The 142,859-nt window shown below is 45.8% G+C and overlaps 3 protein-coding genes and 1 long non-coding RNA gene across 8 annotated transcripts; 2 read left to right on the top strand and 2 right to left on the bottom strand.

Moving 5' to 3' along the window:
* Positions 1 to 3,767: 3,767 nt before the first annotated feature.
* Positions 3,768 to 42,893, bottom strand: SNRNP40 (small nuclear ribonucleoprotein U5 subunit 40). Its single transcript, XM_030324624.2, has 10 exons — positions 42,721 to 42,893; positions 40,369 to 40,498; positions 38,883 to 38,976; positions 37,525 to 37,690; positions 18,728 to 18,850; positions 13,242 to 13,362; positions 11,417 to 11,499; positions 9,908 to 9,969; positions 5,271 to 5,374; positions 3,768 to 4,293 (listed from the first exon to the last, which is right to left on the bottom strand). Exons 1-10 carry the CDS (start codon positions 42,862 to 42,864, stop codon positions 4,244 to 4,246), a joined length of 1,077 nt encoding a protein of 358 aa, XP_030180484.1. The 5' UTR covers positions 42,865 to 42,893; the 3' UTR covers positions 3,768 to 4,243.
* A 196-nt stretch (positions 42,894 to 43,089) lies between these two features.
* Positions 43,090 to 105,280, top strand: ZCCHC17 (zinc finger CCHC-type containing 17). Of its 4 annotated transcripts, XR_003970767.1 has the most exons (9): positions 43,090 to 43,184; positions 52,498 to 52,618; positions 59,626 to 59,683; positions 74,471 to 74,571; positions 76,149 to 76,240; positions 84,057 to 84,157; positions 85,926 to 86,071; positions 104,377 to 104,977; positions 105,086 to 105,280. XR_003970767.1 is itself a non-coding variant. In XM_030324625.1 (8 exons), the coding sequence occupies exons 2-8, from the start codon at positions 52,553 to 52,555 to the stop codon at positions 104,536 to 104,538; spliced, it is 726 nt and encodes a 241-aa protein (XP_030180485.1). In that variant the 5' UTR covers positions 43,090 to 43,184; positions 52,498 to 52,552; the 3' UTR covers positions 104,539 to 105,280. The 4 variants fall into 4 exon arrangements, 3 of the variants coding, with proteins under 3 accessions (XP_030180485.1, XP_030180486.1, XP_030180487.1); XM_030324625.1 differs by having other exon boundaries at positions 104,377 to 105,280; XM_030324626.1 differs by lacking the exon at positions 43,090 to 43,184 and adding an exon at positions 43,252 to 43,317 and having other exon boundaries at positions 104,377 to 105,280.
* Positions 105,281 to 105,988: 708 nt separating this feature from the next.
* On the bottom strand, positions 105,989 to 113,376 carry FABP3 (fatty acid binding protein 3). The gene is made up of 4 exons (XM_030324628.1): positions 113,224 to 113,376; positions 109,671 to 109,843; positions 107,624 to 107,725; positions 105,989 to 106,306 (listed from the first exon to the last, which is right to left on the bottom strand). Exons 1-4 carry the CDS (start codon positions 113,294 to 113,296, stop codon positions 106,253 to 106,255), a joined length of 402 nt encoding a protein of 133 aa, XP_030180488.1. The 5' UTR covers positions 113,297 to 113,376; the 3' UTR covers positions 105,989 to 106,252.
* Positions 113,377 to 113,571: 195 nt separating this feature from the next.
* Positions 113,572 to 117,544, top strand: LOC115520350. Of its 2 annotated transcripts, none has more exons than XR_003970769.1 (3): positions 113,572 to 113,827; positions 114,358 to 114,488; positions 116,198 to 117,544. It is a non-coding gene; the product is annotated as an uncharacterized LOC115520350 (long non-coding RNA). The 2 variants fall into 2 exon arrangements; XR_003970768.1 differs by having other exon boundaries at positions 113,572 to 113,735.
* The last annotated feature ends 25,315 nt before the right edge of the window (positions 117,545 to 142,859 follow it).

The raw sequence follows: 142,859 nt of genomic DNA on the forward strand, positions 1-142,859 counted from the left end.
GTCAGTTCAGTGTCCAACTCTTGATGTCGGTTCAGGTCATGATCCCAGGGTCATGGGATACAGCCCTGTGTCAGGCTCCCTGCTGAGTGTGGAGTCTGCTTAACATTCTCTCTCTCTCGAGATCACAACCAACACACCAGGAATAAAAACAATAATAAGAGAATATTATGAGCAATTATATGCCAATAAAATGGGCAATCTGGAAGAAATGGACAAATTCCTAGAAACACATACACTACCAAAACTGAAACAGGAACAAATAGAAAATTTGAACAGACCCATAACCAGTAAAGAAATCGAATTAGTAATCAAAACTCTCCCAAAAAACAAGAGTCCAGGGCCAGATGGATTTCCAGGGAAATTCTACCAAAGATTTAAGGAAAAGTTAACACCTATTCTCTTGAAACTGTTCCAAAAAATAGAAATGGAAGGAAACCTTCCAAACTCTTTCTACGAAGCTAGCATTACCTTGATTCCAAAACCAGACAGAGACCCCACTAAAAGGAGAATTTCCCAGACCAATTTCCCTGATGAACATGGATGCAAAAATCCTCAACAAGACATTAGCCAACCGGATCTAACAATACATTAAAAAAATTATTCACCACGACCAAGTGGGATTTATACCTGGGATGCAGGGCTGGTTCAATATCCACAAAACAATTAAGGTGATTCATCACATCAGTAAAAGAAAGGACAAGAACCGTATGATCCTCTCAATAGATGCAGAGAAAACATTTGACAAAATACAGCATCCTTTCTTGATAAAAACCTTCAAGAAAGTAGGGATAGAAGGATCATACCTCGAGATCATAAAAGCCATATATGAATGACCCAACGCTAATATCATCCTCAATGGGGAAAAACCGAGAGCTTTCCCTCTAAGGTCAGGAACAAGACAGGGATGTCTACTCTCGCCACTGTTATTCAACATAGTATTGGAAGTCTTAGCCTCTGCAATCAGACAACACAAAGAAATAAAAGGCATCCAAATCGGCCGGGAGGAGGTCAATCTTTCACTCTTCGCAGATGACATGATACTCTATATGGAAAACCCAAAAGATTCCACCAAAAAACTGCTAGAACTGATTCATGAATTCAGCAAGGTTGCAGGATATAAAATCAATGCACAGTAATTGGTTGCATTCCTATTCACCAGCAATGAAGCAACAGAAAGAGAAATCAAGGAATCAATTCCATTTACAATTGCACCCAAAACCATAAAATACCTAGCAATAAATCTAACCAAAGAGGTGAAAAATCTATACACTGAAAACTATAGAAAGCTTATGAAAGAAATTGAAGAAAACACAAAAAAATGGAAAAAGATTCCATGCTCCTGGATAGGAAGAACAAATATTGTTAAAATGTTGATACTACCCAAAACAATCTACATATTGAATGTGATCCATATCAAAATAACACCAGCATTCTTCCCAGAGCTAGAACAAATAATCCTAAAATTTGTATGGAACCAGAAAAGACCCCGAATAACCAAAGCAATCTTGAAAAAGAAAACTAAAGCAGGAGGCATCACAATCCCGGGCTTCAAGCTATACTACAAAGCTGTAACCATCAAGACAGTATGGTACTGGCACAAGAACAGACACTGAGATCAATGGAACAGAACAGAGAACCCAGAAATGGACCCACAAACGTACAGCCAACTAACCTTTGACAAAACAGGAAAGAATATCCAATGGAATAAAGACAGTCTCTTCAGCAAGTGGGGCTGGGAAAACTGGACAGCGGCATGCAGAAGAATGAACCTGGACCACTTTCTTACACCAGACACAAAAATAAACTCAAAATGGAGGAAAGACCTAAATGTAAGACGGGAAGCCATCAAAATGCCCGAGGAGAAAGCAGGCAAAAACCTCTTTGATCTTGCCCACCACAGCAACTTCTTACTCAACATGTCTCCAGAGGCAAGGAAAACAAAACCAAAAATGAACTACTGGGACCTCATCAAAATAAAAATCTGCTGCACAGCGAAGCAAACAATCAGCAAAACTAAAAGGCAACCAACGGAATGGCAGAAGATATTTGTAAACGACATATCGGATATAAAGGGTTAGTATCCAAAATCTATAAAGAACTTATCAAACTCAACACTCAAAGAAAAAAATAATCCAGTGAAGAAATGGGCAAAAGACATGAATAGACACTTCTCCAGAGAGGACATCCAGATGGCCAACCGACACATGAAAAAATGCTCAACATCACTCATCATCAGGGAAATACAAATCAAAACCACAATGAGATACCACCTCACACCTGTCAGAATGGCTAACATGAACAACTCAGGCAACAACAGATGTTGGCGAGGATGCAGAAAAAGAGGATCTCTTTTGCATTGTTGGTGAGAATGCAAGCTGGTGCAGCCACTCTGGAAAACAGTATGGAGGTTCCTCAAAAAATTAAAAATAGAACTACCCTATGACCCAGCAATTGCACTACTAGGTATTTGTCCGAGGGATACAGGTATGCTGTTTTGAAGGAGCACATGCACCCCTATGTTTATAGCAGCAGTATCAACAATAGCTAAAGTATGGAAAAAGCCCAAATGTCCATCGATGGATGAATGGATAAAGAAGATGTGGTATATATAGACAATGGAGTATTACTTGACAATCAAAAAGAATGAAATCTTGCCACTCGCAACTACGCGGATGGAACTGGAGGATATTATGCTAAGCGAAATTAGTCAGAGAAAGACAAATATCATATGACTTCACTCGTATGAGGACTTTAAGAGACAAAACAGATGAACACAAGGGAAGGGAAGCAAAAACAATATAAAAACAGGGAGGGGGACAAAAACATAAAAGACTCTTAAATATGGAGGACAAACAGAGGGTTATGGGAGGGGTTGTGGGAGAGGGGATGGCTAAATGGGTAAGGGGCATTAAGGAATCTACTCCTGAAATCATTGTTGCACTATATGCTAATTTGGATGTAAATTAAAAAAAAATTAAGTTAAAATAAATAAATAAAAATGTAAAAGCCAAAAAAATTTTTTTGAATAACAACATTCTCTCTCTCTGCCCCTCCCCCTCCCACTGCACGCGTGCATCCTCTCTCTCTAAACAAAAATAAAAAAGACACACACTACTCCCCCGTGCCAGATGGGACTCATTAGTGTCAATCTGTGTGCTGGGCGCAGTCATCCAAGGATCCAGGGGGACAGTAACCTGTTTTGAGGATAGAAAGCAACTAACAGCATTTCTTACTGTCCCTGTCAGTTTAGGAAAGACAGGCGAGTAAGCAGAACTACAAAAGGTCTCAGGCAACGTCATGGTCCAGTTACGCCAAAACCTTCACAGATTCCTTCTGAGTGGAGACCGGTGCAGTGTTCCAGCCCATCACCGCTACTGGCTGAGACTGCCCACATCTGTCTGCCCGCTTCAGGAGCCCTGACTGTAGGGGCTGCTGCTCAGAACTGTGGCAGAAGGCAGAGTCAAAGTAGATCCTGTTCATTAAAGATCATGTAAAAGTATACAAAAACTAGGTTCTTTCAGACCTTATTACCTTTTGACTGCTAGTCTCTAAGTAGGAGAGAAAGCATTCGTTATGGATACTCTCTGGGAATAAATCTTCACGGGAGTAAATCAAGAAACATGAGAAGGGGGGAAAACCTCTAAACATCCCTGTAAACAGCATCCTGTAAGTTCAAATGGATTGTATCCCTTGGCCACATCATGCCCTGCTCAGATGTACAGCCATCAAGCTTCAAAGAAAAGACAGCAATAAATCCAATCCACATGGCTCTTGTAAAAAGGCATCTATTTGGTTTTTAATACAAAATGATTCAGAGAAACACAGAAAGAAAATATCATACAAGCCAGTTATTGAATTAAGAAAAAAAAAACCCAACAAACAAATTTCAGTCACATTTCCTGTTTTCACCCTGGATTAGAAGACAGGAAACTGCAAACCAACCAATGTCTGTCTCTTTGAAGAAATCTTATTTAAAAAAAAAAAAAAAAAAAAAAAAGGAGGCAAAAACCAAACAGTCCCTGAAATCTGGCAGGTGGTTTTTAGAGGCCACTGTAAGCTTGCCTTAATCATCCTGGTAAAATGGGATACCAGTGGTGGTTGGGATATGGCCACATCCTCCTTGCCTTTTGCTATGAATGATCTTCGTCTGCAGGTAGGATGCTGGCCTGGGCACTATTCGATGCCGCTTCTGTAGTCTGAGGTCTCAAGGCCAAGCAGCGGTGGAGTCTTCCATTCTGTGTCTTCACTGAATCTCCCCCATATACAGTCTCTTGTCACTGGACGCTGACAGAACTGAGGTGAGAAGAACAGAGAAGATGAGGGGAGCTAATGAAGGCTCAAGGAGACTTGGTGCTCAAGGGCTCTTGTGTCAAGAGCCAATTTTGGTAAAAAGAGCAATTGGATTTAGCTTAAATTCCCCTCCTCTCCAACACCATTCACAGGAAAACTGTAGCCTGGCTTTTTAGTTCAAGTCCTCCTTTTTTTTTTAATGTTTTATTTGCTTTTGAGAGAGAGAGAGAGAGAGAGAGAGAGAGAGCGTGAATGGGGTAGGGGCAAAGAGAGAGGGAGACACAGAATCCGAAGCAGGCTCCAGGCTCCGAGCTGTCAGCAGAGCCCCACGTGGGGCTCAAACTCGTGAACCACGAGATCATGACCTGGGCCAAAGTCAGACGCTTAACTGACCGAACCACCCAGGTGCCCAGTTCAAGTCCTCTTGAAACCAACCCCAAGGGTGGACTGTGCTATGGGAAATGCATTTATCAGGGTCTAAACCCCGATGTCCCTCTTCAGCCACACCCTATGAAAAGACCTTCTCAGCCATTCTCCAGAAGAATAAACGTCTGTGCCAGTCATTTTGTAAATGTGCTTCTGCTGGTTCTATTTAGCCCTGGAGAAAGTTATACTTTCTCCTTTAATTCAAGGCTCATTGTTTAATTAGCTAGCCAATATAACATAAGCTGCAATTTATATCTGAACATTAAGAAACATTATTCTTTTACCCAAACGTGTAACTGAAACACAGACTTGAAGCAAGTAAACTCAAGAGAACTAGAAATAGATTAACCAGTCTTCTTTTGAGAGTCACTGGAAAATGGAACATTGCTCTTGACTTCATCACTTAAAACACTGGTGAGGCTGTCAATGGACAGCCATAAAGACAACAAGGAAATTCACATAAAACAGACATCCACTTCTGCCTTTGTATTTGCAGGGCCCCTTGAGGGCGATTTCCCCCAGTTTCCCTTTCCCCACAGTCAGGACAGACTTACTGATGGGTTCATCGGGGTGGAAAGCCACTTCATTGATGGAGCCAGCGTGTCCAGGCAGCTTATACAAAATCCTCCTGCTTGTGGTATCCCACACATACACAAACCTGCAAGGTATCATGAAGGGCAGTGTTAAAACTTCCCAGAGCTGAGGGTAGGGTAGAGGCACGGCTTTTTAACAGAGATGGAAGCAACAATTTACTCATTCATCCACCCCGTATTTACTGAACTGTGTTCTGGTGTTTACAGACTAGAAATACAGATTCTGAATAACGGATGGACCCTTGAGCAACTGAATAGAGAAACTGGAACAGCTACAACTATAAGCATTCCTTGTATTTCAAACGTAAGCTTTTGAAATAGGAAAGAGCATGGAGGAAGACCGTTTTTCCTACGGTCCCCACACAGAAATCTTCAAAGGGCATCTGATAGGCATCTAGGATGTCTTAAAGCTAACGCAATTCTCAGCAGGCTGGGAGCCTAGGGTGCGGGCCCATGTGAGCCTCCCAGGACTGCGTTCAAATCACAGAGCTGAGAGAAGGGACAGGAAATTTCTGCAGTATAACACACACCAAATACAGACTTGACCCAATCTTGCCCTGAATTCATGGGAACTCCATGACCAGCTGGTCAAAACTCAGTTTACAGATAAGAAAACTAAGGTACAGTGACTCTTCCAAGGTGACACAGTTCATCAGAGGCAGAACTAAAATTGGAACTTTTTTTTTTAAAGTAGGCTCCATGCCTAATATGGGGCTTCAACTCGCAACCCTGAGATTAAGAGTCACATGCTCCACTGACTGAGTCAGCCAGGTGCCCCTACAATCAGAACTCTTAATATATTCTAGTAATCTCCTTTCTCTTACCACCCTCAAACATCTTCTAATTCCTCTCGCCCCTCGGAAGTTCTTTTGACCTTCAACCTTGCTTGGGTTATTTTGGGGCTGAAGGGTAAAATAAAGAGACATTATCTTCACATGCCCATGCAAAAATAATCTGTGGGTCAATTTAAAGGGCTGGTGGTTTTCAAGCAGGTTATAAACATTACTTGCATATTTGTTTTGTTCAGTCAACATCTAAAAGGGTAGGTACAGTTACCAGCACTTGATATTAAAATGCCTAGTGCTGGGGTGTCTGGGTGGCTCAGTCAGTTGAGTGTTCAACTTCAGCTCAGGTCATGATCTCATGGTCCATGGGTTTGAGCCCCGTGTTGGGCTCTGTGGGACAGCTCAAAGCCTGGAGCCTGCTTCGGATTCTGTCTCTCCCTCTCTCTCCCCTGCTCGTGCTCTGTCTCTTATCTATCTCTCAAAAGTAACCAAACATAGGGGCGCCTGGGTGGCTCAGTCCGTTAAGTGTCTGACTTCAGCTCAGGTCATGATCTCACGGTTTGTGGGTTCGAGCCCCGCATCGGGCTCTGTGCTGACAGCTCGGAGCCTGGAGACTGCTTCAGATTCTGTGTCTTCCTCTCTCTCTGCCCCTCCCCCCCTTGCACTCTGTCTCTCTCTCTCAAAAATAAATAAACGTTTAAAAAAAAAGACAAACATAAAAAAATAATAAAATAAAATAAAATAAAATAAAATAAAATAAAATAAAATAAAATAAAATAAAATAAAATAAAATGCCTGGTGTTGATGTAACATCACATTTGTGGTTTAAAATACAACTAAACACGAGCTTATTTACTCTGTTTAGTTCTCAAGTGCTAGGCTCCATAGGAACTTAATAAAAGTTCCAAGCAAGATGGAAGGGAAGCAGGAAGCCCATCTGTCTCCACACTTCTTGGCTCCGATGATCCCGCTCTCCCTACTGTGTTCGTTCTTGCTGTGCACAAATAACGTCCTCATTAACCCAGCCCAGGAAGATATGACAGAGTAACAAAGTGTATGAGCTCTGGGCTCCAAAAGACCTGGGCTCAAGTCTCATGCAACTGTTTAATCACTAAGTAAGCTTAGACAATATTTAACTTCTCTGAGCTTCTCTTTCTTTACTTGTGATGATGGATACTATACTGATCTCACAGCTTGGTTGAGAGAAAAGAGGAGATAATATATGCACAGTGTTTGGCACACACATGACAGCTGTTGTTATGATGAGGACATTTATTATCAAAACAGAAGAACATGAAGTCAGGAGGCTGACTAACTCACTCATGGCAGACAGACTGACCAGTCTTCCTACAGTCCTGGATAGGAACTGTTGAAGGGTTTCGAGTTTGAATGTGAGGCGGTAGGTGATTTGCGAGTAGAGAGGGGAAATGTGCCAAATCCAGGCCAAGCTAAAAAGCAAATTTCTGAGAAGGATACATTTCCCAGGCACATAAAAGCCAGCAGAACCCCAGATCTCCAAGGGTTTACTTGAAGGCCTCACTCTCCATGGCTGCCAATTAGGTGCTAAATTTAGAGGGGTTCCTTGTCCTCTCCTTACTTTGGCACGGGAACATTCGGCAGGAACCAGGTTCCTTATATAACAGAGTTGCTTGTTGACTTGGGGCTAATTGGCAAGGTGGCCTGTGAAATCTGGCCAACCCCAGCAGGTAGATACACGGGCTGTGCCCAGACCAGAGCCACGCTTCCCGCATGTAAGGTTTAAAGGAACAGTGGGGAGGGAAAGAAGAAGAGAGGACACTGAAAGTCAGAAAGGGCCGATGTCAGAAACAAACTGCTCAGAAGAAAAGCTTAGGCAAATATCATTTAAAAGCTTAACTATGTAAAAAAAAAAGAGATCTCTGTTGAGAATTATGTAAAAACACTTCGAATCGTTCTTACTCTGTTAGAATGCAAGATACCTTAGGCTGTGGACCTGTTTCTTAAGGTCTTCTTTAGTAACCTGACTACTGAAAATCCCTTAGATTTCCTCTGCAAGGCAGCTCTCTACACCAACGGGTTACAAACCATCAATGTGGCACTGATGGCCTGGACCTTTTACCCCCAGAAAACACCCCAGTACTTGGCCTTTTATCTCAGTATGAAACTTGCTAGGGAAAAAAAGTGGACTCTGGAATCTTCAGGTATGTTCAGCACTGTCCACAAGCAACAAGGTGTAGGACAGACCAACAACATGAGGCTTTTCTATGGCTGTGGTAGGGCCCCAAATAGAGAAGAAAACCCTGGAACATGCTGAAGAGTCCAAGCTATGCCACAAAAGGCTTCATGTTTGTAAGATGGTGCCTGTTTTAGTACGGTAGTAGGAAAATCTCTCAACGGAGAGAAAGATGGGGTTAAGCTAAAAAGGGTTAAGACATCTCTCAGTGGAAGTTAAAGCCAGAGTCGGCCATCAGAGGGCCTTAACATTCTTCACCACTCCACATCTGTGGCCCATTAGTCTGGCATGGGCACCCACACCCCTGCCTCTGACCCCGTCCTAAGTGTGGGTCACCATAGATATACTAAACAGCAGGGTCTGATAGAAGAATTCTCTCCCTTCTCTTTTTTTTTTTTTTTTAAAACGTTTATTTATTTTTGGAACAGAGAGAGACAGAGCATGAACGGGGGAGGGGCAGAGAGAGAGAGAGCGAGACACAGAATCGGAAACAGGCTCCAGGCTCTGAGCCATCAGCCCAGAGCCCGACGCGGGGCTCGAACTCACGGACCGCGAGATCGTGACCTGGCTGAAGTCGGACGCTTAACCGACTGCGCCACCCAGGCGCCCCACTCCCTTCTCTTTCTAATTCATCACCGAATGGCTGAGCCAGTTTAAAGTGACAGCTAAGAAAGTCTCATGGTCTCTGAATTCAGGGGTGGAAAATACCTAGCTCACATGTTGACACAACCCTCATCTAGCAATCATGGTACTTTTCCTATTGAGCCCACACCCAGCTCTGAATCACCCCCAACATGGGCAGCCATTACCAACAGCTGAGCTGATATGCAGAGTAAAATCTGACTGCCATCCTTGAGCTAGGAATTCATTCATGTAAGATTCACTAAGTGCTTAGAACAGGTCAAATACTGCTCTGGGTTCAGAGACGACTAAGACTCATTTCCTGACCTCTAGGAACAAATAATTAGGTGAGGGTGCCCCACTCTGTTTATCTCATGGTAAGACATGCTGGATGCTGAGAAAGGTTTGATGTATAAGGTGTGACTACAGTGCAGAGTAAAGAGCAGTTAGTCATACCCCAGAGGAAAGGGAGAGAGGACCAGGGAAGTTTACAGACATAACACAGAGGTGATTCATAGAGAGACACAGAAATCTGGAAAATGGAGAAGAGGGGCTAGGAGAAGCCTGGAGGCACGAGGGATGTAAGAACAGGGAGAGTTCTGTGTGAGTGAAGCACTGTGGCGATAGTGAGGGAGGAGAGGACACAACATGCATTTGAGCGAACTGGAGCACCGCGGAAGAATCTGAGAAGGGAAACTGGGGCTAGATTAGGAGTCTAAATTTCACTTTGATGGCAAAAGGAATCCAACAGAATTGAAAAAACTGTTTACCTTCCAGGTCAAAAAGGTATCCATAGAGAGCAGAGAAGCTGTGTTTGTCTGACATGATCCTTAGGCCCTTCTTACTGCATATGGCTTCATCGCTGAGCACGGCTGTAACTCTACGTCCGTGCTGGCTCGCCATCTGCACTTAATGGATTAGACACAAGCAGGCACCTGCAGAGCTCCATCATTCTTCACCGCACACCCGGTAATCCTTACCTGTCAGCTGAACCAGCTGCTATCTTGCTTCCATCAGGTGACCAAGAACATCTCAGGAGATTCTATAAAGATTGGAATTCAACGAATACAGTGATTAATGCACCACACCCCTCTTTACTGGACTACAGAATCACCAAAAGACTTTAAATTTAAAAAAAAAAAAATTTTTTTTAACATTTATTTATTTTTGAGACAGAGACAGAGCATGAACGGGCGAGGGGCAGAGAGAGAGGGAGACACAGAATCGGAAACAGGCTCCAGGCTCCGAGCCATCAGCCCAGAGCCCGACGCGGGGCTCGAACTCACGGACCGCAAGATCGTGACCCGGCTGAAGTCGGACGCTCAACCGACTGCGCCACCCAGGCGCCCCAAGACTTTAAATTTCTTAAGTAGAGTTTCAATTAGTCTCCCCAGAAAAATGATCAGCAATCATCTTATATTGTGTGGCCTAAGACAGCATACTTTATTTCATACAACATTCAAACCAACTGTAGAAAATGCTTCATTCACAGTAAATTAGAGTGGACCTGGCAACAAAATGTTCTTCTGCCTACAAATGAAGGTTTTCTGTGCTCACTGATCTCGATCCTCATTAATAATTTCATTTTGAAGGAAAATAAAAATAAAACCAAATCCAACAAAAAACAAGATTTGATTTATAAAGTGAAACTGAATGGGCGCCTGGGTGGCCCAGTCAGTTAAAGCGTCCGACTTTGGCTCAGGTCATGATCTCATGGTTCATGAGTTTGAGCCCCACATCGGGCTCTCTGTTGTCAGTGCAGAGCCCGCTTTGGATCCTCTTTCCCTCTCTGTCTCTCTCTCTCAAAAATAAATAAAACATTAATAAATATATTTTTAAATATAAAGTGAAACTGAATCATACAGACTCTCAAAAGAAAAACATTAGTCTTATTATTAACAAAGTATCTGGAGAAAAAGCTGCTATCAAGAGCTGACCTAGGACTTGAGATTTAAGAAAAATTTCTCTCAAAATCTGGGCCATGGTCCTTACTGAGGAAAGGGATGTATTCTCAGGGCTCTAACAGTGGGTCACTGGGAAGGTGAGGGAAGCCACCTGAGTAACAGACAGGAAGCCTGAGTCCCGTATGTAACACTGACCCAAGAGGGTCAAAGTTTCCAAGGAATGAAAAGGAGGTTAAGACTATCTTGTTGAAGTCAGAAGTCTTGAATTTGAAGGCGGTCACACCACCGTCTATCTATGTAACTGCCTTCCTCCCTATGCTTCCATTAGTTTTATTTCTGGCAAGAACGGTTTTGATGGAGAACAGTGTTCACTGGAATATAGCCCCTTCTTAGTAGAGTTACTGCCCTCTATCCTTAGCACCACTTTTTTTTTTTTTAATTGAGATATAACTGACATATAACACTGTTTTAGTTTTAGGTGTACAACACAATGATTTGATATATATAAATATTGGCCTTGGCACCACCTTAAATGTATCTCTGAGTCAAACGGACAGTAAAACTCTTTTGCCATGCAGGACTCACCTTTTCAAAGTTGTGCACATTTCCTTGAAATATCTTCACACACCTCTCTTTGGGAGCAAATGGCCGGACATCCCAGACCCGCACTGCAAAGGGAGCAAAACATGTTATCAGCTGGAGGCCTCCTGAGAACCCACCCGAAGTCAGTATCATGTCAATGACAGATGCTGTTTCCTGGACGAAGGAGGGCCAACACGGTAGAAGGTACATGGGAAGGCTCTCTCTCTCTTTTTTTCTAACAGAAATGAAATGCATACAAATTCCATGAACAGTGACTAAGGGCACAGAGGAAAGCTGAGGAGGCAGGAAGGGGAAATGCCAAACACATAGCTGGGGGTCTCTAACAGAAAGTAGGTGGGTGTGACATTAATTTCACCAAACATTTGCAAAGGATTTCTCTTGCCAACCCAAAAAGTCACATCTAACAAAGCCTTAAACATGACACTCTAAATACCGTGGACTACTGTGACAATCATCTACAAAAACCAAACTCAGGACTGACCTTTTCTAACTTTGCTCACAGGGACACCTGACAGTCTGAACTTGAACAAGGAAATATATCCAGAGAGTACCATACTAAGAATTAGAAAAAGTGAGCTGTGATTCTCATTCTAGCTCTGTTATATGTATGGGTGATATCAGGTAAAAAGTGAGTTTCTGTGTTTTGTGTTTTGTCTCTGTAAAATGAGAATACCATCTGTTCTTTTACTTTTTCATGAGTATTTTCAGGATACAAGGGACAGGGCTCTAAGAGAGTGGAGGCAATAAACAAAAGGATTTTGTAATTTTATCATACAGCCATAATAAAAATTCTTATTATTTTACTAACCATTCAGGGAATCTCATCTTTCCTTATATGGGGCGAACACTGCTACAAAATTAGTCAATGGTAAACACATCACGATCAGGATATAAACATGCGTGGTAAGCAGTGGCTACAGTTGTTAACAAACGTTATAACTATAGTGGAATTCAAGTGATGATGTCATTTTAATTGAGTGTGAAAAACAAAACAGTCCTTGAAATCAGGCACAGAAAGGTGAAGGTATGCATGAAAGTTTGCTACTGAGTTGAGGATAGTCAGAAAATAAGGGTGCTCATTCATTCAAGAACCCGCTGAATGCTAGGCTCTGTTTGTATTACAAAATGTCAGTGAAAGCATTTCAGTTCCTGACAAGCCTATGAACTTGTACACCAGAGGGGCATCTCTAAGCTCTCCCAACACAGAGCATATACTCCATCCTCCTTTTTGCTATAGTAAACCCATCCTCCCACATAGCAACTCAGAAACAAGCAGAGGAGAGTGTTTGTGTGAATGCGGAATGTTGCGATGTCGTAATGAGGACCTCTTGTCACACCAGTCAGTGCTCTGAAGTGGGAAGGGCAGACGCGCTGGCAGAAAGAGCACAGTTCTACCCACAGCTCTGCTGACCAGCCAAGCTCGGTGCTCTCTGAAATGCTTGCGAACTGCTTTGGATGGATCTGCAGACTCACGTTTCTCAACAAACTAATGATCACCAAGAGTTTCTAGTCTGCTGCCTACATCCGCAGCACACCGACGCTGAAATGGGTCTTAAAAGCTTGTGTCAAGTTGCTCAGGGATTAGATGGCAGATCTGGGACTAGAATCCTGGCTTCTTGACCATATCTTTTACAGCTTTTTCTGTTACAATGTGTTTTCCTAACTGCCCTGGTAGAAACCTGCGAGCCACTTTTGACTCTTTCCTTGGATCCACATTTATCCCAGCACAATTTCTACCACCCAATGCCCACTTTCTTTAGGGTCCACAGTGACTGGGCACTTGGAGAGCTTTCCTTTTCAATGTTACCTGTATTGTCCATTGCATTGGACAAGAGATAAGAGCCTTCAGAACTTAAACTCAGGCCCGTCACTGAATCTGCATGGCCTCTCATGGTGTAGGTGAGCTTGTTTTGGCGCAAGTCCCAGACCTATAAAAACAAAAAAGTTGCTCCCAGAAATCAAATTGAGAATAGCAAAGAAACAGAGTTTTTACTAAAGACTCAATGGCCTGGAGAAACTGGTAACCCTTCTCAATCTGGCTGTGGGCCAAGTATAACTTTAGCACAAAACAGAGGATTTCTGTCAAAGAGGAAAAAAACTCTTGTCTTTCTAAAAAGGGAGTCAAAAGTGCTATGTCTGACCAGAAGGCTAATAAATGTCAAAACTTATGTTTAACAAAAATTAATAAAATTTACAGAGACTGTTCTCAAATAATAACAAAATGTATTAGAAATTAAAAAACTAAGTAGCATTTAAAATGCTTCAACTATGATTCTTAGCAATTTAAACTATTAGAACTATAGAAGGGGCACCTAGGTGGCTCAGTTGAAGCATCTGACCCTTGATTTTGGTTCAGGGCATGCTCTCACAGTTCGTGAGGATGAGACCTGCATCAGGCTCTGTGCTGAAAGAATGGAGCCTGCTTGGGATTCTCTCTGAACCCCCCTCTCCCCACCTCCCCCAATCATGCGTACGCACGCACATGCACGCTCTCTCTCAAAACAAATAAACTTAAAAAAAAAACAAACTATAGAAAAACAAGTGAACATGTCATTTGAAAAGAGCATTATGATTACATGTAAATGTATCTTAAGATAATACACAGAAATATACGCGCTTAAAAATTTTCATTTAATGTTATAGGTACACAACACACACACACACACACACACACACACAGACACACACACCCACACTACAGAAAAGCATATTTATTAAAAGAAAAATGAACTGCAGATTCACTGTTGCCTGGGTAGGAAACGTAGAAGAAACAGTTCAGCTAAAAATAACCTAACATCAAACAGGGAATATAAATGGTTCATTAAGTTACAGCCCATGAACACATTGCAACACCACGGGACTTTGCTAGAGACAGTACAGCAGAGTGGAAAGACGGAGGATTTAGGGTCAGACTGACCCAGTCCTAAGAGTTCTGTCTTATTGGGCCACTAACCCTCTCTGAGCCTGTTTCTGGTCTGTAAGATGGGGATAACAACATTTACCTCTTATGGCTCAAATAGAATGCTCAGCAGATGCCTGGTATGCAGCAGACCCTCAATAATTGGTAGCTATTATTAAGCAACCTCTAAAAATAACTCTGAGGACCAAATGGAAAAATGTTCCAATAATAAGCTATTAAGCTAATAAAGAAGATACAAAATAGCATTTATATTTACACAGACTGCAACTATGTGGAAAAAAAATAAAGCCAATAGCAATGGTCTGGAATGTCATATGGAAAAAAGAACAGCAATTTTGGTAAGGTCATTGGTATTACACAGAATTTCCTCCAAATTTGATTTAATACTGCCATGTAGTTTTTCTGAGTGGGAAAAAAAATGTTTTTGCTGCCTATTTAAGCAAGGCACTTCCCTTATCTAGAAATGAGTTTGGTGCTGCACGTCAAAGCAATGCAGAAGGCAGACAACTCCACTTTCCCCATCAATAACTCACTCATGTGTGCAACCCAACACACTTTATATACAATCATTTTTGTGTCAGGTGTTTGCTGCCTCAATAATCAGGAAAGCTTGAAATGGCTGACGTCTTTTGTTCAAGCTACTGTTCCTCCTCTTCAGGGAAGACACTGTTGAAGTCTTCAGCTTGTTAGGAGAGAATGCAAAGCCATCCCTCATAGCACTTGGGTGCCATTTCCAGACCTTCCTTCTTGAGGCATGTACACGTTGTGCATAGCCAACACATATCCAGATTTGCTGTAGAAAGTAGCACTAATTTAAGCAAGACATTTCGCAAATCCCAAATCAATTGTTCAGTGAATGCTTGGGCATCTGATTGGTGGGCAGCAACACTACAAGTTTTCATACTGGAAACAGTATAACAGGGTAGAAAGCTTTTCTAAGCTTCTGGAATACTGTGTACTTTCTAATAAAAAAATTTCCTGGGGCGCCTGGGTGGCTCAGTCAGTTGAGCATCCGACTTCAGCACAGGTCATGATCTGTTTGTGGGTTCGAGCCCAGTGTTGGGCTCTGTGCTGGCAGCTCAGAGCCTGGAGCCTGCTTCGGATTCTGGGTCTCCCTCTCTCTCTCTGCACTTGCCTCACTTGTTTCTCCCTCCCTCCCTCCCTCCCTCCCTCCCTCCCTCCCTCTCTCTCTCCAAAATAAATAAACCTAAAAAAAATTTCCTGAAAACAAAGCACTGGCAGAAAAATCTGAATGTCTATACACTAGCTTAAAAGATAAAGACTAGAAAGCTACGATGTAAAAAATACGTAGCACTGGGGCACCTGGCTGGCTCAGTGGCAGCAGTATGTGACTCTTGATCTTGGGGTTGTTAGTTCAAGACCCCTGTTGGGTGTAGAGATTACAAGAAAATAAATAAATAAACTTTACAAAAAAAAAAAGGGGGGGGAACCCACATATGATAACCAGGAACTAGTTCATTAAATTATACAAAACCAGAATCAGGGGACTTCTCAAAGAAACATGAAGGACATTCTTTTAGAAAAAAGCCAGTGAGGGGCGCCAGGGTGGCTCAGTCGGTTTAAGTGTCTAACTCTTGATTTTGGCTCAGGTCATGATCCCAGGGTCGTGGGATCGAGCCCCGTGTTGGGCTCCGTGTTGAGCATAGAGCCTGCTTAGGATTCTCTCCCTCTAACCCTCTCCCTTACTGACACTCTCTTTCTCTAAAATATGGGGCGCCTATTAAGCAGTGGACTTCAGCTCAGGTTAAGCAGTGGACTTCAGCTCAGGTCATGATCTCACCGTTCGTGAGTTCGAGCCCCGCGTCGGGCTCTGTGCTGACAGCTCGGAGCCTGCAGCCTGCTTTGGATTCTGTGTCTCCCTCTCTCTCTCTGCCCCTCCCCCGCTTGCACTCTATTTTCTCAAAAATAAACATTAAAAAAAAATTAAAAAGTAAGTAAATAAATAAAATAAAGTAAAAAAATAAATAAGGAAAAGAAAAAAGCTAGTGATATATGTAATTGCTGTACTTATGGGACTTTATTTACACATTCTCTATATAAGATAAGTTCAGCCTTCAGAATAAAACCGGTATGATTGACTAGCTATCTGTAGAAACCACCTACCCTAAGAGAAGGAATAACATATGGTGTGTGTCTGAGAGGACATGGAAAACCTTCAAATCCTAAAAAAGGAACCAAGTATCCCTTAAGGACTATAGCATACATTTAAAATATCTGTTTATAGAAGACCCAGGAATAGGCTAGGAAAAAGAGTATGGAATAAGTCACACTGTATGTGGTGAGAAGGCCTTACTGGCACAAGAGTATTCTTCTTAAACTAGTCTATCCCCTCAGTGTAGATGAGGGCATCAAATTCTCAGACCTTAAGTAAAAGAAGCCAGTCTCAAAAGGTTACATACTGTATGATTCCATTTGTATGATATTCTAGAAAAGAAACTATATGACAAAGAATGGTTGCAAGGACTTAGGAATGGAAAGAGGGTTTGATACAGGAGTGCACTATAAATTTTGGGGGTGATAGAAATTGTTCTGAACCTTGTTTGTGGTAGCTATACAAATCTATGCAAGCATAAACATTCATAGAATTGTACAAAGTTAATTTCACCATGTGTAAACTTTAATAGTAATGTATCTTTTTTTGATGGGAATTTTTTCTTTTTTTGATGTAAGCTATATGCTCAACATGGGGGGGCTTGAACCCACGGCTCTGAGATCAAGAGTCGCATGCTCTACTGACTGAGTCAACCAGGCACCCCAATAATAATTTTAAAAGTATGAAAATTACAATACCTTAATGACACAAACCTACTGTCAGGTATAGAAGATGCCCTCTAGTGATTCTAAAGCTAATGGGCTCCCAAACTTCTCTCTGGGAAACACTGCATTAGCTATTAAGATGATCTAATTAAGTTCCTGTGCCCGGATTCCATATTCTCCATACAAGTTATAAGATAGAAAAGGGATGGGAAGTTACATTTTGGAAGTGGTCAATTTTCAAGTATTGTGGGATATCCAAGTGGGGACTTCTGAGGGGCTGGTCGTATACAGGGGTCTGGAGCTGAAGATCTGGGCCAGGAATATGGAGTCATCAGCACAGAGATGACAATTAAAGTCATGAAAGCGGGGGTGCCTGGGTGGCTCAGTCGGTGAAACATCTGACTTCAGCTCAGGTCATGATCTCGCGGTTCGTGGGTTTGAGCCCCGCGTCCGTCTCTGTGCTGACAGCTTGGAGCCTGAAGCCTGCTTCACAGTCTGTGCCTCCCTCTTTCTCTACCCCTCCCCTGTTCACACTCTGTCTCTTTCTCTCTCTCTCTCTCTCTCTCTCTCTCAAAAATAAACATTAAAAAAAAAAAAAGAAAGAAAACACACCGTCTGGGAAAACTGATGGCATGAAGGCCCAGACAGGAAAAGGAGATGAAATCCTTCTGCTGAAGGGACTACCTTTAGACAAAAGCAAGCACATGTCATCCACTGTAACAGCGAAGGAGGCAAGGAGGGATGGGAATACAGCACAAGTTTTAGGTGGTGACAACACAGGAAGCTGAATATTTACTCACCAGTTACCACTCTAACAGTACAACAGAAAGTAAGGTCAAAATCTTTGAAATATTTAAGGAAGCCAACAGATAAAGACAGACGCAAATTGGGTAGCCCCCCAAAACACTTCCCTTCTACTGGCATTTGCTGTGTCCAGAAACTGCTAGGTGCTCTAATGCATTAGGTTCATTTAATCCCCACAACAACCCTAGAAGGTAGACGTTATTGTTACTGTTGAGAGGCTTATAGAAGTTAAACAACTTGGAGTCATAAAAAACTAGAAAATGATAGAACTGGGATTAGAATCCAAGTCAATTACTCAAAAGCCAGAGCCACACTGTACTGCTGTATGGACTACTGCCACTCTCTATGACATCATCACTTCCCTCATTCTTAGCTGTGGACTCCCCAAAACTTCCTTTCCATAGTCTCAAAAAGAAAGATATGCTGAGAGATTGGAGCTGAGAATCACAAATTGCTTCAGTGTTATCTCATCAGGCCATCACAGTGGGAAAAAAAAAAAAGTTTGCAAATGTCTTTAGGCAGGGGATGCATTCTTCATGTTCACAGAATCCACACACGGGGTTTCACAATTCACATTAACTGTCTGGTCCCTGATGGCATTTACATGAGCTGCAATGCAACCTTTGACTTCTGTCAATGAAGACAGGACAGAAGGAAAACAAGATTTAACTTACTATCCTCCTTGTAGTTGGTATAAAGTGGAAAGCTACCAAAATCTCAGAAGTTTGAAAACATTACCTCCGAGAGTGAAGAGAGGTGAAAGGGAAATGTAACACAAACATTAAACATACCTTGATATCATTGTCTATTCCCCCAGAAATAATCTGATCACTTGTGTCGTTGAAGGTCACAGCTAACACCTGGTAGGTGTTCTGAAATGTCTGGATGGCTGCTTTCTTCCGGATGTCCCAAAGCTGAAGCAGAGGAACAAGAGGGTCTATAGTCAAACATCATTCTAAGACGTAATTGCATAATACATCCCGAAATCCAAGGACTTTGTACAGGTGAATACATTTTTAATAGGGATCCTGTTCAGAAACTTGTCTGGATTTCCTAGTAACACGGTGAGAAGTGACCACAATTTTGCCAATGTATCTGAAGGCTGGGAGAACCAATCACTTTGGTTGTATTTTCAGATTCCTTTGTTAAAGTATGAATATAGTTAATCAACACGCCTTAGAATGGAAATCCTCTACTTGTTTAGTTTATATTAAAAAAAAATTTTTTTTAATGCTTATTTTTTGAGAGAGAGAGAGAAAGAGACAGAGCATGAGCATAGGAGAGGCAGAGAGAGAGGGAGACACAGAATCCGAAGCAGGCTCCAGGCTCGGAGCTGTCAGCACAGAGCCTAACACGGGGCTCGAACCCACAAACTGCGAGATCATGACCTCACCTAAAGTCAGACGCTTAACCGACTAAGCCACCCAGGCGCCCCTAGTTCATATATTTTTAACATAGCAAGGATATCAGACCAGTGTTTTTAAAATTTTTTTTTTCAACGTTTATTTATTTTTTGGGGACACAGAGAGACAGAGCATGAACGGGGGAGGGGCAGAGAGAGAGGGAGACACAGAATCGGAAACAGGCTCCAGACTCTGAGCCATCAGCCCAGAGCCTGACGCGGGGCTCGAACTCACGGACCGCGAGATCGTGACCTGGCTGAAGTCGGACGCCCAACCGACTGCGCCACCCAGGCGCCCCAGACCAGTGTTTTTAAACTGGAGATCCTAACTCATTAATGAGCTGTGGCTTACATGAAAAAATACAGAGAAAAAAACTTTTCTCATCAGCAAAAATGGAAGAGCAGGGAATACTAAAAGGCTGTCCCTCTACAAGAGCAGAGAATTATGCGACAAAAAAACTGACAGAACCAACTTTGTCAGAACTCTCGAAACTAATCAGAAGCTTATAGCAGCCAGGCAACTGCTTAATGAGGAACGAACCCTCCCGAATCTTACAGAGTTCTGTAGCGTCTTAACTTACCCTGGCTCCGTCTCTTCCGCAGCAATAGCTTTGAAGACAATGGCCCACATCCCCAGGATAGGTTCCTGGTACCAGAGTGAGCAGAAGGGACCTTACTCCTTATTCTCAAAGAACTGTGGTGGTTTTTAACTGTCTGGTGGCTCCCTGAAGGATGAGCTTAAAGGGATGGACTTTACTTTGCCTAACTGGGAACGCTTCCAGGGCAGAGACATTGGTCTACAACATTTAAAGGCAAATGCATTAGCCTCTGCTGTCTGGAGCAAGGGATGGCAATTGGAGCAAACCCCAGACAAAACAAAAAGCTTGTGAGGAAAGCTGGGGAATGAGACAATTTGGAGAGAAGGGGCGTCGAAAAGATGACATATTCCTAGGACTCTAGAAGGCCACTTGCATGCCCGTGTCTGGGCACATGCTCAGAAAAGCCCTGAGAAGGCCCTAAGCTCTCCTCTTGCTGACCTGCACAGGCTCAAACCTGTGCACAAGCAAGAAGTGAAGCCTAATGCAAAGTTGTAAACGGCCTGGCTGAGAGGCAGAGACAGACCCAACACGCACACAGAGCAAATCTGCAAAGACCAGGAGTTTTTCTTTTAATCACAAGCCATTAAGAAAATCTCTACCAAAATCATTAGTGAATTGCCAAGCTAACGAAACCGAGATTTCAGTGGCTACGTATGGCAAACTACACAGACTTTACAAAATCAGTTCAGAAAATTCATCAAACAGCTACAACAAGGAGCAACAGCAAACCCCAGGGGGAGAATCTAATTTCTAGAGTTACTACATTATAATATTCAAATGTCCAGTTTTCAACAAGAAATTATGAAGCATGAAAACAAGCAAAAAAGTATGGCTCTTACAGAAGAAAAAAGAAATTAAATCTTTTAAAAAATGATGGGACAACTGGATAACCATACCTAAAATACGAAGGCAGACCTTTATCTTACACCAGATGCAAAAATTTACTCCACATGGATCAAAGACTCAAATGTAAAAATTAAAACTCTGAAATTCTTAGAAGAAAACACAGGGGTAAATCTTCATGGCCTTGGATTTGGCAATGAATTATTAGATATGACACCAAAAGCACAAGTGACCAAAGAAAAAATAAACTTCATAAAAATTAGAGACTTTTAGGGGCACCTGGGTGGCTCAGTCAGTTAAGCATCTGACTTCGGCTCAGGTCATGATGTCACAGTCCTTGAGTTTGAGCCCCGTGTTGGGCTCTTTGCTGACAACTCAGGCCTGGAGCCTGCTTCAGAGTCTGTGTCTCCCTCACTCTCTGTCCCTCCTGTCTCTCTCTCTCTCTCTCTCTCTCTCTCAAAAACAAATAAACATTTAAACATTTTTAAAAATTAGAAACTTTTGTACATTAGAGGATGGTATCCAGAAAATGAGAATACAACCAAGAGTGGGAGGCATTATTTGCAAATCACATACCTGATAAAGATCCAGTATCCAGAAAAAGAAGCTATGGTTCAACAACAAAAACACAAAGAGTCCAATAACTGGGCAAAGGCCCTGAATAAACATTTCTTTTCAGATGATATAAGCGCAAGACAAGATGCTTAGCATCATAAATCATTTGGGAAATGCAAATCAAAACAATTAGATATTGCTTCACACTTACTAGTGGGGAAAAAAAAAGAAACCACAGAAAATAAGGGGTGCTGGTGAGGATGTGGAAAAATTGGAACCTTCGAACATCACTGGTGGAAATATAAAATGATGTGGCTGCTATGGAAAAGTCTGGGTGTTCCCCAAAAGGTTAGAGTTACTCTTTGACCCAGCAATCCTAGATTGCTCCTAGATATATACCCAAGAGAAATGAAAGCAGGTGTTCAAACAAAACCTTGTACACAAATCTTTGTAGCAGTGTTAAAAACGAATCAAGTATTAATACATGTTACAAGGATGAAGCCTGAAACATTAAGCTAATCAAAAGAAACTAGACACAAAAGGCCACATATTGTACAATTTTATTCCCAACAGAGACAGTAAGTACATTATGGTTGCCAGGGGCTGGAAAGCAGGGAAAAAGTACTGACTGCTAAATGGGTAGGAAGGTGCTTTTAGGGGGTGCCAAGAATATTCTGGTATTGGATCATGGTGATGATCACACACACTGTGAATGTACTAAAAATCACTGAATTGTACATCTTTTAAAATGGTTAAGATGGTGAATTTTATATTATGTAAATTTTACCCTAATTTAAAAAATATATACAAAAGATAATGTCACATATAGAAGAGGCTGATACATAAACACAGACATACTGAGGGGAGTATATACTGGGTCACAGTTTAAAATGTATTCCTTAATGCAGATTGAGATTAAAAAAATATTTTTAAATTACTACACTTAGAGGATCTAGTTTAACTCCAATTTTTATGGATGAGCAAACTAAAGCTCAAAGAAGGAATTAACTTGATGACAAACACCCAGCAAGTCAATAGCAAAACAAGGATTAGAATTTAGTACTGTCTGATTCTGTTATGTTCATGTTATATTAACTTAAACATACTAAAATATATGCTAATTTCTTATAACGACTAAAGTAATCTACACTTGTTTTATACCGTTAACTTTTTAATGGCTACTTGTTTTATTAATAATAGAAGATAGGGGTGCCTGGGTGGCTCAGTTGGTTCGGTGTCTGACTCTTGATTTCAGCTCAGGTCATGATCTTACGGTTCGTGGGATGAGGCCCCGAGTCGGGCTCTGTGCTGGCAGTGGGGCGCCTGCTTGGGATTTTCTCTCTCCCTTTTTCTCTGCCCTTCCCCTACTTGTGCTCTCCCTCCCTCTCTCAAAATAAACACTTAAAAAAAATAGTAATAGTAGATAAAAATTAGGTATAACGAGACACCTGGGTGGCTCAGTTGGTTAAGCATCTGACTTCAGCTCAGGTAGTGATCTCACAGTTCGTGAGTTTGATGTCCCATCAGGCTCTCTGCTGTTAGCACAAAGGCTACTCCAGATCCTCTGTCTCCCTCTCTCTGCCCTTCCCCCGTGCTCTCTCTCAAAAATAAAATAAACGTTAAAAAAAAAATTAGGTATAACAACTCTAGAATCCCATACCCTAAACAATTAGGCTCTATTTTTAAAAAATAAATTTATAGAACTCCAGTTATACACCACAGCACAGGGGAAGTGCCCTGCAGGTCCTCACCACACCAGGGACTATCCAAAATGACCAAGCGGAAGAATTCCCCTCAGAAGAATCTCCAGGAAATAACAACAGCTAATGAGCTGATCAAAAAGGATTTAAATAATATAACAGAAAGTGAATTTAGAATAATAGTCATAAAATTAATCGCTGGGCTGGAAAACAGTATACAGGACAGCAGAGAATCTCTTGCTACAGAGATCAAGGGACTAAGGAACAGTCACGAGGAGCTGAAAAACGCTTTAAAGGAAATGCAAAACAAAATGCAAACCACCACAGCTCGGATGGAAGAGGCAGAGGAGAGAATAGGTGAACTAGAAGATAAAGTTATGGAAAAAGAGGAAGCTGAGAAAAAGAGAGATAAAAAAATCCAGGAGTATGAGGGGAAAATTAGAGAACTAAGTGATACACTAAAAAGAAATAATATACGCATAATTGGTATCCCAGAGGAGGAAGAGAGAGGGAAAGGTGCTGAAGGGGTACTTGAAGAAATAATAGCTGAGAACTTCCCTGAACTGGGGAAGGAAAAAGGCATTGAAATCCAAGAGGCACAGAGAACTCCCTTCAGACGTAACTTGAATCGATCTTCTGCACGACATATCATAGTGAAACTGGCAAAATACAAGGATAAAGAGAAAATTCTGAAAGCAGCAAGGGGTAAACGTGCCCTCACATATAAAGGGAGACCTATAAGACTCGTGACTGATCTCTCTTTTGAAACTTGGCAGGCCAGAAAGAATTGGCACGAGATTTTCAGGGTGTTAGACAGCAAAAATATGCAGCCGAGAATCCTTTATTCAGCAAGTCTGTCATTTAGAATAGAAGGAGAGATAAAGGTCTTCCCAAACAAACAAAAACTGAAGGAATTTGTCACCACTAAACCAGCCCTACAAGAGATCCTAAGGGGGACCCTGTGAGACAAAGTACCAGAGACATCACTACAAGCATAAAACATGCAGACATCACAATGACTCTAAACCCGTATCTTTCTATAATAACACTGAATGTAAACGGATTAAATGCGCCAACCAAAAGACATAGGGTATCAGAATGGATAAAAAAACAAGACCCATCTATTTGCTGTCTACAAGAGACTCATTTTAGACCTGAGGACACCTTTAGATTCAGAGTGAGGGGATGGAGAACTATTTACCATGCTACTGGAAGCCTAAAGAAAGCTGGAGTAGCCATACTTATATCAGACAAACTAGACTTTAAATTAAAGGCTGTAACAAGAGATGAAGAAGGACATTATATAATAGTTACAGGGTCTATCCATCAGGAAGAGCTAACAATTATAAATGTCTATGCGCCGAATACCGGAGCCCCCAAGTATATAAAACAATTACTCATAAACAGAAGCAACCTTATTGATAAGAATGTGGTAATTGCAGGGGACTTTAACACCCCACTTACAGAAATGGATAGATCATCTAGACACACAGTCAATAAAGAAACAAGGGCCCTGAATGAGACATTGGATCAGATGGACTTGACAGATATATTTAGAACTCTGCATCCCAAAGCAACAGAATATACTTTCTTCTCGAGTGCACATGGAACATTCTCCAAGATAGATCATATACTGGGTCACAAAACAGCCCTTCATAAGTTTACAAGAATTGAAATTATACCATGCATACTTTCAGACCACAATGCTATGAAGCTTGAAATCAACCACAGGAAAAAGTCTGGAAAACCTCCAAAAGCGTGGAGGTTAAAGAACACCCTACTAACGAATGAGTGGGTCAACCAGGCAATTAGAGAAGAAATCAAAAAATATATGGAAACAAACGAAAATGAAAATACAACAATCCAAACGCTTTGGGACGCAGCGAAGGCAGTCCTGAGAGGAAAATACATTGCAATCCAGGCCTATCTCAAGAAACAAGAAAAATCCCAAATACAAAATCTAACAGCACACCTAAAGGAAATAGAAGCAAAACAGCAAAGGCAGCCTAAACCCAGCAGAAGAAGAGAAATAATAAAGATCAGAGCAGAAATAAACAATATAGAATCTAAAAAAACTGTAGAGCAGATCAATGAAACCAAGAGTTGGTTTTTTGAAAAAATAAACAAAATTGACAAACCTCTAGCCAGGCTTCTCAAAAAGAAAAGGGAGATGACCCAAATAGATAAAATCATGAATGAAAATGGAATGATTACAACCAATCCCTCAGAGATACAAACAATTATCAGGGAATACTATGAAAAATTATATGCCAACAAATTGGACAACCTGGAAGAAATGGACACATTCCTGAACACCCACACTCTTCCAAAACTCAATCAGGAGGAAATAGAAAGCTTGAACAGACCCATAACCAGCGAAGAAATTGAATCGGTTATCAAAAATCTCCCAACAAATAAGAGTCCAGGACCAGATGGCTTCCCAGGGGAGTTCTACCAGACATTTAAAGCAGAGATAATACCTATCCTTCTCAAGCTATTCCAAGAAATAGAAAGGGAAGGAAAACTTCCAGACTCATTCTATGAAGCCAGTATTACTTTGATTCCTAAACCAGACAGAGACCCAGTCAAAAAAGAGAACTACAGGCCAATATCCCTGATGAATATGGATGCAAAAATTCTCAATAAGATACTAGCAAATCGAATTCAACAGCATATAAAAAGAATTATTCACCATGATCAAGTGGGATTCATTCCTGGGATGCAGGGCTGGTTCAACATTCGCAAATCAATCAACGCGATACATCACATTAACAAAAAAAAAAGAGAAGAACCATATGATCCTGTCAATCGATGCAGAAAAGGCCTTTGACAAAATCCAGCACCCTTTCTTAATAAAAACCCTTGAGAAAGTCGGGATAGAAGGAACATACTTAAAGATCATAAAAGCCATTTATGAAAAGCCCACAGCTAACATCATCCTCAATGGGGAAAAACTGAGAGCTTTTTCCCTGAGATCAGGAACACGACAGGGATGCCCACTCTCACCGCTGTTGTTTAACATAGTGCTGGAAGTTCTAGCATCAGCAATCAGACAACAAAAGGAAATCAAAGGCATCAAAATTGGCAAAGATGAAGTCAAGCTTTCGCTTTTTGCAGATGACATGATATTATACATGGAAAATCCGATAGACTCCACCAAAAGTCTGCTAGAACTGATACATGAATTCAGCAAAGTTGCAGGATACAAAATCAATGTCCTGAAATCAGTTGCATTCTTATACACTAACAATGAAGCAACAGAAAGACAAATAAAGAAACTGATCCCATTCACAATTGCACCAAGAAGCATAAAATACCTAGGAATAAATCTAACCAAAGATGTAAAGGATCTGTATGCTGAAAACTATAGAAAGCTTATGAAGGTAATTGAAGAAGACTTAAAGAAATGGAAAGACATTCCCTGCTCATGGATTGGAAAAATAAATATTGTCAAAATGTCAATACTACCCAAAGCTATCTACACATTCAATGCAATCCCAATCAAAATTGCACCAGCATTCTTCTCGAAATTAGAACAAGCAATCCTAAAATTCATATGGAACCACAAAAGGCCCCGAATAGCCAAAGGAATTTTGAAGAAGAAGACCAAAGCAGGAGGCATCACAATCCCAGACTTTAGCCTCTACTACAAAGCTGTCATCATCAAGACAGCATGGTATTGGCACAAAAACAGACACACAGACCAATGGAATAGAATAGAAACCCCAGAACTAGACCCACAAAACGTATGGCCAACTCATCTTTGACAAAGCAGGAAAGAACATCCAATGGAAAAAAGACAGCCTCTTTAACAAATGGTGCTGGGAGAACTGGACAGCAACATGCAGAAGGTTGAAACTAGACCACTTTCTCACACCATTTACAAAAATAAACTCAAAATGGATAAAGGACCTAAATGTGAGACAGGAAACCATCAAAACCTTAGAGGAGAAAGCAGGAAAAGATCTCTCTGACCTCAGCCGTAGCAATCTCTTCCTCGACACATCCCCAAAGGCAAGGGAATTAAAAGCAAAAGTGAATTACTGGGACCTTATGAAGATAAAAAGCTTCTGCACAGCAAAGGAAACAACCAACAAAACTAAAAGGCAACCAACGGAATGGGAAAAGATATTTGCAAATGACATATCGGACAAAGGGCTAGTATCTAAAATCTATAAAGAGCTCACCAAACTCCACACCCAAAAAACAAATAACCCAGTGAAGAAATGGGCAGAAAACATGAATAGACACTTCTCTAAAGAAGACATCCAGATGGCCAACAGGCACATGAAAAGATGTTCAGCGTCGCTCCTTATCAGGGAAATACAAATCAAAACCACACTCAGGTATCACCTCACGCCAGTCAGAGTGGCCAAAATGAACAAATCAGGAGACTATAGATGCTGGAGAGGATGTGGAGAAACGGGAACCCTCTTGCACTGTTGGTGGGAATGCAAATTGGTGCAGCCGCTCTGGAAAGCAGTGTGGAGGTTCCTCAGAAAATTAAAAATAGACCTACCCTATGACCCAGCAATAGCACTGCTAGGAATTTATCCAAGGGATACAGGAGTACTGATGCATAGGGGCACTTGTACCCCAATGTTCATAGCAGCACTCTCAACAATAGCCAAATTATGGAAAGAGCCTAAATGTCCATCAACTGATGAATGGATAAAGAAATTGTGGTATATATACACAATGGAGTACTATGTGGCAATGAGAAAAAATGAAATATGGCCCTTTGTAGCAACGTGGATGGAACTGGAGAGTGTAATGCTAAGTGAAATAAGCCATACAGAGAAAGACAGATACCATATGGTTTCACTCTTATGTGGATCCGGAGAAACTTAACAGGAACCCATGGGGGAGGGGAAGGAAAAAAAAAAAAAAAAAAAAGAGGTTAGAGTGGGAGAGAGCCAAAGCATAAGAGACTGTTAAAAACTGAGAACAAACTGAGGGTTGATGGGGGGTGGGAGGGAGGGGAGGGTGGGTGATGGGTATTGAGGAGGGCACCTTTTGGGATGAGCACTGGGTGTTGTATGGAAACCAATTTGTCAATAAATTTCATAAAAAAAAAATAAAAAAAAAATAAAATAAAATTGTTTTTGAGCAAAAAAATAAATAAATAAATAAATTTATATAACACAGATCTACATTTTTTTTAAAAGATTTTATTTTCTTTTTTTTAAAAATTTTTTTTTCAACGTTTATTTATTTTTGGGACAGAGAGAGACAGAGCATGAACGGGGGAGGGGCAGAGAGAGAGGGAGACACAGAATCGGAAACAGGCTCCAGGCTCTGAGCAGTCAGCCCAGAGCCCGAGGCGGGGTCAAACTCACAGACCGTGAGATCATGACCTGAGCCGCAGTGGGACGCTTAACAGACTGAGCCACCCAGGCGCCCCAAGATTTTATTTTCGAGTAATCTCTACATCCAACATGGGGCTCAAACTCACAACCCTGGGATCAAGAGTCACATGCTCTACTGACTGAACCAGCCAGGCACCCCAACATGGATCTGCATTTATAGAGTGTGGATAATAGGGAGGGCCTAGAGATGTTTCTTTCCTTTCTTTTATTAAAAAAAAATTTTTTTTAACATTTATTTATTTTTGAGAGACAGAGAGAGGCAGAGCATGAGCAGGGGAGGGTGAGAGAGAGATACAGAATCTGAAGCAGTCTCCAGGCTCTGAGCTGTTTGTCAGCACAGAGCCCAACGTGGGGCTCGAACTCACAAACTGTGAGACCATGACCGGTGTTGAAGCTGGACACTCAACCGACTGAGCCACCCAGGCGACCCCCCTTCCTTTCTTTTAAAGTTTTTTTATTTACTTGGAGAGACGGGGAGAGGGAGAGAGGGAGGGGGGGGGAGAGGGAGAGAATACACGCATGTGTGTGTAGGGGAGGGGCAGAGAGGGAGACAGAATCCCAAGCAGGCTCTGCACTGCCAGTGTGGAGCCCAACTTTGGGCTCAAACTCGAGAGCCACAGGATCATGACCTGAGCTGAAAACAAGAGTCCGATGCTTAACCTAATGAGCCACCCAGGCACCTTAGAGATGTTGCAACAAATGACTGACAGACTTGGTAAGGTGAACCGTGATGTTTTAAGAGTGTGGGTCATTTCATTCAAATGACAAAGACTGGGGTGATGGTGTCCCAAGTTTTACACACGTCATTAAAAAAAAAAAAAAAAAGATGGGTGCCTGGCCGGCTAAGACGGTGGAGCATGTGGCTGTTGATCTTGGGCCCCACACTGGGTGTAGAGATTACTTAAAATAAAATCTTTAGGGGCGCTTGGGTGGCTCAGTCGGCTGGGCACCTGACACTTGATTGGGGCTCAGGTCGTACTCTCACGGGTCCATAATCTTATGGTTTGGGAGATCAAGCCCCCAGTGGAGCTCGGTGCTGACAGGGCGGAGCCTGTCTGGGATCTTCTCTCTCCATTGCTCTCTGCTCCTCCCCTATTGGTGCACGTGCTCTCGCTCGCTAGCTTGTGCTCTCTGTCTCTCAAAACAAATACTTAAAAAAAAGGAACCAGCCATAGAATCTCAGGAAAGGCCTTAAGTTTACATTCAAATCTGCGGTAAACAAGCAGTCTGGGTTGTTATCTCTGTGCCAACAAGGATTCCTCCTCCCAATTCTCATGGTTTGGAATGCAAACTCATGAAAACATAACCTAAAAAGGCTTAGGTTTGGTTACTCAGGTAAATGGTCCAAAAAGAGTGCTTCATCCCTCTTCTGGAGAACCAGTACCTAACCCCTGCCCACTAATTCCTCTGGCTACAGAATCATGTCCAAACCTATTAGTTTGGAATTCAAGGCTTTGATAATCTAGCCTCTCCGTAACTCTTCCAGATTTAGTACAATCTTTGTCTTAATAATCTCTACACAGATCAAATCAACCTTTGATTTTATCCTAAAAGCTATGGTAGTCATTTAAAGCTTGATTCAGGGGCACCTGGGTGGCTCAGTGGGTTAAGCGTCTGACTCTTGATTTCGGCTCAGGTCATGTTCTTGAGGTTCGTGAGATCGAGTCCCACGTTGGGCTGCGTTGACAGCACAGAGCCTGCCTGGAATCCTCTCTCTCTGGTCCTCCCACTCGCATGTGCATATGTGCTCTCTCTCAAATTAAATAAATATTCAAAAAAAAAGTTTGATTCAAATATTTAATTTCTTAAAAGATTTTATTTTTAAGTAACCTCTATACTCAACGTGGGGCTTGAACTTCACAACCCCGAGATCAAGAGTCAAATGCTCCACTGACTGAGCCAGCCAGGTGCCCCTGATTCAAATGTTTTAGAATATTAGTTCCAGATGACCATCATTTTTAAAAGACTATTTTACTTTGAAATATTCACAAACTTACACAAAAAGTTGGATGTAAAAGAGAACATTTTTGTTGCCCGAATCATTTGAGAACTGCTGACCCAATGTCCCATCACTCCTAAGTACTTGAGTGTATTTGTCCTATAAAAATATATATAATACATATAACATATACAATCCTGTATAATTTCAGCACAATCAATCAAAATGCAGAAATTAACACCAACACATCACTACCAACCGGTTCTCAGATTTCATTCAAGTTTCACCACTTGTTCCAACATGCCTTTTATAGAAAAGATTCAGTTCAGAATCATGTGTTGAATTTAGCAGTTATGTTTCTTTAGTTTCCTTCAGCCTGGAAGAATTTCTCAGACTTTCCTTGACCCTGACACTTCTCAAAATTATAGGACAGTTATTTTGTAGGATGTCCTGCAATTTGGGTTTGTCTGATGTTTCCTCATGATTAGATTCAAGTTATGCCTCTTTGGCAGGAATATCACTGAAGTGATGCTGCATTTTCAGTGTATTTTACTGAGTGGCTCACAATTTTGTTTTGTCCCATCATGAATAATGTTCAGTTTGATCATTTGATTTAAGATATTCTTTTGACAAGCTTTCTGCACAAGATGTTCCAGGTTCATCTTGTACTTTCCCTGCCCAGTCCTGAAACAGGGAGCCCTGGTTTCTTCAGTGGAAAATGGTGTTTAAAGGCCAAGACCTGCACAGTAGATGTGTTCATTGCTTTTGGACTGTTGTTCCTAAACCCTCTCAGCGGACAGTTGCCCATATATGCATACACAGGCGCGCGCACACACACACACACCTGTAAATACCCATTTACATCTCCCATTTCTTCTACGCCTGTTTATGTATTGAATGTTTATCAGTTCACACTGACACTTCCAGTTCAATACCAACAACACAAGATGCATTTTAGTTTTCCCTCCTGCATTGGTAACTCCTTTCTCCGACAATGAGAAACCTGTCTCCCGTTATTATATTTACTTATCTGATCAAGCTTCCTGAATGTAACCAATCTCCCACATCCTTTTCTACCCTTCTCCTCTTCCTTCCCTGTTTGAACTGTGATTCCCATCCTGGGCTGATCTTATGTGAACCCCTCCTCATCCCATATGGGTCATCCCTTTGTATGAATACCCCCTTCACCCTGCTCTGGCTCTAATATCCCTCTCCAGGCTGCCTTTCCTCAGGAATGCTAGCCTCAGCCCCAGACTCCCTACCCAAACTGCTCCCACACTATGCGGACACCCTCAGCTCAGGCTGTGACACCCATACTTCCCCCTACTCCACTAACGTACAGATGACCCTTTTATTCTGCTAGGGTACCAACTCTCCATGCTGGGCTGCTCCCCGCTCCAATTCCCTATTCTGGGCTACCGACCCTGTGTTATGTGGTTGCCCTCCTCACCTTTCTCAGTCCCCATCTCCCTACAATGGACTGCCCCCAACTTGCACGGATGCTCTCCTCACCTCACTTGGGCCTCATACTCCACTCTGGGTCACAATGGCCCACACCTCCACCTCTAACCTGAAAACCTTCTGTGTCTTGGTCTACATAATGGCACTAGGACTGAATTGTAACAATTTGTATTTATATGTATGTGTGTATATATCACATCTATAGTAATATATATGCCTTAAACATATGATATGATATAAAAATGATTTTCTAAGTACTTTACCAGAAAGAATAGATTGCTAAAAACAATATGAAAAAACTGTGAAAAACAGTATGAAATATTGTTAAAAACAACAGAAAAAACTACTAGTATGGACAATGCTCAGGATGCCATTTCTAGACTGAAAATGCAAGCATTACCGAAAGCTTTGTCTTCTGTTGCGAATCCTGATACGTCAAATGCAACACAAGGTTTCCCCCCTTAGAGAAACAGAGGTTATTAAATTCCTACACCTACAAACCTAAAACAGAAAATAATCAACAAAGCATCCCAACCTGATAACTAACTAAAAGGCATATGTAAAAGGCTGTTCGACAAAGCATTAATTATAAAAAATATGTTGAAATTAAGAATAAGGAATTGGTTAAAAAACAGTCACCTTTAGTTGATGTGACATATTGCACACTAAGATAAATATTAGCTTGAGTGATAAAGTCAAAACATTTATTTCAAATCATGTTTAATTAGAGGAGAAGAGAAGCAAGAAACTGAAAGGAGGACAGAAAACACAAACATGTACTCACAAAGGAGTAGTTGAAAAAAGAAAAGCCGAGGAGAGACAGAAAGGCAAACATGAGGAAAGAGGTAAAGAAAAGGCAAAATGAGAGAAAGTAAGAGAAAAGGTGAAGGAAAGCCAAAAATAAACAGGAGTGAGTTCCTAGATGTTGATAGAGCAGGCCCTCGGTAAAATTCCTTAGGGCCCTGTCGTCTCTTACCACCTTTTGAAAGGTCCTTTGGCGAATCAGTTTACAAAGAAGACTCTCCAACCATGGCACACGGAGATTAAGAGCTCTGGGCTTTGGAATCATTCCTAAGCCATACACTCTCTTCCTAGCTAAGCACCAGGCCTCAAGTGACTGGGTTTATTATAAAAATGATTTAGTAGGATAGTATCTCCAAGCAGATGATTCAGTATGTCAGTGTCACCACTTTAATTATGAAAAGAAAGCAAATTCATTTTAAAAAGCAACAATCACAAGGTTAGTGTGGTTTCTCGGATATACTCCTTTCAAGTCCCTCCTTGTTTAATCACTAAAATACTTCCCAGAGTATCAAATTAGTGCCAAAGAAAGAATAAAAATGGTGGTACTACGGAGTAGTATGTCCTTGTGTGCTCTTGAAATAAGTAATTATTTTTAGGCCTCATTTTCCTCATTTGATAACGAGGATGCAGTGGTGAACATAGCATAATGTATAAACTTGTTGAATCACTATGTCGTACATCTGAATCTAATGTACCATTATGTATCACCATATTCAAATAAAAACAATAATAAAAAAATAAAATGAGGATGCTGGATGAGATCAATGGCTTCCAAAATGTCAGACCTGCTACATCAAGTCATGTTGAGGAACATGTTTAATAATCCTGGCTCGTGGGGCACCTGGGCGGATCAGTCAGTTAAGCATCCGACTTTGGCCTAGGTCATGGTCTCCGATTTGTGAGTTAAGTCCCACACTGGGCTTTCTGCTGTCAGCACAGAGCCCACTTCAGATCTTCTGTCCCCACCCCCATGCTTTCTCTTTCAAAAATAAACATTTTACTTAAAAAAATTTTTTTTAAAACATTTATTCATTTTTGAGAGACAGAAAGGGACACAGCGTGAGCAGGGGAGGGGCAGAGAGAGAGGCAGACACAGAATCTGAGGCAAGCTCCAGGCTCTGAGCTATCAGCACAGAGTCCAACATGGGGCTCAAACCCACAAACCATAAGATCATGACCTGAGCCAAAGTCAGACACTCAATTGACTGAGTAATCCAGTGCCCCAATAAACGTTAAAAAAAAAAAAAAAAAAAAATCCTGGTTCTTAAAAAACACGATGTCATTTACATTAGCACCCAAAACAAAAGAGAAATATTTAGGTATAGATTTAACAAAATATGTACAATCCAAATGAAGGAAACTTCAAAACTCTGATGAATGGCAGCACCTGGGTGGCTCAGTCAGTTAAGTGTTCAACTTTTGGTTCGGGTCATGGTCTCACAGTTGGTGGGTTTCAGTCCCATAGAGGGCTCTGCGCTGGCAGTACGGAGCCTGCTTGGGATTCACTCTCTCCGTCTCTCTCTCTCTGCCTCTCCCCTGCTCACACTGTCTCTCTCAAAATGAATAAGTAAACTTTAAAAAAATAGTTTAAAAAAACAAAACAAAAAATCCCCAAAAAACAAAACTCTGATGAACAAAATCAAAGAACTAAATAAACGGTTTCTCCATGTTCATGGATAGGAAAACTCAATATTGTCATTCTCAACTTTATAAATTCAATGCAATCCCAACCAAAATGTGTTGTGGAAATCAACAAATTGATTCTAATGTTTATGTGGAGAGACAAAGACCCAAGATTTCCAACATGATAGGAAAAGAATGGAGGAGGAGGACTGATACTACCTGACTTCAAGACTTACTATAAAGCTACGGTAATCAAGACAGCGTGGTACTGGGGAAAGAATACATCAGTGGAAGAGAATAGAGAGCGCAGAAGTAGAACCCCATAAATATAGTCAACTGATCTTTGACAAAAGAGCAAAGGCAACACAATGGAGCAAACAGAGTTTCTTCAACAAATGGTACTAGAACAACTGCACATTCACATGAAAAAACATGCATCTAGACACAGACCTTGCACCTTTTACAGAAACCAATTCAAAATGGATCACAGACCTAATATAAAATGTAAAATATAACTCCGAGAAGGTAACAGAAGAAAACATAGATGACCTTGGGTATAGCAAAGACTTTTAGACACAACACCAAAGCACAATCCATAAAACACTGATGAGCTGAACTCCATTAAAATTAAAAACTTCTGGGGGCGCCTGGGTGGCTCAGTCGGTTAAGCATCCCAACTTTAGCTCAGGTCATGATCTCCTGGTTCATGAGTTCGAGCCCTGCATTAGGCTCTCTGCTGTCAGCACGCAGCCTGCTTTGAATCCTCTGTCCCCACCTCTCTCTGCCCCTTCCCTGCTGGTGTGCTCTCATGCTCTCAAAAATAATCAAACATTTTTTAAAAATTTAAAAAAATTAAAAACTTCTGCCTGCTAAAGACAATGTCAAGACAATGAGAAGACAGGCCACAAGACAGGGAGAAAATATTTGTACATCTGACAAGGGACTATTATCCAAAATGTACAAAGAACTCTTAAAACTCAACAATAAGAAAACAACATGATTGAAAAAAATGAGTTAAAGATAGCAGACATCTCACCAAAGAAGATACACTGATAACAAAATGCATATAAAAAGATGCTCCATATCAAATGTCATCCCGAAAATGCAAATTAAACCAACAATGAGGTACCACTACATACTTATTGGAAGAGCCAAAATCTGAAGCAATGACACCACCAAATGATGATGTGGCGCAATGGAGACTCTCGTCCATTGCTGGTGGGAATGTAAAATGGTATAGACACTTGGGAAGAGAGATTGGTGGTTTCTTTCTTTCTTTCCTTCTTTTTTAAGATTTTATTTTTAAGTAATCTCTACACCCAATGTGGGGCTCAAACTTATAACCCTGAGATCAAGAGTTGCACGCTCTACTGACTAAGCCAGCTAGGTGCCCCAGATTGGTGGTTTCTTAAACACATTCAGGGGTGCCTGGGTGGCTCAGTCGGTTAAGTGTCTGACTTCGGCTCAGGTCAATATCTCACGGCTTGGGAGTTCGAGCCCTGCGTTGGGCTCTGTGTTGACAGCTCAGGGCCTGGAGCCCGCTTCGTATTCTGGGTCTCGGTCTCTCTCTGCCCTTCCCCCGCTTGAACACACATGTGCTCTCTCTCAAAAATAAAAAACATTAAAAAAAAACAAACCTAAACATACTCTTACCATATGATCTAGCAATCACGGTCCTTAGCATTTACCTAAGAGAGTTGAGAAACTTAGGTCCACACAAAAACTTACACGTAGATGTTTCCAGCAGCTTTATTCATCATTACCAACTCTTGGAAGCAACCAAGATATCCTTTAGTAGGTGAATGGATAAACTGTTACATCCCGATGATGGAATATTATTTGGCACTAAAAACAAATGAGCTATCAAGCCATGAAAAGACATGAAAGAATCTTAAATGCGTATTACTAAGTAAAAGAAGCCAATTTCAAAAAGGCAAAACTCTGAAGACAGTAAAAAGATCAGTGGTTGCCAGGGGTGGGAGGGATGAATAGAAGGAGCACAGACAATTTTCAAGGCAGGGAAAATACTCTGAAATGTACCACAGTGATGGATACATGTCATTATATGCTTGTCCCAAACCACAAAATGTATAACACTAAATGTGAACCCCAACAAAAACTATGGACTTTGAGTGATTATAATGTGTCACTGTAGGTTTATCAATTGTAAAAAATGTACCACTCTGGTGGGGGAAAATGGGGGAGGCTGTGCATGTGGGGGCAGTGGGTATATGGGAAATCTTTGTATCTTCCCCTCAATTTTGCTGCCAACCTAAAGCTCTTCTAAAAAAAATGTCTTAATTTAAAAACAAAAATTCCCTTGGGGCGCCTGGGTGTCTCAGGTGGTTGGGTGTCCGACTTCAGCTCAGGTCATGATCTCACGGTTTGTGAGTTCGAGCCCCGCGTTGGGCTTTGTGCTGACAGCTTGGAGCCTGGAGCCTGCTTTGGATTCTGTGTCTCCCTCTCTCTCTGTTCCTCCCCCACTCACACTCTCTCTCTCTCACTCTCAAAAATAAAGATTAAAAAAAAAATTTTAAGAAAACAAAAACAAAAGCCCCCAAAATTCTCACTCCAGACCTACTGAACCAGAATCTGGGTATTTTTAACAGGTTCTTCAGGTGAGTCTGATATGAAGACAGGTTGGAAATCACTGGACTAAATAAATGACCCTGTTACTAAACCACATATTGACCTTTTTATATAGTGACTATACTTTTACAACAGCTTTGGAAGACATGTATATTACGGTCACTGTTCTAAAGATTGAGAAACAGGATCAGGAAAGTGAACTACCTGAGATCACATAATTAAGTAAATAGCTGAGTCAAAACTTCAATTTGGGTGATTCATGTCGTTTCATGTCACAATGGTTCCACATGGTTCTAATATTTATTATTCTAGAGGATACTTAAAACGTATTATTTTAGGGGTGCCTCAGTCGGTTAAGCATCCGACTTTGGCTCAGGTCATGACCTCGCAGTCATGTGAGTTTGAGCCCCGCGTCGGGCTCTGGGCTGACAGCTCAGAGCCTGGAGCCTGCTTCAGATTCCGTGTCTCCCTCTCTCTCTGCCCCTCTCCCCTGTTCATGCTCTGTCTCTCTCTGTCTCAAAAATAAATAAATGTTAAAAAAAAAAAATTAAAAGAAAAAAACGTATTATTTTAAAAGGCCTCTGTTTTGAGAAATGACCACTAAAGCAAAGTTGTGGAGAGGAGTGTATAGCACAAGTGGAAAGCAAGATAGGTTCCCATTATGTAACCTTAGAAACTGCAACAGACAGACAGACAACACCCACCTTAACTGTACCATCATCACTGCCAGTGCAGACAAGCTGGGGGCCCCTCCTGGCTGGGTAACAGGAATTCACAAAGGAAGTATGTCCTTTCAGCCTTTTAACCCTCTCGCCTGTCTCACTGTCCCATACTGCCACAGTTTTATCTGTGGATGCGGAGAAGAGCATACTACAAGAAGAACAAAAAAAGAAATAAGTGAAGAAAAGCAATGGCAACCCACCCCCTCCCCGCCCACACACAACACTTGCCAAAACGTGCCACTCTTTAAGGCCACTGACAGGTTGTGCTCTGACAGTTTGACACATGACGCAGGAATGCTTCACCCTCCCTAACAAAATCCTGCTGGTTTTCTAGACCCAGTTACAAGGTCTACTCTATGAAATGTCAAAAAAATTTCCTTCTGTCAGTCCCCATGATGTATTACAACCTAACACCAGTAGTTTTCTCAATCTTTTTCTCCTTTGAGATAGACAACACTTTAGACATTTTCCCATCTGGAAATGTTTAATCACTCCCTGCTGCAGAGTGAAGACACACTGTAGCAATTCCTGACCTGGTGGCTCAGTAAAGTTTTTACTTTGTTTCCAAAAATGATTTCTAAGTTATAATCGATTTCATAAGGCATTCTTTACTCAAATACTAACAGGGAAAATGTATACAAGGTTATGTACCAGTTGATTCCGGGACCCTAAGATTTTAGAGGCCAGAGGTATAAAACAATGAATGTTCACTAAAATACCTAATAGGATTAAATGACTTTGTATGATCACATTTTTATATTACCTAGGTTATTGTAAAATTACGCGGTCATTAAAATGTTTACGATAAAATGTATACTATGATACAGATACAACAGGTGAGTAACAGTAAGGAAAAAAGCAGCAGAAAAGATCACACATGAAGCTCTAACGTATACGAAAAACCAAATGGCTTCGAGTAGGAAAAAAACTTGAGAAAAACATATCATAAGATTAACAGTGATAATCTTTGGAGTGGTAGGAATATGGGCTATTTTTTCATTTATGTTTTTGAGTTTCTCAAAAGAAACATGCTATTGTTTTTATTAAAAAAAATAACTGATATCTGCATATGCAAATTACATTTTGTTTTGTTTTAAAAAGAAACAGATTTGCCTGAGCTGTCGATGTTAGGTGATAGAGATGTATTCATATAGGCATACATGGAGCAAGAAACACCAAACTTGGCTTAACAGTGATAGGATAATAAAGTAGCTGCTCAAAATGCAGTAGTTTTTGATGGCATAGTCTCCTGAAAGAGAAAACTCAAGGATGCAACGTGAAAGGATGCCGAGACAAGTTAGTAGGAGAAGAGCTGTCCTTCCACTGTGCGAACTACTCACCTGCCATCGGTATTATAATGCAGCTCCATCACCGCCCCACTGTGTCCCTTCAATGTGGCATAGTTATCACAATCACCATAGACATTCCACAGCACTGTCAGGGAGACAGGGGTTCTGTGATCATTACTACGCAAAAGAAAAGTCATCATTGGCCACAGAAAAGGTACTTCTAAATTTATCACAACAGTTTTGAAATTATACTCCCTGGGAGTATTCTCCCGATTGGTTCTCCCAGCTGGACCGATTTTCCTGACACTAAAACAAAAGTAATGCCATATTTTCATATTTCATAAGGTTGAAAAAATTAATTTTTTAAATCTGAAAGTTTTCTGCTGTAATGTTAAAAAAGTTGGTACTCACTCCTACTTGTCTGCTATGAGTATAAGAGAACTGCAAAATGATGGCACTTACAGAAAACCCAAGAAGCTGCAAACTGACGTGAAGGGCACATGGCAATGACTTTATATTACATTTACTCATTCCACATGTACCATGTACCCGTAACAAGCCAGATGCTGGGGTAAAATAAGATAAGCGAATAGACACAGTTCCTGTCCTCAGGCAGCTTGGTTTAGCAAGGAATGAAGCTTGAGTATTATTAAGGAGCACCTCTATATGTAATAAGGCATGTACATATGGTATTTTTCTGTTGATAAACCATTTTTTTGTTTGATGAAATTAAGCACATCAATTTAAGGGATTGATCTTAATTAATCTTCTGCAAAGATTCCCAACTCTTCCAGATGCTTGGTCACTGTTAAGTTGAAGGATCACAGAACTAGAATACCTACATCAAGACAGCAAAGACAGCTATCATCTACCTTGAGGTACAATTTTATAAGCAAAGAGCTAAAGGACTCACTTAATCTCACAATACAACAAACGATGCCAGGATAAAAGAGTCAGATGTTTCTGGTATCTTCGCTCTTGTTTTTTCTCATGACTCTTCTGAAGTGATTTTTTTTCTACTTATTTCTGAAAAATGGGTATTCCCAACTAGCAGCTGAGAATCTAAATGCCGTATGATCCTGATGACGTACAGTTAGATTATCCAAGTGAGTTGCCACTTTAGGATCCCCATGTCCCCTCCTTCTTTTCACATGCTAGGATTCTATGAGTGGATCAAGAGGAAGGCCTCACACCTTTGGGAAAAGGAAAAGCTATCTCTCTCATTACTTCCATTAACCTGGTATGCCTAGATCTCTCGTCTGGCTAAATCAGCTCAAGATTTGCCTCCATGAGGAAGATACCCTCAAACTAGGACAACTCACTTTCCAAGGAGTAACATGATTCCTCCTGTACTACATGGACTTTGAGTTCTATACCCAAGATCACTCAACATTTTCATGACACTATTTCAGCATGTTAGCCATGCAGTTTGTGATGTGACCAGCTCAGACTGATACCTTCTGTGGCACTGAAGGTTTTAAAAGAAGAATCACTATTTGGCAAAGAACAATTACTCCAGCTTCAAAAACTCTCTTACATATCAGTCGATCGAATCCTGCAGATGCTAAGGTGGATCCGTTGGGATGAAACTTGCAGCAGTACACTTCCCCTTCATGTCCTGAGAGAAGCATGATTGGAGCTTGAAGGGAGGAACACCTGGGAGGTCCCTAAACAAAAGACAGAAGTATAGGGTAGTCACTGCATACAGGCAAAGGAGGCTGCAAAAGACACGGGGAACAATAATCGAGTGGATTTCTTCTGATTTAGAGAACAGCAACTTTTCTCACGTGAACTTCTGCCTCCAACGCGACGCGGTCCTGCTGAAGTGTCCAGTGTCTATCTGTTATTCTAACTACTCCCTCATTCTGCTCCCGTCCCATAGCCAACTTTTAATTGCTCAAACATGTTAAACTCATTTCTGCCTCAGGATCTTTATCCTTGTTGTTGTCCCTGATCGGATCTTCTTCCCTTAGATCTTCCTGTGTTTAGCTCCTTTCAAATGTTTCCACTTCGGAAAGTGTTTCTTTGATCACTCAAACTCAAGCAGCACCACACCTCCCCTCTGCATTCGATTAGTCCTACTGTATTTCCCCATAGCACTTATCACTACCTGCAATTACCTTCCTTATTTTACCTTATTTTTAACGTATCTCGTCCTTTTTCCCCACTACAAAAGGTTTGTGAGTGCAGGGACCCTGCTTGCGTCATCCAACACTGTTTTCCCAGTCTCTAGCTCATTTAACGAATGAATGAGTGAACTGACCTTCCCAACAACTCCGCAGGGTACAGATTACTGGGGAAAGTAGTTTTGATTATGGTCTCGACACTAAGCCTAGGCTTGGACAAGTCACTAAAACCTCATACTCTTGTCAGAGAGAAAAACTAGTACACTATCAGTAATCCCCAAACCTCTTCAGTCATTTCCAGTTTATGCATGTATTAAAAAATATATATACTATGTGCCAGACACTCTCTAGGCACTGGGAAAACGGTACTGAACAAAATAAAAACAAACAATGGAGTTTGTGTTCCAGAGGGAAGGAGGAAGAGGAGGGAGGAAGAGAGAAAACAAATAAAACAGATGGCAGGTGGTAGGTACTATGGAGGAAAAAAAGCAACGTGGGTTAATGCATATGGTGAATTGCAACTTAAAACAGGGTCGTCAGGAAAGCCCTCACTGATAAAGTGGTATCTGAACAAAGATTTGGAAGAGCTGAGTGTGTAAACCATGTGGGTATTTTGAAGAAGAGCACTCCAGTAGAGTGTAGCATATGAAAAGGCTTTGGGGCAAGAACATGGAAGCCAGTGTGACTGGAGCAGGGTGAGCAATGGAAAATTGGCACATCTGAGCGGTAAAGGGAAAGAGGGCAAAAGGCTGTAAGGGTTTGGGTTTAACTTTGGGGGAAGTGGAAAGCCACCGAAAGTCTGCAGCAGAGGGTAACGTGATCTAACGTTTAGCAGGATTCCTCTGGCTGCCGGACTGAGAACAGATTGACCAGACAAGAGCAGAAAACAAGAATACCAGTTAGAACCTCACTGCAATTGTCAGATGAGATGATCATGGCTTAGACCAGGAGCTAGTGATGGAGTTGGTAGAAGTGGTAGCAATTCGGGATATATTTTGAGGAGGGTGCCAGCACGATTTGTTCATGGACTGGCAGAGAGGTTGAGAGAGGAGACCCATGTATTTCTTGATCTGAGCCTAATAGTCCAGGAGGAGAGGTGTGATCATTACCTCTATCTCACAAGAAATGCAGTTAGGAGCATGGATTCTGGGCTTAAAATCTGTTTCTATCACTTAGCAGATAAGAGTTTACAAAACAGGATACTAACAGTTCCTACCTCTTTAGCTATTACCAAGATTAACAGAGTTTTCATGTACAAAGTACTTAATACAAGGACTCGATGATCTAGCTATTGTTCGGTTGTTGTTAGTAACAGTACTAGCGCTGAGAGGTAAAGAGGAAAGCAACTTGCCCGAAGTCCCAAAGCGAGTCGGTGTCACTCATTTCCTTTCTCCCCTCATTCACTCATTCATTCATCCATCCATCCATTCTACAAACTTTTCTGAATGTTGACTCTATGTCGGATCCCTGGGAGATTAAGTATGAGAAAGCCCTGGTCCTGGTTTTGAGTTCAAGGTCCTTAAACTCTAATTCTAACGCCACGCCACAGGGTGGTCGAGACGCTGAAAACAGGAGTCCGACGGGCTAACGAACGCAGCATCCGCGGGGGGGTCGGGGGGGGGTGTCGAGGGCTTTTACAGTGTTTTCTGCTTTAACTGCAGGTAGCGATTCTCGTTCCGCCCCCGCAGTGCGGGATCTCCCGGTGCAGGGCTCTCGGATGAAGGATGAGCTGAGGGCCGAAGGCCGCCTCCTACTTCACTTACCGCTTGCAGCAAAGCTCCCGGCGCCGTCTGCTGCTGCCCGGCTCCGGGGCTCGACCCCGCCGCTCCCAACAGCAACTCATGCCGCTGCCGTTTGACTGGTACCAGCGGCAACTCTGGGCCCTTGCGCTTCTGCTGTTCTATCATGGCGGCAACCGCTCTTCTCAGCGCCGCCACTGACCGCGCCGACAGGCTCAGGCACCGCGCGATTGGTTCCGACTTAGTTCTTCCCCCAGAACTTCCGGCTTGGAGAAACCAATCGGTTTCCAGTAATCTCCTCTGCACCGCCCCCTGAACGCTCTTCTTTTATTGGTCAGCTCTTCCTGGCGTCACGACAGTACGATGCCAGGATTGGTGGGTAGAGCTGGAGTCCCACCTAGGCGCGCTGTGTCTTGTGGGTGGAAGCGCTGCCTGGGTTTTGGCGTTTCGCGCAATGCTGCGGCGGGGAGACCCGGAGCTGACACCGAGTAAGTGGAAGGAAGGTCGGGGGTGGGTGGCTGCGGCATTTGGAGGCGGCGCCTCGGTTGTGTGGCCTGAGCCTGGCCCTTGTCAGCTGAAGGTTTGCAGGAGGCAGAGGCGGGCCCAGAGTTCGCCGCGCCGGTAGGTAGCAGCGTGGGTTCCGCTTCTAGGCTGGGGCAGAGCGTTGGGGTCTTTGCGGCAGCCTGGGGCTCTCGACGGCTGGCTTGTTTGTCCAGCGCCTGCAGTGTAGAACCCTGTGCCGGACGCTCCCAGGGAGGAAAGGCCTGTCTCCCAGCTCCACCAGGTTCCTCTATGGCTGAGGAGGCCGGCTTGTTTCTACCACTGATGGTGCAGCCTTGTACTAGGGCCTGCTTTGTGCCTCAGAGAAACAGAGATGAGGGAAATGTCCGACGCCTGCTTCTCCTGAGTACGGTCTTGTTGAGAGTTTTGGATTCATACGTGGGAACCAGGTCTTCTCCTTAATCGTCCAACTGATACTTATTGTGCAGAGCCTCGGGATACATTGTGAACCAGACATGGTCCCTGACCTCAGGGGCTTGAGTCTGGTGGTGCAAACATGTAAAAACAATGATCTCACTAAGAACTGTAAAATAGTGCTGCCTAAGAGAGGGGCCTGATGTTATGCGTGCCTAAAATAAGCAGAAAGGCATCTGTGAACAAAAGGTGCCTGAACTGGTAACCTAAAGGGAGAATTCTAATTACTTAGGTCAAGAGAGGAAGGCAGGATATTCCATCTAGAACAGCATGTGCAGGGGCCCTGTGGCAAATGACTAAAAGGCAAAAAGAGGCCACGGTGGCCAATACAGAGGAGATGAAGGAGAGTCTCGTACAGGATGTAGCCGGAGGGGGGGGGGGTAGAGGTGCAGAAATCTTACTGTGAGAATGATGGGAAGCCACTGGATGTTTTTTATGGGGGAGGGGGAGGTGGTCTGGTGGGAGAGTGGCTTGATCCCTCAGGCTCAGTAGCATGAACAGGTAGGAGGAGAGATAGGTACAGGTAGACTACTTGGGTGAGAGCCATTAGCAATGAAGACTGAGGTATTTGTACAACTACAGGAACTGGACAGTTTCTAGAGATATACAGGAGGTAAAATTAGTAGGATTTAATGATGGATTGGATTTAGGGAGTGAAAGGAGAGAAATCAAACTGTAGGTCCTAGGTTTCTGGCTTATGCAACAGGGTAGTTCTTTTTTTGGAAGAAGAAGAGGGAGGTGGTATGATATCCAGGAGGCAGTTTGAAATACGGCTTTGGAGCTCAGAAGCGAGTTTTCGGGAAACATTTACTTGGGAATAATTGCATATAGGTGACAATATGAGCCCTAAGTGTGGGTAAGAGAACCTTGAGTGGTCCCAACTTGTAATGGCCAAGAATGAAAGCATGAGTCCACAAGAGAAACACAAGAGCTATAGAGGAGGACCAGAGGAATGTTGCCTCAGCAGCAGGAAATGGTCTGTGTAGTGGTGCCTGGCTGGTCCAGTCGGTAGAGTGTGCCAACTGTTGATCTTGAGGTTGCGAGTTTGAGCCCCATACTCGGTGTAGAGATTGCATAAAAGTAAAATCTTTAAAAAAAAAAAAAGATTCTGTGTTAGAAAAAGTTTCTGTGTTAGAAAATCCTGGGATTTGGGGCGCCTGGGTGGCTCAGTTGGTTAAGCGGCCGACTTCGGCTCAGGTCATGATCTCGCGGTCCGTGAGTTCGAGCCCCGCGTCAGGCTCTGTGCTGACAGCTCAGAGCCTGGAGCCTGTTTCAGATTCTGTGTCTGCCTCTCTCTGCCCCTCCCCCGTTCATGCTCTGTCTCTCTCTGTCTCAAAAATAAATAAAAAATGTTAAAAATTTTTTTTAGAAAATCCTGGAATTTAAATAACATGAGAATTGAAACATGTCTGTTGGCTTTATCATCATGGAGCTTATGGTGTCCTTCGTGAGAGTTGGTGTGATGAGACCAGAAGCCAGATATGAGGCAGAGATTCAGGAAAGGAAATGGAGGCAGTGAATCTACAGAGTATTTTTCATACATAAGATTGTAAAGGAGAGGAGAGGATGTGGAAGCTGAAGGAGATGAGGGGTCACCAAGGATTCAACTGAGAGGGCGAAGGAGAAAGTGAGAGAGAGAGAAATTGGGTCATTGATCGTGTTGTGAAAACGTGGGAATGGATGGGATCCAAAGTACAGTTAGAGCAACCTTAGGAAGATGGACAGTTTCTCCAGTGAATAGAAAGGAAGAAGGAAATGAAGGCAGTAGGTACAGTCTGTTTGTATATTTAGTACTGATAAAATGAATTCCTTTCTCATGGCTTTTATTTTCTCTGTAAAGTAGGTGATGTGATCATATGCTTAGAGTGAGAGGAGATCAGAGATTTGAAAAGATTGCAGAAGGTGTGAAAGACGTTGTAGATCGTGGGAGAATTGTGTGACCAGAGAAATGTAGAATTGTCTTGCAGATTTGAGGTTGGAGATCATAATTTTTTTTCTAGCAACATCAGGCTATTCTGTGCCGGCATGCAGAAAACATACCAAGGTATGGTGGTGAGGACTGTGGGTTTGACTTGCTCAGCGCACGTTTCTACCTCTACCTCTTACAAGGCAGCGCACATTGCCTTCTCTTACTGAAAATTCTGAGATGCCAAAAACGATTTCGTAGACTCCTTTGCACCTAAGGTGAGAATTGAATTTGGAACTGAGTTAGATGTGGAGACAAAGAGAGTGAGAGCCATCCAATTCTGCTGGCAAATTTCGTAGCAGAGCTGATGTCTCTTTAGTCACCAACTTTCTGGTTTAGTGACTTTCTGCAATGATAGCCATAACTTTCTTGATCATGGCGAAGACTTATTTTGCGGGTTAGGACTTGTTCCTGTAAGTTCTAACAGAGCCTGCTCCCATAGCCCTTCAAGTAATTTTGTAAGCCACATGATCCCTGGCGATAACTCCCTTTTGGCTTATCTTAGCTGGCATGGGTTCTGTTGTCTGCAACCATACTTCACTCATGCCAGACAGGTGAGCTGTAAAGACAAGGAGTTAAAGGGCGGTCAGGGTATTATTAAAATGATGGGCTATGGAGTCCAAGCTGGAGAGGGCTAACAGTTGGAAGAAAGTAGAGGTCAATAGATTAGGGTTCTAATGAGGTCAAAGAACAGTGTTCTCTGCTATAGGACTTCCATTTATCCTTAAAGTCCTCTTCAGTTGTCACCTCTTAAACTTCCCTGTGTCCTCCAAATCCTTGGTCTCTTTCTTGTTTTCTCAGCACTTTGAACCTAGCCACTATTTTAGCACTGGTCACATTGCATTGCAAATGGTTACCATTATCCCTACCAGACTAGGAAGTCTGTGAGGACAGGGACTGTGTTGAAAGGGGTAGTAACAGTGGCCTGGGCATATGACCCTTGGAATGGCCTAGTATTTGTCTCTTTCTAGCCATGCATTTTGGGCAACTTACTTCATTTCTGTACACAGGAATACCTACTTTGTAGAGTTGTTTTAAGGCCTGAAGGGAGGTTTATGAAGTGCTTACCACAGAGCCTGGCATAAACATCGGTAAATGTGCTGAACTGATAAGTTAACAGTTTGAAGTAGGATTAAACGAAGTACTTCAGTATTTCAGTAGACAGTTCTAAATTTCAGTGTGCTAGACGCTGCAGATTTGTGGGGGGGGGGGGGGGTATGATACTGTGTAAGACAAGGGCATGCACAGAAGAATTCCACAATCTAGAAAGGGAAGAAAAAATGTCCATATGATTTGAATCCCATCTTCATCATTCATAGCTTTGTAATCTTGAGTAAGTTACTTAGCTTCTCTCATGTCTTAGCTTTTTCATCTATAATGTGGCAATGATAATTGCCTATCTTGTTGAGTGGTCCGAAAGATAATCAAATTACTTAAAACAAGTAAAGCTCTTAGGTTAACGTACAGCAAATAAATACTCGAACACTAGCTGTTGTTATCAGACGACTTGGAGAGGACCTCCAAGATTATTGACTAAGAACAGTGTGGGGTAGAGCGTAAGTACTGGTCATGGGGTCTCGTGCCAATGGCTAGCTGTAAGCAGCCTCTGTCAAGTCACTTGACCTCTGTTAGCCCTATTTTCAGTTAAGTAAAAGTAATGAGGTGAATGATTCCTTTTCATCTTTCACATTTTATGAGTCCGTTTTTTGTGTTTTTCTTTGCACTTTACTATTCTCTTTCCTGCTTTTGGACATTTTCTCAATCAATCCATGACTGAAGTTCAAAAAGGAAGAAGGATCTGTCTCAGATAGTCATTCTATCAAGTTGATGGGAAGGAGGAAGTTTGGCTACCATTGTGGCATTTGAAAATCTCCCCCCTTCTAATCTAGCCAACATGTTGGGTGGAAGTTATTTCCTCTACATTCTTTAGACCAGAATGCTTTCTCCCTTCTTTCTTTCCCTGTTTGTTTGGCGTATAGTGAGGCCATTCACTCATTCAAAAACAAACAAACAAACAAACAAACAAACAAAAAACCCACAAAATTTTGAGTACCTACTCCATACCAGATATGAGGAACAGAAGACCAAATAAGAAATGATCCTTGGTTACATGTTTAGATGAATTAATCCAGACCCAGCGCATCATAGCCTCATCCATGAATAATGCCCTTCTGACGATGACTCCTCCTTGGAATCTCTAATGTTGGGACTTAGTTCATGTTAGAAATTCTCACAAGATTTAGATGTGCACTGTGAATTCTTTTGAGGCAATGGAGAATAGTGGTTGAGAATGCAGGCTCTGGAGTCATCCTGTCTTTGCTCATATCCCAGTATTTTTACTTATCAACTGATTCTCCTCTCAATTCGTATGCACAGGTTAAAGATAAATTAAAATCCCTTTAACTCTTAGGGTTCTATCTAGTTATTATTGTTCTGTTACGACCACAACAAATCTAAATTCAAACAAACTTAACTACAACAACAAAAATCTTGGCCAGATCAGTAAGGTGACACATGAAATGAAGTTCCAAAGATGCCTTAAAATATCTTCCAATTTGGGGCGCCTGGGTGGCTCAGTCGGTTGAACATCTGACTCTTGGTTTCGGTTCAGGTCATGATCTCACAGTTCATGGGTTTGAGCCTTGCATCGGGGAGTGGGGGTGGGGTGGGTGGGTTCTGAGCTGACACTGTGTGGCTTGCTTGGGATTTTCTCTCTCCCTCACTCTCTGGCCCTCCCCTGCTCATGTTGCTTTTTCTCAAAAAACAAAAAACAGTATCTTACCAATTTAATATTATTCTATGAGCTTCACGTTGCTTGAGAGAAGGGAGAGCAGGATGTTTTTCTTTTTTAATTGCATGCACATTTAAAAAAAAAAAACAAGGGGCGCCTGGGTGGCGCAGTCGGTTAAGCGTCCGACTTCAGCCAGGTCACGATCTCGCGGTCTGTGAGTTCGAGCCCCGCGTCGGGCTCTGGGCTGATGGCTCAGAGCCTGGAGCCTGTTTCCGGTTCTGTGTCTCCCTCTCTCTCTGCCCCTCCCCCATTCATGCTCTGTCTCTCTCTGTCCCAAAAATAAATAAACGTTGAAAAAAAAAATTAAAAAAAAAAAACAAGTTTGAAATAGTCACAAAACTGGAGGTACAGTACAAATAACATTTTTTTATGAATCATTTGAGAGCTAAGTTGCTGACCTGATGTCCCATCATCCCTGAATACTTTAGTTTTCCTACAAACAAGGACATTCTCCTGTATGACCACAATGTAACTAATATAATCAGAAAGTTAACATTGCATTACTTCTTCTAGTCTTTTTTTTTTTTTAATGTTTATTTATTTTTGAGACAGGAAGAGAGAGCACGAGTGGGGGAGGGGCAGAGAGAGAGGGAGACACAGAATCTGAAACAGGCTCCAGGCTCTGAGCCGTCAGCACAGAGCCCGATGCGGGGCTCGAACCCACAAACCGTGAGTTCATGACCTGAGCCAAAGTCGGACGCTTAACCGACTGAGCCACCCAGGCGCCCCTACTTCTTCTAGTCTTTAGGCCCTGTCATCATTCTGGACAGCCCAATATGTGGACGCCATCATTACCCTGCTCCTTTTCACACTGGGTTGATCTTTGCAAATTTCCTCCTCACCCAATATAGGTTCTGACCTCACTCTGGGCCATCGTTCCCCTGCCACACCTCCCGTCCCCACACTCTCCTTGCTCTGTCCCTTGCTTTGGGAAGTGGGTGGCTAGTAACTGGGTCCCTGTTGCCTCCCTACACATTACAATGTTTAAAAAATGTTCACTTAAAATGAAGCACTTAAAGAAGATACTCTGTTTCTAGAATTATTGCAAAGCAACTCTAAATGGTATACCTCGATCCTTGTCAATTTACTTGCTCTTTTAAGTCTACAAATGTGGTCCTATTTGACTGGACTGACTATATCTCAGTGTTTCATAAACTTTCTTAAAACAGCAGGACTCTTTTTTTCAAATGACATCTTACTTAGAAGCTTAATAGGTAAATCGGATCCAAGCAGAATACACTCCTGTACCCTTCACTCCTCCTTGCTCCCATGGTCCAACCCAAGGCGGGGAGGGCAAGTGGGAATTGCCAATACACAGTCTCTTACTAATCACTGAAGAGAGACTACTGGCTCCCAACTGCTCTGGGCAGGACCTCCAGAAGTTGGTTTCTTTGGGGATGTGTTCCCCCTTCCTTTGAGGACTCTCCACTGGTTGGTTGGCCTCCAGCCCTACTTCTTTGGCTTTCTTGAACCCTGTGGTCCCTAGATATTTCAGAGTTGACTGTTTACAAATAAACTCAGGTTGAGGAGTCTGAACAACCACCATAAAACTCTAGGTTTTTATAGGACATAATTTGAAAGAAAACATCAAGGTCCATTTTTAAAAATGGCAACGTGCTACTTTCCTGAAATTGTAAACCTGTTACTGTCATGTTTCCAGATTTCCCTCATTAATGCATGCCACTCTCCTTGAAGAATCACATAGGGTTTCTCCTGTTCTGTGGCAGGAGCCAACAGGAGAGCTTTAAGTTATGTATTCCTACACTGACCACAGCAGAAATCTGTAAGAATCAACTTTAGATTTTTTTCTGTTTTTTTTTTTTTTTTGTTTTTTTTTTTTTTTTTTCTTTCCATGACCTTTGTGTAGAGAGGAACAGGTTATAGACTAAGATGTTTGAGCTCAATTTAGGTGTCCTAGCTGCTGATGCCTCTATGGACTCTATACCTCACTAGTGCTCCAGGAGCTGGAAGAATTAAAGTCTCTTGATGGAGCCACTGGCCTCAGGTCAGTAACCTCTGTTTTAGGATGTGAGATAAGAGGTGCTAGTCAGAGAGAGGGGAAGACTGGAGATGAGCCTGCAGAGCTAGGAAGTGACAGAGGCAGGAGCCAACCAGGCTGTGATACTTGGATTTAACCTGTTTACCATCCATTTCTCAAGAACTGACAAATCTGCCCTCATTCCATGTGCTATTAGTAGAGTAACAGAAAACCACGTGTGGCTGACCTAAGCAGAAAAGGGCGAGTTTATTATAAGGGTACAAAGTTGTCTTATGGAACTCAAGGACAAGGATGTAGGAACCTGGGGATGATACAAGAACCAGGGTTTGGAAAGCTGGTGGGATTTCTTTCAGTTCTGTTTTAAGTAAGGCAGTGCAGTTAATAGACGATGCTATAGATCAGGTAGAGTTTCCAAAACCAGGACCCAGAGCCATCATGTGAAAGTGAGGGGTTGTGCTGGGAATTGAGGAGAAAAGAAAGTATTTGGTTATGAAAATCTAGGGAAAATAGAGGTTCAAGTCTTACTGTTGGCAAATGTAAATGGGAAAAACCGAACTGAGGGCAGTACCATTAGATTTATCTTTGTGTAGCACTGATTTTATTTGGCAGAGTAAAGTGGCATGGTTAAAAGCCACTGGACTGCTATTTTCCTCTCTGATAAAACCAGGAGACTGAGGTCCCTTCCAACTCCAAAGCTGTAAGACTTTCTTTCTTTTTTTTTTTAATTTTTTTATTATTTTTTTTAACACGTATACATTTTTGAGAGACAGAAGACAGAGCACGAGACGGGGAGGGCAGAGAGACAGGGAGACACAATCCAAAGCAGGCTCCAGGCTCCGAGCTGTCGGCACAGAGCCCGATGCGGGGCTCGAACCCACAAACTGTGAGATCATGACCTGAGCCAAAGTCAGATGCCTAACCAACTGAGCCACCCAGACACACCCAAAGCTGTGAGACGTTCTACTCAGGCAGCATCAGCATCCTCTGGGAGCTTGTGGAAATGCACAGTCTCGGGCACCACCTCGGACTTACTGAATTGCAGTCTGCATTTTAACATGATTCACAAATAAGTAAAATTGGTGCATACAAGTGTATATGTGTGTGTATAAATTACTAAAATATATTTTTAAATGATTGTTAATTAATGGTTAATAATTTCATGATTCCATTAAAAAACCTATATATATAAAGAAATTTTAAAGAATATAAACAGAATTGAATGATGAGTGATTTTTTTCTTTATTATGACTACATATTATCATCTGAACTTTTAAAATGAGCATGTGTGTTTTTAGTTTTATAAGGAAAAAAATAAGCTATTGTCTCTTTTGAAAGTCACTTCAGATTAACACCTAGCGTGGTGTTTAAAAGCAGGCGGGGGTAGGGGGGCACTGGCAGGTTTACTCGGTAGAGAATCCTACACTTGATCCTCGGGGTTGTGAGTTTGAGCCCCGTGTTTGGTGTAGACATCACGTAAATAAATATAACTACCAGAACAAAACAAAACGAAACAGATGGGGACTCTGGTGTCAGCCAGAATTTGACTTCAGTATTTCCTAGCTTTTTGACATAGGCCTAGTAATTTGACCTCTGGAAGCCTGGTTGTTTTTGTCATTTATATAAGAATTCAACCTACATCTTGAGAGTTTTGAGGATTAAATGAGATACTGGATGTCCAGTGCTTAGCACAGTACCTGGATATAGTAAGTTCTTGATAACTGTTAGCTCTTATTGCTACGATCATTCCCTTTTTCAAGATTGTCTCTCACACGCACATCTCAAAAGCCTTCCCTTGACAAAAGAATAGTAATAATAGCAATTAGAAGACAAAAAAACCAGACTAATGCCTTTGGGTAGGTATCAAATTGGAAAAAAAAAAAAAAAAAGAGAGAGAGAGAGAGCAAAGTTTCCACAACTTACCGTGATCACAGTGGGCAAGAGAGAGGTGGATGAAAGCACATGGTGTTAAATCTAATGCTGTTACTCTGTAGAGATGAGCTGTGGGTTATGTGCACGTTTCTTCTTTAATGCAGATGTCTTTCATAGTGTTGTCTTATTTCTTTGTGATAGGACACTTGAATTAGCTTTACCAGAGGAGAAATGGAGGAGCCATAGAACATCAAGGATGAATTCAGGAAGACCCGAGACCATGGAGAACTTGCCTGCTCTCTACACTATTTTCCAAGGAGAGGTATACACTTTTGGCTTGAACACCTACTCTTTATGTTAAGCATGGACTGAAGGTGAAAAGCTGCTGGGTCTGGAGCTCCTGTCCACTTGAGAATATGTTAAGCATTGCAGTTCCAACAGGAAGGACTAGAGGAGTGTCTGGCTACCACTTGTACCTCCTCTAAGCTCCAGACTCCCTACTGCATACTTGACATCTTCATTTGGATACCTCACAGCGTGTCTAATTTATGTTTTAAACTGAATTTTTTCTCTTCTTTCTCCCTTTATTATCTCTTTCTCTCTTTCTAGAAATGTTTTTTTTTTTTGTTTTAAGTAATCTCAACACCAGACGTGGGGCTCGGACTCAAGACCCTGAGGTCAAGAGTCAGATGCTTCACTGACTGAGCCATCCAGGGGCCCCTTAATTTTTTCCCTTTTCTAGCCAAATCTGTTCTTCTGGTCTTTCTCATCTCAGCAGATGCAGCCACTACCCTTCCAGGTACCCATGCTAAATGTCTGGGTCTCGCCCTTCATTTCTCCTCTTGATTTGATTTTGATTTTTCCTCTCCCTCCAGTCCGTCAGCAACTTGTGTCATTACTACCTCCCAAATGTATCTCTTATCTGTATACTTTACCCCTATGGCACCCCGTTAGTTCAAGCCCGCCATCTCTTGACCTGGCCTTACTGGGGCCCCAATGTCTATTGTAGTTCCTCTCCAATCTGTTCTTTCCATTGCAGCCAGAATAACATCTAGAACAGATTGAACATGCTGCTTTCTCGCACTTCTAGGCTTCTCATTGTACTTGAATTCATCCAAACAATTTCATGATCCCTACATGACTTGGCCTCTGCTTACGTGGACAGTGTGGTTTTGTTTCATTCTACTTACACACCAGCCACACTGGCCTCCTTACAACTCTGAGTATTCTAAGCTTGCTTCCTTCTCAGGACTTTTGCATATGCTGTCTGTAACTACCCCACTCTCCCACCAACTTCTTTTCATGTTTTTGGTCTCAACCCTAGCGCCGTCTCCCAGAGATCTTTGCCCCACCATAAATAAATAGGCTCACCCTGTATTTGCGTACTTGTGTAATGTCTGTCTTCCTCACAAGATACTCAGCTCCATGAGGACAGAGCCCTGAGTGTTTTGTTCGTGGTCGTGTATCTCAGTCCCAAGTAGGTGGGTAGAAAATAATAGGTGCTCATCACATCTTTGGTGACTGAATGAACGATCGGCCTTTGAGGAAGAAGGCGTTGTATTTGGAGAGCAGACAAAACCCGGATTCCTGTCCTGGCTCTTTTACTTGAGACTGCCACTTACTCTCTTTGGGGCCTCAGTTTTCTCATTTGTTAAATGGAGATAATAACTCCTTCCAGAGGCTTGCCCTGATGGTTCAATAAGCTGTCATCTGTAAAAACAATGCCTGAGGTACAGTAGGAATTCATTAATGTTGCCTTCCTCTTCTCAAAGCAAAAGTAGAGCCAAAAAATTGTTTTTACTGCCTTATGAGTGCCCATGGTATTTTTACAGTATCATTCCTGTGGTATTCATACTTGCTTTATGGTTCACAGAAGTTTCATCTTCTAATAATGTAAAGCCTTTGAGGACAGACTTTGTGTCTGTCAGTCGGTTGTAGATAATCATGGCTTTTGACTCCTGTTAAGTCAGTCCCGACTTGTAATATGAAGTCAAGATACAAAGGTTAATAACATTCTAGCGTATAGGAAACTTCTGCTCTTCAGAGCCTTTATATTTTTCTTTAAGGCCTGAGGTATCTCCAAAGATCAGTGAGGTAGGTACAAGGGCTCAGGAAAAGGAAGTGGTAACACTAGAGATGAAATTGATTTTTCTGGCGACGAAGCCTTCATTTGTCAGATGTTGCACAAAAGACAGAAGAGTGCTGTTCCCTTTCACAAACTGACTCAGATTTTTAAAGTGGCTGCCGACTGACAGCTTCTTAAATGAGGTGGGACTTGAATTAGTGTAGGGTTTATATATTTTACTATTAAGGATGGATGGGCTAGGAGAATATTTGGAGAGAACTTAGTAGTTCTAGCTTAGTATTTCAGGAGCACATTTTGAAAAATGATGGTTTAGAAGTGAACAGAATTAGGGAGAGAGCAGTTACTTGATAAATCAGAAAGAAGAAACTATTTTTCAGAATATTCATCTACAAACATTTTTATTTATTCTTATTTTTTTATTAGAGAGAGCACACGTGAGTGGGGGCTGGGGCGGGGGGGGGGGGCGAGAGAGAGAGAATATCTCAAGCAGGCTCCATGCTCAGCATAGAGCCCGTTGCAGGGCTCGATCCCATGACCCTGGGATTATAACCTGAGCTGAAACAGAGTTGCATGCTCAACCGACTGAGCTACCCAGGCGCCCCTTCATCCACAAACATTTAATGAGTGCCTGATATTTAAAAAAAGACCTGGTTACATTAAATTCTATTTATTTATGTATTTATATCTATTTTTGAGAGAGAGCAAGAGAGCACACGTGCGTGCTCAGGCAGGGGAGGGGCAGAGGTGGGGGGACAGAGGATCTGCACTGACAGCAGCGAGCCCAATGTAGGACTTGAACTCACGAGACACAAGATCATGACCTAAGCTGAAGTCTGAGGCTCAACCAACTGAGCCACCCAGGCGCCCCAAGACCCTGTTACATTGAAATTCAAAAACTTCTAAGCTTAACATATGTCAGCACTTTGACACACTCTGTCTTTGATTCTCTCCCACAAATTGTTAACTCTGTTTTATGGATAAGGAAACTTCTCTCAAAAGTTAAGTAATTGCCCAATGGTTAATAAATGGCAAAAACTGGGATTTTATTTTAAGTTATTTATTTATTTATTTATTTATTTGTTTGTTTGTTTGTTTATTTTAAATGTTTATTCTTGGAGGAGGGAGGAGCAGAGAGAAGGGAGACACAGAATCCAGAGCAGGCTCCAGGATCCAAGCTGTCAGCACAGAGCCCGACGTGGGGCTTAAACCCACGAACCGTGAGATCATGACCTGAGCTGAAATCAGACACTTAACCGACTGAGCCACCCAGGCGCCCCTGAAGGTTTTTTTTTTTTTTTAATGTTTATTTATTTTTGAGAGAGAGAGAGAGCATGAGCAGGGGAGGGGCAGAGAAAGAGAAAAAAACCGAATCCAAAGCAGGCTCTAAGCTGTCCGCACAGAGCCCGATGTGGGGCTTGAACCCAGGAACCTGAGCCAAAGTCAGACACTTAACCAACTGAGCCACCCAGGTGCCCCTAAAACTGGGATTTTAAATCAAGTCCTCTCTCCACGTCTGCTTCCTGCTAACTGCACCTGGGGTTGTCCACCTGTGCATAAATGCATGGAGGAGCCAAAAGAACCCTAAAAGAACTCTTTCAACTGAATTGAGGTGGAGGAGGAAGGTAGACGGTAAATCTGGTTGTTCCACAGTCCTTTGTTTCTTTCTCAGTTATGGCCCCTCTCGCAGTGTCTTGTAGGATTGTTACTCGTGTACGTATTTGTCTCCTCCACTAGATTGTGAGTTACTGGAGAGCAAGGGCTAGGGTTGTCTCATATATCTTGGTAACTACTTCAAATTCACTTAAAAATAGGCTGCGAATTTCTTTTAAAGTTTTAATCTCACAGTACCTGACGTGGTATCTCGCCTGTAGGTGCTCAGTAAATGTGTGAATACAATGGAACCCAAGCCTCTCAGGACCAATCATCCTTGAAGAAAACTGGTGGTGCAGCCTGTAACCTAGCACTTCTTCTCTGAGCAGGCTCAGCAGGGCTGGGAAGCTTAGCAACCAAACAGCTGAGAAGCCAATATTCGTCCTTCTCCCACCCTCGGAGAGGCATCTTAGTGCCCACGTCAGTGCAGCCTGGTAGCGGGTACAAGCGTAGCAGTGGGAGTTGGGATTTGGCTCAGCCCAGCCATAGCCAAAGAAATGCGGAGGGGAAATTGGTGTTGGTGAGGCGGAAATAGCATGGGACAAAGTAAAAAGGAAACTTCTGTTCTTGCTACTTTCTACCTTTGTGATTTCGGACAGGCAACTTAGGTCTCTGAGCCTCAAGCTTCTCATTCACATTATGGGGCTAACCAGTTCCAAGGCCAGTGCAACCTCTAATCTGAAGATGGCAGATTCATTTTACCTGAGTCCTGAGTTCAGTTGAGATAATTACTGAATTTTTCCCCCTGAGCTATTTGACTAATTATTCTTGGGACACCAGGCAGACTGTGTGATCATCTACAGCAGGTGCCATTCTGTTCATTGCAAGTCTGACTGCACCCTAGGAGACACAGTGATGGAAACACCTGGCCCTGGAAATCGGCAAGAATGCCTTTGCCTGACTGAACACTCGACTGCATCCATCCTGGAACACATTAACTTTTCCTTTTGGGAGAAGCCAAATTAAGGTCTGTTAATGATCTTTTCTCAAAAGATCGTAATGTGACACTGGAGTTTCAGGATTGAAAAGTGAGATGGTCTTAATTTACAGCAGCAAAGCGAGTTGGGCTCCAACTTCCAGATGCTTCTTTTAAGTTTGTGAGATAACTATGCCCTTTAATAATGTGGTTATGCAGTATGAAGCACCTCAGCCATCTTTTTAGAACTGTGGAGCAAAAGCCTTTAGTTGGTCCAGAAAGAAGAGATTTGCTTTTATTGTAATTAAAAACTTACAGTCTTGTCTTTATCCATGTGGCTCCATTTTACGGAAAACAACTTGCTCTGTGGGCTTGGTTAAGCACTTTGTGTCTCTGGTCTTCACTTTCTTTATTCGAAACATGATAGGATCGTACCAGCTAATGTCTAAGGTCCCTTCTTCAGTTCCACTTTACCTTGATTTCAAGTACTAGCATCTGCCTGGTTGTACTGCTTCTTTGGGACTGTCTGGTCCCTACCCCAGTGTAGCACATTCATCAGTACAGAAGAGGATTTTAGAACTTCTGGTTCTTAACCCATTAATGCTGTATCTTGGAGAGTTAGTTTCAACTGTCCATTTATAAAATGAGGTGAATGGGGATGCCTCGGTGGTTCATTCAGTTGAATGTCCAACTCTTGATTTCAGGTCATGATCCCAGGGTCATGGGATTGAGCCCCCTGTAGGGCTCCACACTGAGCATGGAGCTTGCTTGAGATATTCTCTCTCTCTCTCTCTCTCTCTCTCTCTCTCTCTCTCTCTCCCCCTCTCCCCCTCTCCCCCTCTCCCTCTCCCTCTCCCTCTCCCTCTCCCTCTCCCTCTCCCTCTCCCTCTCTCACCCTCTCTCTCCCTCTCTCTCCCTCTCTCTCCCTTTCTCCCTTCCCCTCCCTCCTTCCCCCCTCTGCCCCACTTCCCTGCTATCTTTCTCTCTCTCCAAAATAAAATAAAATAAAATAAAATAAAATAAAATAAAATAAGATAGGATAGAATAAAATAAAATAAGATAGGATAGGATAGGATAGAATAAAATAAAATAAATGAGGCTAATGGAAGTCTTTTTCCATCCTAACATTGAAGTGAGTAATGGTATTTGGTGGAGTTAGGGGCACTAACTGAACTAGACATCAAGGGATTTAGGTTCTGTGCCTTGTGTTTTGTTTCCACTAGTCACTAACCTTTTTGTGCATCGGTGTCTTGAACTATAAATTATTAAAAAGCTACAATTTATTGAATGTACATTAGGTGTCAAATACAGCTTCGAGGCACTTTATGTACTCATTTGTTATCTGTAGCAGGAAAGTGAATACATGTGGGAACTTAGGCCCCGAAAGGCAAGTCATGTTCAAGATCCCACAAGTCAGGAATGGCAGGGCTGGGATTGGAAGCCAATCGTTTGCTCCAAAGCCCATTCTCTTCCTACACCTGTGTTATTCTATCTCATCTGCAGCATGGAAACCTACCGTGTGCGCTTCTGAAGATCATTCCCAGGAACAGATGAAATGTCAAATGTCACATTGCTTCTGTGTTAGAACTGTGTAATTAAAAGGAACCCGTGAGTAGCCCTAATGTAGTTAAGACTCACTGGGTTCAAATCCCAGCTGTGCTACCTCCTAGCTTTGAACACTGGGCGAGTCACTTAGTCTGTCCATGCATAAGTTTTGTCATCTATCAAGTGAGAATGGTAAGAGCACCAATATCATAGGGTATCACGAGGATTATGTGAAGCACCTTGAGCAGCTTTTTACATGTAGTGAGCATTCAGTGTAGATTAGCAAAGAGCAGGGCTGCAGGGTTTGTCCTGTTCATGCCCCTTCTCTTAGTTACTGTGAGGCTGAAATAGAGAGTACCCAAGATGAAACAACTAATTGAAGTCACTGAAAAAATGAAGTTTATAAGATTGTATTGAATACCTGATAAATAATAATGAATTAGGTGATAAATGTGGAGTGTAGTGACAACTTTAATCCCGGTCCACGGGTTGGAGGGTGGGCTAGAGGATGGATGAGAGGTAGAGATAGAGTTTAGGATAGTGATTTATCCACAAAAGACTTGGAGACAACTCTTTTTCCCTGTGATTACATCTTTTTAGGTGCTGCCAGATGTGTGTATATTGGCTTTTTCTGTAGTTGTCTTGATAAAACCCACGGCTGGTTTGGAGTGAAATCGAGCAGGCTATATATAGTCTGGTTTGACTCGAAGTTTAGGAAAAAAGGATGTCCTCCATAATCTGTCCCAAATTATTTAAGTGTTAGGATTGGAGGCCTCAGTCCCAGCTAATGGAAAGTGTGACTAGATTTTTTGCTGTTTGTTCCTTTTCTTGAAATACCTCCTTTGGGGATTTCAGTAGGTGTGGGACTTGGGCATCCCTAGATACTGTCATGCCATCTGACAACACTTCCATCTCACCGGTGTTCTTAACGTGTTCGCACATACCTGCCAGTCTGAATTTCATAAAGAACAGAAAGAATATTCGACAGAACATAAGTTTAGGCAGCTTTGCAGCAGTCAGTAGCAAGTAGAAATTCAGGGAGACTAGGTTAAATGCCACAGAAGAGAGATTCTCATTTGTGTGACATTGATTCTTTTTTTGTTTTTTTGTGTTTTTTTTTTTGTCTCTATAGGTTGCTATGGTGACAGACTATGGAGCCTTTATCAAAATCCCAGGCTGTCGGAAGCAAGGTGGGAGTTTATAACTTGAAATTCAGACCTCCCATTCCACTCTCTTCTGTCACCCCCACCACATCCTGATTACAGACGCTCATTTTTCAAACAGTAGTTTTCTTTTTGTCTTTAGTGTAGAGATAGGAATATAGACAAGTGATGACAGTCCATGTTTTCGTAGGTCTTCACTCAGAAGTGCTCTCTGACTTGGTGGAGGGTGGGTATAGCTACTTGGGTTCACTTCCAGAACCAGCTCTTGCCTAAATTTCTCCTGTGACCCTAGGCAAGTCACTTGACCTCTTTGGTCTTACGATTTGGGGTAGGACAAGCTACTTATACTCTGAGGCTAACATTGTGAGTTTTCTAATATATGGCACATGGAATGAGAATAGTGCCATAACCAATACAAATTTGATATATCTATCTATGTATCTATCTATCTATATATATATATAGAGAGAGAGAGGGAGAAAGTATATATATAGGTACATATATATAGTATATATAGCATATATGTTACATAGATACATATGTAGGTACAGAGGTATAGATATATATATATATATAGAGAGAGAGAGAGAGATATGTATATATATCATGCTCTACGTTTTTAAAGTGATAGGTCTTTGTTGAACATTTTTTGAGACTCCCCTTCACATCTATAATCTTACTTGTTTCTTAAAATAATTGTGTTAAGTAGGAAGGACAAGTTCCACAAACTGGTGGTCTGCTTAGAGTGATTTAGCTAGGTAATGGCACAGCCGGGTCTAGAACCCGTACCTCCTGCTTCCTAGCCTAGTTGGCTTTCTGCCATATCACAGTGCTAGTACATCCAAAAACTCAACTTGCTGGTTCCTCATGCTATAATAAATTAAGGATTTATCAAAGATTTTAATGTAAAAAATATAACTATAAGGATATTATTAGAAGAAAATATAGAATGATATTTGACCGGGCACCTGGGTGGCTCAGTTGGTTGAGCGTCTGACTTTGCAGTTCATGGGTTCGGGCCCCACATCCGGCTCTCTGCTATTAGCATGGACCCCGCTTCGGACCCCTTCTCTCTCTGTCCCTCCCCCCACTCTTGTGTGCACCCTCTTTCTCAAAAATAAATGAACATTTATAAAGAAAAGAAAAGCAGAAATTAAAAACAAAGAATGATATTTGACTACATAAAAGTAAAAAACTTTCTCTCAAAAATCATAAGCAAAGTTAAGTTGGGAAAAAGGATTTGTAGCACACATGGCAAAAGACTAATAAAAAAAGGAGTAGGACAAGGGGCCAAGAATATGGAAAGAATTCACAGGAGAAAGAATAGCAACTAATCAATAAATGTCTTAAAAGATGCTCATTCTCAGGATTGATTTAAAACTAACTTAGGGGCCTCCTGGGTGGCTCAGTTGAGTTGGTTAAGCGTCCAACTCTTGGTTTCAGCTCAGGTCATGATCTCACAGTTCATGAGATCCAGCCCTGCATCAGGCTCTGTGCTGACAGCCTGGAGCCTGCCTGGGATTCTCTCTCTTCCTCCCTCTCTGCACCTCCCCTGCTCACAAGCACTCTCTCTCTCGCTCAAAAATAAATAAACATTAAAAACAACAACAACAAAAACTAACTTAAACTGTGGCATATACACGCAATGGAATACCACTGGGCAGTAAAAAGGAACAAGAATGAAGTATCCGTGATGCAACCTGAATCAGTCTCTAGGAAATTATGTTGAGGGGGAAAAGCTCATCCCAAAAGGTTGCATACCTTACGATTCCTTTTGCGAAACATTCTTTTTTCTTTCCTACGGTGTTATTGAGATGTAATTCACATACCATACATTTCACCCAAATGTACAGTTCAGTGGTTGTTTGAATATTTACAGTTTTGCAGCTACGATCTAATTTGAGAACATTTTCGTCATGCCAGAAAGAAACTCTATACCTGTTAGCAGTCACTCCAGATTACGGTCCCACCTGCCCCAGCCTTAGGCAATCACTAGTCTACCTTCTTTCTTTATATGTTTGCCTAGTCTGGACATTTCTTGTAAGTGGAGTCAGACAACACGTGGTCTTTTATGATTGGCTTCTTTCACTTCACATTTTTTCAAGATTCCTCCATTCTGAAGCATCAGTACCTTAGTTGTTTTTATTGCCGTTCCAAAATGTGGGATGTAATTAATAACCAGTTCTTCAGCTATCTGATTGGTTGATTCTCTGATGCCAACTGGGTATCCTACGGTTCAATTCAGTTCTGACACTGACTACCCAGAGGTAGCGGCAAACTCAACAGTATTTAAGGGCTCGATCCCATAAGACTCCCCTCACTTCAGATGCCAGTTACAATTATTGAGTCCCCGGGTTACCCACACTTCTGTCAGACTTGGCTACATATTTGGATGTTCCCACACCACCTCCCCAGTTTCAGTAATTTGCCAGAACAACCCAGAGAACACCAGAAATGTTATACTTACTGTTACAGTTTATAATAAAGGATACAAATGAATAGCCAAATGAGGAAGTACATAGGGTGAGATCCAGAAGGGTCCCAAGTGCAAGAGCCCCTGTTTCGGTGGAGTTGAGGTGTATCACCCTCGGCATGTGGATGTATTTGCCAACCCAGAAGCTCTCTAGACCTTATTGTTGAGGGTTTTTTGTAGAGGCTCCAATACATAAGCATAATTGATTAAATTATTGGCTTAACTCCATCTCCAGCCCCTCTCTCCTTCCTAGAAGGTAGAGGGTAGGGCTGAAAGTTCCAGCCCTCTCATCACAGGATTGGTTCTGGTGGTTATCAGTCCCCATCTTGAAGCTTTCTAGGGGCCCACTAATAGTCTCCGTATAGCATAAACTTGGGTAATGCTGAAAGGGGCCTATGAATATAACAAGATGCTCCTATCACTCAGGAAATTCCAAGAGTTTATGAGTTCTGTGCCGGGAACCAGAGATAAAGACCAAATGTATATTTCCTATTACACTATAGTATCAGTTCTCAAAATCCTGGCTGCAATAGTGTACTATAGTTTTGCAGAATGTTGCCACTGGAGGAAACTGGGTAAAGGATACCCAGGATTTTTCTATATTCTCTTCTGACTACATGTGAATCTAAAATTCTCCAAATAATTAAATTAAATTATTTATTAATGTTTATTCATTTTTGAGAGACAGAGCATGAGTGGGGGAAGAGCAGAGAGAGAGGGGGGGAGACACAATCCAAAGCAGGCTCCAGGCTCTGGGCTGTCAGCACAGAGCCCCATGCAGGGCTCAAACCCACGGACCGTGAGATCATGACCTGAGCCGAAGTCAGACGCTTCTGAGCCACCCAGGCGCCCCTAAGATTTTCCAAATATTTTTTAAAGTGATTGCATTACACTGTATGTTAACTAACTGGAATTTAAATAAAAACTTTTTTAAAAAATCTCTGTTAATACCCAGTTTTGGAAATGGCTATTTCCAACAATAGTTTTACTCACTGTTGGGAACATAAATTGTTACAGATTTTGGCAACACCTATTAACAGTTTTTTCTATACAATTTTTTTTTAATTGTAGGAAGAGAGCGTGAGTGGGGGAGGGGCAGGGGGGAGAGAGAGGGAGGGGGAGAGAGAGGGAGGGGGAGAGAGAGGGAAGGGGGAGAGAGAGGGAGGGGGAGAGAGAGGGAGGGGGAGAGAGGGAGGGGGGAGAGAGAGGGAGGGGGGAGAGAGAGGGAAGGGGGAGAGAGAGAGAGAGAGAGAGAGAGAGAGAGAGAGAGAGAGAGAGAATCCTAAGCAGGCTCCATGCTGAGTATGGAGCCAGGAGGGTCAGGGGGTGGGGGGCGTCCCAGGATCCTGGGATCATGACCTGAGCCGAAATCAAGAGTCAGATGCTCAGCCAACCGAGCCACCCAGGCACCGCGCCCGCTAACATTTTTACTGTGCTTGCCCTTTTTTTTTTTTTTTTAATTTTTTTTCAACGTTTATTTTTTATTTATTTTTGGGACAGAGAGAGACAGAGCATGAACGGGGGAGGGGCAGAGAGAGAGGGAGACACAGAATCGGAAACAGGCTCCAGGCTCTGAGCAGTCAGCCCAGAGCCCGACGCGGGGCTCGAACTCACGGGCCGCGCGAGATCGTGACCTGGCTGAAGTCGGACGCTTAACCGACTGCGCCACCCAGGCGCCCCTGTGCTTGCCCTTTGATCCAGCAGCCCCTTAGGGGATTTAGTTCGCAGTGTAGACTTAGATACCTGATGTACATCTGTGCAGTGGACTGTGCAGATGATCAGAAGATTGATACTTTGATGCTGGTGCCTTCTTCATTTTACCAGAAAGGATCTGTGAAAAGTGTTGATGGCAACTCCCCGGCACCAGTGCCTGACTGGGAGCCGGTTGTAAGAAGCCCTCTGATTTCAGAGACGCCAAGGTGAGGGCAGGGAAATGCCTCTTAGAATTGGTGAAACGGGTTCATCCACTTTCCTGGGATGGTAAGACGTCCAAGCTAAGATGAAAACGCACGCTGCGGCAGAGTTTCCATGGTGTGCCCCGCCCCGCCCCGCCGAAATTCTACAGCATGTGTCCACGTGCCGATGTCGTTCTTGAACTACTGCATAGGTTTAGAAGGAAGCCTGGAAGCAGCCCCACAAACTGTTGACAACGGTCACCCCCGGAGGGTTCAGTTTGCTAGGGGAGACATGGAGACCGAAGAGGGACTTTTTGTGCAGTTTCTTAACCCAGAATTTTTCTTAAAAATAAAAAGTCCAACCACTGATCTTTGGATAATAAAGCCGTGCATCTAGCCTTGGAGACTACTGTGCCATGAATGGCATCGTGGAATTAGAAAGGGCTCCCCGATAGTTTCCAAGCTAGCAGTCAGCAGAGGATAATAAAGTTGCTCATTTTGTGTTGTCTGGGATTTAACGAGAGGACTCATCCCCCTCTTTGTAGGCATGCCCCTCTTTTGGTCTGAAGACAGATCTTGTCAGTGTACTCACCATCACTGCAGTACCTACTCACTTGAGCATTTATGTGGCACCCTGGGGACTGTGTGGAGACGAAAGGCCTGACACCTCCCAGCAGCCAGGCTTCAACTCACTTGTGTCCATGCCCTGTCAGGGGATGCCTCTCATTGTCTCTGCCTGCCTACAAGTGGATCTGTTAGTCTGACAGCCGGTGGAGACAAGCCTCAGAGGGAGAGCGCGGGGAGCCAAGTAATTAGGCGGGAAGTCTCTAATCCTGGGCTTTTCTGTGGTTTTGCTGCGTAATTCCAGCAGTTGTATTTTAGCTTCCCTGCTCTCAAAAGGAGAAAATCATGAAGTCCCACGCCAAAAGGACTGAGCTATAAGATAATTCTGGTCTCCAGATTTTAATGTTCTGATTCAGGAAGGGAGACTCTAACTTGAGTTGTTTTTCTCAGCCTTCTGTTCTCAGAATTTTTGTCCCTACTGAGCTGAAGACCCCTTCCTCGTACTCAGATCTAAACTAGATTTTCCCCTGGCTCATAGTGTTGCCTGGTAGAACGATCTGTGATGATGGAAATGTTCTATATCTGTTTCGATGTGTTTTCTGACACCAGCTAATTCTCTGGATTCCAACTGCAGGTGTCTTAATTCTGACACTACCTGCTTGGAGTTAGTGTGTCAGATCGCACAAGTTAAAGGGGCTCAGACTCACAAGACTGCCCCTACTTCAGATGCCAGTCGTAAGTCCTGAGCCACCTGTACTTCTAATTGGTGGGCTGTGAAGCAAGGGTTCCCACGACCCCCTCTTCAACTTTGATCATTTGCTAGAACAGCTCTCAGGACTCAGGGAAACACTGTTTCTTATGTTCGCTGGTTTTATTATAAAGGATATAGTCAGGCCCCGCCAAGATATGGTGGTGGTGGGGGGCGGGGGTACTCCAAGCTTCTCTGACACAACACCCTCCCAACAAGCTGATGTGTTCACTAACCTGGAAGCTCTCTGAGTCTTGTTTTAAGAGTTTTATTGGGCCTCTTCAGCCCCTCTCCCTCTTTCCTGGGGACCAGTGGTCCCAACCCTCTCATCATTTAATCTTCTGGAGACTTGCCCCGTTCAGAGACATCTAGAGCCCCACCCTAAATCACCTCCTTAGCAAAACTCTTCTGTGATCAGAAGGGGCTTATGAATAACAAAAGACTGTCGTATCACTGGAGAAATTCCAAGAGTTATAGGAGTTCTGTGGAGGAATCAGGGACATACACCAAATAAATTTTGGTATTCTAGCACATCTGTGCTGGCCAGTAATGTATCCACTAACTTTTAACTTTGTTTATTTAAAATAATGTTTTAATGTTTATTTTTAAGAGAGAGAGAGAGAGGGAGACAGAATCCGAAGTAGGCTCCAGGCTCTGAGCTGTCAGCACAAGAGCCCAACCTGGGGCTCAAACTCATGAACTGCGGCATCATGACCTGAGCCAAAGTCAGACCTCTAACTGACTGAGCCACCCAGGTACCTTAACCTTGTTTATTTTAATTAATTTAAATTTAAACTTAAAACAGCAACATGATGGGACACCTGGGTGGCTCAGTCAGTTAAGCATTTGACTTCCGCTCAGGTCATGATCTAGAGGTGCATGAGTTCGAGCCCTGCTTCAGGCTCCACGCTGACTGTGCACAGCCTGCTTGGGATTCTTTCTCTCCCATGCCTCCCCCATTGTTCGTACGTGTCTGCGCTCTCTCTCTCTCAAAATAAGAAATTTTAAAAAGAAAGTGAAATGGAATAAATATTAAAAAAAAAAAAAAAGCCAGCAACATGGCTAGCGACTATCATAGTGTCAGTGCAGCTTTTTATGACGTTCTTTTTTTTTTCTACTATCCTTTGCCCCACTAGCACATGAGATTTGGGGATTAGATTGTTCAACATTTTTTCCTAATGTTTATTTATTTTTGAAGGGGAGGGGAGGGACAGAGAGAGAATCCCAAGCAGGCTCAGCCTTGTCAGCATGGAGCCTGACCTGGGGCTCGATCTCCTGAACTGCGAGATCATGACCTGAGCTGAAATCAAGAGTCGGATGCTTAACCGACTGAGCCACCCACGCGCCCCCAGCGTTATACTTTTTTTCTTGTTTGTTTTTAAGTTTATTTATTGTGTGTGGGAGAGAGGGAGAGAGAACACCAAGCAGGCTCTACACTGTCAGTATGGAGCCCAGCACAGAGCTAAACTCACAAACTGGGAGATCGTAACCTGAGCCAAAACCATGAGTTGGACACTTAACCAACTGAGCCACCCAGGTGCTTCCCAATGTTACACTTTAAAATGTCCTGCTTATGGGGGTGCTTGGATGGCTCAGTTGGTTAAGCGTCTGACTTCAGCTCAGGTCATGATCTCACGGTCCGTGAATTCGAGCCCCGCATCAGGCTCTGGGCTGATGGCTCAGAGCCTGGAGCCTGCTTACGATTCTGTGTCTCCCTCTCTCTCTGCCCCTCCCCCATTCATGCTCTGTCTCAAAAATAAATAAACGTTAAAAAAAATTAAAAATAAATAAAAATAAAAAAATAAAATGTTCTGCTTAAGGTAGAAGCTCAAATATTTTTTGCAATGAAATCAGTGTGGCGAATAATTACTGACTTCCATTATCTGGCCACTATGTTAGGTGGGAACACAGAGATAAGAGATAAGAAAACATAGTCCCTCCTGCCCTACTGTTGGTAGTCTAGAGATACGAACAAATTACAATGTAGCGCAATGATATAAGTGAGGTTGTGGTTATCCACTGAGCTGTGAGATATCCACGTGAGGAATAGTGGCTGTTCAATACATTTTATTAAATTAATACATTAATTCTAGTTCCAGCCCCACCATTTACGGGCTTTTGACTTCAAGTTGCTTTGGACTTGAGCCTTAGTTTCCTTATCTGTGAAATGGGAATGATGTGCCTGTTTTAGAGTTTCTTATCTGTCAGGATCATGTCTTACTTGTCCTTGAATCCACAGTTGCCTGTAATATTGTGGATGTTTTGTAACTATTTGAATGAATTCATGATCCCAACAAGATAAAGGATATGAAAGCACTTTAATTTATGGGCTTACATTATAATCATAAACCATTGATTGGAGATAAGTTATTTGAAAATTCTAGAAAGGGAATTCATATCCCCCAAAGATAAAGGAGACCTTTTATTTTGACAGATTTTGGCTGCAGCTGTTTTCTAATGGTTTGTACTTTTCACCTCTTTCCTTTATTGCCAGTGGAAGTTGTGAAAGAAATTAAGGTTGAACAATGCATTTGGGAGAATATTTTCAAGGGAACAATAATAGGCTTACTCCTTTTTTTTTTTTTTTTAAAGATGGTGATTGAGATGCTAGCTCTTTCCAAGTTGTCAGAATTTTTTTTTTCCTTCTTTTACCAGCATCTACTCAGATGGGATTCATTCTGTTCAAGTGTCATGTTGGGTTTACTGAACATGATGACGGACTTGATATGCCCTTTGGGCATTTATGGCTTCATGTCAGAAATCCAGGCACAGACTACTTCCGAACAACTCCCTTCCACGTAGACTGACAAGCAGAGCATACTTGTTTCTGTTCATTTCGGAGCATATGCTAAAGCAGAATTAGATGCGTTTCTACTACTTGTAGATGAGACCATCTTTCTTTCTTTTTTTTTTTTTTGAAAAGATAGCACAGATCATTAATAATAAATGGAGAAATATCAGTATGCTATAGAAGACCTGACAGACTCATAGTTCTTTATTTTTAAGCTTATTTATTCATTTTGAAATGAGAGAGAGAGAGAAAGAGCACGCGTGCGTGTGTGGGTGAGAGCAGGACAGGAGCAGAGAGAGGGAGAATCCCAAGCAGGCTCCATGCTCATCGCGGAGCCCAGACACGGGGCTCCTGACCCGTGAGATCCCATGACCGTGAGATCATGACCTGAGCCAAAATCAAGAGTCGGCTGCTTAACCCACTGAGCTACTACCCAGGTGCCCCACAGACTCATATTTGAATTGCAGTTCTTTCTTTACCAGCTTTGTGACCTTGGCCAATATGCTTCTACAGTATTTTCTCATGTGAACCTATGTCACAGGGTTGATCTAAGGAGGGAATGAACAAGTGAATATACTGTATATAGTGAGGTATCCAGCACAGGGTGAGGGGACCTCAAGTGTGTTATTTGGTGCCCTCTACTATATCACTTAATCCAGCTGTTGGTGGCTTATGTGGTTAGCAGTGAAACACCTCCCAAGAATGTAGACTGGCTTCTGAGAATGAACCTAGTGATGGATTCCCCCACACAGAGGATGGGATTAGCCATGGATAGAAATATACCAGGCAATTGGCTATAAATCTGTGACCAGAGAGATGAGAGCACTCACGACTTTGACAAGATAATTTGGGTGTGATTCCAGGGAAAAAGGATTGGAATTAAATTATAACTCAGGAGACTGAAATCTAATTGACTATCATTCTATGTAGGGGGAGATTATATGAGCAGGTGGGGGTTGTCAGCCTGGAACATAGTAAAAGAAAGTCCGAGAATCTGAAGATAGCAGTGTTTGTCTTACCTTATTTAGGGCAGAAATGAATCTGATGCCAGGAACTGAAGAGAGATGGGTTCTTTTATGAGGAAGTGATAAGTCCATTAAACTTTTGTGGACTGTAAACCTATCTTAAAACATTTATCTCCTTTTTGTTCTGATTCTGTGTTGAAGCAGTTTCCAATCACTTATCTAATTTTTTAGGTATTTGATACTGGAGCGGTGGTGGGTAGTTTATGAGATGAGAACTAGGAATAAACAAAGTATGTCCTCTGTTGTAAATTGATAAACTGGTGAATTGTGTCTATCCCTGTACCAATCACTAAATTGACAATCTGGTTAATATATTTTAGTACATAAACATTTGTATGCTGAAGACTCTTACGTATATTTGTATCTTCAGTTCATACACATCCTCTGAACTTTGATAGACTTACATATCCAACTGCCCACCTGACATCTGCATTCAAGACCGACAGCTAGACCGTTTCCCTTGTTTAATTCACCCCATAAGCTTTTGGTAATAAGCCATTAATGTCTCAACTATAAAAATCCTGCACCTTAGCATAGCTTTTTATATTCCTCTTTAGTCTGAGTCTATATGAGACATAGTTTTATTTTGGTCATAGTACACATATCATTTTTCATTTTGCTTTTAAGATATTTATGATTAAAAATATTGCACGCTGGGGTGCCTGGTTGGCTCAGTTCGTTCAGCGTCGGACTTGGGCTCAGGTCGTGATCCCATGGTTCGTGAGTTGAAGCCTCACATGAGGCTCCACGCTGACGGTGCAGAGCCTGCTTGAGATTCTCTCTCTCTCTCTCTCTCTCTCTCTCTCTCTCTCTCTCTCTGTCTCGCTCAAAATAAACTTAAAAAAATAAAAATACTGCATGCTTACTATAGAAAATTAAGGGGGAAATTTTTTTAAGTTTATTTTTATTTTTTAATGTTTATTTGTTTTTGAGAGAGAGAGTGCAAGTGGAGGAGGGGCAGAGAGAGGGGGACAGAGGATCTGAAGCAGGTTCTGTGCTGACAGCAGAGAGCCTGATGTGGGGCTCGAGCTCACAAACAGTGAGATAATGACCTGAGCCAAAGTCATATGCTTAACTGACTGAGCCACCCAGGGGCCTTAAGTTTATTTAGTTACTTTATTTTATTTATTTATTTTGAGAGAGAGCAAGAGAGAGAGCACGTGCATGTGGGTGGAGGAGGGGCAGAGGAAGAGAGAGAATCACAAGCAGGCCCTGCACCATCACTGTCAGCTATCAGCACAGAGCCCGATGCAGGGCTCAGACTCATGGACCGTGAGATCAGGAGCTGAGCTGAAATCAAGAATTGGGTGCTCAACCAGCTGAGCCACCTAGGCGCCCCAAGGGGGAAAACTGTAAAGGAATTATATGATACCATTACCACACAGAGACAGGTGCTATTAACATTTTGGTATATTTCTTTATTAGTCACATGTACATAAAATTTGACATACTGAGATTAAGATTATACTGTCTATATATACATTGTAGCTTTTTACACTTAGTGAACCTTATACATTTCTCCATTGTTTAACATACTTTTGTAAACATTTAAATGACATTATTCTGTCATTCAGATGTACCACATAATTGTTTTAAGTTGTTTTCAATTTTTCGCTACTAATACTTTGAGAAATACCTTATTGAACCAGGAGAGATGCCTGGACCAAAAAATATCCTACTTTGGGATCAGAGGGGAGGACAAATGGTTAGTGCCATTATTTCCTTGTTTGTGGTACAGACCTTCTGTTTTAGGAAAGGGGAAAAAAAATCTCTCAAGTATTATTAGGTTCAACATTAATTTCCTTCATAACTTTCATTAACAGAGGAAAGAAGTAAATTTTAACATGAGAGGACAGTTGCAAAAAATGTCAAAGGGAAAGGTTTCCCTTTCCTTCAGATCATCTGGATTTCCCCTCTAGACTTCCCAATTAGGCAGCTCTGCCCATTACAGCATCATGGGGGAAAAAACACAGCTTCACAAATTTTATCCGATTTGGAGGTTACGTGATGTGTCTAAAATTAAAAACATAGGAACGTATATAACTCTGGAGGCCCCAGAGTTCTTCATAGGCTATCAACCTCCAGAATGAGCCGACATAGGTAGGTGAGACCCAGTGACGGTGGTCAGAGCAAGCAGGGACTTCCAGTAGGAGCTCTAAGCAGAGGCCAGGTGCTTCGAATTACAGGTGTGTGCCTGCCGTGCCGATGACTTTGTGGGCACACACATGTGCAAGACAGCTTGAGAGAGAGAATACAGGCTAATAATTCCCCCAGGAAACTTAAGGAAGGGCAGTCATTTTAGACGTAACTCTTTGACTTACCAGTTTTTTCTCTAGTTTACATTCCTGGTTTATGTTCATTCAAAATAATTGTATATTGTATCTATTTCCCCCAGAATAGAGACAATTTTCTTTATTGAAACACTTGAAAATAAAGAAAAAAGTGAACGTGTAATCTTGTACACTAGTATAATCGTTGTTACAGCATTTTGGATCATTCTGACTTTTAAAATCTTTTTGAAGCATTTGTAGTCATACTGTATACAATTTTGTGTTGTATTTTGTTATTTACATGGGGAAATGCTGGTTGTTTTCAGTGCTCGACACAGAGTCGGCAATCAGATGTTTGCTTACTAAAGAATGAATTATGGATATATTTTTACATCATCTTTTGAGCAACATTTTAATGGACCATTCAATGGCTGTACCACAGTTGACTTAACCATTGCTCTGTTGTTGAATATTAGGTTGTTTCTAATTTTTTTGTCTTATAAATACATGAGTATTTTTATGTATGTCACTTTTCCTGATGCATATCACTTTTTCTGTGTATATGATTACTTCCTTTGGACAGATTCCCAGAAGTGATTATGGGTCAAATTAATTTAGTCAGAACTCTTGGTTGCAAGGGACAGAAACAGTTGAGAAATGTTTTGACTCTTCCCATTGGGATGTGCAGGATAAATCTGGCTTCCCTAGGGCTCTATCAGGTGCTGAGATTACACCCTGAGGGCTTGGTCTCTTACCTTTGGTCACATCTTGCCACCTGGTGGTTAATATGGGCATTGGTAAATTTTTGTAGTTCGTAATCCCAACATCTTGAAAAAGATGAATTGATTTAGCTAATGTCTCGTGTCTATCCCTGAACCAATCAGTTACTGTGGCTAGCTGGGTGAGGCATCTTGATTGACTAAGCTTGTGTCATGTGTCCATAGTTGGGGGTTGTGTCAGCTTCAACCAAATCACATGAACTGACCAGATTTATTTTAGAAAGCAGGGAAGGTGATGTTGATTAATGCTTTAATAACTTTTTCCATAAAAATCTGAAGTTGATCTCAGAGGCATGAGTTACAGCTCCACATTGGGTGTAGAGATTGTAAATAAATAAAAACTTTTTAAAAATCTGAAATTGTCTAACAACAACAAAAAAAAGAAAATAGGGAAGGTGGTTCTCCCAGGAAAGGAGTTTGGACAGACAGGAAAAGGATATCTATTACAAATATTTTATTAAATTATTTGGGGCGCCTGGGTGGCGCAGTCGGTTAAGCGTCCGACTTCAGCCAGGTCACGATCTCGCGGTCCGTGAGTTCGAGCCCCGCATCAGGCTCTGGGCTGATGGCTCAGAGCCTGGAGCCTGTTTCCGATTCTGTGTCTCCCTCTCTCTCTGCCCCTCCCCCGTTCATGCTCTGTCTCTCTCTGTTCCAAAAATAAATAAACGTTGAAAAAAAAATTTTTTTTAAATTATTTAATGACTATTATTTAACTTTTAATTTTTTTTTATATATATGAAATTTATTGACAAATTGGTTTCCATACAACACCCAGTGCTCATCCCAAAAGGTGCCCTCCTCAATACCCATCACCCACCGTCCACTTTTAATTTTTTTTAATGTTTATTTTTGAGAGAGAGTACGTGCGCACTCGCGTATGAGTGGGAGAGGGGCAGAGAGAGAGGGAGACAAAGGATCTGAAGCAGGCTCTGCATTAACAGCAGAGAGCCCGATGTAGGGCTTGAACTCACAAACCATGAGATCAGGACCTGAGCCAAAGTTGGACGCTTAACCACCTGAGCCATCCAGGTGCCCCTAACTTTTAACAAATTTTATTAAATATTTTTACCACTCTTGATAGTGATTGCTAAATGATTTCTAACATTTTATACTAGCCCTAGCAATATTTCTTACTTGACTATGCTCTCACCAGTGGGTATTGTTATTTTCTAAATATTTTGTTAATTTAATAGGTTAAAAATAGCACCTTGTTTAGATTTTTTTTCACTTATTTCTCATAATTATTTTCCATAATTGTAAATTAAATGGCTGCTTACTTTTCCATTTGGTTGATTTACCACGGTTTACCAAGCTAATCATTTAGGTTGCCTTATAGGTTTTTAAAAACTTTTCTAGATAATAATACTGCAGGTATTTTTCCATACCCACAGGTCTTTTGCCTTTATTGGGTTTTCTCTTTTGGAAAAATTCTAATGATGATATTCGTGCATCAAAGGTAAAAACATCTTGATGCCCTTGCTTTCAGAGACTTTCATTGACTTGTGTTTTTACTAGTGTAAGTGTGGTTATTGTATCACATGTTTGCTAACATTGAGCATTATTTTTTTAATTTATTTTTAAAAATGTATATTTAAAAAAAAATTTTTTTTTAACGTTTATTTATTTTTGAGACAGAGAGAAACAGAGCATGAACAGGGGAGGGTCAGAGAGAGGGAGACACAAAATCTGAAACAGGCTCCAGGCTCCGAGCTGTCAGCACAGAGCCCGACGCGGGGCTCGAACTCACGGACCGCGAGATCGTGACCTGAGCCAAAGTCGGCCGCTCAACCGACTGAGCCACCCAGGCGCCCCAAAAATGTATATTTTTGAGAGAGAAAGAGAGTGTGTGTGTGTGTGTGTGTGTGTGTGTGTGCGCGCGTGCGTGTGTGTGCATGCAAGTCGGGGAGTGTGTGTGTGTGCATGCAAGTCGGGGAGGGGCAGAGAGAGAGAGGACAGAAGATCCAAAGCGGGCTCTGTGCTGACAGCAGACAGCTCAATGTGGGACTCGAACTCAAAAACCTCGAGATCATGACCTGAGCTGAGGTTGGACCCTTAACCGACTGAGCCACTCAAGCGCCCCTGAGCATTATTTTTAAAGAATATTTGTTGATTAGCTACAAAACATGATCCCACATCGTCTTAATTTAAAGTTTTAAATTAACAGACATTTTGCAATGAATTCCCCACTCCCATTTTCTCCTTACCTTGTTATTTAGAGTATAAATACCAGATATACCCTGTGCTTTACTTCATTTCCTCTTGTGCCCAGGTTTGGTCCATCGAACTCACATGTCCTCCTGTCGCGTGGATAAGCCCTCTGAGATAGTAGATGTCGGGGACAAAGTGTGGGTGAAGCTTATTGGCCGAGAGGTAAGGTTCTGTGCAACTTTCATGTGGTGAGAAGGAATGAAGGAAAACTAGGGGCAAGATGGTGAATGTGTATATGTTATTAACTGTGGCGGATGATCTTATTTTTGAATCCTGCCGCTGAATTCTGTCCTGAATTGAAACCTTCTGGCCCGCTGTCCTGTAAACTCAGAAGGAACGTGGTATAAACTGTAATAAGAGTGGTGCAATAAGTACACATTTGTAAGACTTTCCTCCCTGAAGTTTATGCAAATGGCCGGTGGCAAGAAAAAAAAAAAACAGAAAAGAAAAGAACCAAAAAGAGAGAAGGCAGCTTAATTGCTGGGACGAGTCTTTATCAAACTTCAGAGAACAGCTGCCAGGTACACTTCAGTTTGGACCCAAACAAGGGCAGACACAGAGTTTACCATTATTGATCCTAACACCTGGCACCATGCAGTGTGAGGGAAGTGAGAAAAGTCTGAAGGACCCTGTTAACAGCAACTCCCTTGAGGGCATGTGGGCTGCGGGTGTGGGCAGCCTACAGGAGAAATGTGATCAGACGCTGAGACCTCCACCAGAGAACGGCCGGGGCAGATAGGGCTGAAAGAGACGCCGTTCAATAATGTTTGAGTGCTTCCATGTACTAGTCTGAGGGATATAAGAGCGAAGCAGACATAGGTGACATCAGCTGTTATGGAGCTTATACAGAATGTAACTGGAAGACACAAACATTAAAATGAGCAAGCATATGTATAAAATCATTGTAAGTTAGGGGTGCCTGGGTGGCTTAGGATCTGAGCCCTCTTCAGATCCTCTGTTCCACCGCCGCCCCTCCCCTGCTTGCACGTGTGTGCTCTGTCTCTCAAATAAATATAAGCATTTTTTTAAAAATTGGAAGTTCTAATAAGTGCTGTAATGGGCTCAGGCAGCGTCAGAGGTAGATTTAGTGGTCAGGCACAGGCTCTCTGAGGAAATGACACATGAGCTGAGACCTAAAGGGAAAGGCAGTGGCCACGTGAGAAGCTGGGATAAGCATGTTCGAGGCCAGAAGAGCAGCTGATGCAAAGACCCTGAAATTGAGAAGGGCTGCAAGGGTTGGAGGGAGCAAAAGACCAATGTGGCGAAAAGAAAAGAAAAGAGAAGAGAAGAGAAGAGAAGAGAAGAGAAGAGAAAAGAAAAAGATAGGTAGATGCTCTAGACCAAGTCCAAAGGAGGATCTAGTCTAGTCTGGAGTGTTTCAGAAACCCATTCTGGGCTCATGGATCTCTGAACTAATCATTATGCTGAACTTGAAAAATGGCTTTTATTTTTCTGCCTGGCTACCTCCACAGGCCTTGAATTTCTGAGCAGCCATTTCTGTCTTTCCTCCCCAGAGGAACAAAACTAAGGTAAAAACTGCTTCCTACAGTTATTCTGCCACAAGATCTATTTATTCTCATTAGTACTCCCAGTGTTCCCAGTACAGGACCTCAACCATTAGAGGAGCTCAGTGTTTGTTATGATGATAAAAGCTTTGATTCTCAGTTAGATAATTGGAGATCAGCAGTCTAAATGATGTACTCTTAACTTTTGGTGACTTTGCCTTTTGTCTTTTACAGATGAAAAATGATAGGATAAAAGTGTCCCTCTCCATGAAAGTCGTCAACCAAGGGACTGGGAAAGACCTTGACCCCAACAACGTTATCATTGAGTAGGTAAAAGGTTTGGAAAGGCTAAAATCCTTCTGCTTCTCAAATTAAAGAATGCTGTAGTGAATCAGACTGACCTGGGAACTCTACCATATATAGTCTCTGATATTGAGGAGTTAAGTAGCCTTGGTGATATTTGGATTTAGAGGTCTGAAGTGTAGGTCACACTGTGCTGTATAGAGTTCGAGGATGGAATGCTAACATGCCAAGCTCCTAGCACAGAAGTGCTCCATCAGTGGTTTTGTTTCCTTCCCCTTATTCTTTCTGCTTTATCCCTTTAACCAGTCAGCCAACAAGCATTCATGAAGCACCTGTTCCTTGTCTCCTAGCACTGGGGCTCAAAGAAGACAGAGACCATGTGGGAGGGTAGGGTAATCTAGAAGCAACACATCTTGGGATAACTGTGTTCTGAACACCACATCTTAGTTTTATTGGCTCTTCGGACCTTTCATTTAGGAATGGAAAATTTGCTATCCATGTAGGCTAATGTCTGGTGATACAAGGGAATTTGCTATCTGTCTCAAAGTCTTTCCTGAATATATGCCGGTGGGATTTCTGATTAGAGGTTCCTAGTTCCCTAAGGTTCCCTGAAGGGTTTATGAACTGTTTCCAGTATTTCAGAAAGCCAGCCAAATCATGCATTTACCTTCAGGTTAACCATACGTTAGAGCACCTGGGTGGTTCAGTTGGTTGAATGTCTGACTCTTGATTTTGGCTCAGGTCCTGATCCTGGGGTTGTGGGATCGAGCCCTGCATCAGGCTCTGCGCTGATCTTGGCGCCTACTTGGGATTCTCTCTCTCTCTTCCTCTGCCCCTCTACCCCACTTGCACACACGCTCTCTCTAAAGAAAAAAAAAATTATTTTATTGCTTTTGATACTGTTAAAATAGCACATTGTTTATCTCAGGCTAATCGGGTGCTCTCAGTGGAGTTATGTTATTGATTTAAAAAATAAGAAAAAAATAAATGTTTGTGTGGGATCTTGGTGGGGAAAAGTTTGGAAACCTGTGTTTATAGTTCTAAGCAAAATCAGTTTGATGTTTATTTTGGAGAGAGAGAGACACACAGAGCACGAGTGGGGGAGGGGCAGAAAGAGAGGGAGACACAGAATCTGAAGCAGGCTCCACGCTCCAAGCTGTCAACACAGAGCCCCATGTGGGGCTTGAACTCACGAACTATGAGATCATGACCTGAGCTGAAGTCAGGTGCTTAACCACCTGAGCCACCCACCCACACGTCCCATAAGCAAAATCAGTTTGGATACATAAGAATTTTACCTAAAAGGGAAGGAATTGATTTTTATTGGATACATATTATGTGCCGGGCATTATGCAAGGCAGTTTACATACATTTGTGTATCTGATTCTCCTAATAACCTCCAAATGAGTATTATCTTCATTTTACTTTTTATTCCTAGTTGGGGGGGGGGGTGTTTTTTTTTAAGATTTTATTTTTAAGCAATCTCCACACCTATTGTGGGGCTTGAACTTACAACCCTGAGATCAAGAGTCACATGCTCCATTCACTGAGCCAGCCTGGTGCCCCTGGATTCCTAACTTTGAACTTAATGCTTGGTGATAAATAATTTGCCTGTGGTTAGTAGCAAATTATAGTGGGTCAAGGACCTGAATCTAGGTTTCCTTGACATTAAGGCTAATGCCTGTTTTTGACACATGATGCTTCTAGCTGTTGCATGTGACTTAAGAGTTTTTCCATGTTTCTATAGTTTTGTCTCCAAATATTGACATTTGTAAGTCTGATTATTGACAGAATACTTTTTGGTTACAGTAGAAATGTTTTATAACTCAGAGCTCAGTAAGGTTATTTTAAGTTTGGCATTTACTTGGTTTTGGGGGTGTCCATGTTTCTGTGTGTAGGCTATTTCTAGTAATAACCAAGTGGCCGAACAGTAACTTGTAAACTATTTCTAGAATTGCATCCAGGAAAGAAGCATGGTATAGTGGACTGATAAGAGGTTTTAGAGTTCTACGTAAAGCAGAAAGAGTCCTAGTTCTGCTATTAGCTGATGTATGGCCTTGAACAGACCACCTTGAGTCTCTGAACCTCAGCTTCTTCACTATCAGTTGGAGAGAATGACACCTACATCTCAGAAATGATGGAATGATCTCGATACAGTCTTGTTTGTAAAGAGCCAGATTAGCATCTAGTTTACAGTAGAAACTTAACAGATGGTGGCTACTTGTAGTTACTGGTTTTTAAAAAAATTTTTTTTAATGTTTATTTATTTTTGAGAAAGAGAGAGAGATAGAGTGTGAGCAGAGTAAGGGCAGAGAGAGAGGGAGACAGAATCCGAAGCAGGCTCCAGGCTCTGCACTGTCAGCACAGAACCTGATGTGGGGCTCGAACTCATGAAAGAGATCATGACCTGAGCCAAAGTCAGATGCTCAACGGACTGAGCCACCCAGGCACCCCTCTTTAATCTTGTTTAATCTTTATTTTTGAGACAGAGACAGAGTGAGAGCAGGGAAGGGACAGAGAGAGAGGGAGACACAGAATCTGAAGTAGGCTCCAGGCTCTGAGCTGACAGCACAGACCCCAATGCAGGGCTCGAACTCACAAGCCGTGAGATCATGACCTGAGCTGACGTCCGCCACTCAAGTGCCTGAGCCACCCAGGCACCCCATTGTAGTTATTGTTTTCAAAGATCTCATTTTTCTCTTTGGTTAGCACACCTTTTCTTTTGAAAGAAGATGTAAGACCCAGGAGAACAGGGGTTGCACCTCTTTCTTATCTCCCATCTTGCCTGATGTGTATCTCTCATTTAGCTGGGGCTTTCTTTTACTCATTTATTCAACAATTATCTTAGAGGTTCGTGTTCTACATTAGGTGCAGTGGCAATACCAAGGTTTCTGCCTAAGGGCCTTAGAGCCTAGTGTAATGAGATCATTATGCAAATAACTTTAATAGAAGGCAAGTGGGATAAATGCCAAAAGAATGGATTAAAGGAAGAATTCTAGGAATTAGCTTAAAGAGGACAAGTTAGTTTCAGTCCCTGATGGTTAGAAGAGAGGTTGCATTTGAGCTAGGTCTAGAAGAATGGATACAATTTTGTCAGGCAGCAGGGAAGGGAGTGCTATTCCATATAGAAGAAAGGGGTTAAGGAAAGGCATGAGACAGGAAAACACAGGGCACATTTAGGAGTCTTGTTTAAGAAAAGAGGGGGGTCCAGCCACTCTGGAAGCAGTATGGAGGTTCCTCAAAAAATTAAAAATAGAACTACCCTACGACCCAGCAATTGCACTACTAGGCATTTATCCATGGGATACAGGCGTGCTGTTTCGAAGGGACACGTGCACCCCAATGTTTATAGCAGCACTATCGACAATAGCCAAAGTATGGAAAGAGTCCAAATGTGCATTGATGGATATATGTGGATATATATGGATATAGGTGATACACACACACACACACACACACACACACACACACACACACAAAATGGAGTATTACTCAGCAATCAAAAAGAATGAAATCTTGCCATTTGCAACTGCATGGATGGAACTAGAGTGTATTATGCTAAGCGAAATTAGTCGGAGAAAGACAAATATCATATGACTTCACTCATATGAGGACTGTAAGACACAGAACAGATGAACATAAGGGAAGGGAAGCAAAAATAATATAGAAGCGGAGGGGGACAAAGAGACTCTCAAATATGGAGAACAAACAGAGGGTTACTGGAGGGATTGTGGGAGGGGGGATGGGCTAAATGGGTGAGGGGCACTAAGGAATCTACACCTGAAATCATTGTTGCACTATATGCTAACTAATTTGGATGTAAATTAAAAAAAAAGAGGGGGGGGTGTGGTCAAGGTCTAGAATGTAGGGCTTAAAAGGTATGTTGGGGTCAGATTGTAGAGAGCTTTGACTTGACTATCAGCCAAAGAGTAGTATTAATTTTCTTAAAGCCTTTGAGGAGGAGTAGAGGCACCTGATCAGATTAATCTCCCCTTATGTCCCATTCTCTGACCTTGCCTTCTTATGCTCAGTGTCCTCGTGCTGTCTCCAGCCACCCAGTCTGTCAGCTGCCTTTTGTTTTTCATCAATATATGTCTTACATTTCGTCCCTTCAGTCCCAGAGTGTTAAAGTGAATCTGTAAATGGAAAGGGTGAAAGACAGTTTCCAGGTAGGTTTAGCCAGTATAGCATAGTCTTTTAGAGGAGTATTTATGGGGGACAGCTGCGTGGGTCAGTCTGTTAAGCATCTGACTCTTGATTTTGGCTCAGGTCGTGATCACACGGTTTGTGAGTTTGAGCCCTGCGTGGGGCTCCGCACTGACCGTGCAGAACCTACTTGAGATTCTCTCTCTCTCCCCCTCTCTGCCCCTTCGCTCATGCTTTCTCTCTCTCTCAAAATAAATAAATAAACTTAAAAAAAAAAAAAGAGTATTTATGGTTCACCACTGTAGTTACCCGTGTGTATGTCTCCCTCTGCTGCTAGTCTGTTAGCTCCTTGAGGAGAAGGACCATGTTCTGTCATTTTAACGTACTTATATCCCTAGTACTCGCACCAATGCCTACCACTTAATAGTTGAACTGAAAAAAAGAAAGTTTAATTCAACTATGTGCACTGGATGGATTGGAGGAGGAAACTTGGAGGCAGGGAGACCCGTGAGGGGATTATTACCATTTAGATGTGATGTAGTTAGAAGCCTAAAGCAGCGCGATGACAGTGAGCACAGAAAGGGAGATGTGGTAAATGACACGTTTGTTGGATTGAGTATTAAGTGGGACTTACGTTTGGCTTGTAGTGTGTTAGGACCCACAGAATATTGGAATTGATTATAATGAGGATTTGTTTAAGCTGCAGCTCATAATCACTTGAAACTCAGCTCCGCAGATAAGGACATCTGAACGCCATGAAGTGTGTGACTTTCTCAAGTTACGTCCCCAAGATCCTGCCCTGGTTTTTAAGAAAAATGAGTTTTATTGTGGGAAGAATACTTACCATGAGATCTACCCTCTTAACAAAATCTTAAGTGTACTTACGGTATTGTTTACTAGGTACGGTGTTGTACAGCAGGGCTCTAGAACTTAGTTCATCTTGTTTAACTGAAACTTTATGCCTCTTGACAAGTAACTCCCATTTCTCTCTCTACTCACCTCACCTTTTTTTTTTTTTTTTAAATAAGTGTTTATCCATTTTTGAGACAGAAAGTGTGAGTGGGGAAGGGCAGGGGAGGCAGAGCTTCCAAAGCGGGCTCTGTGCTGAGATCTTGCACGGAGATCTGCGTAGAGATCTTGATGTGGGGCTCAAACTTACGAACCGTGAGATCATGACCGAAGTCATGACGCTCAACCAACTGAGCCACCCAGGTACCCGTTTTTGTTTTTGTTTTTTTAAAGATTTTATTTTTTTAAGTAATCCCCACACCCAGCATGGGGCTTGAACTCACAACCCCAAGCTCAAGAGTCACATGCTCCACCCACTAAGCCAGCCAGGTGTCCCCTCACCTTGGTTTCTGTTACTCAAGCTTTACTCTTTGAAAGGACCCTCTCCCATGACCCATGCTAGACAGTGACCCCCTATTCTTTGAGTAAGATTATCCTAGGGCAAAAGCTGGGGATTTGAGCAGACATTTTCAGAACTTATGACGCTTGTCTGCACTGTCCCACTAGGGAGCCACTAAGTTACGTATGGTTATTTAAATGTAAGTTAAAATTAAATAAAATTTAGTATCTAATTCGTCAGTTACACTAACCACATTTTAAGTGCTCAGTAGCCACAGATATAAATATTAGTCAGCAGTACAGACATAAACTTGGAGAACTTGTCCATCATTGCATTCTGTGGGACAGCGGTATGCTAGAGAACATGCTTGCTGTTCAGATATCGGGAAAAGTCAGACATGGACTTTATCTTTGAAGTCCTGCTCGGGGTAGGAGGGTGAGCCACAATGTAAACAAATGTAACAAAATGATCAGAGAGTCAACTGGTGTGGGAGCACAGAAGAGTCATTAACTCTGCCTGTGGTAGCAGGGAACATGTTAGAGAAGATGTGTGTGAGCTGAACTGAAGAATGACCAGGACAGAATACGGAGTATCTCGGTCTTTTCTGTTTCCTCTCTTGAGCCTGCGTATCCCGTGAAACTGTGAACTAAAATATGTGAGGTGGGCAGTTTTGTTCTGCTTTGATATGGTCATCCTGCATTTCTCTGGGTGAGGGGGTGTTTTTGGCAAAATATTTCTGGTTTTGCTGGACTCTCTAGAGACCTGGAGAATAGTTGGAAAAGCTTAGGTGAAGTCAGTGTTCAAAGTTAAAGAGGTTTAGGTAAAGAAAAAACATTTGGGGTCAAGACCACAGAAATTTCAGCATTCACTCATTGATGTGGTCACTTGCTAAGCCTTGGGCTAAGGTGCTGGGAGAACAAAGACAAGTAAGGTGTTGTAGAAAGGGCTCACAGTCCAGAGAAGAAACGTCAGGGCATCAGGCTATAAAGTGTGATGTGCCATGGGACTGAAGTGTGTTTGACTACAGTTTGAGTTTGAAAGAAAGAGTGATCGAGGGTAACACTGCGATCGAACATTCCCGAGTGCCCACTCTGTGCAGGTACTGTGTGTTACAGTAAAGGTCAAAGAAAGCCATGACAGCTGGTAGGAGTGTAATTGGTAAACGCCACAGAAAACCGGCCGGCAGTGTCTGCTACAGCTGATGCCCTACAGCCCAGTATACTGTTCCTCTGCTCCCTGCAAGTAGGCATTTCCCAACAGAAATGCGTATATATCTGTTCACTGAAGGACGTGCTAGAAAGTTCACAGAAGCACTGTTCCTGATAGAGACTACTCAGATACCTCTCGACAGCTAAATACTTTGCAGCAGTGAGAATTGGTGACGCATAAGTGCACACAGCAATACAGATGAATCTCCCGAGCAAGTGAAAGAAGCCAAACAGAGAAGCGTCCGTACTCTAGGATTCCCTTCACATAATTTACAAAAATCCATGAAACTATGCTGTTAGAAATGAGAGTAGCAGTTACCCTTGGGGGAGGCATGGTGACTAACGGGGCTTTGGAGGTGCTGGCCGCCTTCTGTTTCCTTGTCTGAATCCTGGTTTCCTAGGTGTGTCCAGATCGTGAAAGCCGGTCAAGCTGTATGCTTATGAACGCCTTTTTGCACATATACGTTAGTAGTACCTTTAGAACTTTTAAGAAGCGCTACAGGAACGTGAACAAAGAGATGAATTCTGGCTGAGGGCTCGAGAGAAGACCTGATAGAAGGAGAGATGGTCATTGACTGAGCCTTGAGATGTTTGGGGGTGGTGAGGTGGGAGGAGAGAAGGGAGGCAGCATTTCAGGGGGAGGGAACTGGCCAGGTGAGGGCAGCGAACCATCTGGAGAAGGCAAACTAAACCTGTTTGGCTAGAGCATCTCGTACAAGTAAAGAAGGGGCCAGAGAAGCAGGTTAGAGCCAGACTGGGAAAGGCCTCAAGCACCAAAGTAAGGGATTTGGACCTGATTTTTTAGGAAGCCTTTGGAGGTCTTTTAAACCCCAGGAGTGACCTTGTCAGGGTTATAGGGGGCTTAGTGAGGTGAGTAATCACAGCTTTATCCTCTGTGCTTCGGTGAGCTGAAGTTGTCTCATTCATAATTATTAATTCAGAGCCTGTCCTGAATGAAAAAAATCATCTGTTTCATGGCGCTGCTTTCGCTACTTGTCTCCTCACGCACGACGCTTTTCCTTCTTTTTTCCTTCTACCTGCCAAAAAACAAAACAAAAACCAGTATACGGCATTACCTTCTAGTATCTCTGGCACATCTCTTAAGAGGGCCGTCAGTCAGTGTCCTTTTCGTTACAGGCAGGAAGAGAGGCGGAGGCGGTCCTTCCAGGATTACACTGGGCAGAAGATCACCCTCGAGGCTGTCCTGAACACCACCTGCAAGAAGTGTGGCTGTAAAGGTAAGGTGAAGCTTCTGCCGTGCCAGTCCTCCTCTCCTTGTGATGGCCCCTTACTGGATGCGGGAGGCCGCCTGGTTTGCGTGTGGCTCACCCTGCTTTTTAGTCTGGCGATGGCCTCACCTGCTCCTGCTGTTATTCCTACTAGACTCTCACCAGAGTTCGTGCTCTTCGTGTTTCCTTTTCGGAATGCTGGCCCCGCTGAATACTATACTGTCACCCCGCTCCCCCTCTTCACGGCTGATGCCCTGTCCAGGCAAGGTCCCCATGTACTACGCCAGGAGGGGGGAGAGTGTTGGATTATGGTGAGCACTGTAAAGTTTTACCTCCAAGGACCATTATTATTCTGCAGAAACGAAGTGACTTGGAAATATATTCCTCAAGGATCCAAGTCAAACCCTTTCTTGCTCCCCTCTTTATCTCTTTAACTTCAGAGTTCCAAATACAGTACCCTTTGAGTAATAAAGAACACAGGCTGGCCTCTTCCTTGAAGCTGCCTCCTCAGGTTTCTTCTAGTCTTACTCGGGTGTTAAAGAGCTCACTCAGCCTGACTTCCCTCTCCAGAGCTATCATGAGAGGGACTGCCAGCGTCTCATTTCAGAGTGACCTCAATTTGTCACCCCATCTCCCTTGCCTTCCTTTTACCCTTCTCTCTTGAATTTTCTATAGCAGATTTGTGCCCCGATTGTTGTGGTGGGGTTTAAGCCCCTACTTACCATTAATGTAGAGGGAGGAAGGGAAAAATGACATTGAAAGAATACCTTCTCAGGGGACTTGTGGGAATAGTCCAGATATTTGGAAAACTGAATGCTGTATTCCCCTTGCAGGCACCATCCAGCTTCTGGATTCAGAGTTGCAAAGTAGTTGACACAGAGCTTTTTGATGATCTCATGGGATCATCTGTGCCCCCGAAACAGGGTCTGTAGCAAGCTTGGACAAAACCAGCTCCGTGGCAGCTGTTAAAGGGCCCCCTGACGGCACATTAGGCTCCGGGGGAGTGGGGTTCTCTTACCTTCGGCTTGCGTCCTCCAGGTGTTACGCGGGGCAGAGAATATAACACGCGGAATTGGGCCCAGTCAGCAGAGACCCAAGGTGGTCGGTCTTGGTGCAGCCAGAAGGGCACAGCGCAGGGAGGCAGGAACCTGGGGTAACTTTTAGCTCCGCTGCTGTCTTTGTGACGTTGAGCTGCTTCTCTACTCTGGGCCTTTATATCCTCTGCACATGCGGTGTTGGATCTGATGAGCTCTAAGGCCCTTGCCAGACCTGACCGTCTGGATGTTGAGTGCCCCCAGGCGACTGCCTGTCTCCGTGTGTTAGCTCGGAGGCGAATGCCACCTTCCTGCCGGCTGCCTGAGAGCTGTCTTCCTGTTGGGCTTGGCCTGCCACTCAGCTCCCTCTGCTAAGCATTCTCTCTGGAGCAGCCTTTGGATGTCAGGAGTAAGTTCCAAATAGATCTTCAAAAATAACTAAGCCCCATTGCTAGTGGAAGGAAGCACAGACCTGCTTCCTCATCTCCTTTGCCACGTCCACAGGAGTGCCAGCGGTTCCCCCGGCTCTAGGACCAGATGCTGGCCTGACTCTGGCTGCGTGAGCGATGCCATCTTGAGGCGCCAGAAAAATCTGCTCTGAACCCAGCAGCCGCTCTGAGCTGAGGAACTCAGTCATACCTCCTGGACCAGCTAGCCCCTTTCAGGAGCCTCTGGGGAAGGTCCACAGGCTGAGCGGAGAGGCTCCTTCTCCCCTCCTTACCTCTTCTGCCTCTCCTCTGCAGGCCACTTTGCAAAGGATTGTTTTATGCAACCAGGAGGGACCAAATATTCTCTGATACCAGATGAGGAAGAGGAGAAGGAAGAGGCAAAGTCAGCAGAGTTTGAGAAGCCTGACCCCACAAGGAATTCTTCTAGAAAAAGAAAGAAGGTGAGGGCTGTCTTTCATTTTATTTACCATACATTTTTGAGTTGTAAAATGAAAATGTACCTTCTGCAGAAATTTTAGAAATCCCGAAAAACATAAAGAATATTATGATCTCCTGTAATCTTTTTGCTGGGTAATGATAAATAGATAGCTACATCTACATTTAAACACAGAATGACGGTCGTACTCAGTCTAGTTTATATTCTACTTTTTTCATTATACTTATCAAAATCATTTTCTCGTATTTTTAAGTGTTCTTCAAAAACTTGATTTGAGAGCCACATATGATGCTCTACCCTATGTCTGTATGATGGCTTATTTAATAATTTTTCTTTGGTTGGATATTTTATTACTTCCAACCTAAACCTTTGGCCACATCTCTTAATGTTTTCTTTGGATGAATTCCTAAATAAGATTACTGAGTTAAGGCCTTGAGGCTCTTGATACATTGTATCACATTGTCTTTCCAGATCCTACTTAACCTTTCAGTGGTAGGTAAGAGGTCCTGTCTCACTGAGTTCTGTCTCCCATGTACTACTTATCACAGAACAATTCATAAAACAGACACTATTGTGGTGCAGGAAGAACCAGTTCATTTGTCGCATGCCACACAGGGGACGAAAAAAAACTATGCTGTAATTTGGTAAGGAAATAGTTCTCATATTGTTTAATAATTTTCTAATTGTGGCCAGTTACTGGGTTTTGGTTTTGGTTTTGGTTTTTCACAGCTTCAGCAAGCTTTTGTGGAGCGGTCTTTTTGTTCCAGGTAATACAACCCTAGGAATACAAAAACTGCCCTCAGTGGCATTACTTACAAATTAGGTATTACTTCCTTTTTGTAGGTGAGGAAAAGGTCTATTGTACCATTGTAAGAGTTAGTCAAGTGTATGAATAATATAATTCACTGCCCTGCATATTTTCTCCATGGGTGATCACATCCCTCCTAAGACTTTAACTGCCTTGATGACTCTCGCATCCCTAACTACTATCCCATGGGTACCTCAAACTTGGGCTCGGAGTCCATCATACCCAGGTTTGAGGCCCTCTGTGCTGCATACCACCTGTGTGGGTTTGGGCTAACTTCACTTCCTTAATTTTCAACGTAGGATTTTTGTGCTCCTTGATGACAGTGTTCTTTGCAAACGGATGCCCCAGCTCTCCAGAATAGATAGATAGCACTGACAGGTGCTCAATTAATGTTGGCTGTCATGACTAACATTCTTCTTCGGCCCTCCTCCCTACACACGCACGCACGCACACACACACACACACGACCCACCACTATAGAAACAACCCAAATCCCTTGTTTCTGTCCTTCCATCTTGTATTACTTGGTTTTTTTTTTATTATTATTATTTTTTAACGTTTTTATTTATTTTTGAGACAGAGAGAGACAGAGCATGAACAGGGGGGAGAGTCAGAGAGAGAGGGAGACTCAGAATCTGAAACAGGCTCCAGGCTCTGAGCTGTCAGCACAGAGCCCGACGCGGGGCTCGAACCCACGAACTGCAAGATCGTGACCTGAGCCGAAGTCGGACGCTCAGCCGACTGAGCCACCCAGGCGCCCCTTGTATTACTTGTTTTAATGACAGCAGTAACCTGCCAGAAAGAAACCACCGTGTCATTTAATTTCCTCTCCTTTCCATCCCACATATAGTCAGTCACCAAGTCCTGTCGGTGGCACCTTCCAAATATTCAGTTCTCCTTCTTTCTCCCGCTGCCTCTGCCACGTGCACATTCCCTCCCGGCTCTCACAGCCTAGGGAGATTTTATTTGCCCTTCGCCTCTTAGTTCCAAGTTCCCAGGCTTAGGTCTAGACATCTGATTTTTTTTTAAGCGTCTCCTTATTTCCCTCACTGCTTGATTCTTTTCATTGTTATGCTTTTTTGCCCTGTGCTTTCACTCTCAATAATGGGGTGCTCCAAGGTTGTCTTGTTACTCCCTCTTCTATTCTCTACCTCCTCTCTGGGTAATCTCACCCCATCCTGTGGTTTTGAATCCTATTTATATGCTAATAATCCCCAATTAAGTATTTGTATCCTTATTTTTGTCTAGATCTGTAATTCTGTCCCTGACTTTTTCTTTGGAACTTCACATTTGGAAATCCAGCTGTCTAGGGCCATCTGGGCAGCTCAGTCAATTAAGCGTAGACTCTTAATTTCAGCTCAGGTCATGATCTCATGGTTCATGGGTCCGAGCCCCACATCAGGCTCTGTGCTGACAGCGGATCCTGCTTGGGATTCTCTCTCTCCATCTCCCTCTGCCCCTCTCCTACCCTCTTCCTCTTTCTCTCAGAATAAATACACTTAAAAAGAAATTTAACTGCCCACTTAACATCTCCATCTAATTGTCAAGTTTGCATCAGGCTTAACATACCCAAAACTCTTTTTTTATTTATTTGGGGGGTGGGGCACAAGTGAGCAAGGGGCAGAGAGAGAGAGACAGTCCCACAAGGGGCAGAGAAAAAGCGAGAAGCCGGGCTCACCCAAAGCAGGGCTCAAGCTCATCCAAAATAGGGCTCATACTCACCCGAAGTGGGGCTCGTGCTCACCCGATGTGGGACTCCAACTCAGGAACCGTGAGATTGTGACCTGAGTCGAAGTCAGGTGCTTAACGACTGAGCCGCCCAGGCGTCCCACCCCAAAACTCTTGTATTTTCTACCCAGAGCTGCTCTTTCCACATTCTGCCTTATCTCCGTGAATAGATCACCACTCACCGAGTTCCTCAAGGCAAAATCTGCAGCCTTTGGATTTGGTGTTAATGTTGTTTTCTTTAAATTGTGGTAAAATATCCATTACATAAATTTTACCATCTTCACCATTTAAAAAAATTTTTTTTTTTAAGTTTTATTAAGTAATCTCTACACCCAGTGTGGGGCTCGAACTCAGGACCCCGAGATCAAGAGTCACATGCTCTTGCCACTTTGCCAGCCAGGCGCCCGCCGCCTTAGCCATGTTTAAGCGTACAGTTCTTTGGCATTAAGTGCAGATGGTTGTCCTCACCGGCACCCATCTCCAGAACCATTCATTTTGCACAGCTGAGACTCTGTACCCATTAAACGCTAACTCCTCATTCTCCCCGCCCGGCACCTGGGAACCACCGTCCTGTTGTCAACTGAGAAAAGGGGCAAAACTGAAAAAGAGCAAAATCCTTTATTTGGGGTCTCAGAATTGCAATCTGGGGAGCACAGATTTTGGAATAACCAGAGAAGTGTCCCACTCATCTAGGGAAAGCAGGGTTTTTTATGAGAGAGATGGAAATGGGGTAATTACATGATTTAGGTAAAGAAGAGAAGAAAAGAAAGACCCAGCTAGTTGGGGGTTGACCGCTTGAGCCACTTCTGATGACTCTCTTATTGATTATTTGACTTGCGCTATCAAACGAAACTGGCCCTGGTATGTATTAATTAACTTTACTGTCCTCATATGATCCGAATACCAGTTGCCGCGTTGAAATTTTATGAGCAACCGCCTGTAAGACAATTGACGTTCTGTCCCAGTTCAAGCGTTCATCAGTTTGGGAAGGAAAAAAGAGCTTCAAAATGGAGTCTCTTATGTCCAGAAATGTCATACAATTCCATAGCACTTTCTGTCCCTAAGAATTAGACTACCGTAGGTGCCTCAGGTAAGTGCAATAACACAGTACCTGTCTTTTTGTGACTGGCTTATTTGACTTAATAAATTTTCCTGAGGGGTCATCCATGTTATAGCATGGGTCACTTTCCTTACGTTTTAAGACTGAATAATGTTTCATCGTGTATATATACTACATTTTGTTTATTCATTTTGTTACTGGCTTTGGGTTGCTTCTACTGTTTGGCTATTGTGAATAATGCTGCTATGAACATAGTTGTACGGATATTTCTTCAAGGCCTGCTTTCAGTTCCTTTGCGTATATACCCAGAATTGGAGTTGCAGGATTAGTGGGTAATTCTGTTTAGATTTTTTTTTTTTTTTTTTTTTTTTTAAGGAACGACCGTACGGTTTTTCACAGTGACTGTATCATTTCACATTCCTACCAGTAGTGCACAAGGGTTCCATCAGGGTGTAGCATTTGGTGATTGTCATTTAGGTAAAAGTAGATGATGGTGTTGTTCAGTTCAGTTCTTCCGTGTCTTTTCTCGTTTTTTTCTCATTAAGAGAGGGTTGTTAAGATATCCAATCAGACCATGTGTCTTCCTACTTAAAATCCTTCAGTGATTTTCCACTGTACTTAAAATAAAATCCAAACTGCCTCCTTGAAAGCAAACTGTCTAACCCCACAGCTACTGCTTTTAGCAGGCAGTGAATTATATCTAGCTAAAGCATTGTTTCATCTCTTGATGTATTTTTATTTTGAGAGAGAATGTGCACAAGTGGGGGAAGGGCAGAGAGAAGGAGACAGAATCCCAAGCAGACTCTGCACCACCAGCCCAGAACCAGATGTGGGGCTGGATCTCACGACCCCGTAAGATCATGACCTGAGCTGAAATCGAGAGTCAAGATGCTTAACCGACTGAGCCACCCAGATGCCCCTATGTATTTATTTTTATAGTTCCCTTCTACTTACAGCAAGGGATGCAGGCTTTCTATTTATAGTTATTGTTATAAAGTTTCCCTTTTAAGTAAAACTTTTTTGTTGTTGTTGTTTTTAAAGTAAAACTTCTTAAAGTAAAAAGAAAAGTAATAACATTTTAAAATTTTAAGTAAAAAATTAGCAGTTTGTAAACACATGGAATAAAAATTGTGGTCATATTGTAGGAATGACTGGCACTTGGAAAACACTGATTTAGAACTGTGGAGATATTTTTCTGTTCAGTACTGTTCTCCTGTGAACCAAAGAAATAGAAACTTACAAAAGCCCCTGCTTGCAGCACAGTCTTCTCGGAGCCTCTGCAAACCTTCAGCACTGCCACGTTTAGCCTTGCTCCCTCACAGAGGCAACCCCAGACCCATCCTGTCTGCAGTATTGCTGATTTTTTAACGCAGGGCTTGGCCTTACATAGCTTTGTTTTTCATGCTAGTGTTTCCAGAGCCTTCTTCACAGAGGTCTGAGGACTTGATTTAAAGAGGGAGGGGGGGGGCACCTGGGTGGCTAAGTTGGTTAAGCATCCGACTTCAGTTCAAGTCATGATCTCACAGTCCATGAGTTCGAGCCCCGAGTCGGGCTCTGTGCTGACAACTCAGAGCCTGGAGCCTGCTTCAGATTCTGTGTCTCCCTCTCTCTCTGCCCCTCCCCTGCTCATGCTCTGTCTCTCTCTGTCCCAAAAATAAATAAACGTTGAAAAAAAAAATTTTTTTTTTTAAATTTTTTTTTTCAACGTTTATTTATTTTTGGGACAGAGAGAGACAGAGCATGAACGGGCGAGGGGCAGAGAGAGAGGGAGACACAGAATCGGAAACAGGCTCCAGGCTCTGAGCCATCAGCCCAGAGCCCGACGCGGGGCTCGAACTCACGGACCGCGAGATCGTGACCTGGCTGAAGTCGGACGCTTAACCGACTGCGCCACCCAGGCGCCCCAAAAAAAAAATTTATAAAAAGAGGGAAAAGGGAAGTTTCCACTATTTTATAACATTATTCTTAATGTTGCAATAAGAATATTACGTGTACAGATAAGAATATGAAATGTACAACAAAAGAAAAGAAAGGCAACCCATAACCACACTCCTTTGCCAGAATTGATATTTAAAAAAAAATTTTTTTAAGTTTATTTATTTTGAGAGAAAGGTGTGCATGCATGAGCGGGGGAGGGTCAGAGAGAGGGGGAGAGAATCCCAAGCAGGCTCCACGCTACCAGCACAGAGCCCGACGTGGGGCTCGACCTCACAAATCATGAGGTCGAAATTGAGAGTCAGTCGCTCAGTGGACTGAGCCACCCAGGCACCCCCAGAATATGTATTATTGTGGCACACTGCTTCTGTTTTCAGATGCCTGTTTTACCTACACGTAATAAACATGTATGTAGTTTTGTTTCCTGCTCTTTTTACTTTGCCATAAGCATCTTTCCATTTTTGTCACATGGTCTCATGATGCTCGTTTGCAGTGCTATACAATATCAGGTGAATGTGGAGGGATTTGTGGAGGCAGTAAAGAGTGGCACTTTAGAACCTGGGCTGTGAGACAGATTGCCCAGGTTCCAATCTTAGCTTAGCCACGTTCTCACTGTGGAACTTAGACTAATTACTACTAACCTTCTCTGAACACTGTTTGTTTTTAATGTTTATTTTTGAGAGAGAGAGAGAGAGCACGAGCAAGAGAGAGGCAGAGAGAGACGGAGACACAGAATATGAAGCAGACTCCAGGCTCTGGGCTGTCAGCACAGAGCTGGAGGCAGGGCTTGAACTCACAAGCTGTGAGTTCATGACCTGATCCAAAGTCCATGCTTAATCGACTGAGCCACCCATGTGTCCCGCTATGGGAATAATAAGCATCTCCTTCATAAGGTTGTTAGGATGAGGTAATGCATGTAAAACTCTGAGCACAGAGGGCGGCATACAGCCCAGCCCAGTGCATGTCAGCCATGAGTAGCTGGTGCTTCAAAATAGAGGCTTTGTGGTCAGAGACTAGGTTCAAGTAGACTAGGTTCAGGGAGTTTGTTACATTTTCTGGATATCAATCCCTGATTAGATACAGGACTTCTTACAAATACTTCTTTCATTATCTGAATTGCATTTTCATTCTATTGATAGTGTCCTGTTTTTTATTCCATATTTACATTTAAAAAAAACTCGTGGTGAAAACACACTTAAAACTTCCCATGTTAGTCACTTTTAAGTGTATGGTTTTTTGTGACAGTGTTAAGTACATTCACATGATTTTGTGTGTGTTTATTTTGAGAGAGAAAGAGGGGCAGAGAGAGAGGGAGAGAGAGAGAATCTCAAGCAGGTGCAGAGTAAAATCTCATGAACTGAACCAGGAGATCATGACCTGAGCCAAAATCAGAGTTGGACGCTTAACTGACTGAGCCACCCAGGCACCCTGTGATTATGTTTTGATGCACAAAAATGTTTATCTTGATGAAGCCCAGCATACGTATTTTTTACTTTCGTGTCACATGCTTTTGGTGTCACACTCAAGAAACCACTGTCATAGCCAGTGTTACGAAGCTTTTCTTCTCCGTTTTCTTCTAAGAGTTTTATAGTTTTAACTCATACATTTATTTAGGTCTTTGATCCATCTTGAGGGTTTTTTTGGTATATGGTGTGGCTCCAAATTCATTTTTTTTTTTTTTTTTGCATGTGCATCTCCAATTTTCCCAGCACCAGTTTTTGAAAAGACTATCCTTTCCCCATTGATTTATCTTGGCATCATCGTTGAAAATCATTTAACTGTATATGTGAGGGTTTATTTAGTTCTGGCTCTCTACGCTATTCCATGGGTCTGTATGTCTGTCTTTAGTGCCACATGATTTTCATTACTCTAACTTTGTGGTAAGTTTTGGAATCAGGATACGTCAGTCCCCCAACTTGGTTCTTCTTTTTCAAGATTATTTTGACTATTTGTGATCGCTTGAGATTCCATATGGACTTTAGGATGGATTTTTTTATTTCTACGAAAAATGTTACTGGGATTTTGATAGGGTTGCATCAGATCTGTGGATCGCTTTGTGTAGTATTGACATCTTAACCATGTTAAGTCTCGCAATCCATGAACATGGGTGTTTTTCCATTTATTTGTGGTGTTCTTAATTTCTTTCAGCAGCACTTTGTACTTTTCAGGTTATAGGTCTTTTTGCCTCCTTGGTTAAGTTTATTCTTTTTGATGCTATTGTCAGTGAAATTGTTTTCTTAATTTCCATTTTGGATTGCTCATTGTTAGTGTATAGAAATGCAACTGATTTTTGGGTGTTGATTTTGTATTTCTGCAACTTTGCTGAATTCATTATTAGTTGTAAGAGTTGTTTCATGGAATCTTTAGGATTTTCTGCATTTAAGAACATGTCTACAAACAGGTCATTTAACTTCTTTTTTTTTTTTTTTTTTCAACGTTTATTTATTTTTGGGAGAGAGAGAGACAGAGCATGAACGGGGGAGGGGCAGAGAGAGAGGGAGACACAGAATCGGAAACAGGCTCCAGGCTCTGAGCCATCAGCCCAGAGCCCGACGCGGGGCTCGAACTCACGGACCGCGAGATCGTGACCTGGCTGAAGTCGGACGCTTAACCGACTGCGCCACCCAGGCGCCCCTCATTTAACTTCTTTAATAGAGCTTGATATTTGACTGCGATTCTACTTCTGTATTCCAAGGATTGTTCTTTCTCTTTTAACCTTTTAGTGTGTAAATGATATTGTCAGATTCCTAAAGTGGTTCTGTGGCTGTTTCACTTCTGTGGGTCTTTGGTTAAGTTGTTTTGCATTGCTTAATACATCTGGTACAATTAGTTTTTGCTCTGTTTCTTTTTTTTTTTTTTTTTTTTTAATTTACATCCAAATTAGCATATAGTGCAACAATGATTTCAGGAGTAGATTCCTTAGTGCCCCTTACCCATTTAGCCCATCCCCCCTCCCACAACCCCTCCAGCAACCCTCAGTTTGTTCTCCATATTTATGAGTCTCTTCTGTTTGGTCCCCCTCCCTGTTTTTATATTATTTTTGTTTCCCTTCCCTTACGTTCATCTGTTTTGTCTCTTAAAGTCCTCATATGAGTGAAGTCATATGATTTTTGTCTTTCTCTGACTGACGAATTTCACTTAGCCTAATACCCTCCAGTTCCATCCACATAGTTGCCAATGGCAACATTTCATTCTTTTTGATTGCCAAGCAATACTCCATTATATATATACATATACATACACACACACACACACACACACACACACACACACACACACACCGTATCTTCTTTATCCACTCATTCATCAATGGACATTCGGGCTCTTTCCATACTTTGGCTATTGTTGATAGTGCTGCTATAAACACGGGGGTGCACGTGTCCCTTCGAAACAGCACACCTGTATCCCGTGGATAAATGCCTAGTAGTGCAATTGTTGGGTCATAGGGTAGTTAGTTCTATTTTTAGTTTTTTTGAGGAACCTCCATACTGGTTTCCAGAGTGGCTGCACCAGCTTGCATTCCCAAGTTTTTGCTTTGTTTCTAAAGCTGCTTCGAAATGTGTATTTCATTTCATCAAAAACAGTTATTAAGGATCAGCTAGGTGTGAGGCTCTTTATGACCTGGTTAGTCAACCCATTATCCTACCCTCCACCTCACTTAGTAGAGGAATGGTCTGATGAACAATGACAGTAATAATCATCATATCTCGTTATTTTTTCAAGTACCTTTGTGTATTTGAACTTCATCAGTCATTTTTGATTAAAAAGTGCTCTAGAGAATTGAAACTGTGAAAACTCCCCCCACCCGTTTCTACGAAGATCTCATCTAGTGTTGTCTTTTCACCTCCTTGTTAATCCCTTCATTATCTTTTATGCTTTGTATTTCTTTAGGGCTGACAGTTTATAAAATATCCTCATGTTTTTTATTTTGTTTTATCCTTATCACTCCTGTGAAGTGGCCAGAGTAGGTACTACAGTTCCATTTTACATGGAAAATGGAGAGGAAGAGAAGCTGTCTCCCCTAAAGCACACGGCTACCACAGATGGACCTACAGTAAGAACCAGGCCTTTGGATTGCACACCCTGTGTTCTTTTTTATACCCTGCACGTCAACCACTAATTCAGTTAGCACTCTCTTTATTTACTCAGCAAATACGTATTGAGTGCCTTATACATGTCATTGTGTGTTGCTAGGAGCTCGACTTATCAGGACTCGTAAGGTCACTTTTTTGCTAGTTTTGCTCTGTCACCAGCTATCCCTTAGCAACCATTTGACGTTATCTATTGATCTGTTTTCTCATGTGGATCTATTTCTTTCTGTTCACAAGCATAAATCAAGATTCTAGGCCTCCTGTGTTTCCTTTTACCTTCTAGATCTTTTTTTTTTAATACTTTTAAAAATGTCCTTAAGTAATCTCTAAAACCAACGTGGGGTTCCAACTCACAACCCCAAGATTGGACGTCACAAGCGCGAGCCAGGCTCCCCTACCCTCCAAACCTTTGATTCCAACAGGAGATTGACTTTCCTTACCAGCGAACACTTCTACTTGCGATGCAAGTTTTGGGGGTGTGACAGTGGCAGATTCAGATACCTGTCGCAGACTAGTTGGCTCTGGGAACCAAATGTGGGACCAGGTAGAGTCACCTGAAGGGAAATGCCTTTAGCAGTCCATGCTGCTGAATAAATTAGTGGGTAGCGGGAGTGCCTAGTGGGTGGAAGGCCTAGGCAACGGGCAAGTCACATGATATAAAGGTTATACACGACAGCTACACCCAACGGCTAATAGCAGAAGGAGAAAGATAAGCACCCAAGGTATTTCTGGGGACGAAGGACAGGCACCCACTCCAAGGAGGGGTGGTTATTGGATCCCATAGAAATCCAGCAACAGGAAATGAAGTGTGGTTGGACCACTCAGAACTGGAACCAGAAAGTCAGAAATAGGCTATTGGATTCTCATTTCTGCTTTTTTTCTTTCTTCTTTTTTTTGTTTTTTAATTATTTATTTATTTATTTATTTTGAGGGAGGGAGGGAAGGAAAGAGTGAGAGAGAGAGTGCACAAGCAGGGGAGAGGCAGAGAGACAGGGAAGAGAAGAATCCCAAGCAGGTTCCGTGCTTTCAGCATGGAGCCCTAAGGGGGGGGCGGGGGGGGGGGGGTAACTCACCAACTGTGAGATCATGACCTGAGCCGAAATCAAGGATTGGACACTTAACTGACAGAGCCTCCCAGGCACCCCTCATCTCTGCTTCTTTACTAGACTACTTCATTGTCCCACGTCTTTTTTGCAATCTGGTGAAGAGAATGTCTAACGCAAAGCTTCTCAGACAGGAGAAGGTGCTAGGCATGTTGGGAAACCAGAAAGTGGTCCAGGATAAAGGAAGGATGTCACCTGTTCCACATAATGCCTGGCATATAATAGGCATACGCTAGCTACCTTTGAATAGATAGATCGATAATCTCTGCTCTCAGTAGCTCTGTAGGTCCCTTGACTCAGTGAGACCTGCCCTTAGTTTGGAGCAAAGACTGACTCCTGTTGCTGTGCCAGTAGGTAATAATGAAGGGAACAGGGACAGGAGTATGAGAGCTTCCCAGCCCGGAGGCCCCCACCTCGTTTTATCAAACATACACACATTGGGGGGCGCCTGGGTGTCTCAGTCGGTTAAGCGGCCAACTTCAGCTCAAGTCATGATCTCGCGGTCTGTGGGTTTGAGTCGGGCTCTGTGCTGGCAACTCAGATCCTGGAGCCTGCTTCCGATTCTGTGTCTCCCTCCGCTGCTTGCTCTCTGTCTCTCTCTCAATAAAAACATTAAAATACACACATACACACACTGAATGCACACATTGTCCAAACATCTAGTATGCACTGGTTTAGTCCTATAAACCCATTCAGTACCATGACAATTTTTGTCCAAGTGTCTGAAAATTGTAAGTCATTTTTGTTGGGCATAATTAGAACAAGAGGAAACTGTGTGTTGAAAATGGAAATGGGATATGAAGTGGTTGGTAAAATAGGAATAGCGGTTTTTGTTGCAAAACCCTGGGTAATGTTTCCATGAACCTGCGGTCTATACGTTGCTGGCTTCTTTCACTTAACTGTATGCCACCGTGGATCTTTCTGAATCAGTACGATATTATGAGATAGCATGTGCCTTGAGGTAAGGCTGCCCACTAATTATAGTGACATTTAACTATATTTGATCCCCAGAATATAATTTTCTTTTGATGTGGCTACCGCAATTACTCTCTGCTGTACTGTATCCAGGAGAACAGAAATAGCAATGTCATTCCTTGGCTGCAGTGCTGGCTTTGTCCTCTTGTCCAGAGAACTTCTTCTGGTGCTCATCTGCGAGAGAGAGGTGGTTGCCAATCCTGGACCCATTCAGATAGAGCACAGAGAGCTGTCTAGGGTGGTCTACTCAAAAGCCTTGAGTGATTCATTCCCCTTCTATGGAATAAAGTCTGAGTTTGAGACTCTTCACAATCTGTCCAGCCTCCCAGCATCATCTCTGACCAGTTCCTTCCCACACACAACTGTTCTTTAACCTCATTCATTAAAAGAGCTTCTGTGTGCCAAGCTCTGTTCTAGTCACTGCAGGGACAGTAATGAACAAAACTGTAAGTCCCTGTCTTCACGGCACTTGCATTCCAACGGGGGTCACCGCCAATGAACTGGTAAGCAAACGCAGAGTTATACCAATATGCCAGGTAGTGCTAAGTGCTGTGGTGAAAAGCCTATTTGATTCTGAGAGAGAGGGAGTGCTGGAATGGGAGGATGGAGGAGAGGTGGCTCACCATCGCAGGCTGAGTGGTGAGGGCAGGCCTTTCTCAAAGCATCATCAGAGTGGGTATTTGGAGGAAGAGGGGAGGCAGGCCCCTCCGGTAAGTGGAAAGAGTATTTCAGCCAGTACAGTAGCCAGATGCTGGGGATGACCTGGCATGTGTAAAGAACAGTAAGGAGGCCAGAGTAGCCAGGGTGAAGCGAGGGAGAAGAGAGGAAGTTTGGGGAACCGGGTCATGGGGGGCCTCGTAGGAGAGCGTGAGGACTGCAGCTGTCCTAGTAGAGGGAGGCGGGTGTCGTCAGAGCTCTGCCTGGAGACACGACGTGATCTGGCTTGCCGTTGAGGAGAGTCATCCTGGCTGCTGTGTGGGGACTGGGCAGCGAGCTCGTTCGTCAGCAGACGGTATTCACAGTCCCCGTGAGAGGCGGTAGGGGTGGTGAGCAGGGAGTCGAGGTGGGGATGTATTTTGAAGGCAGAGTTGACAGAATTTGTTGACGGATTGGATGTGAGGTAGGGAAGAGACCAGTTGAAGAGCGCTCTAGAGGTTTTAGACTGAGTAACTGGAAGATTCGAGTTGAGAGGAGAAGGAATGCAGAAGTAAGTAGGGGAGTGGGGAGCAGTTGGGGTTTGGTTTGAGTTGCTACATACGACGGTGGGGAGGAAAGCTGGAGGGGGTGGCGTGAGGGCAGGGTGCGGCGGTAGTGACCCCAGCCAGGTACCCACGCGGACCCACCCACGGTAGGCGGTTGCATGTGTAGTTTGGAGTTCAGAGGAGAGGCCCAGGTAAGAGAGAGAAATGTGGGAGTCGGCGCATACAGACAGTGTTCACGTTCATATGTGAGATCACCTGGAGAATAAATCTAGGAAGGGGGCAGGTCTTTGAACACTGGAGTGTCCCAACTTTTAGGGGTTATGGAGGTGAGGACGAACTAGCAAAGGAGACTAAAAAGGAACAGCCAGCGAAGTTAGCGGACAAGTAAGAGAATGCGGTGGAAGTTAGTGAGGAGTATGTTCTAAGGAAGATGGAGTGTGTCAGATGCATCTGGTAGGTCAAGTAAATGAGGACCGTGAATTTGGCCACGTGGAGGTCGTTGGTAGCCCGGACAAGAGCTGTTTCAGTGGAGTGCCAGGATGACAGTGTGGTTAAAGTTGTTCGGAGGTTTTTGTTTTGTTTTTGTTTTTTTATTTTATTTATTTATTTATTTTTTTAACGTTTTTATTTATTTTTGGGACAGAGAGAGACAGAGCATGAACGGGGGAGGGGCAGAGAGAGAGGGAGACACAGAATCGGAAACAGGCTCCAGGCTCTGAGCCATCAGCCCAGAGCCTGACGCAGGGCTCGAACCCACGGACCGCGAGATCGTGACCTGGCTGAAGTCGGACGCTTAACCGACTGCGCCACCCAGGCGCCCCTGTTTTTGTTTTTTTAGAGACAGCATGAGCAAGTGGGGGAGGGGCAGAGGCGGGGAGAGAGAATCCCAAGTAGGCTCTGTGCTGAGCCCCAACTTGAGGCTGGATCTCACGACCATGAGATAATTAACCTGAGCCGAAATCAAGAGTCGGACGCCCATCTGACTGAGCCACCCAGGTGCTCCAGGAGGTTTTTGGTTTTTTTTTTTTTTTTAACTTTATTTATTTGTTTTGAGAGAGAGCATGTGAGCAGAGGAAGGGCAGAGAGAGAAAGAGAGAGAAAACCCCTGCTGTGGCAGTGCAGCGCCCAATGTGGAACTCAATCCCAGAAACTGTGAGACCTGAGCCAGAATCAAGAGTTGGATGTTTAACCCACTCAGCTGCTCAGGCACCCCTCCCCCCCAGGTTTTGTGTTTTTTTTTTTTTTTCATGGGACTATTATAGCATATTTGTTTATTGGTGGGAATGAGCCAGTAAAGAGGGGGAAATTGATCCAGGAGAGAGGACAATTCCTGGATCGATGACTTTGAGTAGAAGAGAAAGGATGGAATCCAGTGCACAGTAAATAGCTACACAGGAGGTGATCTGTCACCCCCTGAAAGATCTTCCAAGCATTTGCCTTCATCCCGTCTCACCCCCACTTTCCTTCTTCCATCAGCACCACCACCACCATTCGACCTGCCAAAACCATACTCATGTTTCGGAAGCATAACACATTACATATTATCTCTCATGAAGCCAGCCTCAGATTCCTCAGACACGATCGATTTTTCCCTTGTGTGTTAATGGCATGTTTTTTGTGCTTAACATTACCACCATGGACTCCCTAGTATCTCCATTAGTTTTTATCTTTGATAATTTGTTTCTTGAAGGCTCATGATCCCTGATTTCCGACCTCACTCAACTATCCTATTTTAAGAGACAAATTAATTAATGGATATTCCTGGCTCTCAGAAGGCACTCAATAAATACTTGTCGGATGAGTTATTCCGATTTGACGAGGTTGGCTCAGGTTTGGAGGAATGGTGCCAAGTTCCACTACTCAGTGAAATAGTAGGTACTGTGCCTGAATTCTATTAAAAATTGGTGTGTTCTCCTTATCTCTTAAGCAACACTGTATGCCCCTGTGGCTCCCTAAAGTGCTTTGTAGGTTAAGTTAAATAAATATTTATGAGTTGATTGATAAACCTTTTTCTTCTGGTCTTACCCTTTCCAAGCTATGGTAAACTGGTGCATTATAGGTAAATTCTATCAAGGAATTACACTCTATCTTAGTTCCCGAAAGTTCACCCCAGTGAACTTCTCAGTTTGAGAACTAATCATTTCTCAAGAATAATTCTTAAGAATAAATAAGAATAAATGCTCACTTGATTGATTTTGGGCCAAAAATCAGTGCCTTTGGTTGGCAGGTACCAAGTTAGGTGCTGCCTTTAATGCAGACAGGGCTGAAAAGAACGTCTCCTCTGGGACCCAACTTGAGTCAAATCCATGTCCTACCATGTGGGCAAGTCCATCTCAGTCATCCCCTCTGAAGTTACCTTTTTCTTTCCTGAAAATATAGGGGCAATTATGCCCACTTAATAGATTTGTTGTGAAGGGCACCTGGGTAGCTCAGTTAAGCGTCTGACTTTGGCTCAGGGCATGATCTCATGACTTATGAGTTCGAGCCCCGCGTTGGGCTCTGTGCTGACAGCTCAGAGCCTAGAACCTGCTTTGGATTCGCTGTCTCCCTCTCTGTCTGCACTGCCCCTGCTCGTGCTCTGTCTCTCTGTCTCTCTCTCAAAAATAAACATTAAAAAAAACCCAACAGATTTGTTGTGAAGGTCAGAGGGAGGTATGTGTACAAAGTGCCCAGCTCAGCATATAGAGAATGAAGTACTTATTAAAAGTTAGCTGCTGTTATTCCCCTTTCGCAGTTTTTGTTTTCGTTTTTGTTTTCTCCTGCTGGGCTGCTGCTAACCTGTTGCAGAACTACCGAGAAAATGGGTGGGCTAGCTGCTGTCACTGGATACTGGCTTTTCCTGGAGAGCAGTTCTGAGCAGTGGCTTCTTTCCCATGCACCTCCTGGCCTGTCTGCCAGGGACTCACATCCAGGGTCATTTTTTTTAACCCTTTCTCTTCCGTTCCACTTGCCCCTTGAATGCAGTCAGGGCACCAGAAGCTGGTGGAGGCCCTGGCTGTGCATCTTCTCCCTAGTCCCAACTCCAGACCTTCGTCTTGCACCACCCCCGCTGAAGCGACCGACGCCACCTGCTGGAGGACTAGATTTTCTTTGGTCAGCTTACAAAAGAGCTTTCGAACCAAGAGTGAGGTCTAGAAGGCCATTCCCCTCCCCGCCTCCCCCCCCCCGCCCCGCCTCCTTTCTAGGTAGAGTCCACATCGCACACGGCCTGTGACTTTTCTCTTTCCTCCTCTTGAGCTTACATTTTTGAGAGCAAGCACAGTGGACATCACGCCCACTGCGAGTTACAAAGTACACTGTTCTTGTCACTTGGGCCTCAGTCACCTCGTGGTGATGCTCTTACTTGCAGCCTTCCCATCTGCACGGTGGGGGTGGGGATTCCTGAAGTCTGACCTTACCGGATTACTGTTGTAGCGGGACGGGTGCAGAAAGCTCGATAAACTAAAGTACTGTTTGGATGTAAAACGCTACTGCTCCCCTTCCTCACGTATTTATCCACGCCGTGCCAGGCTTGGAGGGACAGGTGCCAGACTCGCTCCGCCAGGACTCTGCCCTCCCTCAGGGGCAGAACGCAGTGAGGCTCCCCGGGCCCCGTACCCCGTGACTGGTCTCCATGAGCCTGTCAGCGGAAGGTGCAGCACCGTGCATCTGCTGGCTCTCCGCTCCCCCAGCCGCGGTCCCTACAGCTTGGTGATGTGGCCGGGGCGGCTTTGTTCCCGTGTCCCTACTCCACTGGAGACTTCAAGAAACAGTTTTGGTCTACTCTTCTCTCAAAACTTTGATGCACCTGCCAGAGATGCCTGACTAGACTGTCAGAACATTCCGGGAGTTCTCTGAAATGAGAGAACAGTACTTGTAGCTACCGCTGAGCGCCTACCACGTATCAGGCGTTTTGTGCCTGGTAACTAGTGCTTGTCTTGTTTAATCCGCATAGCTCCTTTAACAAAAGAAAACCTGAGGTTCCAAAAAGTTAAGTCTCTCGTCCCAAGTGACATAGCTAGTAAGCTGCAGCTGGAATTTGAACTTTACTCTGTCTGATTCCGAAATCATTGCACTGGCCACCATACCACGAGGCCTGCCATTGCTGTACGGGAGGAGAGGCCGTGCGCCACACAGGAAAACTTTCCACACAGGAAAACTTGCCAGTTGTCTCATGCGCGTGCAGGTCCCAGCCCTGCCCGTGTGGTCTGGGGCAAGTGGCTCTCAACCTCTTGAGCCGCGGATACTGTCTCATCACATCTTCACCACAGACGTGTGACACAGGTGTTGTTCCCAGCTCCACGTCACATTTGAGGAGAGTAGGTCTCGTGAGATAAAATGGCTCGCGCTGAGTTGCAGAGCAGTGATCGTAAGTGGCAAAGCCAGAACTCGAACCTGGGTCTGACACCTGGTCCAGTGTTCCGTCCATCATTTCTCACAGTGGCTCCTAAGACCCGGCGTATCACTCAGGCACTCAACAGCCCTCAGGATGCTGGCTGGGAACCCGTAGAGGGAGCAGGAGCCGTGCCTCTTCAGCCCCGTCTCTTTCTTACCCCTAATATCCCCTTCTTAGAAACCTTCCTGAGGCAATAGACATTTGAAGTTCAAGGAAAAAGCTACGCACTGCTTAAAAACCGCTTGAAGCCCCGCACGGAAGTCTAGAAATCTGCCTCCCATCCTTTGAGCCTGTGCTGTTCCTTTGGCGGCATGGTGTGGTGGTTGTAGTTTGGAGAAAGTTCTTTCTGGGCTCTTCCCTCTCGCAGTAAAATCTCACAGGGCCGTTGCGCAGGTTAGAGAGGACACACATCAAGGGCGGCAGCGGGAGCCTTTCTAGTTGATGCCAGCTCTGCTCCCTGCATCAGGTCTGCTGGAAACCAGCGTGGGACCCCCAGGTCCTGGAGCTCTCACTCTGATTCCGCGGACCTCGGGCCCCTGGGGGCGCTGCCTCCAGCTACGCTAGATGACCTCTAAGGACTCCCTTCACCTGTGCTTTTTAAAAATAAAAGTAAGGACACTCGTGTTTTGGTTTTTTGGTTTTTTGAATCTAACTGGACAGAGTTCTATGAAGTAAAAAGTAAAAGACTCCATCTTTCCCTCCATTCATTCATTCCTGAGGTCACTCGTCACCAGTTTGTGTCCTTCCCGTTGTTCTGTGTATTTCACACACCTGTGTATTTTACACATCTACAGGTATGTGTAAATACACACATTATACGGTATGGTAAACACGCTGGACTCTAGGACACATGCTGTAGCATGACTCGGCCCTTTCACTCGTTTGGGGTATCTTTTCTCGTTGATACTTGAAGATTTAACTTACTCTTCTTAATGCTTCATAACATGTTAAATGGTCCCCTATCGATTATATGCCGCAATACTTTCAAGCAAACGCACACATGCAACGCCGCTTTTTAAATTTTCTTTTCAGGAAAAGAAGAAAAAGAAACACAGAGACAGGAAGTCATCTGACTCGGACAGCTCAGACTCTGAGAGTGACACAGGCAAGAGGGCAAGGCACACCTCCAAGGACAGCAAGGCAGCGAAGAAGAAGAAGAAGAAGAAGAAGCACAAGAAGAAGCACAAGGAGTGAGAGCGGAGAGAGTAGGGGGGTGGCTGAGAGGAGGAGGAACCAGGGGCCCGGTGCCTTGAAGCCCTGGCTCCCGGAAAGACTCAGTAGTGAGAAAATGGCCTCCCACCCCGCTGGCTTCTCGCCCATGGGAGATGACTTCCCCTCGTGCAGCAGGCAGGTTTGGGAGTTAGAAGTCAGAAGCATCTGCCCGAATGAGTCGTCGTCCACTTATCATTCCCGGTCCCTTTGCAAGTGACCCCTGCAGCTCGCCCGTTCGTTCACTCAACTTCCTTCATCCAGCAGGAGGTCCTATTACCCTCTCCAGCTGCCACTGCCAGAGCCAGATTCCTGCACAGGGGTCCAGGCTCCAGCCACAGGTACCGCTGTGGAGGCGAGTCTGGCTGTAGTTGGAGAACAGAGTGAGTGGCCCCTCCCCGTCGGGTCTGCCCTGGGCTGCTTGGTGAGCATCCAACACGGGGGCCGAGGGAGATCGGCGGGATGAGGGAGAACATGGTAAGAAGTGGTGCTCACTTTTTCCATTCCCCCTGACATGATTCAATCATGCTAGAAGTGACAGCCAGAAAACCATCGTCTGCAGTGACTGAGCTCGTGTGTGACATTCTGCCAGACCACTGAACCAGACAGCTCAAGCCAAGATCATTGCTTTACTTTGTATTCACTACCGTGTGAGTCCCTTGGTCCCACTTCAGGTCTCTGCTTCAATTCCTGGCACTAAACGGAAGTGTGTTTGGTTTTAAACTTACTGAAGGTTCTTATTGCCGTAATCCCTCTTCCTGGGTAATTTACAGCCTTAAAAGTCACTGAGTCTGTATTAGTTGACAGAAAAACATTTAATATGTTACTTCAGACCTTGGAGAGAGGCCCAGCTGAGGTACAGAGCCAGAGGCACCAGCAGGTCACAGCCTTCTTAGGAGATCACTTACAAGCCCTCCCTTCTGTAATGATTAGATGACCTCTCCCCCCAGAGCTGATTAGAGAACCGGTAAGAATTCATAACCCTGAATGGCCGAGGGCATAGAAGGGAGCTTAGCAGTCATCTTGGCCAGCGAGCATTTGCTCCTACTACGAAGGCACAAGCCTGCATCCTGTGTCCCGAGCCTACGTTCTGCAAAGAGAGAGACCACAGCATTTCACAGACAAGAGCGGCTTCCCAAACCCAAGGGCATTCAGCGCAGGATGGGCCTGAGGGGACAGTTTAGTAGCCAAGCCTGGGGAAGCCGGGCCACTGATGGATTATTCCAGGTTGGACTAGCTCATTTGGCCATGGGGTGGGGGGACAGTGTAAAGGCAAAGTGTAGGTGCAGCTCTTCTGCTCTTATACGCGTTACGTGATCAGCTACCGCTGTCCCTGAGACTGTCCAGTTCAGTCTCTCATCTGTGCTGCTTCTGAGTGACCTTCAGGCAGTATTTCTGCCCACTCTCCGACACACAGGAAACCAAGACTCCCAGAGTCGTGTCACCAAAGGCAAAAAGGCAATTTGGTGACCTTGGCTCTGCTTTATTGACCTTAGAGCACCCTTTGGATGCAGTTGAAAAAACAAACATACACACTGGGAGCCAGAAACGGATCTAGGCTGGTGTCGCCTGACCCCAGAAGAATTTCCCCAACCCAGGTGGATTTATACAAAACGCCAAAGGGAAAAATGAGGCAATTCGGTGCTGAGTCCAGGGCTAGTCGATTGGCAGAGGAGCAGTCGGTGAAGGAGTGGACAGGTCATGCCTCCTTCTCGTAAGTACGAGTGCAAACTACACTGCCATGGGTGAGTGTCTGAAAGGAGAGACAGAGTCAGATTAGGGCAGGGGTGAGGGCACCGAAGGTATCGGGACACTCCGCATCCTGATGGGAAGGGCCTCTACCTTCATCCCAATAATCTTCATTTATTGACTGCCTGCTGTGTGCCAGGTACTTTACGTGTCTTTTTTTCTAATACTTAGCACCAAGCTTTTAGTTTCGTTAGGCACTTATTTCCTCTGTTAGAAAGTTGGGGAAATGAGCTATGAGAGAGGAAGTGACTGGTCAAGATCTCAGGGTGTTCTCTCTCCCTTGCACCATTCCCGTAGTGCCTAAGATGGTGCCTGGCACGTAGTAGACAAATAGTGAATACAAATGTCCAGAGACTCTTGGGCAAGAACTGTGCTAGGCCACCAACTCTCCGTTCCTTCCCCGACTTAGAGTAGTGCAGGGACCAGAGGCTCGAGCCACCATCACCCAGCCTGGCATCGTAGAGCCAGGCCCGTGGCCTCACCACAGGCCGAACTGCCCAGTGAGTGTTTGGTCCTGCGTATCACATTCCCACCAGACCTAGACACCTCATTCTTCACTCTGCAGGGCCTCCTGGATGCAGCAATGCAGGGAGAGCATTACAGAGACCACAGGGGCTGCTGTCTCTGCCCCAGGCCTGGGGGTGTTCAGTCACGGCTACATTCTTCCAACGAAGGCCCCAAGTTTGTCCCCAAACAGACCCACGTGCCAGCCTGGCTGTCCCTTCCTCCCCAGGCTGTTATCAGGTACTCGCAGAGGGCCAGGCATGCAAAGCACTGACTGGCGGTGGGGCTGGAATGAGGTGGATAGGGCTGGTCTGTCACTGCCCCACTGTCCCTGCCCAGAGGCTTTCTGTGTGGCAGCGCCGTCCCAGGGAGGAGAGGGAAGCCTCTCCTAGGGGCCTGGGATCCAGCTTGGCCCTGCTTTCTACTCCCGGGTGAGGCAAGGTGGCAACAGAGGAGGACACTAAGGCCGTGGGGCACGTGTGGTGGCCCTCTGCGTCGCCCGTGTGATGCTGTGTGCTCTACGTCACGGTCTCCTGATGCCCCAGCGGCCCACGAGTTTGGTGTTGCTCCCGCCCCTTTTACAGTGGGACACGGAGAAGGTGACGTGTGTGAAGCCCTGTTTCGTATAACTGAGATGTGAATCCAGGCCTGTATGAGTCCAAAGCTACCACACAGAAAACTCCCACCTAAAGCCATCCCAACCCCGCCTCCGCCCTCCACTGCTCCCAGGGGAAGACGCTGGCTTTCCCACAGGCTTGACTGAAGGGGAAGGAGTGGTAAAACCAGTTGGGTGAGGCTCCAAAGTTGTCCATCTTACCAGGATGAGTTTCCCATCAACTAGCTCCCGCACCAGTGTTGTCTCTTGCCCGTTCCACTTCTGCAGGTGGACAAGTTTGCCTCCATCCAGCGTCACGATGGACTGTGAAAGAGGACAGAGGTCTGAGCTGCGATCTGAGCCAGGACTGAGTGACAGGATGGTGTCTGGTCATTGGGGCCACAGAGGACCCTGCCTCTGTCCCAAACTAACGGAGCCCAGGCGGCCGCCTCCGACCTAGCCCCGCAGGCGGTCTAGTCCTCCTCCAGCCTCTGCTCCACGACTGCCTGGCTGGGGCGGGGGCCTTCAGGTGTTGCGCGGGTAGGGAGACGCCGGCAGCATGGTGGAGCCAGACAGCCCGGTTCTGAGAAGTGCCACCAGCCTTCGGAATGGGCACTCATCCCCTCCGCTGGGTGATGTCCACAGCCCTAGAGCCCCTTAGATACAGGGGACATGAACCATCCTATATCCCCAGGAAAGACCGGTGAGGAGGGGTCCTGAGACTCTCCGGCCGAGTGCTGATCACACATAACGTCTAACAGACCGTGGAGATGGGAGGTGCTGGGAAATCAGACTTCCTGCTTTGTATTCCTCTCTCTTCCCGATCCACATCATGTGGCCCCTTCAGCTGACAAGTGGACAGCAACTGCCAGGTCCTGGGTCTGGGTGCCCTTGGAGTGTTCCAGACCCTGGTCAAATGCCCACTTAGTCTTCTGGGCTCTGCCAGCCTGCATCAGCTGGTTCTCATTTGGCAGCTCTCCCAGGTCTCTCTTGTTTAGGAATTTGGGGGCTCTAGGTCAGGCTAGGGGACTCTGGCTGAGCAGGCTTCAGTAGGAGAATCTGAGGAGGCTCTGTGTGTGTTCGGGGCCACATGGGGAGTAGTTGTGCATCCTTGCTCCCACCACCTTACTCCTCATTCCCATCCCCCAAGGTGGTGGTTTTTTTCTTTTCTCTTCTTTTCTTTTTTTTTGCCCACTCCAGATTATTTTTAGCCTAGGCATCCCAGAGCACTACTGTTTCATTGGGATTCTTATTCCTCAAAAAGTGGGCTAGTCAAGGAGGCAGATGCATGTGATAGGGCAGCTACCTCTCTCCAAGGTAGGATGACATCTTTGGGCACCATCCCAGCTCTGCTGCCAGCTTCCTGTTGATTCTGGCCTGGGCTCCAGCTTCCTTCACAAGGAGAAGACCAGACCCTGTCGTGTCTTTTCTGGGGCAGTTGTGAGGAAGCCGGGAAACAGCTGAGGGGCTGACTGATAGGGTCTGGTGGAGATACTGCTATAGGAACTCCCTTTAGAGATCAAAGCCCCTTAGTTCTCTCTCTGCCATGCGTGGCCGAGAGGGCTGGGAGGCCTGAGGCAAGCAGCAAAGACAAGAGCCACCACAGGTGAGAAGCCCTGAGACCAGAGGTAGATGTCCCCTCCCTCCCTGGGAGGAGAGGGGCTAAGGCCTGGTGAGAAGACATACAAACACACCGTAGACCATGCCCTATCCAGAACACAGCTTTTCCTGCCTGTGGGCTGGCAACATTGGAAATAGTTCCTCAGGGTCACTGGCCAAGGCTGGGAGGTGGAGGTTGGAGAAAAGGAAGCCTCTGATGTAGGTCCCCACCTCTTGTTCCCAGCTGCCCCCTGTGCTGCTGGAGGCCAGGATGATCTGCTCAATCAGGGAAGAGCTCTGAATTCTGGGCATTCTTCCTAAAGCACTTGGAGGTCACAGCCACGGCCACATAACTCTCCCGTCTATGGATTGGAAAGAAATCCAGAACTAGTGCGTGCCATGCATGGTCACTGAGCTGGAGCTGGAGTCAACGCTGAGGTCAGAAGAACATCCTGGCCCTGTGCTGCCCACTCCCAGATAGATGCTCCCCAAGAAGAGAGGGAGGAAGACAGGACTAGTGTGCTTCTAGCACCTGGGGCATCCCAGCACTGCACAGGCTTTATGTACCTTGTTCATTTCGGTCCCCCATAACCACCTGCCCCTCGGGGTGCAACAGTAAGGTGCCACATCTCCACACCCTCCAACTCCCAGACCCCCTTCCATGACTCACCTTGACCTTCCTGTCATCCGCTGTTGTCTCGTCGAACTCCACCCCTAGCTGGAAGCTGATCTCCGTGTTCTTGAAGGTGCTATGTGTTTTTATGGTGACGGTGTCCCCATTTCTTTCGATGACTGTGGTAGGCTTGGTCATGTTGGCCACCTGCCTGGTAGCAAAACCCACACCTGAGAGCAGGGGGAAGGTTATGAGCATATGAGTGAAGCGGGAAGGCAGAGCACAGGGACCTCAGTGAACAACTCTCAGGCCTGGACGTGGGACCGAGAGCAGAGGAGTATGAGAGCTTTCAGAGACCCTGGCCATTTTTAAATTCAGTTTTCCTGTTAGCTCTGTGCAGTGAAGAGACACTTGATTGCAATAGACAGAAGAGAACCTTAAGGGACAGGCATGCCACAGCAAGTCGGTGGCCCAGGGGCCTCCGTGTGGTGAGGTGTGGTGAGGACTGTCCTCGTGTGCATGTTATCGCCCTCGGCCCTCCCATTCTCCCTGAAGGCTTGATGCTATTAGCTCTGCTTTACAGATGCAAAAAACAGAGCTGAAGCCCAAAGGTCACAGACCTGGAATTCACACCCAGAACTGTTAGACTGAAGAGCGGGCTTATATGGCCTCCCTAGGCTGGAGCAAGGGCTGCCTTCCAGGGCACCTGAGCAGCTTTCAGCCCACAGGCTGAGGAAAGAAGAGAAATGTAGACTTTGCCTTCCAGAGCCTGAGGGACAAGAATTTCCCACCTTGGAAGTGTTTGCCCTGAAATGCACTGGTACCCTTGTCCCCCATGTATAGCAGTAAGATATTTTCTATTTTTCTTTTTAACCTTTTAAAGACATATTTTTATTTATTTATTTATTTATTTATTTATTTATTTATTTATTTATTTATTTATTGGCAAGGTATTTTCAAAGCCTCTCATCCATAACCCAGAAGGGAGTGTGTGTGTCAGTATACAGATTTAGGAGACGCCTCAGGTGCTAGTGCGGTCAGGATGCAAGTCCGGGTCTCTTGGCTCCTAGTCTTGAGGCCCTGTGGGAACTCCCTGCTGACCCAAGCCCCCCTTCCTTGGGTGCTGGGCAAAGCCCGAGTGTCCCGCAAGAGTGTGCAACAAAGAGCTCTTGGACAGAGCTTTAAGCCCCTCGGGTCATAGCTTCCCTGAGATCTGCCCTCTTGCCTCCAACCTCCCATCACGACACCCTGCCCGCCCTTCTGCCCCCAGCAGCTGTGGTGAGCCCTCCAGAAGCAGCCCAGCGTGGCGAGGTGGTGTGCCGGGCTACACAGCCCTGGCTGGAAGTGAGGGACTTCACCCAGACCCTACACGGGTTGTTTCACTTGATGCTCGTAACAGCCCCGGACAGATTTTAATATCCCCAATTAACAGACGAGGCTTGGAGAGAGGTGACTTGCGCCAAAGTCAAAGAGTGAGTGACTGACCTAGACACGAATCTAGGCTCCAAAACTTGTTCGCTGTTCCTCCCTGGGCCATTCTCCCAGCATGGCCACCAGGTGTGCCTGTGATCACTGGTACTAACTGGGCTGGGTCTGTCTGCCTGGATGTCCTGAGAACCCTGGGTCTAACACTAGAGGGGCGAGGGCGGATTCTGTCCTGCCTGGCCAGTAAGGGCACTGGCCTTAGCCCTGCTGTCAGAGTGAGGCCGATCCCACTCCCCAGCAGAGAGCAGGGCCTTGTCGCCATGGAAGGAGCTCTGTTTGCATAGGACCCACCCAGAGGTGTGGTGTATTTGAGGAAGGAAACCACTGAGAGGTGAGTGAGGGACTGAGCCAAGAGAAACTGAGACCAAAAATGGGGCTGACAATTTTGGAGGCTCAGAAAGAGCTGGGTTCTACTTAGAGATGAAGCTGAAGCTATTTACTGTCAGAGCTGAAGACGGTCTTTTCTCCCCCATGGGCCTCTCATTCTTTACATCTGTATATGGAGAAGAGCAGGCTGGATGGATTCTCAGCCCTGCAGCCCAAATTCGCCCCCTTATTTGGGGCAAAATAAGGGGACAAGGGTGGTAAGGATGTCGCAGCTCACTTCAGGGACACAGGTTTTGGCTGCAATGTCTACTAAGGGAGGAGGGGCTGGCTCTGGGCATCCTGACTTCCCAGCAGCTGTCCCGGGGCTCGCTTGCTCCAAGTGTGGCTGCTTTCCTGGGGTCTGTGGGCATAGTACCCAGCATACTGTGGTGGGGCAGTTGAGAGCTTTGGTTTCAAGAGCCAACACCTGTGGTCCCTAGTTCAGGAAACGGTTAGGAACAGAGCTAAGAGGTGGGTCCCCCACACCTTATTTGGATATCTGCCAGAATCCAGCCCCCTTTCCCTAGTAGGAAGGCATGGAATGGAGCTCGACTATGAACAATATGCTGGTTTCCCTGTCCCAGCCTGGGGTACTAAGATAATCTCACACCTGGGGATTTGGGTGAAAGGGCATCATCACCTCCATCGAAGCCCATACAAGGAGGGGAAACGCGGAGGCCAATTCTTAGCTAAGCAGTTCCTACCACTCCCACCCCCAGGGTCCATAGGGGAAAATAGTTCTGGGTTGCACATCTAGAAATCTAGGTTTTCTTATCAGCTCTGCTGTGGGGCTGATCTGACCAGTTTCCAGTCTCTCTGGGTCTCAGTCTCCCCATCTGTCAAACCAGGCAAGGCATGGGGATCTCCAAGCACCTCACCCGTAAAGAGTCGGAATCTTTATTCTTCCCCAGCCAACACCACGCCCTCGGAGACCAAAGACCCTCCCTGCCTTTAACAGATCTTGGCCTTGTTCCAGGACCCTTGCTGCACTCCAGAAGTCCACTGGTTTTCTCCACCAGACCCCTCCCCAACAAGTGGCTGAGCCAGCTTATAATGGGTCCTCTTGCCCCACCCTACCACTAGGCTCTCGGACCGCGATTAGAGCCTGGTTACACACCACTGCGGGACAAGGTCAGAGACTGGATGGTGAGAAGGAGGGCATCCTCCAGCAGCCATCCTTTCCCTAGTTCAACGTGGAGGGGCAGGGGTTGTTGCTAACTGTGCGGCGCCTCCTCATATCCCATTCACCGGTAGTTCCCTCTTCTATCTTCTTCCTCCTCGGGGTTCCCGCTTCTTTACGCCATAGTACACTCCCCATCCGCCCCATTCCCTTTGCGTATTTACACTTTCCAATCCCTAAACCACCCATGCTCCTGGTTTTTTGCTCCTCCGGCTAGCCTCCCACCTTCTAGGTCAATGCTCTCCGTTCATACAAACCCACCTCCTAGCTCCAGATCCTATATATATACACGCCTCTTCCTCGAAAGCCCTCCCTGCCCCAACATCGACCTGCACACCTACCTCCTTGCTCCTCCCTACCTGGGAATCCCTCTAGCCGGGTTCAGACCATGAAAACCCCCTTCCAACAGGCCTCGCGTGCCCTAGCCCATGCTGCCATCCCCTCCGCGTTCCCTTACTCCCCAACCTTGAGCAGGAGGGACGCAGCAGGCTCGCGTAGTAGCAGCCAGAGCCAGAACGCTGCGCGGGGCTGCGCACGCGGCCAGGCCCTCTCCCGCCCAGCATCCCGAGTCGCACTCACCAATCGACTTCATGTAGTCATCGAAATTCTTGCTGTCCACTAGCTTCCAGGTGCCCACGAAGGCGTCCACCATGGTGAGGCTGGGCTAGGCCGAGAAAGCTGAGGAGACAGAACACGCGTGCAAAGACTGCGGGACCCGCGGTTCCCGGCCCGCGCTGCCGCTTTAAATAGCCCTTGCATCACGTGGTGAGGCGTGGCCCACACCCCCAGCTCCCGAAATAGGAAGCCTCGGGCTGGCTCTCCACCGCCCGGAGCTGGCTGCCCATCCCCCACGACCCGCCCGGCCGGGGGAGGGGGACAGCTAGTGGCTCCCGGCTCTCCTGCGTCAGCGCGGGGGCCCGGCCTCCGAGTCCCTGCCCCGCGCTGGCGGGACCTGCTCTCTTCCCAGGCCTCCAGGCGCTCGTCGCAATCTGAGGAGGAAGCAATTGAGGGCACGGTGCCCGCGAGGTGGGGCGCGCGCTCCGGACATCTTCGTCCCCCAGTGACTCCCCGAGCTTGGGGTTAGAGCAGAGGTGAGAGACTAGAGGAGACAAGGCTGATGCCCACGCCGGGAAAGCTCTGGCTGACCCTAAGCGGCGCAGGCATCTCGGTCCTCATTTTGCAGGTGAGGAGCCCAAGGCTCAGAGGGGAGCTGCCAAGGTCGCAGGAAATAAGGCGAGGGTTAATTGGAGCCCAGATTGCAAGCCTGGTCTTAGCTGGTCCCGGAAGCCGCGCTTTCCCGCCACTCCGCACTGGCCGGTGGCCGGTGGCGGGAAGAGACCAGGGGGGCACCGTGGGAGGCTGAGCTGCCCCTGTGCCCTCCACCTGCCCCTGGCGAAAGCGACCCAAGCCGCCGCGCCCTTCCCGCCCCGCACGTGCTCGCCCCTCCCCGTGGAATGTCACCGGCGCGGGCCTTTCCGCCCTGCAGGGCTGCTCCCCATCCTCCTTGCCAACGCTTCAGGCTTCTCTGACCTGTACGCAGGGCTCAGAGCATTTGATCGGGTCACTTGCCCCCTCACCTCCTTCCGAAGTTCCGTCCCCCAGCCACCTGACAGGCCCAAGGGCAGCTCCCCACCTCCTGACCGCTGCAGCCCCGACCTGCCTGCCGGCCCTTCTCTGACCTCTTTCACAGAATGTCCCTCACCTCCTTTACAGAGCCTGCGGTGTGATGGACACTTTATAAAGCGCTTTTAATAGGAAGATCCACCTTGTATTGATGTGTTTTTTTGCACGCCGAGGGCTTTAAGTGCATTTTCTCCTTGAACTTCCGGAGCAAAGTCCACCAAGTAGGTTTTATCATTTCCACTGTTTTACAGATGAGCAAACTGAAGCTTGGAGGGGTCCATTCATTTCTTAATCCTCCTCCCCCCCCCCCCCCCCCCCCCGTTATTAAAGCGCCTACTTTTCACCAGGCCTTGGGCTAGGCTCTGGAGAGACCACCATGAATAAGACGCACTCGTGTAGCTCCCCTTTGGGCAGGCAGACCTCACCTAGCCTGGTGGCTTTGAGGGGAGACCTGTCCTGACCTAGGGGCTTGGGGGAGACTCCCCAGAGGAAGTGAGGGGTAAGTGAGTGCCGAACAGATAGGAAGCCCTGCAGAAGTAAATGGTTCCCCGGGTGCCTGGGTGGTTCAGTCTGTTAAGTGGCCGACTTCGGCCCAGGTCATGATCTTGGGATCCCTGAGTTCAAGCCCGGCGTCGGGCTCTGTGCTGGTAGCCCAGAGCCTGGAGCCTGCTTCTGTTTCTGTGTCTCCCTCTCTCTCTGCCTCTCCCCCACATCGCGCTCTCTCTCTCTCTTTCAAAAATGAATAAATATTAAAGAAAAAAAAAAAAAAGAAGTGAATGGTGCCCGACCAAACTGAAGCCAGCAGAGGTCCACCCAGGGGGCTTGCAGGAGCACAGGGCACACTAGCCCTGGGGTCCCAGCAGCTCTGCACATGTGCAGTGTGGCAGACCCTCCTTCCTGGGCCTCTGTTTCTCCATGTGGAAGTGGACAGCATCTGCCCCTACCTGACTTTCTGGGAAGAAGCCAGGGAGGAAGAGCCCTCGCTTGCCCAAGCTCTTGGTTTGTTCGGACAGGCCCACTTGCCAGAAGGCCTTAGGGCCGGGCACGGAGCCCTGCTGACCTCATTGCCGGAGCAGGTGCAGGGGAGGGTGGGGAGGAGAGTGGGATGGTTTCTAAGTCAAGGTCACAACCTTTAGACACTGGACCTCCTCTCTGAAGGACCAAGTGGCTAGAGACCCCAGAGGCCAGAGCGGTCTCCCTACATGGTCCTTCCGATGCAGCCACGGAGGGCTGGGGCTAACAGCTGCGGGCAGGTAGATCTGTGAGCCAGTTCTGATTCCCTTGGGTACTGGGCGTGTGGCTGTGGGTCTCAGTTTCATCTTCTGAAAATGGAAGTGATGACAGTATTTACCCCCCTAGAGATGTCTGGGGAGCAAACGAGATCGTGCATTTAAAACGCTGAGCATGGGGGACTTCCATGCTCGATTCCACTGCTGTTACCGTTACTGTCATCCTTGGATAGGGTGGGATTCTCAGGCCCTGTCCCTCACCTGCCGGGCCCCCCCACAGCAGATCGCTTGGCTTCTCCAATCCTCAATCTTCTCATTTCTGGGCAGGATTAGAACCTGCTGCAGCCGTGGGGAAGGAGCTGCAGAGACTTGGGGGATGGGTTGAGAAGGACACTGCCACAAAGTTCTTTTGTCCCCTGCCTAAGCTGAGCAGCCTGGAGACAAAGCCTAGACCCATTAGCCTTGCTGCCCTACCCCCATCTCCCCAGCACACCCAGACCTGAGTCAGTTGACTCCTCAGGCACGCCCTATCTGCTTTCCACTGGGCTGTCTTCTCCCTTCCAAATATGTACAGCTTCTCATCCCTCCGATTACCTGCATCCTCTCTGCCCCGTGATACTCCCTGCATCTGGGGAACGAGGGGAAAGGGGAGGGAATGTGAGCCCTTCCCTTTTCCTGCCCCTCCTTCTTGCCCTTGGCAGATCCAGCTGTGGATACAACATCTGGCAGGCCGCAGGGCCAGTCCCTGCCAAGAGCGCATCTCCGCAGCCCTCGCCCTATGGTGATGTCACTGTTCTGTGTCTCCACGGCAACCACAGGCTGGGAAGATGGAGAAGAGGAGAGCCGAGTAACCAAGAGAGAGCCAATGAGATGGGCCAGCTGCACCGGATGATCCGTGGGGCCATGGGGCGGGGCTGGGGGGAGAGCAGGGGGCCTACTCAGCATCTTGGGCTGCTTCCTGGACCCTCCCTGCCATCTGGACGCCTCCGATAGGGGATGTGCCACTGGCACAGGGAGAAATGCCGGAGGTAGAGGCCAAAGAAGCTGAGCTGGAGCCTCCACTGACCCAGGGACATAGAGACCCCCCCCCCCATAACCTCTTCGGGGCCTAATCTGTGCATGTTGACTGCCCCACTCCACCCCCAGGACCTGCTGCTGGAATTTTTTTTTTTTTTTATGGTAATGGTGGTGCAGCCCTCTGCCACGGAATCAAGTCCTTAACCCTTCTCTCCACACCCTCCATAGCTTCCCCCGGTGCATGATGTATTCAGAAGCGGCATCTTTGGAAAGAAGCCTGGTTCTAAATCCCAAGCCTGCAACTTACTAGTCAAGAGACTAGGAGCCAGTCCCTTCCCCTTCTGAGTCTCCTTTCCTCCCAAATGGAGGAAGGGCCATCTACTCCCAGGGTTGACAGGAGGATTAAAAGAGATAACGTATGGAAGCCTAACACACAGAATACTCAGTGAGTGGTGATTACGTTCTCCCTTCTGGGTCTCCCCGGGGCAGTTTTCCCAGAGATGCACGTGAATGAGCCAAGGCCCTTTGAGACATTGAACCAATAGCAAAGGACCAGGTGTGTCTGTCTCCTCACTGGGGCCATTAAGTGCCTTCAGATACTGCAGACAAGTTTTCCACATCTCTCCCAGTCTCCGTGAGTACCTCCTGCGCCCAGACACTGTGCTGGGCTCAGCAGGTTCCAGGGGAAACAGGAGAGCCACAGCCCCCATCCTCCCTGAGCTCACTATGTAGGGGGATTGCAGCGCGGTGCCTGGAATGCAGTGTTCTTTCTGCCACAAGGAAATCGCTTCCTCGTTCCCCAAGAGTTCTAGATACTGTGGGTCTGAGAGAACAAATGATGGCAAAAGGTAGGGATTTACTCAACACCAGTTGCTTCTGAGAAGCTGCTGCCTGTGGCACATGCTCCCTGGAAGGAGAACAATGGTTCTCTCTGCCCAGGGAGGAGAGGGGGTAGCTCAGGGTGGTGGGGCGGTCACCTCGGCTTTCCCAGAAGCCAGCTGTCCTCCCTGTTGGCAGAATAAAGCCCAAACTCTTCCACCTTGCTCCGTCTGTTTCATTAGTTTATCACTGAAATCCTATTCCGAGAATAGTGCCTGGCAGATGGTTGGCATAAATGAATGAACACTGAACGAATGAATGAAGGAGTGTATGGAATATTGATTGAATGAATGAATGAATGAACGAGTGAGTGCGTGAGTGAATCTGTCTACGTCTCTAGCTTTGGGGGCTCTGGAGTGAGACTCACTTGGCTTCCATTCCTGCCCCTGTTGCTTACAGACCAGCTGTGTGGCCTTGGGCAAAGTCACCACCTCTCTGGGTCTGTATTTCTTTATCTGAGAAAAGCACATCACAGTTCCCACCAAGCCAGCCTCCCAGGGACTCTGGGGAGATAAGCTTGGGAATGCAGTACAAAGGGTAATGGTTTCTCTTCTCAGCCTCCTTCCAGGGAGGCCCCCAGGCTCTGGCCTCCACCTGCCTCTCCACACCCTCCGCGCTGCAGCCACTCTGTTCTTGTTGTATCTCAAAGGGGTGCCATGTATCTCTTTTGTGTTTGCCTAAGAGGACTCTTCCTCCCTAGCTGCTACTCTCTTAGTTATTCCTTACTTTTCAGCTTGACTGTCCCTCCTCCGGGAAGCCCCGTCTTCCCCAGCAAAGCACTCACCCCACTTTCCATGTGGTCCACTCGACTCAGAGTCTGACTTTTCCTATTACACCGACCCTGCCATGTCCACGGAGCCTCTCACAGGGCCTGGCACGGGTCTGCGAAGTAGACAGTCTCTCTGAGAGCAATGGAAATCGCTTGTCTTCTTCAGAGTTCTCGGTTTGCAAATTCTGCCCCCACTTGTCCCCCCACCCCCACTTTCCCGTTACTTTCAGCTTTTCTCTTGCCAGAGTATCCTGTCTCCTTTCCACTCCATCCCTGAGGGCCCTGAGACTGCGCCCTGTCCTGTGGGTCGTGGGGCTGAGAACTGCCCTTCTGAGCACATAGCTGTAGCCAGAATCTCAACTGTAGCTCTTTATTATTTTTTAATTTATCATCATCCGTGTGTAAGTGAGTTTTATCCCCAGCGCGGGGCTTGAACTCACGACGCCAAGATCAAGAGTTGCCTGCTCTACTGACTGAGCCAGCCAGGTGCCTCTTTAGGGACAGTAGCTCTCTTTAGGGACAGCTCTGGTCCTGGGAAGTAATCAAACCAGATTCCAGACAGCCCCTGGCTCCTTCCCCACACTCCTTCCCCTCTATCCAATGAAAAATTTGCCTCTGCAAAACTACAAATAATATTAGATTAGACTGAGTGAAGTATAATAAGGGAAACCTAATGCCTATAAAACTACAAATAATATGAGATTGAGTAAAGTATAATAAGAAAGGGAAACCTATAAACAGCACACTACCCTGAGGTCCGGGGCGGGTTCATGTGCCATGTGACCTAGCGGCAAACAGACGTTTGGTTCAATGGTCGCTCCCTAGAGCACACTTCATTCAGGAACAGCCCGCTTAAGATTCTGGAAAGAGGCAGGCAGCTCCAGGAGATCTGATGAGCCTAGCTGGTGTGGACAGGTGACCCCTGTGTGTCCTTAGGTGAGGACAGCTGGTTGGCAAGCCCTGGCAGGAGTCTGGCAGAGAAGGGATCTTGGACTCGGGAGTCCGGGACCTGGGATCTTGGGGTCAGCTGTTTGGGTGGGGAGTGGGGGGGGGCAGCATCTCTGGGCCCCGTAGTCACCAAAGACACTAGATAGGAAAGGCAAGGAGCCTACTTGGACTTGAACTGGGTGGACTTGGGTGAAAGAGCTGCCCTCCTAGAGGTGGGAGGTAGGAAGAGATTAGAAGGATGGGACCAGAGTCGGGAGGGTGACGTCAGATGGGCAATGGGGTTGTTCCGTGCAAGGGTCAGAACAGCCCAGGGTGGCATCAGGAGCTGAGGACTGGCCTGTGCGCGGTCACTCTCTCCATTTGATGAGTCACTGTATGAGCTGTCAGGGGCCAGGAGGACGAGGGGGAAAGACCACTGGCAGGGCAGTTGGGAGACCCGATAACCGGCTGTGTGAGCTTGGCCAGTCAATCTCTCTGTGCCTGTCTCCTTTTCTGCGTGATGGGGATAGTCATGTGTACCTTCCAGGGTGGGAGGAAGGAGCGCATGAGATCGTGGGGACAGAGAACCTTTACATGCTGTGACGCGCGGTGCGGAAAACGATTGCCCGCGGCCGTGCGGCACTTACGAAGCGCCGGGCACTGGATTCAGCAGGTTTCAGCCTCGCAGCTCTTGTGATTCTGACAGTAACCCAGTAATGTAGGCACTTTGGTTCCCATCCCCAGGTTACAGATGAGAGCCGGGATTTGGACCCAGGACCCTGGTCCCGAGGCCTTGTATGGCCTGCCACCATTCCACACCGCCTTTCCCAGAGACAGTCTGCCCTGCCTCGCTCTGTGACCTTGGGCCAGTCTCTTTCTTTCAGTGTCCCCAACACCATGGCAGGGGGTTGGGCCAGATGAACCCTTTAATCCTTCAAGCTTTGGCAGTTGGTGGTTCAGGGAGGGTACTTCCAAGTGGGGGAAGAGGGTGGGGTGGGGCCAGAACCAGGAGAGGACAAACTTTTCCAGTGTCTCTGCTCCAATCCCGTCACCTCCTCAGGGGGTAGGCTGGCAGGCTCCCCTTTGACCTACAAGCCGCGGGGCCAAAGAAGCAGGTGATGCTCAGCCCTGGCCTGAAATACCCACTGGTCACTGAGGGTCACTGAGGTCTGAGTCCCAGAACAGACCACAAACAGTCAGGCAGGGCCCATCTGCCTTGGCTAGCAGACCCCAGAGGGCAGTAGGGCCACATTCTGCCTGAGTCATACCTCTGGGTCTCCACCCACCCATCCTGGGCCCCGACACCCTCACTCAGGGTCAGTTAATCAGGGGGCCAGGCCTGGTCTGGACCCAGGGAGGTGGCTATTTCTAGATGTCCTGCCTGTCTCCTTGGCCTGGGCCTCCAGCCAGCTCAGGACATGCACACACACACACACACACACACACACACACACACACATGCATTCTTGAACTTGACTGCCATTGGCTTGGTGCCTGGACCCGTACTGGCAACCAACCGATGGCCTAAACTTAGGTTCCACCCCTATAGAGAGAGGGGAGAGGTGGCTGCCTACAGACTATGGCAATACAGAAAGGCTATCATTAACCCACGTGCGGACCGCACACGGACCGCAGAAGGCCAGGAGCGGGAAGCCACTCACTCTGCCGGGAGAGTCAGGAAAGGCTTCATACCGGACGTACCCTTTGGACTAGATCTTAAAGGATGCATAGCAGTTTGCCAGGTGTGGGGTGAGAAATTGGGAAGGCAGAGGAGGAATAGACAGTTAAGGAAAGATGAGATTTTCCTGGTGATTGATCTGGAATGAGGGCAGAGGATAAAAGCGGCAAATGAGGGGCGCCTGGGTAGCTCGGTGGGTTGGGCGTCCGGCTCTTGATTTCGGCTCAGGTCATGGTCTCACGGTTCGCGGGATCGAGCCCCGCGTCCGGCTGTGCACGGGTGGCACTTGGGATTCTCTCTCTCTCCCTCCCTCTCTGTCCTCTCTGCCCCTCCCCCGCTCATGTGCAGGCTCTCTCTCTGTCTCTCTCTCTCTCTCTCTCAAATAAATAAATAAACAATAAATAAATAAAAGATAGGAAGATCGTTTAGGTCCGGACAGAAAAAGGCCTTGCCCACCATCAAGGAGGCTGGCCTTTCTTCCGAAGGCCATGGGGAGTCACTGAGGGCTCAGGTGGGGGAGCACGATGATCTGACTCAGATCATGGTTAAGAGTTCTCTGGCTGTCGTGTGGAGGCTGGACTGGACACTGGTTAGTTAGGAGGCTATGGCAGTCATCCCAGGCTCTCACCAGCAGCCAGCAAGCAGGGGACAGAGGAGGACACACCTCTCCTAATTAAAGGCGTGACCTGGCAGCTGCACTTATGGCCTCCCTCTTGGCCAGAAATGAGGCACGTGGCCACATCTAGTTGCAAGCGAAACTGGGACACATGGTCATTGTTCTGGACGGCCTGTGAGTCTGGAAAACAGAGAGGGTGGCCATCACGGGACACAAGGTCCCTGACACGGTGGTTAAAAGTCCTCTCTCTGAAACCAGGTTTCCTGAGCTAAAGCCTTACCTTACCATGTCAGCTTTGTGGGCAGATTACGTGCCTTCTCTGCACCTCCGTCACCTCGTCGAGGCACAACGAGCTGATACGCCAAGTCTTAGAGTAGAGCCTGGCACGCAGTGAGGTCCAGGGCTGTCTTTAGTTTCTGAGACAAGGGGATGTTCTGGGGACAGGTTCTGCCTGAGCGCCCTGGCAGGGCTGAGGTACCCATAGGGGGGCTGATGTATGGCTGAGACATCTGGAACTATCCAGCCCCCATCCCTTAAACCAATGGTTTAGCTGAGGCAGAAGAGGCAGGGAGAAGATGTTGGGAAAAGAAAGGTTGATTTTGGAGGGGATTCAAGAATAGGAAACCCAACGTCTGACTTCGGCTCAGGTCATGATCTTGCGGTTCAGGAGTTCGAACCCCATATCGGCTCACTGCTGTCAGCCTGTCAGCCCAGATCCTCTGTTCCCCACCCCCCTCTCTCTGCCCCTCCCCTGCTTGTGCTCTCTCTCTCTCAAAAGATAAATAAAACTTTTTTTCTTAATCTTAACATTAACAACAACAACAAAAAAGAATACGTAGCTCAAGAAAAGATACCCCTCGACTCAGGAGTTTCAGAGGCAGCCCAGCCCTGAGCTCCTTCTCACGGGACTACAGATCCCCCAGAACCAGGAGGACGTGGTTAGTTTTGAGTCAAGGGCACCTGAAGCGGGGCTCAGGCTCATAGCCGCTGTGTGAGCCCAGGCCTCCAGCCACCATTGCCCCTCTCCGGACCTGGGTTTTCCCACCCAGAAGCTGGAGATCGATTGGCCCAGCCTTCTGGCCACATGGCTGAGAAGATGTTTGTCCTGGCTCTGAAACTGGGCTGCATCTGCAGGGCTAAACACCCGGGAGGGATGGGTCGCCAAAGATGATAGTGTGACCCCTCCCAGGAGGGCGGAGCGTTGCAGCCACTTGCTGTCCTGCCTTCTCCCTCATCTGGCCTGTGTTCCAGTCCCCAGGCTGCGGACTGTAAAACAGGGTGGGACGAGAGAGCTAATGGGGCAGACCGGGGGGGGGGGGGGGGGGGGGGGGGGTCAGGTGAGCTACGTTTACACCGGAGAACCCTGTCTTCAAACAAACTCTTAGATGCACGTCCAGGAGATAAGAGAAGGCTGTATGGTGGAAGCCGAGAAGGGGCCTGGCCCTTGCTGGTGAAGAGTGCCAGCCGGATCTCTGGGCCTTTGTGGGCCTGACTGGCCCGCCCCCACCTCCCCCCACCCCCACCTGCTCTTTCTGCAGCCTGGGGTGGAGGCGGGGTGGGGATGGGGGTCCAGGCAGCTGTGACAAACAGCAGGCAGAACCCCCACCCTAGGTTGCCCTTCTATCCCTGGGAGCTGGCAGCAATCACCACCCCTGAAGACCCCTCGGGTCCCTGGGCTGGAGCGGGGTGCCCAGAGAGAGTCCTGAGACGCCAGGGCCTCTGGGTGCTTACCTGAGTGTAGAGTACTGAGCACAGGAGAAATGAGGAGAGTACTGAGCACAAGACCACGAGATTTGGGGTTAGGAAGCTCCTGGTGCCACCCCGGGTAAGTGATCTGGAGCAGCCGCTATGCCTCTCTGGGTCTCAGTTTCCCCATCTGAACAATGAGGGATGAACGCGATCATGTCAACGTCCTCAGACCCTTTCTCATTTGTGGCCGGAGGAGAGATGGGGGCTGGTGGAGACTATGCTATGGGTGCCGTGTTTCCCAAGAGAGATAGAATCGTAGTTCAGAGGCAGAGATGGCGGGCGCAGCCGTCAGAGGCGTGGAGGGGGTCAGAGGCTGGGGCAAGGTCGGCGGGAAGACTCAGTTTGAGCTCGGGCTCTGCCGCTGGGTTGGTGAACGTGGTCCCTTGTCAGGGCCACACTTTCTCCTCTCCTCTCCCAGCGCTGTCCCCAGGACTGATTTTTTTTTTTTTTTTTTTTTTATACTCTTCCCATCTTCCCACAGGGGCAGGGCTAGGGGTGCGGTGGGGCACTGGGATCTTGCAGAGACAGAGGGGTCCTGGTGTGGGTGTGAGGTTGGGCTGGGGGGTGCAGGGCGGAACTGATGCGAGAGGCTTTTCTCTGTGTCTTGGGTGGGGGTGGGGGAGGTAATTCCCACAGAGACCAGCATCCCGGTCCCCTAGTCCAGAGGAAGACCCATCCCAGAGACACACATGCAAGCCCAGACGTGACGCACATACACCTAAAACCGCACGTGACCTTGCACGCACCCCCAGACACATACACACGTACCCCCGACCCTTGACTGGTTAGATAACTGGTGGGCCCACTGCACAGTGAAAATAGGGGCCCCTGGTTAAAAAAAAAAATGTGTTAAGAATGTCGAGACGGTGTCAGCCAAGCATTAGACCAAGAGCAGAGCCCTTCAGAGCGGAAGGCGCTGTTAGACTACACACCCCTGAGGGTGGTCCCATCCCCAGAGCTTTCAGGCCATTCCTCGGGACCCACAGTCCCACAGACACCTGCCGGAGACACGCTCACCTGCAGACATTCGCACCCCTACACCCACCGCACTGAGGCCATACGCCCCAAACACGCTGCTGTAAGGGCCCCTGTGCTGCTGGAGCCTCCCCTGAGCCGGGGCCTCATCCCGGAGGGCCAGGTGGAGCCACCCCCAGGGCCCTTACACTCACCCCTTATCAGGACTGCCATCTCTCTCCTGCCCTCTGCCCCACACAGCTCCTCCCCCTACACACACCAGCCTGCCTGCCGGCTTGGAATGGATGACAGAGGAGACAGCAAATGCTAGCCCCTCCAGCCACTCTGCACTCCAGTCTGCAGGGGTGCAGCTGAGAGTGGAATGCTAATGCTAATAATAATAATACTTAAGACTTGAACATTGGGGTACCTGGGTGGTACAGTCGGTTGAGCATCCAACTTCAGCTTGGGTCATGATCTCTCACTTCGTGGGTTCGAGCCCTGCATCAGGCTTTGTTGCTGATAGCTCGGAGCCTGGAGCCTGCTTTGGATTCTGTGTCTCCCTCTCTCTCTGCCCCTCCCCTGTGCTCTCTCTCTCTCTCTCAAAAATAAATATTAAAAATTTAAAAAAGCAAACTCATTCAGTCCTTACAACCACATGGTTGTACCAAATAACATGTACCACATGTACCAAATAACTGTGGTAGGCACAGTTATTTATCTCGATTTTACAGGTGAGGAAACTGAGGCACAGAATAGTTGTCACTTGCCTGACTCTCAACAGCTAGTAGGGAAGTCGGGATTGGAGCCCAGGCCATCCGCCCCCGGAAGAGCCCGCTCTGTCAGCTGCTTCAGTACCTGGAGTGTGCCAGGCCCTGTGGACCCTGTGGCTCTGTGGCCCACCCTGGGCAGGGGGGCGGGGAGGTGCTCAGGGCGTATTGTGAAGTAAGGAAACAACATGATTATGACACAGCATCATAATCTGCGTCATAATCCCCCCCATGGGGACCCACGGGCAACCCTGGGAGCCCCAGGATGGTCACCAGACCGCAGAAACAGAGATGACTGTCTTCTACTACGATCTCAATATTTAGAAGCTATCTGAGCGCGAGCCATATGTGTTTTTCACCTCTTTACAGACAAAACTATCAAGTGTGTAATTAAGGCATATTCAGCGGCAACTGAATGTGATACCGGACAGTGCACGAGGTGGCCTGTTACCCAGAAGACTTTCTCCCTGGGAATGAAAGGAAATCGGCCCTGCCGGGGAGTCCTGGGCGTCCACCCGGCTGCACTTCACGTGTGACCTCCTTTGATACACGACCTTCCGAGCGTTGGCCCAGCCCTTGCCCCACCCTCCGTCTCCCCGGAGGAGCCCCTCCCGTCCGAGTCTGTGGCGCTGACCTCGAGGCCAGGGCGGCGCGCGTGTGACTCCGCCCCCCCACGCCCATGGCCGCGGCTGATTGGTCCAGGAAAGCCTACCTGATCCAAGCGGGCCAATCAGATCCTTCGGGGGATACGGACCGGCACAACTCGTTCAGGCTGGTCCCTGACCTAAGAAAGGGTCAACCTGTTGACTGTAAAGTAACTGCCTTTCCCCTCATTGCTGTTTGCACAAGAGAAAAGAAGCAGGAAGCTGCGCGCAGGCCGGGGAAGGGTGAGGGAGTGATGAAGGTTTGCAGAGGAGAGTTCTCGCGCTCTGCCCGAATTCATACTTCCGGCAATTCCTGCCTTGTTTCAACGAGCCCGCGAAATTGCTGTTATTTGCGGTCAAATCGGCCTTTTGAAGGCGCTTCAGTTGGCAAATGTAAATAAAGTACCACAAAGCTCCTGAATGTGTTGGTTTTATTGTCATTGTTGAAAATGACGGAGCTCAAAGGCACAGAGCCACCGAGGTCAGGGGAATGTCCACAATGGAAGCGTGAGGCCATCTGTCTCTTTGTCCTGAAATCACTTCCCTGTGGTGAAAAGGGCTTCCCCCAGAAGAAACGTGCTCTGAAAAGGACTTTATTAAACCTGGATTTAGATTTGTCCAGTGGTGTGCTGGCAAATGTTTGACGACTGGTTCTTCAGAAATCCAAAGACATTCATTATACACGTATGTATGTCTATTATGAATTTCACGGATATAAAGGATGTGTTGCACACAGTTTACAAATAACACAGGGCATGCACCCTTGACTGTAAATTCTGTATAGTCCATTAATTTCACAGAATGCTGTTGTTAATTGTTGCCAAACCCTTGTATCTCTGGTCAGCCTATGGTTGCGACTCAATCAAAATTTGCAGCGGGGTTCCATTCCGGTCTCCTAACTCTTTTCTCAATAAATTATTGTCATTAGGTCTGATACATGAACTACTGTTATACTATATTTCGTCGCTTCGGTATAGTCTGTGCCATTACCATTTTGTCCATCACTTTCTTTAGAAAGTCAAAACAGCAAATCAAGCCCTGATGTGCAGTGTTTACCAATTCCCGGGTAGTAAATAATCCCGCCTTGGCCAGTTTCAAGTTACCAATGTGATGTCACCACACACAGAGTTGGGAAGAGATGTGCCGGAGCACGTCGTTATGTCAAGTTTCCGGTAGACAGATACCATCGACGCGGATGGCCTCAAGAGACTCGATGATGGCAAAATGTAAAATCACAAAGAAGTGAAGAGTTTTGAGTCTTGTCTTTATTTTAATAAACTGCATTTGATTGTAAAGATTAGTTGATTGTAAACTTAGGTTATTTCATTTTTAATGATGACTGCCCTGCCCAACAACTGGTTTGCAAAACTCCTGAAACTCTGCCAACTCGTGAATGGCTAAGACAGCTCCAGAGCACTGCGGACACGTCGCCACCCAAAGGCATCCCGCGGCACACTGGCAACAAGAGACTCCCGCGGCGGGAGAGACTTGGTGAGGCCCATTTGCCCTGGGAAAGTCTGAGCTGGTTTGTGCCTTGGAGCAGAGGAAGAAACTTGAAGCGAAGAGATTCAAGGGCAAACTTAAGGGCGGGACACATCCACACAGCTGGTTTGTCACGGCCTTTTTCATTCCTCCACATCAACATGTGAGGCGTCTGACCCGTGGCCTCAGCCTACCTCTGCCTCCCACCCTGTGCCTGAAACTCACCCCACTCATCATGGTCAGTAGTTGCCTGTTCTCACTCCAGACCCCCAGGGGAGAAGCCAGATCTTGTTGGTTAGGTTTTTCCACCCGCATCACAACTCTCTTCCCCAGGGAAAGGCGGAACTCTCACTAAGATCGGTATCTTTGCACAAGCCAGTGTGACAGGAAAAAGCTGTTTAAATTGAAAAGAGCGCAGCGTCTGATAGGCTCCTGTCCATTCTTCAAAACCCCACTCACACGCCCCTTCTCTTCTGAAGCCTCATCTTCCAACAGTGCTGTGGCTATGACTTGTCCCTATTCCTCTTGTTACTTGAGACAAGAATGTGAATGTTTGCCCACTAATCACTGCCCTCGACTAGGCTGTCAAGTTTTCCTCAAGGGCAAAGACTGTGTGTGTTGTATGTTACTGTGTGCACAGTGACGATTCGTGCAGGGTCTGGCGCTGAATATTTTCTCATTAAATATGTCAAATTAAAAAACCTGAATATGTAGTCCATGCCAGGTGGACTCCTTTGAGCCCTGGGAGACGATTTGGACTCAGTTCTTCCCTCAAGGAAGTTCCCCTTGGGGCCCCTTGCACCTCCTCTTAAATCTCCCTAAATACATAGTTTCCCCTTGGACCTCTGAATGTCAGAGCCAGAGGGGACCTGAGGCCATTTGGTCCGATCAACTAATAAGGTCCGGAGAAGGGCAGGGAGTTGCCCAAGCTCGCACAGCTCATTCAAACCTTACGCCTCCCGGATCAGGATTCCTGTCTTTTTTTTTTTTTTTTTAAGTTTTTTATTCATTTTGAGAGAGACAGAGACAGCACAAGAAGGGGAGGGGCAGAGAGAGAGAGAGAGAGGGAGACAGAGAATCCCAAGCAGGCTCTGCCCTGTCAGCGCGGAGCGTGATGCGAGGCTCGGACTCCAGAAACCGTGAGAGCATGACCTGAGCCCAAACCGAGAGTCAGACGCCTAACAGACTGTGCCACCCAGGTGCCCCTAGGATTCCCTTCTTAGATGGGGCACCTGGGTGGCTCAGTCGGTTAAGTGTCCGACTTCAGCTCAGGTCCTGATCTCAGGGTTTGTGGGTTTAAGCCCCGCTGTGTTGGGCTCTGTGCCGACAGCTCGGAGCCTGGAGCCTGTTTTGGATTCTGTGTCTCCCCCTCTCTCTGCCCCTCCCCCACTCACACTCTGTCTCTCTCTCAAAAATAAATAAACATTAAAAAAAAATTTTAAAAAAAGGATTCCCTTCTTAACAGTCAGGGAAACAGGCCTAGAGAGAGGCAGGTGAGCACAAAGCCACACAGCAAGTGAAGGACAAAACCAGAGAATTCTCCTGGCCCACCCAGATCTCCTCCGGACCTTCCCCCCCTCCTCCTGGGGCCTGGAAATGAGACTTGAGGGTGTCTCCTTCATGCATTCAGGGCGAAGAGGAGCGGTTCCAGGGGTCCCGGTCTCAGAGCTGCTAGAAGCATGCGCTCATTTGTCCACCAGGGGGCACTACAGAGCCCAGCTGGGAGAGTGATCTGCTCACTGAGCCCTGGTTCATCTGCACTGGGGGCCGGCCGCCAAAAGAGAGGTCCTGCGAGGTCCTTGCCAAGGTCACCCTGAGAGCCAGAGACAGAACTGGCACTTGACCCAGGCCTCCTGACACCAGCCGTATGGATGGCTGAAGGGGGCTGGGGGGCGGGGCTTTTCCTTTCATTAAGGATCTGCAGCCCTGGGAAGGTGGTCCTGGGCCAGGCTGTGCTGAGCCACACCTCTGCCTGGTCCCTGCTGTGTCCAGTGGCACCCCGTCCCCTCCCCTCCCTTTTATCAGCCCAGATCTGTGGTTTCGGGGACAGGGGCGCTCTCTGCATATCTGCTCTGTCTGCGTGGAGGAGAGGGTGGGCCTGGGGTTAGACCAGGGGGGCTGCCGTCAGACCCACTACTCAACCTCAGAGCAGGTGACTCAGCTCTTTGTGCCTCCGTTTCCTTAACTGTAAAGCGGAGATCATAGTCGCCCTTAGAGTTGTTGAAAGGATTCAGTGAGAGGCACAGAAAGTCCTCGGGAGCTTTTTATCACGACTAAAACCTGTGCTGGCATCCTGGGAGAGGGGTGAAACTCCCTCCACCTTACCGATGACAGAGCTGAGGCTCGGAGAGGTCAGCCAGTGGGCAACACAATGTAACGTTCCAGTTGGGCACCAGGTCCAGTTGCCAGGCCACCGCCCAAGGGTGCAACAAATAGAACTTTCTTTTTCCTCAATGGGTTTTGTCTAAATTAGGGTGGGAGATGAATTCCTATAGAGCTCAGGCTTGGGTGGGCCCATGTGTTTCCCAGTCATCTGTCCATACAGCTCACCTCTGTGACATTGTTGTCCCTTTTGCTTTGAATGGCCCTTCTGTGGCCGACTTGTCTCTCCACTTCCGGGTTATACCGGAGGGCACAACTCTGCTGAGTTGGGGGTCACGCTGAGGCTTGGGATCCTTCTGGCAGGTCCTCCCTTGGGACTCCGGCTGCCCTCTGCAGGGCCACTGATGTCTCCGTCCTCAGCACTTCCTCCATCCTTCCTCGCCTTCCAGCCTGGGGAGGCCTCTCGCCTGCCTGTACTGGAGGATAGTGTAGGAAGAGGGCAAAAATACCAGGAGAGAAAGACACAGATCAGTTACATCAGTACCTATTTCCGGAGCGCCTTTGATGTACCAAGCACTGCTCCAGGCCCTGGGGTTGCAGCCTTGGGCAAACAGACACAGTCCCTTCTCTCAAGGGGAGCTGGAGGGGGCAGTCAGTGATGGTCATAATGGCCATTCTTTACGGAGAGTCCCTACTATGTGCCGGACCCTGTGTCCTCTCATTTACTCCTTCCAACAGCACGAGGATATAAGTGCCGCAAGGATCCCCACTTCATAGGGGAGGAAATGGAGGCACAGAGAGGTCTGGCAAGTCGCCCAAGCTAGGAGATGATAGGGGTAGGATTCTGGGCCAGCAAGCTGAAGTCAAACAAGGTCACGAGGCGGAGAGGGGCTGGTTATGCGTCCAGCTGGGGAGGACCGCTTACAGTTTCCTTTGGTGAGGAGGCGGTGTTTGAGCTGAGACCTGCCTAATGATAGCAGCCATGCTAGAGCTGGGGGACAAGCGTTGCAGGCAGGCAATAGCAGGTGCAAAGGCCCTGAAACAAGAATGAGCGGGATTTATCAAGCTCATTGGAAAGAAAGCTACCGGGGCTAGGAGGGTGGAAATGAAGGAGAGAGGGAGGTAGGAGGTGGGGAGGAGTAGAGGGACCCAGATTGGCGATATAAACTCCTCCAGGGTTTGTAGCCTTCTGGTCCTTTTCCCTTGCCAGACAGGGCCAAGCTCTATGCCCACAACCCCCCAGAGGTCATTATGTCTCTGCCCAGCAGCTGGGCACCCACTGCCAGGGCCTTTTCGGACTTCTTATTGGTTCTGGGACTCTGGTGACCACCAGCTTCCGGGAGAAGGGGGCCAAGGTGGAGCTTGAGGCCCAGAGAAGACTCTTTGCTCATGGGGTGCCGGGCAGGAGGTGCTGACCCCTGAGTCAGAGGCCCTGAGGTCTGGCCCAGTGGTGGCAAAGGCATTTTGATTGGAGTCATGAAAATCATCCACCCTTGAAGGCCTGGCCCTGAGCCAAGCTGTCCCATTGGCTCCCCTCAACTTCCTGGACTGACTTCTCCTACCCCCCAATGACAGGAGAGGCCCCTGTGAGGGCACTGATTGGCACATCCTCTTCTGGATTCCAGGACTTTCTCTCTGCCCACAGACAGGGAGACAGCTCCTTCCAGAGGGCAGGCATTGCCTCCATCCTCCCACTTCCCCTAAATCCTGGGGATTCAGCTGAGGGCATTGAAACCACAGGTCCTCCTGGTGCTGCCCTTGGAGAATTTTCACCCATGGGTGCCTTTGTCCACCCTGTTCCCTTAGCATGCTTGGAATACCATTTCGACTTTGTTTGTAGTGCAAATGCCCCTGACTTTATTCTTCAAGGTGCAGCAGACTAATTCCTTTCTTTCCACTCTCTCCCTCTCTCTCTCTTTCTCCCCACCCCCCTCCCTCCCTTCCTCCCTCCCTCCTCCCTTCTCCTCCCTCAATTCCTCCCTCCCTGTCCCCCTTCAAATCCTCCCCCCTCCCCTCCCCCCTTCAGTCCTCCCCCTAAACCCCTCCTTCCTCCCTCCTCTTCCCTCCATTCCTCTTCCCTCCCCTTCTCCCCTCCTCCCTCAATTTCTCCCTCCCTCCCCTCCCCTTCTCCCTCTTTCCTTCCTCTCTCTTCCCTCCCTGTCCCCTTCCGCTCCCTCCCTCTCTACCCTGCTCCTTCCTTTCCTTCTTTCCTTCCTTCCTTCCTTCCTTCCTTCCTTCCTTCCTTCCTTCCCCTTTCATCCATTCATTCATTTCATTCATACATTTTGGGCCTTCATTCATCTGGCTTGCCAAGCACTGGGGGCACAGAGAGTAGAGCAGACCCTGAGGTCAAAGAGTATATTATCTTGGGGTATCTGCCTGGCTCAGTCAGAAGACCATGCAACTCTTGATCTCAAGTCGTGAGTTCAGCCCTATGTGGGTGTAGAGATTACTTAAATAAATATTAAAAAAAAAAAAGAGTGAATTACCCTGTGCAAGAGGCAGAAGGCAAACAAGTGGGACCAGCTATATAGTTGGCAGGTTCCAGTGAAAATAAAATGCAAGATCTCTTGTTAAAATTTGTTAAGAACTTCAGGGACACCTGCGTGGCTCAGATCAGCTGAGTGTCCAACTCTTGATTTTGGCTCAGGTCGTGATCTCAAGGTTGTGAGACTACGTCAGGCTCCATGCCAGTGTGGAGCCTGCTTAAGATTCTCTCTCTCCTGGGGCGTTGGGTGGCTCAGTCGGTTAAGCGTCTGACTTCGGCTCAAGTCATGATCTCACGGTTTGTGAGTTCAAGCCCAGCATCTGGCTCTGCACTGAGAGTGCAGAGCCGCTTGGGATTCTCTCTCTCTCCCCTCTTTGCCCCTTTCCCGCTCACGTCTCTCTCTGTCTCTCAAAAATAAATAAATAAGCTAAAAAAAAAACCCACTAATTTTTGTTATCATCAAGAAGTGTTCCAGCCCCTGGGTAGCTCAGTCACTTGAGCATTCGAGCTTGATTTCAGCTCAGGTCATGATTCAGGGTCATGGGATTGAGGCTTGCATTGGGCTCTGCTCTGATCATGAAGCCTGCTTGGGATTCTCTCTCTCTCTCTCCCCTCTCTCTCCCTCCCTCCCTCCCTCTCTCTCCCTCCCTCTGCTCCTTCCTGTTGCTGTCTTTCTCAAAAAAAAAAAAAAAGTATTGTTTACAATATCAAAACTTTGGAAGTACCTTTTTTTATTTTTTTTTATTTTTATTTTTTTAATTTTTTTTTCAACGTTTATTTATTTTGGGACAGAGAGAGACAGAGCATGAAACGGGGGAGGGGCAGAGAGAGAGGGAGACACAGAATCGGAAACAGGCTCCAGGCTCTGAGCCATCAGCCCAGAGCCTGACGCGGGGCTCGAACTCCCGGACCGCGAGATCGTGACCTGGCTGAGTCGGACGCTTAACCGACTGCGCCACCCAGGCGCCCCAAGAAGTACCTTTTTTTTAAAAAAATGTTTATTTACTTTTTAAGAGATGGAGAGACAGACTGTGAGTGGGGAAGGGCAGAGAGAGGGAGATACAGAATCCGAAGCAGGCTCCAGGCTCTGAGCGGTCAGCTCGAACCCCCGAGCCGTGAGATCATGACCTGAGCCAAGTCAGAGGCTTAAACCAACCGGCTGAGCCACCCAGTCGCACAGGAAGTACCTTTCATTGACACACATCAGGCTGGTACCCTTGTCCTCCCAGGTACTGGGAAGTGTGTTGGGGTCCTCTGAGCCACATGATTGACATGAGGCACATTCAAAGGAGATCAATTGTATTTGATGATAAGTAATTTACATCGAAATTTTTACATTGGTGCAACGATGGCCCTTCACACCACAAAGGGGGCCACAATTAAAAATACACACAATGACAAGTTTGGACAAGGGTGTGGAGAAATTAGAGAGCTCACCCCCTGCTGGCCCCGCCTAAGGAGAAGGCAGTAACGTAAAAGGGTGCAGCAACTTCGGAAAACAGTTTGGCTGTTCTCAAATTGCTAAACAGAGTTCCTGTGTGACCCAGCAACTCAACTCGTAGGTCTATACACAAGAGAAACAGAAGTCCGTGTGCATACAATAACTTCCCCAAAAGTGGAAGCAACCTACAGATCCACCGGCTTGCGAGCGGATAAAGTGTGCCCTATCCGTATAATGGAACGTTATTTGGTAATAAAAGAGAGGAAAATTGCTGTCACAGGCTGCAGCAGGGATGAGCCTTCAAAACAGGATGTTAAGTGAAAGAAGTCAGTTCCAGAAGGCCACGCACTCATACGGTTCCATTATGCGGAATGTCCAGAATAAGCACATCCGCAGAGACAGAAAGTAGCTTGGTGGTTGCCAGGGGCTGGGGAGGAGCGGGAGGGAATGCGGAACGACTGCTGGTGGACTTGAAGGTTCCTTTTGGGGCGCCGAAACATTCTGGAATTCGGTGGTGGTTGCGATTGCCCACTTCTGTGAATGTACGAAAACCCCCTGAGTCGTACAGTTTTAAAATAGGTGGCTATTATGGTGGCGTGGTATGTGTTTCAATAAAGTTGTTGTTTTTTAATGTTTATTTATTTTTGAGAGAGAGAGAAGGAGGGAGAGCAGAGAGAGAGGGAGACAGAGGATTTGAAGTGGGCTCTGTGCTGACAGCAGAGAGCCCAATGTGGGGGCTCGAACTCATGAACCATGAGAACATGACCTGAGCTGAAGTTGGATGCTCAACCTACTGAGCCACCCAGGTGGCCCCCAATAAAGTTGTTTTCTACAAAATCATGGCTACAGTACGGTATAGAAGTAGGGTGACCAGCTGTCCCAATCTGCCAACGCTGGAGGTTTTTTTTCCGGGGACACAGGCTTTCGGTGCTTAAGGACAGAACAGCCCCAGGCAAGACAGGAGGAGCTGGTTGCCCCACACAGAATGCAAGCTTTGCATTCATTTTAATGATAAGATATGAGAATTTAAAGGAATTGCCTGCTGACAGCCCATTAAAGGTACTGCAGGGAAAGTTTTTAAGGAGCCCTCACCTAAATGTCCAACAACAGGAGGTAGTTGAATTCGATCATTAGTTTTCATTCGTTCGTTCGTTCATTCATTCCTTCCCCCCACTGGAGTGTAAGCTCTATAAGGGTAGGGATTTCTGTCTGTTCTAGTCACGGGTTCACTGGACTGTGCCTGGCACCCGCTCTCTAAATGTCTGTCGAGGGGAGCCGCGTGCTGGGGACCAGTGTGCTTTAGTTTGTACGGTCCCTTAGCTCGTACGGCCCCAGGGACAGTGTAACAAGCAGACAGATGATAATGCTAGTGAACAGGCGACCGAGTGAGATATTTTCAGATATGATACTGTCATGATAGAAATCAAGTGAGGTGGTTGGAGAGCTAATTTAGCCTGAGTGGTCCCAGGGGCCTTGCTTAAGAAGGTGACTTCTTTTTTTTTTTTTTAATTTTTTTTAACGTTTATTTATTTTTGAGACAGAGAGAGACAGAGCATGAACAGGGGAGGGGCAGAGAGAGAGGGAGACACAAAATCCGAAGCAGGCTCCAGGCTCTGAGCTGTCAGCACACAGCCCGACGCTGGGCTCAACCCACGGACTGTGAGAATCATGACCTGAGCCGAAGTCGGACGCTTAAACCGACCGAGCCACCCATGCGCCCCAGAAGGTTGACTTCTGAGTGGCCACTGAGCACTGATGAGCCACTCTCAGTTAAAATATTAATTATTAAATTAATATTTAATAATATATTTTTTATTTATATATATATTTTTAAGATTTTATTTTATTTTTTATTATTTTTATTTTATTTTTTAAGATTTATTTTTAAATTATCTCTATGCCCACACGGGTGTAGATCAAGAGTTGTACTCTCCACTGACTGAGCCACCAGGCGCCCCTAGAATAAGACACATTAAAGCAGAGAGAGGGTGGGAATCCATCAACCGTTTCTTTCACTTTTTCAAGTGTTCCTGTACTTTCCCAATTTCCTAAAATTCACGTATTCCGCCTGTGCAATGCCCCGCCAGATGCAAATGGGGTGAACCGGACAGATGAGGTCCCTGCTCTCAGGGAACAGGTCTGACTTATAATTGGGAGGAACTAAACCCAGAGGAAAGAAGAAAAGTTATTTTTAGAAAGATGAATAACACGAGGTGAACCAAGGAACCAGATGGAAGCTTGGAGTCCAGTTAGGAGGCTGTGTAACAGCTGGGCTAACCAGGGTGTGGGATGGGGCTTCCTTGGGAAGGAGAAGAAAGCCGAGGCACCTCCCAACACCCACTGTGTAAGTCCTTTCCCCCCTGTCTTGGCCTCAATTTCCCCAGCTGTTAAATGAGAAGAGACACTACATGTGGTCTTTTTTTGTTGTTTGTTTTTTGTGTTTTCTTTTATGTGTATTTACTTTGAGAGAGAGTGAGTGAGCAGGAGAAGGGCAGAGAGAGGGAGACAGAAGATCCGAAGGAGGCTCTGCGCTGGCAGCGGGGAGCTGGATGCGGGGCTCGAACTCAAGAACTGTGAGATCCGGACCTGAGCTGAGGTCAGACGCATAACCCACTGAGGTAGGGCGCCCCGTCAGGGGGTTTCTGTTTGTTTTTTATAACTCCCCCTTCCCTTCTCCCCCCAGCCCCTGCACCCACCACTCCATGTTCTGTCCTCTATTAATGTGACTACTCTGGGTAGTCGTACAAGTCACACGGTGTTTGTCCTGTTGTGACTGGCTGATTTCACTTAGCATAATGTGCTCAAGGTACATGCGTGTTACAGCATGGGTCCCCATTTCCTTCCTTGCAAAGTTTGAATAATATTCCATTGTGTGTGTGTGTGTGTATATATATATATACACACATGTATATATACATTACATGTATACATATACATATACATGTATATGTATACATATATATGTATATATACACACATATATACATATATGTGTATTATATATACATATACGTGTGTATAATATACATACACACATGTATATACATATACATGTATATATACACATACATGTGTATGTATATATACATGTATATGTATATACATGTATGTGTATATATACATGTGTGTGTGTGTGTGTGTGTGTGTATATATATATATATATACACATCAGGTGGGTTTTGAGCTCCCCGCAGCTCCCACGATGTAGGATTCTCAAGGGCAAGTCTCTGTCTTCCTGCAGGGCAGATTGCTGCCTGATGGGGGGGAGGGGGCTGCCTTCAGGCAGACTTTCCCTCCCACTTGTGTCACTAGGCACCCTTCCCTGACCCCAGTGGTCCTGAGGAGGGCCCTGGGAATGAAAGGCTCCGGCTAAATACCTGCTGCCTTCTCCCTGGGACTTTGGCAACAGGTCAGGGCCTGGGGCAGGGCAGGGGTGGGGTGGGGGAGCTAATGATGGCCTGCTGGGGGCTTGGTTGTCCAGATGAAACGGACCCTGCTCCAACGCCTGGGCTGATTACAGGGAGCCCTGTGCTTCCCCTCCCCAGGGCCTTGGCCCGGGCCTGGCCCCGAAGTAACCTCTGCTTGCCCAGCTGTTCTGGAACAGCTGCAGAGACAGATGGGCTGAGGAATTTGGGGGTAACAGCTGCCACATGCATCGTTTTTGGGGTCCGAAACAACACATGCAGCTCATGGTGAGGACAGTGAACTCGTGCGTGTTCTCCGTTGCAGTCACTAGTGGTTACAGCCACTGTCGCTCGAATTTTAATGTGTTCATCGTGTACAAGCACTGGAAATGAATCCTTAATCTTACATAGCCCTAGGAGGGTGGTATCGTTATCCCCATTTTACAGAGGAGCAAACTGAGGCCAGGAGGGCCTTGCCCTCGGTGCTGAGGGACCACGCAGTGAGTTAAGTGGCCCAGCCGGATTTGGCCCCTGCTTCTGTGCTGAAGCCTCATCTTTTATCCACTGGTTCTGCGATTGGGTGGGACTTTCTCTGGCAAGCTTCTTGGGGGAGAGCAGGTGAGGGGCCCCGGGGGCAGGGGGTGGAGACCCACTTCTTCCCTCCTTGACCAGGGCAGCGACTCCTGTAGGGGGCTGGGGGTTCTGCCAGTGCTGTAGTTCACATCTTATGGATGGAGAAACTGAGGCCCTGAGAAGGGCAGGGAGCTGTCCAGGGTCACTCTGACAGGGTCCATAGGAAATCATCAGGTCCTGCCTCCCAGCCGCACACGTTTCTAGTGCCCACATGGCCTCCTGGATCCCGTGTGTGACCTGCACAGGCAGGAGGGCACTCTGGGGCCTCACCTGCCGTGTCTGCTGGGCCTGGAGGCTTCTCCTGCAGTGACTGAAGAAGGGAGACACAGAGATGGCAGGCAGTGGATACAGAGAATAGAGCCCACGGTGGATCTCCATTCTGACTCTGCTGCTGATTTGCTGGGTAGCCTCGGTGGCTCTATTCTCTCCAGGCCTCAGTTTCTCCATCTGTACAATGGGGGAGTGTGCTGACAGTTGGGCTTACAGGCCCTGGGCTGGGGAAGAAGAATGGCTAGACAGGACAGAACGCATGGGGGGGGGGAAGGGAGGGGAGGAGCCACAAAGCCCCAGGACACCTCCCTACCTGTGCCCCATCTCTTCCGGGGGACACCCCGCCCCACTCCTGCTGCTGGCCCGAGGACGCTGCTTGGCCTGAGCGTGTCCAAGCCTCAAATGACAGTGTTCTTGGTGCCCAAGGCTGCCCTGGGGCTAGTGGCCGCCCTTCCTCAGCCCCAAGACGTCCCCTCACCCCAGGTGTGGTGCTGACCTCATGGGGCTTAGAGGAGGCTGAGCTCCCGGGCGGGTTCTCACATGGGCATCAGCCTCAGCCACCCCGTTGTGCTCACATCCCTTCTCGTGCACATGGGCACAAACCCACACACCCTCATGCAGCAGGGACTCTCACAGGCCGAGAGAGGCCCAGCAGTTCTGTTTTCTTGCAAATTCCCATAAGTTTAAAAATGAAGAAACGGGGGCACTTGGGTGGCTCTGTCAGTTAAGCGTCCGACTTTGGCTCAGCTCGTGATCTGAGGGTTGGTGGGTTCGAGCCCCACATCGGGCTCTGTGCTGACCGCTCAGAGCCTGGAGCCTGCTTGGGATTCTGTGTCTCCCTCTCTCCTCTGCCCTTCCCCTGCTTGCGCTCTGTCTCTGTCTCTCTTAAAAATGAATAAACAAGTAAATAAATAAACATTAAAAAAAATTTTTGAGTGAAGAAATGCCTCAGCAGGCTGCTCACAATTGTGGTGTTTTACATGTTTTTATTTAACACATTAACCTTTTTAACACACACACACACACACACACACTCACCAATGCCGTGCAATTGAGAGATTCGTAAGATAATCGCAGGAATTATGAAAGATATGAGCTCACAGTGTTGCGCATAGTCTAGCGGCGGGCCAGAGTTACAACTGCGTGAGGGGCATCCGAATCTTGCGATCTTGTGCATGGTTCTCTGGGACTAGACATCCAGCCCCTTTTGCACGTGCATTGTTTTCTAACATTTATTATGTTAAAACGTGGAGCGTCCAGAAGCTTGAAAGAGTTGTACAGTGAATACCCATACCCTCCCCACCTGGAAGCTACAATAAACATTTTGCAATATTTGCATCATCACATATCCATCCCTCTATCCATCCTGCATCTACTCATCTCTCTATCCCTCCATCCATCCTTTTTTTAAAAAAAAAAATTATTTATATGTATTTTGAGAAAGAGAGAGAGAGCACGTGTGCACACAGGGCATAGGGAGAGAGAAGAGAGAGGAGACAGAGAGAGAGAGAGAGAGAGATTGAGAGAATCCCAAGCAAGCTCGATGCTCAGTGTGGAGCCCGACGCAGGGCTTGATCCCACGGCCCCGGGATCATGACCCGAGCCAAAATCGAGTCGGATGCCCAACCAACTGAGTCAGCCAGGCGCCCCATATTTTTTGGTGAATTTTTGAGGCTCATGAATGAGAGGCCTGGGCCAAATGACGTTCTTCTCTCCTCCTCCTCCCTGATAGTCACAGGTCCTGCTGCACCACATCACGTATCACACACACTGACATGTAAAGCCCCCATGTGCACACACACACCTTGTATGATTCACCCGTGTCCCCTATTCACACTTGTGTACTCCCATGTATGCGTTTCCACAAGCAACACCGCACATAAACACCCGGGCACACACGTGTAAACTCACACACACAGACACACACACGGTGCCCGCATGTGCATTCACGGCACCCCCCTGATGTCTGTGAGGGAAGGTATCCAGAGACCTTTATGACTCCTCAGACCTGTGACCCTCATGGAGCTCATGCCAGGTCCTGGCTGGCTCCTCACTCCTCATTTGTGGCAAGTGTCAGGGGCTCCCCGGCAGCTCCTACCCTGCCGTGTCCCATCTTTCCTGCTTTCACCCGCCTTCTCTTTCACCTCCCAGCCCCGTCCCCACAAAGAACACCTCCCGCAAAGATCCTTTCCGAGGGTTACCGCGTATGGGTGCAAAGTTCGTATGGTCCCTCCATATGGGTATGGGTGCAAAGCCCACCAGACTGTCCCTCCAGGAGTCCCCAGCACGTGGCACGTGGCAGGCCCCCTCTGAGTGTTGGTTGAAAACGGGACAAATGTGGCAGAGCAGTGCATACACCGAGCAGCCTCGGGGGCACCCCGTCCCACGCACGTCCAGGCACGCACGACATTCTGTGCGTTCATCGATGCTCGCACATGCATCGTGCACACATCTGCACACGTGGGACCATGCACTGCGTGCACACACCTGTCTGCCTGTTTCCCTGTTTCCACACAGAGGGAGTCGATTCCAGTACCTGGATCCTTTCCCAAAGCCTTGGCCACCGAAGACCACTATGAGCTCATTTGCTGGGGTGTGAGGTCCAAATGTGACCCCACGACCAGGGAGGGCTCTCTGGGCTTGGTCCTGCGCATCTGTGTGTGGGGGGGTTAGGAGTACCCGACAAAACCAGGGTTCCGTCCTTGCCCTGCATGTAATCACCGTGTACCTTCTACATGTGGCTCACGTGTGCCGTACTTAACTTCTGGAGCATCAATGTCCTTATCTGTTAAAGGGGGAGATGGTTTCCACCTTAAAAGCATCTTACAGGAGAGGCTCTTAGCAGGGTGCTGGCGTGTTGTAGGCACTTTAAAATGGTCGCTGTGGGGCGCCTGGGTGGGTGCAGTCGGTTAAGCGTCCGACTTCAGCCAGGTCACGATATCGCGGTCCCGTGAGTTCGAGCCCCGCGTCGGGCTCTGTGCTGACAGCTCAGAGCCTAGAGCCTGCTTCGGATTCTGTGTCTCCCTCTCTCTCTGCCCTCCCCCGTTCATGCTCTGTCTCTCTCTGTCCCAAAAATAAATAAATGTTGAAAAAAAAATTTAAAATGTCGCTGTGGATTATGATTATGATTATGACTATGATTTCAACCTTTGCCCCAAACTCCCATGCACCTTGAGGGGGGAGGACAGCCTTGGTAGGGGGCTGGGTAGGGGAGAGCGGGTGGAGGGTTCTTAGTGAACACCACTTCCCACATCCTCCTCCAGTCCCAAGCCCTCATTATCCCACATGCATATTCATGAGAGATAGCCTCAGCCCCACTCTGTTTAAATGGGTCAGAAGCAGGAAGTGGAGGCCAGTGGGGAGAGGCGAGGCCCAGCAGATAGGAGGATCAAAGGGAGTGCATCTGAGTCCTTATGGACGGGAGAATGGTAAGAAAGGATGGGACAAGAATGGACCGGGGAATGCTGGGGGTCACTGGGAGCTTGATCAGGGGATTATTCTATATTGAGATTTGAAAACTGAGGCCCGGTGAGATCAGATTGGAGAAGCCTTGGGGTGAGTGGCAAAGAAGGTAGAGATTGTTTCCTTTGGCATCTGGAGAGCTGAGCACCTGCCTGGGTTGGGTGAGAGGCACAGAGGGATGGACCAAAGAACTCTTGCATATTCTCTCAATGGGCACAGTTGACATAGTTTGATGTGGTTGGAAAAGCTGTGATGATCTTGAGTCCCCCACCTCCAGTGAGGCTCAGAGAAGCTGCTGACCGTGATCTTGCCTCCGGAGACGTGAGAGACAGAGTGACTCTGGTCCACGCAGGAGGTTCAAGACGGGGAGAGGGCTGGGCGGGCTGCGCAAGATGCAAGAAACGAAGCCTCTTTACCTCCTCATTTCACCTCTCAATAACCCCCTGAGATAGCTCAAGCAAAAATCATGGTCTCCATTTTACAGATGAGAAGCATGAGGCTGAAGGAGGAGGGGTCGCCGGGAGAAAGCAGCCCAGTGAGTTATCCACAGCGCGGGCGGCCCCTCCATGCAGGGTGCCGTGGGGGCCGGGGGGGGGGGCCGCACGCCTCGGTCTTGGGGATCTCGGGGAGGGGGGCACCAGGACAATGGCCGTGCATCACTCTGCTCTGGAAAATGGCGACCTAAAACCAGACGCGGCTGGGTCTTTGTATTTGGGGTCCTGTTAATCCCTCCCTCCTTTCAGACGACTGCTTCTTGCTTCGAGTGCTTTCTCCATGTCCACAACTGCTCAGTGAAGTTAAGCAGCATGAGCACCCCCATTTCAGGGGAGGTGATGGAGGTGCAGTGACACCCCCCGCCCCCCCCCCCGAGCTATTGCTTATCTTGGTTTTGGACGCCTCCTCCTGGATCAAGGCTGTGGGAGACAGGGAGAGGCTCAGGAAGGAAGCCTTAGGCCCTTGGGGCACACGTGTCAGAAGAAGCTGACCCAGGGTGGACAACTGTGAGAAGGGCTCACTTCAGACTGCTTGGTAGCATTCTAGACACAGAGGATGGCTGGAGAGAAGAGGGCTGGGAATGGGCTCTTTGGGAATCAGACCAGTCACAACCAAGCTGAGGAAACTAGGCTTACAGTAGAATTCAGACATGCATTCATTTAGCAAGCACCAACCACTTGCTGCGTGCCAGGCCTGGTGCTGGCATAGATGCGACTTGGACAAAGTCTCTTGAGGGTCTCAGACTAGGCCAGCATGCGCCTATTACTGCAGAGAAAGAGGGGGTATCGTCACCTCTGCTTTCCAAGAGAGGCAGTGAGATGTCAGGGGCAGACCTTGGGTTCTGAGGTCAAGGCCAGGCCTGGTGGTCTTCCGGCCCCGCCCTTCTGACCTGTGTGGCCTTGAGTAATGATAACGAGAACATGCCATAGTCACGGCCACTGTTCGTTCCATGCTCAGCTGCCATATAGCACATCATTTTACCTCCCTGAGCCTCAGTTTCCTCATCCGCAAATTGGTTGGGGTGGGCAATTAGTCTACTTCTCAGCGTTATTGTGGGGCTTGAATGGGACCGTGTGGGTGACAGAATTTGGTACATGCTCGAGCTTTGTGGTAACTTTAGTTATTTGTGAGGCCATAACAGGGGCCTGCTTGGTAGAAAACATAGAAGCTGGCGGATATTCGTTCCTAATTGGGCCGGGTAGTGGTTTGGAGGTGTTGGTCGTTCTCTTTACTGAGAAGGTAGGTATGGGACGCGAGCAAGGCTTCCAAGGGGGTGGGGGGCAAGGAGAAAAAGTCTCCCAAGAAAGGGGGGCAAGGAGAAAAAAAGACTTTCTGGGAGTGGGGAAGACTTTCCGGTGGCGGC

The sequence above is a fragment of the Lynx canadensis genome, chromosome C1 (genome assembly GCF_007474595.2).
Source record: "Lynx canadensis isolate LIC74 chromosome C1, mLynCan4.pri.v2, whole genome shotgun sequence".
In the NCBI taxonomy this organism is placed as follows: Eukaryota; Metazoa; Chordata; class Mammalia; order Carnivora; family Felidae; genus Lynx; species Lynx canadensis.

Bases quoted from the DNA above. Each gene is read 5' to 3' on its own strand.
- SNRNP40 (XM_030324624.2), bottom strand. From the start codon at position 42,864: ATGATAGAACAGCAGAAGCGCAAGGGCCCAGAGTTGCCGCTGGTACCA. The intron at 11,500-13,241 runs GTAACATTGAAA...CTCCCTTTGCAG, and splicing joins CAATGCAATGGACAATACAG to TGCGGGTCTGGGATGTCCGG. The intron at 9,970-11,416 runs GTGAGTCCTGCA...CAATCTTTATAG, and splicing joins ATGTGCACAACTTTGAAAAG to AATCTCCTGAGATGTTCTTG.
- ZCCHC17 (XM_030324625.1), top strand. From the start codon at position 52,553: ATGAATTCAGGAAGACCCGAGACCATGGAGAACTTGCCTGCTCTCTAC. The intron at 59,684-74,470 runs GTGGGAGTTTAT...TCTTGTGCCCAG, and splicing joins CCCAGGCTGTCGGAAGCAAG to GTTTGGTCCATCGAACTCAC. The intron at 86,072-104,376 runs GTGAGGGCTGTC...TTTTCTTTTCAG, and splicing joins CTTCTAGAAAAAGAAAGAAG to GAAAAGAAGAAAAAGAAACA.
- FABP3 (XM_030324628.1), bottom strand. From the start codon at position 113,296: ATGGTGGACGCCTTCGTGGGCACCTGGAAGCTAGTGGACAGCAAGAAT. The intron at 109,844-113,223 runs GTGAGTGCGACT...CCCTGCTCTCAG, and splicing joins TGACTACATGAAGTCGATTG to GTGTGGGTTTTGCTACCAGG. The intron at 106,307-107,623 runs GTAAGATGGACA...CTCTCCTTTCAG, and splicing joins TTGATGGGAAACTCATCCTG to ACACTCACCCATGGCAGTGT.